Source organism: Poromitra crassiceps (assembly GCF_964638095.1).
Source record: "Poromitra crassiceps genome assembly, chromosome: 4".
NCBI classification, from domain to species: domain Eukaryota; kingdom Metazoa; phylum Chordata; class Actinopteri; order Beryciformes; family Melamphaidae; genus Poromitra; species Poromitra crassiceps.
The window spans coordinates 6,649,701-6,778,311 of NC_139626.1; the positions used below are offsets into that span (position 1 = coordinate 6,649,701).

Consider the following 128,611-nt stretch of genomic DNA (forward strand, 5'->3'; position numbering starts at 1 on the left):
CTGGGGTCAAATCTGGACAGTCACACAATTAAAAAAATAATAATGAAAATGACAATCATTCACGTGAAAATGAGTAATACAAAAATAATCTTACCGTTCACTTCGGAGAGGAATCTGCATTTGGCAGCGCAAAGTATGAGCAGGAATAGTAAAATTCCAATGGCGAATACAGTTCCAATTCCAAATCTCGTAACTAAAGCAAGAGCAAACACACACACAAAAAAGGCTATAGTTAACATCTTGTTTTGCATGAATTAATATTTAAATTATGTTGGGAGTAAAAGTCTTAATTCTACCAAATCTAATAGTAGCCCAGCAGATATGTGCAATCTATAAGGGAATTGTGCCTTTGACGATAAAAACATGAGCTTTTGCACACTGTTAGAGCATGCACTTATGATGATTTTTGGCTATAGGGCCATCGCATAGGTGGCCATTTTCCAAGATGGCTGCCCCTGGTTGTGACTTTACCAGTAGCTCAGGTTCTAGACCACCTAGGACCCTGATCCTGGTGGCTAGTCCTACATTTTCAAGGATGAGGAATGCAGTGGCACTATTTACAACATGCTAGCAACTACATAACTTCATATATCTGGCATTCAGGGAACTAAATGATAGTGAAACCATCAAGATGGAAGTTTTCGAACTGTGACATGATATTACAATGCAGTACATCCCAATGTCTCCTTTATAATACTTAGTTTAGTAGGTGAATATAGGGTAGTTTATTTATATGAGCACATAGTTCACGAGATCTCTGGCATAGCCATGGTTGTGATAGGGTGCTCCTGTGCCACACAAAGAGGCAGCTGGCACACCCCAAAAAAATCAGATGCAGAATTATTTTTTAGTTAGACTACTAAGTTACTTACTACATACTACATTACATACAACATTTTGTTCAAAACCTAGGCTATTATGGTATTACAATAATTGTTAATTTTACATTAAATTCGAAATTATTATTTGTAAAAAACAACAACCGTCATGCACAGCATGCCTACCAATCATGCGCAAACTGTAGCCGTTGACTAGTGACCCAGCAACCGGTGACCCAGCAACCATCACGGGAGCACTTCTAGCAATATCTACTCCTGCAGAAGGCCTACACGGAGTACAGCAATGACCTGGACGAGGGAAACGATCTGATGTCCCTGGAAGACTGGTGTACTGAAAGAGCTGCGTCATGTCCGCAGTTCCACTGTGATGATGGAAATCTAGAGGAGTTCTTTCAGCATGAACACCAGGCATGTCCACCAGCATTGTCGCAAATGGACAAGCTGAGAACTGGTACCAATTAGCCTTGGTGGGCTGTTTGGATGGTTCCATGTCGCTGTTCCGACCTCCCCTCTCCCAGCCCCCATGCCTAAACCTAACCTCCCCCAGACCCTAACCCAAAACCTAACCTCTCCCACCCCCACGCCTAAACCTAACCTCCCCCAGACCCTAACCCAAAACCTAACCTCTCCCACCCCCCACGCCTAAACCTAAGGTCGGCATTGCGAGTGGTCGGCATAGCGGGTGGACACCGTTTGGATAACCTGCTTCCTTCACAAGAGAATCCATCCAACCCCACAGTACAGGTCATCATCCTTGATGGGGCTGCTCTCATGAACATGCTACAACCTGGTGCTGCTAAGACATTTTCCGATTACGCGCAGCAAGTGTTCTCACCATATATTCTCTCTCAGCTCAGCTGGTGCATGTCAGCAGAGTAGATGTCGTGTGCGATGAATATATCCCTGAAATCTGAAGGCTGAAACATGCAGCAAGAGAGGGAAGGGAGTCCGAAGACGCATTGAGCCATTCAGTGCCATTCCCGGAAACTGGCCAGAGTTTCTGCGCATCAACGACAACAAGGCTGAGCTGTTCTCCTTCCTGGCAACTGGTTTGACAGCTCTTGACACTGACAAACAAATAATCAGCACCCATCATGCTGAAGTCCTCTGTACTCAGCCCGAGATATATCGGATCTTGCACCATGCACACATGAGGAGGCTGATACCCACATCCTACTGCACCTAGATGGTGTGAAGGAAGGGTATAGCAAGGTGTCAATATGCACAGTTGACACAGATGTGCTAGTACTGGCAGTGACCGCAGCCCAACGCCTCAACATCCCTGAGCTGTGGGTTGCCTTTGGAGCTGGGAAGTGTTTTCGGCATTTAGCAGCTCATGAAATGGCGAGGGCACTAGGACCAGATCGATGCATAGCCTTACCAATGTTCCATGGCTTTACTGGATGTGACACAGTGTCGTTCTTTGGTGGCAGGGGCAGGAAGATGGCGTGGGATACATGGAGGACCTTTGATGACGTCACTAGAGCCTTCTGTGCCTTGGCTGTCACCCCAGACACCATAGACGACTGGATGGAGCCTCTGGAGCAATTCGTGGTATTACTGTATGACCTCACCAGCAGCCAGGAATCAGTCAATCAGGCACGCAAGCAGCTCTTCACCCAGAAAGGTAGAACAATTGATGGACTCCCCCCAACACAAGATTCAGCACACAAAGAGGGCTGGTCACTGCTGGGGACAGATGATGGTTGCAGGTGACTGGGGGTGGAAGAGGAAGGAAACAGGTGGATGGGAAGTTCACTGGATCACACTTCCAGAAGCAAGCCAGGCCTGTCGCAGACTCCTCCGTTGTGGATGCAAAAAGGGATGCAGTGGACAGTGCACTTCAGTGTACCACACTTTGCCACTGTGGTGGACCGTTTTCACAACTAACATTGCATTTCACCATTCAATGTAACTGAGTGACCTCTTGTTTATTGTTATAAAATAACATAAAAAAACCAATAACATTGCATTTCATTGTAAACATTGGTAAGTACGGCATTGTACATGTTATATTTCAAAAGCATGTAGGCCTATAACTCCACCAATATTACATAATGTTGATGGTTTTACTATTATTTAGTTCCCTGAATGCCAGATGCATGTAGTTAGGTAGGTGCTAGTGTGTTGTAAAGAGGACCACTCCATTCCTCATCCTTGGAAATGTAGGATTAGCCACCGGAATCAAGCTCCTAGGTGGTCTAGAACCTGAGTTACTGTAAAGTAAGGGTACTGCTTATTTTATTTTTATTTTTTGGGGTTATTTTCTTGTTGCTTTTCCGCGTTATATTTAGATAAATATATGAATGTGTGTGTATATTAATATGTATATATTTATACATGTTATTGTATGATGTGTATATATTATATTTATATTTTCATATTATTATAAAATCTGAAACAGAATTACTAGTAAATATTACACAGTAGTGTATAGACAGGGTTGACCAGGAAGCTTGTTATTATTTATTATTTATGGAGAAGGGGTGGGAGTTAATAAGTTTTACTTCTTCTCACTCCTTTTTGAATATGTATATATTCTATTTTTCTCTGTTTCTGAAATGGCTTTTATTTTTATTATTTTGCTTTCATATTCGAAATAAACACTTCAATCAATCAATCAATTAACAACTGCTGGCGGCCATCTTGGAAAATGGCCGCCTATGCAATGGCCCTATAGCCAAAAATCGTCATTAGGGCATGCTCTAACAGTGTGCCAAAGCTCATGCTTTTATCGTCAAAAGCACAATAAAAATTCCCAAAAATTCCCAATCATGGAAGTTGGAAACCCTCATTAGTGTTTTGCTTGCACCTGTGTTTACCCTGCCTTTTCGACACAAAATGGCCCCCGTGAGAAAGGTCTATTCACTCACCTATCTGCTTGACTATAGGGGGAGCTCAAGTCTTTATGAGAAGCTCATTTATCATGATAAATTGAATGTAAAACAAACAAACAAAAACAGTGTGACTATAGCTCAAAGGGGGGCGGGCAGAAAATCGTGATTTATCAAGTCTATTAAGCGTTAATAAGACCTCTGTACCAGGATGGCCTAGAAATGTGTATTGATAAAAAGAAAAATGCTTACTTTGGATCATTTCAGAACATTCAGAATGTAGATTTCTTATGGTAATCATTGTCCAACCTCACCAGTAGCGAGCACACTCAAAGAATCGATAAAAAACTCAGCTGCAAGGCAAAAAACAATGTCTAATTTAAGCGAGACAGGCCTTCCTCAGCGTTGCGTGGGGGAGCTCACCATATCCAGAGTGCCTTGCGCCACCGATGAAAGCCGGGAGGGAGGGGCGGGGGGGTGTTGGGGGGAGCCGAGGCGTTACCAAAACCGCGGTGGGTTCCGTAATGATAATAATGCTGGTCTGAAAAATGTAGGCTATTTGAACAAATACGTATTTTGTATTTTTAAAATCTAATATTAGGCTATATTATTATTATTATTATTATTATCTATAAAATTGAGTAAGGGCTCTATCTGTCTGTCCCACTGATGATGCCATCAGTGATGTCATAAATTGTGACATCATCAGTGATGTTTATTGTTGTTTATTGTTTATTAAGGATCCCCATTAGTCCACACCAAGGTGTAGGACTACTCTTCCTGGGGTCCAACACATAATATAAAAAGACAACATAAAGACATTGGAACCGTTACAATTGATCTATCAAAAAACAGCTTGAATAAACAACTTCAGTTTACAACAAAAATATGCTCCAACTACAAAATACAACACAAACAAAAATAACTAACTAATTAACGAAAAAACTGAAATTAATGTCCTTATTCAAAGTTGCTTTTTTTAACTTCTTCTTGAAATTATATTTGTTACTAATCATAGTAATATTGCCAGGCAAACAATTCCAATATTTAACAGCCCTATACATCACAGTTCTTTTTAGTGCATTGGTTCTAGGTAGAGGTAAAATGAATTTAGTGCTTGAGGCGTGTCTGGTTGAGTAGTTGTGTCTGGTGTCTATGGTTTTTAGCTCTTTCCTTATACAATGTGGTTTACCAGTTTTAACAATGTTGAATAAAAAAATTACAATACTGCATGTCAGCCTCTGTTCTACTCTCAACCAGGACAGTGCAGCATGCATCCACTCCACGCTGCTCCTAACAGAGCAGCGGAGAGCAAGGCGCGCCGCCCTGTTCTGGGTGTACTGAAGTTTCATCAGATCTTGTTTTGATGCACTTGACCAAACTGTTGGGCAATAGTCGAGGCGTGATAGGACTAAAGATTGTAATACTATTTTAACCGTTTTGTTATTCAACAGGTGTACACTCCTTCTAATCATTGAGATACCACTACTCATTTTAGACACAACATTATTAATATGAGTTGACCAACTCAACCGCTCATCAATTACTACACCCAACATGTTGGCCTCTCTGACTTGCTCAATAGCATCTCCATTCAACACAAGACATAATTTATTTTCATTTCTCAAGTTATTCCTAGAGGCTAGCGTGATACTCTTAGTTTTTGAAACATTTAACTTCAATTTGTTTTCACCAACCCATTTGGAAACCAGCATTAACTCATCCTGCAAAGATCTACTAACCGACTCCACACTCTCCGAAGATACATACATTGTCGTGTCGTCAGCATAAATTTCCATGCTTGCCTTGTTTAATACATAAGGTAGATCATTAACAAAAATAGAATAGAGTAAAGGCCCCAAGCAACTCCCTTGTGGTACACCACATTGGAGGGTCTTCATTTCCGAAAGTGTTCCATTGAACAATACACATTGTTTTCTATTATCCAAATAACTATTCATTAACTTACTCGAAAACTCAGTGAAGTTGTAAGCTGATAGCTTCCTGAGGAGTAGCTCATGATCAATTATGTCAAATGCCGCGCTAAAATCCAGAAGCACAGCACCCACGATTGACTTTCTATCTACTTGTTTCAGCCATTCATCTGTAAGTGCTGTGAGTGCTGTACTTGTGGAATAGCCAACCTTGTATGCATGCTGGTGTTCTGAGTCAATGCTGTTTTCTCTGAAATATCTTTGAATCTGGTCATACATAACTTTCTCGAAAAGTTTGCTTACAACAGGCAATATACTTACAGGTCTGCTGTTCGGTCCAGCAAAGGACTCCCTAGTGTTTTTTGGCAGTGGAGTGATCTTTGCTATCTTCCATAAGTTTGGGTAAACACTGTTCTTAAAACACAAATTAAAAATGTGACAGATAGGTACTGCTACAAACTCTGCCACCATCTGTAGCAATCTTCCATCTAGATTATCAAAACCACATGGCTTATCACATTTTATTTCGCATAATAATGTTTCCACCTCCTTTACACACACCATTTTGAACTCAAAACTACAAACCTTGTCCTTCATAATTTTATTCTTTATAATTGATTCTGAAAGTTTTCCATTCACCGGATTCATCTGACCTCTGATTTTATTTACTTTATCAATAAAAAAATTGTTAAAGTAATTTGCAACTTCAACTTTGTAATAAACTCCCCATCCACCTCAATAAATGAAGTTGTTTTGCCCATTTTGTCCCTTCCCATCGCTTCATTTAATGTTCTCCAGAGTTTTTTACTGTCACTTTTACATTCTTCAAATCTTACTTGGTAGTACTGTTTCTTCCTGTTTATTCATCTTAGTTATTTTGTTTCTAAGAGTTCGGTATTCCTTCCAGATTGCAGGACATTTTGATGTCACCGCAGACTCCTTAAGGGCGTCTCTTTCTTTCATATGTTTTTTTAATTCATCATCAAGCCAGGGGGCTTTAGTTTTTCTTACAGTAATTTTTTTAATTGGGGCATGTTTATCACATATTTTGGTAAATATACTCATAAAATTTGCTAATGCCGCCTCTGTGTCTCTATTTTCCAGAACCAACACCCAATTCACCTCTTTCACATCATTAATAAACGTATCACTACAAAAGGTCTTATACATTCTTTTATGAATTATCTTTGGTCCGCTTTTGTGACATGTCACAATGTCAGAGGCATTGTGACATCACACACACACACACACACACACACACACACACACAAAAGAGACAGACACACACAGCGCGCGTACCCCCCTGCCCACACACACACACAAAAGTCCCAGTGATGATGTCATCAGTGATGTCATAAATTGTGACATCATCAGTGATGTCAGAGGCATTGTGAGATCATCAGTGATGTCAGAGGTTGCTAATGAGAGGAGGCAAACAGTTTTTGACTGTGCTCAGTAACACAGGGAATGGCTGTATTTAGTTTTTTTATTTAATTTAAACTTATTGAAAGTGATGGACACTGAGATCATTTGAAACACTATTGGTAAGAAAATAAATTCATCATTATAAACGAATGGAAACGACTGGACATTAATTTTGATTGAGTACATGTCTAAACCATCAGGCCTATTAGCAGCCAGTAGGGCTAAAGTATAGGACATTAGTCTCTACAGGCCAAAAAGCATGTACCGGTAGTTTATATGCTAAGCTGTCAAATGCCACTGACATTTTGCATCTTGATTGATTTGTTGTTGTAATAAATACTTTGAGACCAAATTTAAGTCTTCGTAATAATGTGTCATTTTGAAATGGAAAATGTGTAGCAATGCTGCAGTGCAATAGACCCTTCTCACGGGGGCCATTTTGTGTCGAAAAGGCAGAGTAAACACAGGTGCAAGCAAAACACTAATGAGGGTTTCCAACTTCCATGATTGGAATTTGGAAACCCTTATTAGTGTTTTGCTTGTACCTGTGTTTATTTGACTAAAAGACTAAAATATTTTACTGCATGTACAAAATTTGGGTCCAGTTATCAGGCTAAAAGATCATTTTTATGCATGAAAAAGACACAAATGGCAGTATTTGATATGAGATACATGACAATACTCTTTACATCATATAATCTATATATTTAAAAAAAAAAATGTGACGCACCGCATTACAATCATGTCTAAGAGGAGAAACATTTCCACTTATCTAAAGCAAAGTCAGGTTTTGTAGCGAGGCATTTCTACACTCACCACTTTGTTCTGAGGCATTTCTACACTCACCACTTTGTTCTGAGGCATTTCTACACTCACCACTTTGTTCTGCGATCATACAGGGAGGAATCCATTCTAGAAGTGAGAGCAAATTCTACACGAACAGTAGCCTCGATTGACCATAATGCACTGCTGCGAAAATGTGTTGTGTTAATGTGTTGACACCTACATGTAAACAATGGAATCAAGTTATCTTGATATTGGATGTCTGGTTGATATTCATTTTTCTTGCTTCAATAACTAAAGACATTCTGCAAAATTATTAACTGAAGTAGAAGAGAGGTGGGTTGAGGGAAAGTGAGCACAACAAAATGGCAAATTTCAACACATCACAAAATAACTGAATAGTGTTGCACGTAGATCGAAGTAACCTGACATTGCCAGATGGGGGCGGTATTGTTTGTTTTCATGGTTTTTACAAACCAAACTGCACATTTAGATCTCGCGAGAGAATCCAGCTTGCTTGCAAGGTTAAGATCGATGAGAGTGTGAGTGGAGTTTCTTTTTAAATGTGTTACCATATTCTCATATAAGTGTCTCCACTTAATGTGCTAAAGATCATGTATAAAAATCAAAGCATTTCACCATTGCAAGAAAAACCCTTAGCAAGATGATCTACTGGACACAGTATAATAATCACACATACATGAAGGCAATTAGATAACACGGACACTTTATTTATTAAAAAATTAAAAAGGCAACAGGAAGTAGAAGAGTCTCAGTGTGGCAGGTCTCTACCATGAAGAGCCTTAGTTTTCCTTTTACACGGCCTGACATCCCACAGAAACTGTTTTACATTTTAATCCAATTTCAAATGTTTCAGGTTCTTTCCCAAGTTTCTAGCTAAGTATAATGTATAACGATTCATAGTTACATTTTCACAGTAATAAAACATTTGCTTCCTTTGATTAAATACATTGTGCACAATGAAAATTATTTTCTTAAGTGCTGTGAACTGTGATAAAGTTGGATGGTGCACAGCCATAGAGGAGCGTTGGGGTTAGAACTGTTCTGATGCCTGAGTGAGTTTGCCTCCCATTGAGATTAATTTAAAACCACAAGGCAGCAATAAGGCAAATAATTTATTTTAAGTGAAATTCTACATAAGGTTTTTGTTCAAATATACCATTAAAAGTACCACATAGTACCATAGATTTATGACAATTCTAAATGAACTTTTTCCTAATGTGCCAATAATTCTAGAGGGTATAAGAGCTAAAGCTGCATTTTTCTGGTCCAGTGAGTTCTGGAAAATCAGAGCTTTTAATTCATATATGTTTTGAACATGGCAAGCCAATGCCATCATTACTATATTTACATTTCATAAATATGCTGTTTGAAAACGTGATGCGAAGCCATTCGCACATAACCAGTAAAAATGCATGTACAATCTAGTTTACTTCTTGACTAGACTGGCCTTTCAGCTCTTAAACCTTTACACAATACGATTTGACAAGCATCACCTCGGCTCACCACTAGAGACACGTCAGCTGTGTGGATTCGTCCCTGTGAATCTGAACATGTCTTTTTAGATCCTCTTTCCGCAAGAACCCCTTGCCACAGACGCTGCAGCAATGCGCTCGTTCCCCTTCGTGGACACCCATGTGTTTGGTCAGGGAGCCGCTGGCGGGGAAGCATTTGCCGCAGACGTTGCACAGGTAGGGTTTCTCTCCTGTGTGCGACCTCATGTGGATCTTCAGCGCTCCGCTCTTACAGAACTTTTTGTCGCAGATGCTGCAGCTGTGCGTTGACTCTCCTGTATGGATCATCATGTGGGTTTTCAGAGTTCCCCTCTGCCTGAACCCTTTGCCGCAGACGCTGCAGAGGAACGGCTTCTCCCCGGTATGAATTCTCATATGGGCCATCATGTATTCTTTAAAGCTGAAGGCCTGGCCACAGACACTGCAGACGTAGGGTTTCTCCCCTGTGTGCACTCTCATATGCCCCATTAGATTTCCATTTTGAGCAAACGCTTTGCCACAGACAGTGCAAATGTAAGGTTTCTCGCCCGTGTGTGTTCTCACGTGCATCTCCAGTTGTCTATGGCCGTCAAAGTGTTTGCCGCAAACTTCGCAATCGTTTGTTCTAACGTAAGTTTGCAAGTGAAGCCTCAAGCTCTGTTCAGATTCAAAATGTTTCCCGCACACACCGCAAAGATCTGCGTCCTTCTCGTCTTCTTGTACGTGCTTCAAAAAAGAGGCCCTATAGCAGAAAGACTTGCTGCACACTTTACAGGAATATTTCAAAAGGGATGAATCGCTGCACTCCTTGTTCTGAGGTCTCAGTTTGTTTGACCCTTTCTTTTTCAACTTTCTTAACTGAGGTCCTTCTTTGGTCTCATCTTCATCGCTGTCACCATCGTCACTCTCAGTACCTTCAGTTTCCTTCCAGTCCTCATCACTGTCAGCTTCAGAACAGTCTGCCTCTGATTGTCTCTCGTCCATCGTGTGATCCTTACAGCTGTTTTCCTCATTGTGGGTTTGCAAATGCAACCTTAAGCTCTCATCAGAGTCCAGGTGTTTCCCACAAACACCACAGAGATCTGCATTCTGCTCATGCTTCAGCACGTGTTTCAGAAAAGAGCGTTTATACCGGAAAAACTTTCCGCATACTCGGCAGCGACTGTTTCCTGGTTTTTGGCTTGTGTTTGTTGTGTCAATTTCCCTTTTATGCTTTTGCATATTCTTCACAAAAAGACCTTTGCGGAAAGACCCTCCACACATTTCACAGCACTCTGTACCCTGACTTTGTCCCAGTCTCTGAAATGCCTTTCTTTTCTTTGATTTTACTAACTGACATTTCTCACTCAGCTCTTCATCACTATCCTGCCCTGCACTCCCTGATTCAGAACCTTTTGACGACAGGACCTCCTGCTCACTAAGGGGCTCTGATGCCCCACGGCGCTCTCCTCCAGGCTCTTTTTCCATCTTTTTAGTTGAGGTGGCCTTTTCTGCTCTTTGGGTTTGGTGAAGATTTGACGGTTGAGCTTGGATAAACTCAGATATGTCCGGGGTTTTCTGAGCCTGATTGGGGCTCCTCTTCTCACACTGCTGCTGCTCATGGGGAACCTCCTTTTCACCAGAAGACCCAGAGAGGGGCAGTGTGCCTGAAGGGAACAGCAACGATACAATTCAGCTTAAAAAAGTATGGGGACCGGGGACAGATAACGATAACAGCCAAGTACATGTGAATGTTTTCAAAGAAGGTATGGGCTTGGGGAAGAAAGCCCCACTATGCAATTAGCTCATCAACAAGCAACACTTTTGAAGCATTTTCATGCAAAGGTAGAGAATTCAACTGGTTGACGTAAATAAATACATAAATAAATAAATAAATAAATAAATAAATAAATAAATAAATAAAGTAAAAACAAAATCAAGATTAATCAATAACAGAGAAATTAGTGATATCATATCGCTTTGTATGTAAAATTCCACATGATAATTTAAAAATAGCAAAATAGTTACTGAGAAATGAGATGCCAGCAGGAAACTAACCAAATCAATGCCAACAGAAAGTGATTCATATTTCTTGCAACACAAATCACAAACCGTTATTCAATTGACAGACCTGCTCCGTGTGAATGTGTCTCCGTTGTCAACGTGGCATCCAGCAATTTGCGTTGGTGATCGATCTCCTGGTGGGACTGGGGGACGTTGGCCTCATATTCACCCATCGTCATTTCTAGGATCCTAAATATCTCCTCAGCCACCTCCGTTAGTCGCTTGTCAACAAGTGCCCTCTGCTGTTCAGGTGATATTTCTGGAGAAACACAAGCAATGCTAAATCAGCACAGTGTCTCATACAGTGACTTAAGTATTGGGAGAGTTGGCTGAAGTTTGGTCCTTGATTCCCAGCATTTGTATGATGTACCCTATATTTGGCAAAAGTACAGGCTATCAGTTGTTGATTACTGTCTTTATTTATATGTTAAAAACATTTTCCGCACTCCACTAAAGTGTGGCTAAGGCTAGAAACTCTTAGCCCAACGGCTAGCACGTTATACTCAGTATTAAAGTCGATATCTTTAAATGAATCTGGTAACAAATTGGGGAAAATGGACAAACCTGCCGTGTGCAGCATCTTCTTCTCTGCTAACATGATCATCCTCTGGACAACACTGAAGATCTCCTCCGCAGCTGCTGCCAGTCTCTCGGCGACAAACGCCCGCAGTACTTGTATTTTTGACATCGTTTCTCATTTCCCGATTAACGACTTTCTTTAAGCTCTGTCCATTGTGTACAACAGCATCGGCAAATATGCTTTTTACTGCAGGTACAACAAACATAAACAACATCGCGACACCATTTTGCCAAGGGACAAAGTCTTCTTTTCTTTTCAAATTTCGGCAGACTTTACGCCGTTTAGCACATTACTGCCACCCTCTGGTCTTTCTAGGCAGTACAATTTGTGTTGTCAAATCGTGTGTGTACGTGTGTGTGTGTGTGTGTGTGTGTGTGTGTGTGTGTGTGTGTGTGTGTGTGTGTGTGTGTGTGTGTGTGTGTGTGTGTGTGTGTGTGTGTGTGTGTGTGTGTGTGTGTCTCTGTCTGTCTGTCTGTCTGTCTGTCTGTCTGTCACTGCATGTTGTTACAGTGCCTCCACCTGTCTGCAAGCTCTCACTGCCTCTTTGGAGGACTTTTGAGTATTCTCTCATAACAAGTTTAATACCCTATAAGGCAGTGGTTCTCAACCTGTGGTGCGGGTCCCTCTTATTGATTTCCGAGGTGGTACTATTGTTGTAAAAAGGTTGAGAACCACTGTTATAAGGAACGCATGCATTCATTAACTGCAGAGCACACCATTGCTTGACTGCAGATGTTGATATTGCTTTATACTGTGGAATGAGATGTTGCCCTGCTGGGAGTCAATATAAAGTGAACGTCTGAATGACGGGGGGGCAGTAACACCGAGCATCAAAAAATGTGTCAATTTAACTAAGAACAGCCGCCCCATGGAGGGAGTGAGCAGGGGCTACGGAGAAGGGGCAGGCAAACTTAGGCGGCCAGTCGGGAGCAGGGCCAAACAGGCGCCGCATGTCCAGAGGGCGTCCAGGACTGCCCGGACACCACAGGCAGGACCTTTCAGGAGGCCGGCCTAGACACTGGCACCATAGGCGGGACCGTTCAGGGGGCCTGTCTGGACACTGGCACCGTAGGAGGGACCGTTCAGCGGGAGAATATCTGAACTGTTAATATGCCCCCTGCGAACAACTTGGGATGTGTGCCAAAATCTCTAGCCGGGACGAAAAACCTGAAAATGGCCACGCCCTTTTGACACTACAGGTGAATAGGATTTTTACCCCCTTAAAAGATATCCCCATGAATTTCTACCAGTTTAATCTTCACATTAAAATAAATATCTTGAGCTGCAAAGCAGCATAAAAAAGGGGTTCTAAGAGTGACCAGTTTTGAAACCACCACACCAACTCCAGAGAAGGTTTAACAGTTTATTTTAGAAAATGTGCAAAGTTGGTTGAGTCCAGCTCACGTTCCAAGCCCACAGGATGGCTCTACACACAGAGAGGCAGATTAGTAACAGGGCGTAGGCCAACCATGCAGTTGCATCCAGTCGGTTTGTTCAATTTCCACCCAGCTCAACAGGCCAGCCCTGAGAAAACCTGCATTAAGAGGGCAGGTGGCACAGAGAGTTGGCCTGCTGCCCTGCATCACTGAGGCCTCAGTCACCCTTGAGGTCGTGGGTTCGAGCGTCAGTGATTTTTGAATGGTGACAGCCAGAGGAAAGACAAAAGTGCCCAGAGAAGAGTTGTGAGTATGAACCATGAACATCACACACATGGACTTAGACTCTTAGATCACCTTACTAAGTTAACTAGAAGCTCAATTATGTTACAGCCATTTCTGGTGATTTATTGCTCAAATTGTCCAGCAACAGAGGAGAAACACAGTAGCACTGGCAGTGTCTTGGTGGCACACTGTGTATGTCAGTTGCCTACTGAGGTAAGGCTCGTGGGTTCAAGGCCAGGATGTCCACATATCTTTGGGTAGCAATTTTTTTTGTATTTAAATAAAAGTGGCAATAGGCATACAGTAACAACACATTTTTTGTTTTTATTACACTTCTAATTCATTGAAGATATTAAAGTTTTAAAATAAATGTTCTTCAATAAACTATACTGCAAAGGAGGGTTCCCATAGCAGGTTTTGACCCCTGGTCTACCAGAACACAGACGACTGCACTAACCACACAGACAAACCCACAGACCTGCCTGTCTGTTGTTGGAGGATTGTTTCTGATTGGCTGTTTGCGATTTTGGACATGTTTTTGGTCCCGCATTGTGAGATTTGTGATGATTTTGGTCAGTAATGATGTCACTGATGATGTCATAAGGTCCATGACATCATCAATGATGTCACTCGAGCAATTGTGATGTCATCAGTGATGCAAAGTTGAGCAATTGTGTGCTGCGCATGCCAATAGAGCAGGTGAGGCCACGCAGACGCAGCAGCCGAGCTGCGGGTGAGGCCGCGCTCGGGGCTGGAACCCTAGTCTAAAACAATCTCAATAAGACTGCATGATTCTCAGTTTATAAATTCAAAGCTACTGCAATCATTTCGACCTTGATTTATCTTACATTGTTTCATGCAAGCCACCTAGACCAGTGGTTCTCAAATGAGGGTCCGGGGACCCCCAGGGGTCCTTGGGGGGGTTCCAGGCGGTCCTCAGTCAAAAGGGGGGTAATTTATTTTCGCTATAATCCCATTCATAAGTAACACAATGACTATTTTGGTCATGGGTTTTATACACTTTCTGTAATAAAATATCTGAAAGCATCAATCTTATTATCATATGGGGGACCGTGGGACAAAATCCCATCAAATGGGGGTCCGTGGTCTAATCTTTGTCAGTTTAGGGGTCCTTCATGTGAAAAAATTTGAGAACCACTGACCTAGACTATCAGACGCCTTTGGCAGGTCCCCCCTTACCTGTCCTGACTGTGCTGGGGAATATTTGGTCTATTTCAGACCATTTTTAAATGTATTTGCCCCTTTTCCACTTTGTCCCTTTGGAAGACTTCTCTCGCTCATGAATTCCATTCATGGTGAGATTACCTTATCCAGCGCTGCAGCGCAGCTGTTGTGGATTACCACTTTAAGACACTTAATTAGCACCACCTGGGTGTGATTGTTCAGGTGTGGCTGGTTTGGCTGAGGCTAAGGGCTCTTAGACACTTAACAAAAACCTTTTTCTAGTGGCAAATGAATAAGAAGTTACCCTGGTTCGGGAATCGGTAGTCAAACCACCTGGCCTCTTTCTTTCTCCTTATTCTCTCTTTTACTTCTCTTTCATGCAGGGCATGTTGCACTGTCTCTTTAGCTTTCCCACACCCACAATACTTCTCTTTAGCTTTCCCACACCCACAATACTTCTCTTTAGCTTTCCCACACCCACAATACTTCTCTTTAGCTTTCCCACACCCACAATACTTCTCTTAAGCTTTCCCACACCCACAATACTTCTCTTTAGCTTTCCCACACCCACAATACTTCTCTTTAGCTTTCCCACACCCACAATACTTCTCTTTAGCTTTCCCACACCCACAATACTTCTCTTTAGCTTTCCCACACCCACAATACTTCTCTTTAGCTTTCCCACACCCACAATACTTCTCTTTAGCTTTCCCACACCCACAATACTTCTCTTTAGCTTTCCCACACCCACAATACTTCTCATAAATGGTCAAATTGGCAAGACTGACTGATGTGAAACCCATAGATGGGGAGATCACAGCTGTATTTTGATAGTGATATTGTATCATTCCATAGAATGAAAGGTTAAACACTTACAAAACAGTTGACAGAGGATCATGAAATCTGGGTCATGTCTCGTTTTAGGCAAAAACGTCTGGCCCGATTTGGAAACAAGGCTTTGACATTCAGGGTATTGGTGGTGCTGCCAAACGTCCTGTGGAACCCACTAACCCTAACCCACTTCCATCTGTATGAGGGTTTACTCTGGACTGTACACAAACACCGATGCAGGAATGATGTAACACACTTGCTCAGACACACAACTGGAAAGGTGAATGATGGATGTTAGATATTGGTTAACTTTAAAATGATCCAAAATATTGATTTCAAATTAAATGAGTTCATATAACCTGTAAGCATATATGTCTATATCTGTCACATCATCCTTGGAATACAAACATGAATAACAGTAAAACCAACAGCCTGCATTCATATAGATTTTCTTATTGTCTTTTTGTACAGCATAAGTAAAAATATGTTCCTGTGTGAAGAAAGCAAAAATGATGAGGGAAATCCTTGTGCGTCGTTGGTTGCCCATCAAAGTTGTCTTTAGTGTGCATTGATTTGGGAAGGCCGCATGTTTTCATCAGCAGCTTAGTCTAGAAGGTTTATTCTGAAAGTGGGGTATGTGTACCCCAGGGGTACTGGCACTTACGTTGGGGTATCCAAAAAAAATTAATAGGCCTACCTTCTGAGGGGGTAGAGGCGAGGTTGAATGTGTGAGGGCGTAGTTTGGGAACCACTGGTCTAGACCTGTATTCATCTTCCCACGACATGAATAATTTATATCTAAATCTGTTCATATTTATCTTTATATCCTAATATCTTTGAATCTTAATATTCTTTATACAGTATCTTATTTGTTTATACATCGTATATTTTTTCTAATTTATCGTATGTTACTTGTTGTGCACCAACCACACCAAGTAAATTTCCTTGTAGCGAAATAAAGAATTCTGCTTGACCTTCTGTTGAAATGCACAACAGTGAAACACAAACGTTTTTCCATGACTATAGCCTTTCATCGGGGCTGTTGTGTAGCAAGACACAACCAGACAAATATTGAATGTTCAGCCTGCCCTGGACTGAGTTCTGCGCGCACAAGACACAACACAACCGGACAAATATTGAATGTTCAGCCTGGACTCAGTTGTGCGCGCACAGAGTGACCGGCAGACAGTTGTGTGACGTTCGGATCGATGTCATCAGTAAAGGCCACGAGGGCTTTGCTGCTGTGCTGAGTTAATCATTAGATGACTCTCACTCGGGTTTGCCCAAATGGTGTCTTTATCTCATCAACGTGGGCTTATACAACAGTCACTTATGGCACATATAATGTCTTTTTGGAGGGGTGTGTGTTTGGGTGTGTGTTTGTGTGTGTGTGTGTGTGTGTGTGTGTGTGTGTGTGTGTGTGTGTGTGCGTGTGCGTGTGCGTGTGTGTGCGTGCGTAAATTCAATTTGAAGTGACAATGAAAGTATTGTGATGTATTTCCTGGATATTTGGGTAGGCCACACGCAGAAGGAGAATTCAAAAGTTTTTATTTGTTTTATTTTGTTTTATTTGTTCAAAAATCTGAGATTTTTTTTAAATGAATGCCTCACAATGAAGTCACTATCTAAAGATTTTATATTTTTCAGGAGGTAAAAGTAATGACATTTTAATAGATTTGTGAGTGGCGAGTGCGGGTGTGTGTGTGGGGCCTAAATTGTTCGTTGTGACTGTAAATTCCTTACAAAAGAAATTGTTCATTTTAGTGTGACTTTGTTGATTCCAAAAGCACACGATGACTGAATTAATCTTAATTGTGGGAACGTAATCCATAGGGAATAATGCTGATTGCAGGGCAATGCAGGACATATTCATGCGATTACATGACGCAGTGTTAAACACGAACCAAGTCTTTGAATATGTTTTAAAATAGTTTTATTAAAAAATATTCAACACAATTCCAAAAATATTTTCTAAAGGCACAAATAGCATTTAAAATACACCAATATTACACTTGAAATAACACAAAGTCCTGAGTGAGTTTGTTCTCTTTACAATGAGGTTTGACATATAAACTGCCAGGAAACATTCACTTGCTATAGACCCCTGTGTTGGTCCAGGATTCAAATCTGAACCACTTGTAAATTATCATACTGTAATAAATCCAAAACATGGGGTCTTTATAAGTGCCACTGTATGCTGGATAGTGCTTTCACTTATACCCCTTTCACACCAACGGTCCAACCGGGATTACTCCCAGTGATTTGGGGTATGAAAGGGGGTATGAGAGGGGTAACCTGGGTTACTCCCAGTGATTTGGGGTATGAGAGGGCTAACCTGGGTCCAGGGTTACTCCCAGTGATTTGGGGTATGAGAGGGGTAACCTGGGTTACTCCCAGTGATTTGGGGTATGAGAGGGGTAACCTGGGTCCAGGGTTACTCCCAGTGATTTGGGGTATGAGAGGGGTAACCTGGGTCCAGGGTTACTCCCAGTGATTTGGGGTATGAGAGGGGTAACCTGGGTCCAGGGTTACTCCCAGTGATTTGGGGTATGAGAGGGGTAACCTGGGTCCAGGGTTACTCCCAGTGATTTGGGGTATGAGAGGGCTAACCTGGGTCCAGGGTTACTCCCAGTGATTTGGGGTATGAGAGGGGTAACCTGGGTCCAGGGTTACTCCCAGTGATTTGGGGTATGAGAGGGGTAACCTGGGTCCCTGGGTCCAGGGTTACTCCCAGTGATTTGGGGTATGAGAGGGGTAACCTGGGTTGTCGACACAGCTTGGCGACGCACCTCAAGAGGTGAGTTGGACCAGGGTCGGACAACGGTTAATTTCAGTGTGAATGGCACCACCTGCACCTGGGGTGCTATTTGTTATGCTAATTGTTACGCATCTCTCCTGGGTTGTGACCTTATCTGAATTGTCATGACCAGAGATGAACCCGTGTTCACTGACTTGGTGTGAATTGACAAAAAGACGTGTTGAACATTGGTCAAGTAACTCTGGTCCGACCCAGGTCGTTGGAATCAAAGTGGTAGTGTCACATACATAGTGTTCAGAACTGTCAGAATTCAGTGTCCAAATGGGGCCAATGACCACTTTCCATTGATCTCTTTTAGGCTTTTACTGTCTGTCATTTGGTAAGATGAACGCAATATAAGCACCAGAAGAAGAGTTTTGTAATCTCCCATTGCATTAGTCTCGGTGTTAATCTGTGTGCACCAGCAGCTCACAAGCTCTTCTTGTTCTGTAGGCTCAGAGCGCTGTTGACGCAGTACGGGATGATGCTGACGGTGGCCAGCGGCACGGTGGCGCTCTTGCAGAAGGACAGCAGGTAGAAGAGGGCTGCGGTGTGCGTGGGCGGCTTGAAGGAGTCAAACAGGTGAAGCAGGAGCAGAGAGCTGACCACGCAGCCCACCTTGACCGAGGTGCCGCCGCTCCTCTTGGCCTCGGTGTACAGGGGCGAGTGCAGGCCCAGGCCCAGGCCGAACAGGGTGCCCATGTTACGCAGCAGGCTGGCGAAGGGAGTGGAGTCCAGGTGGACCCACTCGGCCTTCACGCACCACCTCTGGGCCTTCTCCAGGGTCCACAGCAGGTCCACACCCACCGCCTTCAGCAGCAGGTAGAAGCCCACGGCGAAGGAGGTCAGGAAGAGGGTGGTGTAGAAGTACTTCTTCATGCTGGCGCTGTAGATCCACTCGATCTTGTTGAAGGCCTCGGCAACGATCATCCCTAGGAGCGGTCCGATCACACGGGAAAGCTCGGGTCAGCACCATGTAACAACATATCAAATAGTCTAATAGCATAGGCTGGAAAATCAGCCTCACCCTATAGGCACAGACTGAAACATGATGACAGACTGAATTATTATGCAGGCTGTTCCTAATGTTCCTAAATTGCATGATCAGATGTTCCCATGCTGACCTGTGAGAACCCCAGCGATGACCTGGTGGGGGAAGTGAGCAGCGATGAAGACCCTGGAGAGACAAACACACACCTGGACTCCCCAGAACAGTGTCCACAGAATGGCCTTCAGGTACCTGTGAAAATACAAATTCAGAGAACTTCACTTCAAAGCCCGGACAAGAATGTGAACGAGAATACGGGCCCTTCAAGCCCCGTACAAGAACCCAAACTAGAGTCTGGGTCCTTTCATCGCCCGGAACTCTACAATAGTGAGCTACACCAAAGTCTATAAGCTTATTACGACCACAATCCCAGATAATGCCTATGGTGTTTAGCAATTGCGCACAACATTCTTTGATTGAATATGAATGACAAACTCGTGATAAATGGGTTATAACCTCCAGTACCTTTGGCCTTTTGTGTGAAACACTTTTGCACTAATCTGATCTGTGTTAAGAATTCAATTTGGATTGTACCAGTGTCTCATGTTTGCATATTCATCATGATTTAGTGACTGCAGATTGCTTCTGTGTGTGTAGGTGTGTGTGTGTGTGTGTGTGTGTGTGTGTGTGTGTGTGTGTGTGTGTGTGTGTGTGTGTGTGTGTGTGCGTGCGTGCGTGCGTGTGTGCGTGCGTGCGCGCGTGTGCCTTCTTGCTGTCGTTGAAGGCAGGGTGGTGGAGCCACTGGAGACAGTTGATTTGAATGAGTCTGGCTTTTACAAGAAAAAGCAAGCACGCTTTTTACAGCAATATAACAACACGGTTCTTCCTCTCTTATCGATGTCATTCAGGCTGGTTTTACGTCAAAACAGTTCATGTAATCTCTCGCTCTCCCCTCCTCCATGCAGCCATGAGCTGGCTTCTCACAAGTCAATTATCAACCACGTCAGTGAACAGATAGGGTGTCTAAACTAAGCGATAGGCACGGGACAGAGTGGTAAAATGGTAAACAACACAACATCAAGGCAGACAAGAGAAGCAGAATGTGAGTTCTTTCAAACTATACGAACATGGATTCGACCACTCACCAGCTCTTGTTAGTGGATTTCTTGTTCCCGTGCTTCTTCTTGCTGGTGGTGAGAGCCAGGATTGAGGTCACCAGTGTGTAGTAGACCCCAGCGGCTCCCATAGCATGGCCAGAGGGGCTGCCTGCACAGCGCAAACACACATATGTCAGCGTCTGCTTCACTCAGATATTTACCTTCATCACTGTTGTTGTTTCAAAAATGTAAATAGGCAAATACATGAAGAAACAAACAAATAAACAAACAAAGAAATAAATAAATGAGAGGACTCATTTGAGTAGCCTGGTTAAAACCATCCTGATAATGTGATCTCACATTCTGGTTCTGCAGAACGAAACAGGCATCAGGATGGTTTACCAGGCTATATCATTTTTGCTCATTATGCATATTATGTTACTTTATTATATTATATATTATATTATGTTAGTATTTTCAAGGCTGACGTGTTCGCAAATCATTCCAAATCTGCGAGAGTCCAAACTTACCTGGCCCGGTCTCACAGGTCATGGGGTACTGCTCAATGTGAGGAGCCACAGTGTTGGCATAGTAAGCCGCCTCATGGACCCACCAGTAAGGCCTCTCCCCAAACAGAATCCTTAAGAAGAGAACCAGCACTGATTTTTAGTCTCAATTATACTTCATTTCTCTCTTATTGTGTATTTTGTCTGGCTTTCAAGTGTACTTCAAGCTTCCACCGTCTGTCACTCACAATTCTTGAGCGCGAGCAGCATCATCAGCCCAAGTTCGTTGAGATTTGTTTTGGTTTGTTTGTAATCATATTAACGTCTTGAAGACTCGTTAAGGACTTGTTAAGGACTAGATTGTATTTCCACTCACCATTTGAATACCAAGTTCAGCCAGTCTCCGATCACAGCCACCCAGATGAGCTTAATGCCCACCGATGGCCGCAGGTGAAACCAAAGCGGGAAGAAGATGAAGAAGGTGTTCCTGAGGTCTGCCGCCCAGGACACCCAGAGGAACAGGCCTTGGGCGTCCGCATAGTGGGTCTGCAGGTAGTGGGTGGTGCTCACCCCAAAGCCCTGCACGCCATCCATGATGGAGTCAAGCATCGTATAGCACTGCACCCAAAGGCAATTCTCTAATAGTGTCGTGTCAGTGAAGATAGAAAAGCAAGACTGTTGCTATGTGTGAGACTGCTGGTTGTTTTATACCAGAAGGACCCCACCACCCAAACGCATGCTCAAGCTAATCTTTGGACCTTGGTACATGCGTAATAAAACACTGGGACTCAGGGGAGTTTGGGAGGTTGGTGCTCTATAGCTGGCAGAGAGCACACAAACAAGTTACACAGATTGCTAGCTGGAAAGCAAAACGTCAATTGGCGTCTTTCTCACTGAAATAACACGAGAGAGAGGAGGAAGTCAGCTGACCTTTAACTGTGATTGAATCACCACCACTGTGTCTAAAATGAAACCAATCACATGCAAACCTGCAGATTGTCGTATAACAAGATCACTCGCAGGTGCATTCTCTGTGTCTTCACTGCAACTGCAAAGTACAGGAATTAATAGCGGTAATTTCTGTATAGGTCGATTTTTATTTTAGCGGTTTTAATTCAGCTTTGTGCTTTTAACTTTATTTTTTTATTCATATCAAACCCATTATAGCTTTCATAAAATGTTGAGTCATCGGGTAATAAATATGTCACTTATGTAATAACATGTTTGATGATTTGGTCAAAACGTCTCACCTGGAGAATCCTGCAGTAATACATAGGTTACATAAGGGGGTCAATGATTAAATGATTGGTATGGACTGAGTAGGAGCTGGAGAGATAGCTGCTGATAAAAGACAGTGGACTGGAACGTTGTAGTCATGGACGGGTTCGTGATCTGAATGGCAAATCAGTCTGGGAGGGCAATTTACACACACACACAAGCTCATATTTGATCTTGTTTTGAGGGAACTGGCCACTTCTATCATAAAAGTGTTATTTCTTACACCAGGTCACAAGGCCCACTTGGCCTTGTGACCTGGTGTAAGAAATAACACAACAGCTAATATCCACGGGACACAGAGGTTAAATTGTGAACCAAGATGGACTAATGAATTGCAAAAGCCAGCAGTTGAATTACTGAATTTGCATTGATCAAGAAAGAAAGAAAGAAAGAAAGAAAGAAAGAAAGAAAGAAAGAAAGAAAGAAAGAAAGAAAGAAAGAAAGAGATTAATTCATGGAAATCTGAAATCTGTCAGAGGGGTGATTTCTGAAATTACAGATGGCAGAAGGGTCTGCACTGTCCCAAAAGCAAACAAATTCCCCAGCCTTGAATAAAGTCCAGAGTGGGAATCACATACAGAGCAGAGAGAGCCTGGCAGAAAGGTGGTTGACAGCCCGCCCCTGAAAAGGCCAAACCCCCACCACAGTTCATCATCCCCGAGGAGAGGTCTGGATCGTAGCCTACAGCACACTGCTGATAGCATGGACCTTCTCCAGGCGTGACACCGGGCTCAGGCTCATCTGGGTGGCGGTCATCAGAGAGTGGCTCAACTTGGTTCTGAAATTGTAATCTGCGTTATTCTCCTCTACTCTTTCGCCAGATGTACATTTGGGATTGGAGAGTGCCAACTTTTTTTTTAGCCTGATGGTAACTTGAAGCTCATCAATACATCCGTTTTATTGTATTGTTTGAAACACAAATAGTCATGCAAGTCAAAATGAGAGAAAACTATGGTGATTTTGTTTTAGCCGCTCTGTATTTCCATGGCACGGTTCTTTTTGGGGAGAGACCCTATTGGTGGGTTTATGAGACCCGGTTCTACAGAACAGGACCAGTCCCGTCTCTGCATCAGTTCCCCATCACATGTGAGACTGGACCAGGTATTGTTCATGCCAGACCTGTGTTGGTTGGATTATTATTTCAGAAGCGAACATAAGCAAATACTCAATGGAATCAAAAGGGTTTCAAGTGATAATTTGGCAAAATCTGGTACAGTGAGCTACGCCAAAGTCTATAGCTTATTACGACCACAATCCCAGATAATGCCTACGGTGTTTAGCTATTGCGCACAACATTCTTTGATTGAATATGAATGACAAACTCGTGATAAATGGGTTATAACCTCCAGTACCTTTGGCCTTTTGTGTGAAACACTTTTGCAGTAATCTGATCTGTGTTAAGAATTCAATTTGGATTGTACCAGTGTCTCATGTTTGCATATGCATCATGATTTAGTGACTGCATCTGCTCCAGTTTGCTTGTGTGTGTGTGTGTGTGTGTGTGTGTGTGTGTGTGTGTGTGTGTGTGTGTGTGTGTGTGTCAGTGTCAGTGTGTGTGTGTGTGTGTGTGCGTGTGTGTGTGTGTGTGTGTGTGTGTGTGTGTGTGTGTGTGTGTGTGTGTGCACGCTCAGGTTCTTGCAGACAGGTCTGTGGCCGCTGATGGTCTCGGTTGAGCTTTTGGTCTGCATGTCCATGCAGGGTCTAGCCCCCCCCAGGAGGACTAGGCCACTCACTGTGATTGAAGTTATTGCAGCCTGGATTGATCCATTCCTTAAAATACATTATATTGACAATATAATGTCAATAAAAAGACAGTTTTTATTGACATTAAAGTGCTTCTTTTCAACATATCGTTCTGTGCCGTTGGTTTTCTCAGAATGTCTCAGGATGACACTGATTCATTCTCTGTCGGGGACAAGCATTAAATATTAACTCGAGCATGCTCCCTCCACTCTGCAGTCCCGCAGAGTGACGCTGTCTTTCACCACATGCCACTGAGCTTTCAAAAGAGACATGGCAGGTCAAGGGGCAGAACGACACGTGTGTCCTTTAAGGGTTCTTCTGACCAGAGCAGCACATTCTTCACGCAATATTTCTAGTGGACCTCAATCAATTGTACATGATTGTACATTACAGGTATCAGCAGGGTTGGGGGAGGTCACGTTCAAAATGTGATAGACATCACTCTGCTAATTAGATAATTTGTGTATTTTGAAATTTGCAGCAATCTATGGTGAACTGGTGCTCAGTAAGGTATTATTGTTTTCACAATAAAACAATTGTGAAAACTATGACCCCCCAGCTGGTGATCGTCATAAGGCAGACAACCACAGATACAAACAAAAATCAACCAATTTCAGAATGATGTCCCCTCCCTTAAAAACCCCTATTTCCACCAGTGTTATGCGACACACACTATGATGTCTATTCATATTATTTCAGCTAAACAGGTGGGTAAACTTTTTTTTTTATTATTATTATTCCCGATTTTTTATCCCATTTTTTTCCCCCATTAGTGCTAATATATCCTGGTTGCTGCTCCACCCTCTGTCAATCTGGGGAGAGCCGAAACTGGCTCCATGCTTCCTCCGAGACATGGGCCGTAGCCAGCTGCTTCTTTTCACCTGACGGGAAGCTTCACAGGTAGGACATAGCACCTGGAAGGATCACGCTATTCCAACCAGTTCCCCTCCCTCCGAACAGGTGCCCCGAACGACCAGAGGAGGCATCACTTCAGCGACCAGGATATTGCATGTTTTGGTGTAGGGTTCCTATATGAAGGAAACCCCCAGAGGCACGAGGAGAACATGCAATCTCCACACAGAAAGGCCCTTTTGATGACCCCACCCGGGCAGTGGGCACTCGAGGACATGCGGACGGGCACGCACTCCTTCAGCGCTCACAGCGTCCCAGGTGGGAATCGAACCCAGGACCTTCTAGCTGTGAGGCGACCATGCCCCCCAGGTGGGTAAACTCTTTGTTCTACAAATGATATGGTGGCTAAGCTGGGTGAATCTAGCTGGGTTCACCCTCCTCCACTCTAACCCGGCCACAGTGTTGTGCATTGATGACATAATATTTATCACTCTGGGGCCTCATAGCTCTTTTCCGGTGCTTATCTCCTGAGAGCCATATCTATATGCTGCTGCTGGAAGTGAGAGTGGAAAATCAACCTGTAAAAATGTTATACCTATCATCTTGAGCATTTCAATATAGGCTATATATTTTTTTATTAAACAACTATCTCAAAAATAGAATTGAAACATTAATTGCAGAACATGATGAAATAATTATTTCTGTTTGAGGAATAAGTATTTATTTAGTGCGGGCGTAAATTATGTTTCTGGAACAGAATGGCTCAAATAATCAGGAACGTAATAATGCCTCCCACGGCAAAGCAGCCATCTCAGTAGATGCCATTACACATCTCATCTTTCAAGTATTTATTTTTCTCAGCAATGATGTCAGCGCTGTTATGTTATTAGTAGGGCTGACCCAAATGCTTTGAAGCTTCAATCAATGCCATTGGTAATCGATTTCCAAATCAGTATTTGAATGCTTCATTTTTCTTCTGAAATGTATTTTGAAATAGCAATCCAACATTATTCATTATGCATCAACATTAGTTATTATGACTTATTCTCTCAGACAAGGACATTGTGCCTCACAGCTGTCATCTAACATTACTTACCAGCACTGAAACTGTGACAGCTTGACCATGCAGCCACCAGGGCCTACTGTATGTACTGTATATGAGCAAATTCCTTTTTATGGGCTATGGCTGTAATTTATTTGATGTGCTTATTGTACTTTTTTTTAATCCATTTTCATTTAAATAAAAAGGAAAATCCTTTAAGTCTTTTCCCCTCCTCCCCTCTCATTGTTACTACGTGCCCCGCACCTCCGTCGAGGCTTCCAATCTATTCGAATACTTGTCACTGAAGCTTCGAAGACCAGAAATGGTATTCGACCCTTCCGTGGGCAACGTTGCAGACAGAGTAGGAAGGCTGATCCGTAAGCGGCTGCTTCTGGGACGTGGGTCGGGGTATTAATCGGCCTCGGCTGGGTCTACTGGGCGAGGGTGTATGATGTTGACAGACCCGAAACACCTTACGACCCCAGCTAATATCACTGATGACGCGTCCCAGCGCATGCTGTAGTATGTATTTTAAACATATATTTCAATTGGTTGGTCTTATATAGAATGATTTAATGCCTGTCTTTTCCAGGCTAAAGTGAATAATGCCAGCTTGGTAGGAATTGGCTACACCCAGATGTGGCCCGGTAAGAACAATCTCCTTTTTATGATCCATCCAACTCCAGTGATTATGGACTTTGTTTCCAGTAACTTCTTCTCACCCCCCCCCCCCCCCCAAGGTATGAAGCTAGTCCTGTCAGCACTGGTGGATGGGAAGAGCATCAATGCCGGTGGCCACAAACCAGGTCTGGGGCTGGAACTGGAGGCGTGAGGATCACCGGCAGAAAGTGTGTTTGCTCCCCGCTCAGCAGCAAATGATCTTTCAAAGAGATGAATCCAAAGCAAAAGAAACCCACTTCTCAAGTACTGTTAACCTCTTCTTTTTTTTTTTTATAATGTTTTTATTGGAGTAGTCAGATAATATACAGGTAACATCATAACATTTATCTCATTTTCTCCCACCCTTGACCCCCCACCCCCTCCCACTCCCACCCATCATGTTTGATATTGGATATTTTCACAATCTTTGGGTTTCCAAAAATAAACTGACAAACAAAACAACCACAACAAAAACAAACTAATATGAAAGTGTAGTTAGCAGGTTCTCTCAGTCACTCGTCAAATAGTAAAGGTAGGTATACTAGAGAGAGAGATATCGATAACCAACAACAAAAACAACAATAACGACCATTAAAAAAACAAACAAAAAAACAACAACAAAAATTACAGGATTGCAAAAAACATCAAGGTTCTGATTCTCCGCTTCCATCATGAGACCAAGCTCTGTTGCTATATTTATAGAAATCCAAAATATAAGCTATCTACATCCCAACATTATTGGTTAACAGGGGCATCAGTATGGATGTTCGTCTATACAGCCGCAATCTGTGAAAGTATTTAGACAACCTCAGATCATCGTACCACACAAGAGATGGATAGAACAAAAACAAAAAAAGCAACAGAGAGAAAGCAAAAAGGAAGAGAAAAACAACTGTAGTGTTCAATTTAAGGGAAGAGTTTTTAATCTATTGAAGTGGGATATAAGAGGGTCCCAGGTTAAGTGGAATCTCTTGGTTGATCCCTTATTAGAATACTTTATCTTTTCCAGCCTGAGGAAAAGCATCAAGTCACTCAGCCAGACAGAGACTTTGGGTGGTTCAGCAGATTTCCACTCTAACAGAATCCTTCTCCTAGCTATTAGGGAGGCAAAGGCAACTGCATCTTTTTTACAATTTGTCAGAGATGTGTCATTTGATATCCCGAAAATGGCCAATTCAGCTTGAGGTTGAAGATCGATATGAAATGCGTCAGACAGAATTCCAAATACTGCAGCCCAAAATCCTGTTAGTTTAGGGCACTGCCAGAACATGTGTGCTAGATCTGCCTTTGCAATATGACAACGGTCACATTTATCGTTAATATTAACATACATTTTAGAAAGTCTGGCCTTACACAGATGAACACGGTGTAAGACTTTAAACTGTATCAAGCTCAGGCGAGCACATGTGGTTGTGTTGTTTACTCTATATAAAGCCCTATTCCAAGTCTCTTCAGATATCTCTAAACCCAGCTCTTCTGCCCAGCCTGACTGAATTTTCTCCATTGTGGTTTTTCTAAGAGACGAGATGATATGTAATAGTTGAGATATTAGACCTTTTTGGGTGTGAGAGAGTTGCAAGATAGTGTCCAATCCTGTTTTGGGCGGCAGACTTGGAAATGTTGGACTAATTTGCCTGACGCATTGTCGAATCTGGAAATAACGAAATAAATGTGTTGGGGGTAAATTAAAATGAATGGAGAGGGTATTAAAATCTGCAAAGATTGTAGAAGATACAAGAGGGCAGGTTGTATATTGATCAAGGGAGAAAGGTAATTTAGCTGTAACCAAAGCTGGAAGTGATGTTAATGGACAGGAATTTGTTTCTGCCTGACACCAGTCAACATTGGGGGAGTGAAACCAATAAAGTATCTTATGGATATTTGCGGCCCAATAATAGTGCCTGAGATTTGGAAGGCTTAATCCCCCCTCCGCTTTATTTATTATTGTTAACCTCTTCTAAAGCCACCTATTTCTGAAGAAAATGGTGAAAACTACATACCCAAACTAAAATGCTTACTGTGGCTGAACCGCTAGGGTTACAGACAACTGCCTGACCTTTTCTGAAAGGTAAGACTTTGAAGTTTCTCTTCCAAGCATCAGAATGACTCTATGTGTTACTTGATGTCACTGTTGAAGGTTTTAATGATCTCATCATCATTGAAGACAATTATGTCAACAGTGATGATGTCATCATTGATAATGTCATCATTGCTGATGTTACGCCTGACATGCCATTGTTGAAGGTTGGTGATTTCACTTATGATTTCATACGTATGATGGCATCACAATAGGCATCGTAAATGAAGGAGCTACACCAGTGAAGAGGGAACCGATTCGCCTCTGGCGGAGATAACTAGACAAATTACATTAAACAAACAGAACAAAAGTGCAATAAACAGAACAAAAGTGCAATAAACAGAACAAAAGTGCAATGTTGAGGAAGGAAAGAGGCTGGTCTGAAGGTCTTCTTAAGGCCAATGAGTGGGACCCAGATGCACCTCTCTCCTGTGCTGGTGGTACAGTGCGAAAAAAGTGTGGAGATAGATAGTCTGGCAAGTGAGAGACTAATTGCACCCAATCAGCCTAACGAGACCAAAACCAGGCTCATCCTGCAGCACAGGGCTAGGAGAGTGGGAGGGTCGTCAATTTCAAATGTTTTATTATAGAAAGTGTATGAAACCCACAGCCAAAAGTCATACATGCTTGTATTGTGTTACTTGTGGTTGGAATTCTAGTGAAAATAAATGATTATCCTTTTTCCTGCGGGCCCCCTGGAACCACCTCAAGGACCCCTGGGGGGTCCCCAGACCCCACTTTCAGAACCACTGCTTTACACACTGATCTCACCTCATTATGCCCACAGCAGGGATGCAACCATGAGCATACTGAATCGTGAGTGACCATAAAACATTTCACTTGGAGCGAAAACAAAAAGATAAAAACTGGAAAAAAAACTGGAAAAAAAAATTCAATTATTGGGGGAGGGGGGGATTTTTGCTGTTGAGTCTCCTAGTACAAACAGTGAATGAAAACAGTCTGGATTTTGTAATGTGAAAGCTGACCAGGGGGAGGTGAGGGGAGGGGGGCAATCGTACTCGGGAACGGAACGAAAGAAATTGTTGCATGTGTGAAAACGCCCTCAGAACTCTTACCAGGCCTTGTTGTCTAGAATTGTACGACATTATCAGTGACCTGTCTATTTCTTTCTTTTTTTCCCTTTCTTTGTTCCAGAGACCTTCAGGTGATCATAAGTGTTAAAGTAGGGAAACATCCTGTCAGTGAAGGTGTGTGTGAAGGTGTGTATGTGTGTGTTAGTATCAGGATCAGAGAAGGACAGCTTTCCTCTCTTCCAGTCCAGACTCACTCTGACCCTCTGGAGCTTCTTCTTCAGTGGAAGAACAGTGTCTGGATGTGGTGGGGAGAGCGCTGTGTATTCACCATCATAGCACCATATTTCCCATAATCCAGACCATATGAGTCCCTTCCTCTGGATAGACTCTGCTGCCACACCCAGTGACCAGCGTGTACTGTCTCCAACCTCAACATCCCAGCTGTGAGTTCCTGAGTTAAAGCCCTCAGATCCCAGGACAGAGCTGTAGTCAAACCTCTTTGCGTTATCAGGAAGCTGTGTCTCTCGACATCTCACACTGCTCAGATCTTCAGACAAGATGATGTCTGGATTGGCAGTGTTTGTGTCCGGAATCACAGATGTGTCAGAGGCCATGTCCTTCATGTTGTCCCAGAGTGTGAAGCCCAGTTTGCCCAGGTGTTTGACCTTGTCTATCAGAGGTCCTGAGGTCAGCTGTGGATCGTCCAGCAGGGGGCGCTGGACTGTTTCCACTGTAGCCTTGTAGTTCTGCAGGACCAAGACATATTCAGCTCTCAGCTCCTTCTCCATGGCTCTGACTGTGTCAGAAAGATTTGCTATGTCTCTGCTCAGACCATCAGTCTTCTCCTTCATCATCTGTCTCTTCTGCTCCTCTTCCTCCCTCAGTGCACTGATCCTGGCCTCCTCTTCCTCTTGTAGAGACTGGTGACGCTTCTTAAACTCCTCCTTTATCTGCCTCTCTGTGTCTCGGGCCTGGACCTTATTGTGTTCTGCTGTTTGATCACAGTTGTCTTTAACTTTATTGAAGAGCTCCAGTTTCTCCTTTAAGGTCTTCAGTGATTTCCGGAGTTCCCCCTTGTCCTTGTGATCGTCTGAAGCTACATCGATGGGTTTGAATCTGTGGTTGGTCTGTGTTTCTGAATCCAGAAAGAATTGACACACTAGCTGCTGATGGTCCAGACAGAAGAGCTTGAGTCTCTCAGAGTGCAGACTGCAGAGAAGCTCAGATCCTGCTGAAGCATGAGCTTTCTCCACTAAGAAAGCATCACACAACTTCATCAATGCCAAGTTACAAAGTGGTTCACTCTGTGAAGATATTTCCTTGCAAAGTGGACACCCGTGTATTAGTTTACCAATGTCACAGCAGACAGGACAGGAGGGATCCTCCTCCTCTGAGTGCAGACTGCAGAAAAGCTCAAATCCTGCTGAAGCTCTTGGATCTCTCTCGACTAAAAAAAATTCACACAGGTTCCTTAACACCAAGTTAAGAGGTGGTTCACTCTGTGAAGATATTTCCTTACAAAGTGGACACTCTTGTATTAGTTTCTGTGTCCACCAGCTCTGCAGACAGGCCTTACAGAAGCTGTGGTTAGATGACAGGAGGACAGGATCTTTAAAGATGTCAGGGCAGACACGAAAGGAGACGTCCTCCTGTGATCTGGAAGCCATCTGGTTTCTCAGTGAAGCTGGAAACATCTACTGGTCCTATTTATACTAGCAGCAAGGGAGAGTTTATAACATCTCAGTGATGCTGGAAGCATCTACTGGTCCTATATTTATACCACCAGCAGGGGAGGGTTTATGACATCACTGATGATGACATCACTGATGAATCATCAGTGATGTCATACACCCTCCCTGATGTCACAATGGGTAAGTAGAGAAAGAGTTATGACATCACTGATGATGTCACAATGCATGAGGGATTTATGGGGAAAGGATCCAGTGCCCAAAGTGTACAAGAAGCACACAATTGCTCGACTGTGCATGCTCAGCCCGAGTGATATCAGTGAGTGATGTCATCAGTGATGTCACACACAGACACACACACACTGCTCGAGTTTAACATTATGACAGTGAATGAATCACTGATGATGTCACAATGTCAACAGTGAGCAATGTCCAATGAAATAATGAGGTTGCTTCCCTGCTGAGGTTATAAATTGGATGACTCTTGCTCACAGTCCAGCCGATCAAGCTGCCGGCCGCAAACAAAGTTAAAAGTTTATTGAGCGTGACATTTCTAGTTTTCATAAAAAGTCTAATTTCGTATTCTACCATCATCAGTATACAAATGGGAGGTTGGGCTCTGTTTGTTTCTCTGTCCCACTGTGATTATCCCACTGTGATGTTATAAATCCCACTGTGACATCATCAGTGATGTCATAAATCCCAGTGATGTCATAAATCCCAATGACATCATCAGTGACGTCATAAATCCAAGTGATGTGTGACATCATCAGTGATGTCATAAATCCCACTGTGACATCATCAGTGATCAGTGATGTCAGAAAAAAGAAGTGGGAGTCTGCCTTCAGACCCCCATCTTCAGCCATGGACAGCTGAATGTTGCCAGCTCCAGGACATGTGATCCAGCATCCCTGAAGTATGCCATCAAGGAGCAGCCAGGGCGAGGCCGCGCAGCGGCCGAGCTGTGTATGCGAGCTGCAGGGCTAGCTGGGCGAGGCCGCATAGCGGGCGAGCCTAGGAATCGAGCGTGCGTAGATTCCCCCCTCTATGGCTACGGCCTTGGCCTAACCCACACCACCCACCTAAGTCGTTTTACTTGCTTAAACATAACCAAAGGCGAGTTTAACATTGTGTGTCTGTCCCTCCATCTGTTATGGCGCGTTTCGGCCCCAGCACCACAATAGTTGATTGGTGGGGCTGTCCTTCCGTCCTTTCTGGCGTCTGTCTGTCCTGTGGGCCCCTGACTGATGATGTCATACCCCCTGAAGATGTCATGTCCCACAATCATCCAATGGGCCAGTGGTAACCAGTGTTGGGGGTCATTACTCAAAAAAGTAATATATTACACATGACTTGAAAATAAGTAATGCCTTACTTTACTTAATTACTCCGTGGAAAAAGTAATTCATTACACTACTCGTTACAGTACTTTTGCGTTACTCCTCAACATCGCCTGAGATGTGAGGTAATAAGCATATCTCCACCCCTCAAAAGTTGTAGACCAGTTGCAGACCACACTGACATTTCCCCCATCTGTCATCATAAATCAGGCCTGAACATGTAGCCTAACTAGTGTGTGAATGTCTTCAGTGGGCACCAGTATAATAAGACTGTGTGTGGTACTGGGCAGTTCCCAGTGTGGAACTGTATGAGATTGAAGTAGACGCTCTGTCAACTTTCCCTAGGTAAAATACAGGTATGTTTATATAACAGTAAAGGTCAAGCTTTTAATATATCTATACATACATACTATAAGTCCATCTATACTATAATTCCAGTAGTGTCTGTCTGTGTCTGTCTGTCCTTCGCGTATCTCTTGAACCGTTGGTCTGATCGACTTGAAACCCAGGGAGTACGCTTAAGGGACCCGACCGAGTGCAGTGCGAGATAAATAAATAAAAAATATGTGCCCACGGGGGGAGGAGCTACAGCAATATTTTACATTTCCAGGCCTTCACAGGCCACTTTAGGGCATTGTGACATCATCAGTGATGTCAAGGGGGAGAATGGGGGGGAGTGGGCAGTGAAGAGTGGGAGAGAATAATCTTAATGTATGAATGGGGCAAAGGGGAATGGGTGGATGGACCCACGGAGGGAGGTGGGGGTGAATGTGGTCAAGGGGAACAGCCAGGCACTGCATCTGCATAACGGGTACTGCACCAATCGGGGGAGCGGTGAGGAGAGTATGATGTATGAATGGGGGGGGGGGGGGGGAATGGGTAGATGTACCCATTGGGGGGGTGCAGAATCTTCATCTGGGTAGATGTACCCATGGGAGGGGGTGAATTTGGAGAAAGGGAGGGAGGTAACGGGTATTGCACTAGTATGTATTAAAGCTATTTGAAGTTATTGTGTAGATTAGTCTTCATGACTGTATGTCGGTGTATTCTACAGCTGTGATGTACTGAGCACCAAATTTACTTATTTCTATTGTCACAAATTGATCAATTCTGCATTTCTTTTCTTAGTGTACTTTGCACAAATGGCTTTTGCATGATCGCAACCTGATGACCAATGAAGGTAACATGCACATCACCGTTTTAGCAACTCCAAAAAGTGGTGGAAAAAAATGCCTGGCACAGGCATGCACTAATGTGGAGGAGGTTTTGTTTGAGACTATTCACTATGCATAAAAAGAAATGCCAGTGACACCTACAGGCCAAGAGAAGGCATTAGCAATAATTCTGGCAGGTCCAAAAACAGCTATATTTCATGACTTAAAAACCTATGGGCATCATAAACTAGGCATGAAAAACACAACCATAACAATATAACTGATGTTTTGCACAATGAGTAAATAAACAGAAATATCAAGAAAATTCAGTCTCTTATCAAAAGGTGTTTTATTCAGTAGTCCATCCCTTGCAAAATAAAAGATGCTTTGGTGATCTTTGAACTTTCTTTGATAACAATAAAGCTTGTGGACTTCAAACCGGCCTAATTTTCAACACAAAAATGTATTACTCATTTATTATTAATACTACAAAATGTATAAGTGTATAACAGGTTTTCAAAGTGGGAGGCGGGCCTCCGCAGGGAGGCTCAGAAGTGAAAAAATACAACATTAGGAATCAAAATCAGATCACATAGAATTTGGTTAAAGAGATAGTTCAGAGATACAGTAGTTTTGGGGAATTTTGACAGTTTTCTCCACTTTCCCAGTCGGAAACCAATGCCTTCAGACAGACCTTTTCCCTACATTTGGCCTAGTCTGAAGTATGTCAAATGGCAACGTCATCACATCAGGCCATATCGGCATCGAGGAATTGAGCGAGGGGAGCACCTTTTTCCAAGCTGTCTGGGGGAGGCACACAGTCTCAGACTTTGAAAACCCCTGGTGTAGAACATGACTTAAAAAAAAAAAAAACAGCTTTCTTGTTGCTTAGCCTATGAATGACCATACATCTGTAAAATAGACCCAACAAAAAACACATTGACAGAAGCAGTGGGCATAAAAAATTGCCTTGAATTTGACCAAAACAGGGCTATAAATAAATGAAGCCATTTCACAAAAGATCCAAGGACAAAATGTTTTTAATTCAATTTAAAAAATACATAGCACTTTTTTGTCCGGGACTTCTCTCTCTCTCCCTTTACTGAGAGAATAATGACTAGGTCTTCAAAGGGTTTAAAACAAGGACAATATTTTACAATAAAAGAAAAGACAAGACGATGGTGTGCATCGTTTCCATCAACTGAGGCTATGGTTTTGTACTGTGTTGTACTGATTGCATTTGTGTCGATGAAGGTCTAGCACTATTCCTCGGACCAGGGCCAGGCTAGCTCAACAGCATGGCAGGCAGACGGGGGCAGAGGATGGGAGCTTGGAGGTTGTAGTAGCAGGGAGACGGGGGGAAGAGGATGAGAGCTGGAGGTTGTGGTGGTTGGATGAGCATCAGTACAAGGCTTCAGTATTACTGCTTCGAGGCCTCTTGATCTTTTCAATGTTCTTCAGGATCATGTCATGTAATGTTACCTGCATAGAAAACCACAACGTTTGTATTGCACTTGGAAGTGTAACCGTGCAGCAAATGCAATCCTGAAACTATTTGGTAAACTTGACAGCTGTATGTTATACAGTATTAGATTATAAAACGGAAATTAAGACCATGACATACGTATTGATTTCTGAGCTCAGAAACTATGATCTTCAGACTGATGTATTCCTTCTCATCGATCTCAGTTACAGTACGCCGATAGTCCTCCTATTGGGGGGGAAGGGGGACAGTATCAATGTGATAGTCCTATTGAAAAAAGTCAGTATCAATGTCTTGCATTCTATTCTACAGCTCAATTGAAAGACAACAGCCAGCCACTGCTTATCATACAGTAGATATACTATATATATATTTATAAAACGGCTCTCTCAAATCAAGCAATCTGATTGGTTCACAGCCATTGTATAAATCCAATAACCCACTCCAATAACCCATGGCCATGGGTTATTGGTTGCCATGGCAACTCTCTTACTAAAAGCCTTTGGTTACCTCAAAAAAAAAAAATGGCGGAGACAGCTGTCAGATCCTTGTGAATCGATCTTCGCTTATAACTTTACTAATACTTCGCAGAAAATTATGTTTTGTACAAGAATAAATGCGGGCTAATGTCTTCTTTGCAAAAAAAAGGCTGTTAACCCCGCATTTAACCCCGTAACGTTAGTTGGTGTCGGGCTGTGCAGAAAGCACTCAGCTTCTCAGCAAGCGCTGAGAATGCAGCGCTGCGCTCGAGCTGCCTGTCGGCTTTCCAGAAAGCTCTCAGCTTCTCAGCAAGCGCCAGGATTGGCCAATGTCAACTTCAGTCTCCAGAACGATCCAATCAAATCACCCGCACGTTCTTGCGGTCCCGCCTTACAGTAGTGTTTCAACTGACTATCAGAATACCATGCCAGTCGGACTTATAGTATTATTATTATTATATTATTATACTTGGAAACCGTTTTATAAAAGCTGCGTGATAAGCTGTTATCCCACTCGGCCTGCGGCCTCGTGGGATAACAGCTTATCAGCGGGATATATTCGCCACAACACACTTGCTCTCATGCTATATTGCTTAAATATATGGTAGATATCAGAAATAAATCACCCTTTCAAGTTTTCTAGCTTTTGATGTCTAGTTTCACAATTCATTAGATCAGAGTTGACACTTTCCTTTGGATAAAGTAACCGGCGGACAAAAACAACAAAACCAAAACAACTGATGGAAAGACACACCACCACCTCGGCTCTCTAAGTGTCCAAACATCCTTTGTTAGTTGGTAGAGGCACATTTTGCTTTAATAACAGCAGTAACCTTGTTTGGATCAATCGTTCAATCAATTTGATATGTATATAGCGCCAAATCAAGAGGTCAAGTATAAATATATGCGTATAAGGATAACTTCCCATCTAGGCACACATGATGGCTTTGAAATGTCCTCCCATTCCATTTTAGCTCATATCTAGCTAGTAGCTCATATCTAGCAGTTCCCATTGCAAACTCTTGAGGTCAAACCGCAGATGTTTTTGTGTGTGATCTGGGCTCTGTTTTACCAGCCTTTCCTTGGTTGACTTGGCTGTAGGGATGATGGGACAATAATATACAATATTATCATCTATTGCAATAATAAACGCTCAAGATAATTGTATCGTGGTGAATTTCCATTAATCGCTCAGCGCCCAACATGTCTTTTGGAATTAATAAGACCAAAAAATCGGCCCGTATTGGCCGGCCCGAGGGGCCCGCAAGGGTCCCCTTGGGTTTGCAGCGGTCTAATACACACTGAACAGTCTGTTACAGTGATATCATTGCGCCCTCTGGAGGATCATTGAAAAATGATTTGAAAAAACCGTTCTACTGACAGAATGCACGTTGCTTTTTGTTTTGTTTTGATCGAGTACATGTTCACATGCTCGAGTAAATCCTTAACGAGCGAGTAATCGAGCTTCAATTGTGTGCATCCCTAATTTGGAGACTGACTTCTTGCAAAATTAAGACAGGCCTCTGTGCTCTTTTTAGCGAGAAATGTCTCAGCACACTACTCTGCACAGAGCAGAATTGTGGATTGTGGTTGTTGTATGCATTGAGTGACCAGACTAGGAGATACAGTCCTGCACTTGTTTAAAGGTTGCCGGTGGTCTCTTATTAACTTCCCTGGGTTTTTATTTCAGGCATCAAGGTTAATAATAAATACAAGACCATTTTAAATGGTGTGTTCCGTTTTCTCAGCATTCACTTACCACATGAGGGTATTTTGCTATTTTAGACACCAGCTTTGCCCTTGTGATGTAGTATCTAAGAGTAAAAAAAGAATGCAAAAATGTTTTGTCAGTTTCACTCGACATTTGCACATTAGCCAACCTGTGTTACAGCAGTCTGGCATATTATAAAAATGCTTCAGCAGCTAAGAAGTTGATTTGGCTAGGGGATCCACTTGACAACATGGCCAGCCAACATTTTGTTTCCTGCGTTTCTCCCCATTCTGTAGTGTGAAGGCTACTACAGTACAAACCTTGATATCTGGTCGAGGTAAGAAGCCGCCTCCCCCTCAACTGTCCTGAGTTCAGCTACTGTCTCTTCCTGGATTGACACTCCAAAGTTGTTGCCGTCCTCTATCCTGGGGATAAGCAGCTGGACCCACATTTTGACCTGCAGACAAAAACAGACACTGCTCATAAATATAATGCAATACGAGTAGAGAGAGAGAGGACATGCATGCTAGCCTGGGTAAACCCAGCCTCCACGTGACCGCTATGTGCTATCAGTCACGAAGAAACTTACGCTACAGGCATAGCCTGTGACGTCACGTTGAAGGCTGGGTTTACCCCATGGATGTATTAAAAGAACTGGATAGGGGACCTGCCACGCCCACCCATGCATTCGGACGGAGGTAGCTCATTGGCGCATGAAGCCATCATGGGGGCTTTTTCTTCCTGGTTTTACTTCCTGACTATGCAGCCCAAGGCGAAGTGCGCATGTGTGCCATGAGGTGTTCCATGACGTCTCCCACCCCTCCCACCCATGGATTGTATTACAAGAAGAAAATACCCCCGTATACGGCTCTTAGTGCCTTCTGAAGAAAAAAATGCCCCATAAAAAATTAGTTGATAATTAAAAGAGTCGTTTTATACTTTGAGTGACACCCGGAAAAAATTCCCCTGGGTTTAACAGCTGCCGGAGTCCCCATGCAAGTGGATGGGAATTTTCCTTTCTGGGCTGCATGGCGTCACGTGACTTGCAATACAGAGCTTCGCCAGCATGTTCAAATGGCTTCAAAGCCCAGCGCTATTGCTGGGGGCTTGGTTTACCCAGGCTACATGCATGCTGCTTACCAAATAAGAGAAAGGCGTCTATCACGTTGAGCCTTGCATATAACTTTTTACATTGATGCTCACATTTCACAAATGGTAGAAATGCTGCCAAGATTGGTTTAGTTGACTTGGCAGCTATGTTGAGTACAGTCCCTGATGTGAGACCAGTCACCAGACCACTGTCCAGAGAGACATTACTTACGGTGTTACATTTCTCTATGAGCGTCCTGATCTCTGGTTTGACCTTTTCGATGAGATCAACAAGCTTAGCATTGCTCTTCATCATCCCACCAGGCATGACGAAGACCTTGGTGCCAGTCACTGGATGCAACGGGAAAGATAGAAAGAGGCATACAATAATTAAGTTTCAAACACAAGAGAGGAATGATGATTATACAATGGATTGGACAATGTCATTTTTTTTATTTTTACATTTCTCCAGACAGAACGAAGTTAAATATCCTTTGAATTAAACATAGCTGTATGAAGACAAAATCAGTGCTATCCAAATTTGGGCTGGTGGATGCCCATAGCATTAATCAGATCCAAACATATACCAACAGAACTTGAACTGACAGCACAGACTTGCCCATTCAAATGATTGTTTTTAAACTGAACAGTAGATTTCAGATGGTTGCTATGGTATTTGGTGCACAAGACTCACTGAGCTGTGCTATAGGACAAAAGTAATAATTTGGCTCAACTTTCGAATGACAGCCATGCTATCGTTATGACAATTTTGCCTTTCCAAGTCTCCGGCAATGAATCGTTGCTCATTTCCACAACTTTTTCAACATTCTGTGGTAGTCATTTCTGGTACTGAAGTGTGCTATTCCAAAACTGTGTGGTGAGAGTGACACCCATCTCTCTTTTTTTTTCACCTTTAAGAGTCCTATACTCACCCTTGTCATCCCCACCTCCATCCTCAAGCTTTCTCTTTTTGGCATTTTGCTACAAACCAAAGGAAAAGTAATTGGGCTACAATTCACTCCACTGCTCTGCACATGATAGTTATGATCAGGGTTCATACACCTTTTCCAAAGCCGAATTCAAACACTTTTCAAGCATTTTCCAGCACCTTATGGCTGTGGTAAATCACATATCTTTATATATACTAAAAATGATTATTTCACTCCGTCATCACATTCAATCTGACATTGTGCTATAAAAGAACAAAAAACAAACAAAAGAAGTGACCGCCAGGGTTCATAGACAATATTTCAAATTCAAGGACTTTTTCCCAGCACTATTTTTCTGTTCATAACGACCCGGCACAAAAACAAGCTCTTTTAAGCACCTCCTCAGTGCTCACATAACAGAACATTTTCCTGGTATTCCAGCAATTACATTTTGAAAAGTTAAATTCAGGGACTTTAAGGACATTGTACGAACCCTGTATAATGTACTAGCATTAAATGTTCAATTCACTTTGCAATTGGAGCCTCACCGTTTCTAGTCCGTCATGCAGGTTTGAGTTAGAGAGCAGAATTGGATCTGGTACTGTCAGGTTTATCTCAGAGTGTATCTCCTTCAGTTCAACGATGTTTATGATAGGATCCTGAAATACAAGAGGATACTTGTCATGACTTTTTCTACACATTTCCTCCATCCAAAAAAAAAAAGACTGTAGTAGGCTACTGTGAGATGCACAAACACCTACAGCTGCGCCATTTGCAATTAAGAGAGATCGTGTGTGTGTCACATACCTTAAGGAAATGATCTAGTTCCAATAACTTCTTTGGGAAAAAATTTGCAACTAGATCCTCTGCCTGGAAGAGATGTAACGTGAACGTTAAGCCTTTAGTTAAAGTCAAGACTTGCTTTAAAAACCTAACGTCGGCGTTTTGATAGCTTCATGTGTCACTTAAGCTCATAATCATGTAGCGTCAATGTAATTGATACTCACTTCTCCAGTGATCCGTTCCCTGAAAGCATCAACCTGCCAAAAGGAACAACACAAATGTCAACGAATCACCACCAGAACGGCCTGTTAAGGTTGGCTAACCTGACAATGCCGTGTTTTGTGCCAGCGGTCTATCATCAATCCAAGTCAGTGTGTATTTGTACAACTTGATCAAATCTAACTAACTCCTTGGGAATATGAACGGGTCTGTGGCACAGCACCTGTTACGGATTGACAGGTTTTGTAGCAAGCGGGCACAAGCTGGCTAACGTTATCGTTAGCTTGGCCTTATCGGAGCAGTCACAGCATGCTACAAAATGTGGCTAACGTGCTAGCAAGCGAATAGCATCAACATGTCGTATCATCTGACACGAGGAATTTCGACAGTGATGTTTTACCTTGGTTTTGATTTCATTGTCCACCTTGAGAGACATTGTATGTGATCAAATAGGCGAAGAACGATTGTCCCAAAACGTGCGGCTTTTTCACTTCTGCTGCAGCCACACTTGTGAGCTTAAAGATGACGAAATCAATGTGCGACACTGACAGCTGCTAGTGCGCGTGCGCCGATGGAAAAAAAACACACACGCGTCATCGTATTTTTCTAGACGCAGCTGACGATGTAAACAAGAAAAAGCTTTCGAGGGCAAGAGGGATCAAATTGTCCATTGTCACCGCCAATGAAAACCACTACATTGTCCTAAAAGGCTGCCATGGGGCTTCCTGTTACCATTAAAGTCAACTTCCGTGGGAATGTGAAAAGATTCCTGGCTCAAGATTTGGACAAATTGGAATGGGAATCGGTGGAAGCCTGGGTAAGCGGCTAACGTTAACGTTAGCAGAGCTAGTTGGCTAAATGCTGGCGCAGTTTGGTAAAGAAGGCCCAGCCATGGATGGCCTAGCCACATAAACAATGGACCACTTGAAGGACAATCGGCACTGCTGGGACTTAATGTGTGCATAAGTGATCATTTTCAAGCAAACTATAATGCCACGTTTGCACTAAAAACAGAGAAAAACTTAATTGTGCTTGAAATCTTGCATTTGATAGATAACGTTAGCCGCAGAAGTGTTTCTCTCAACGTGCCACCATTGTCAGTTAGGCAACACTTGTAAGTGAAAGTTATGATTTTATAAGATGTTTGGTGTTTTTTTTTTGACCTGTCAATTCTTCCCAATTTAATTCCAGATTAAAGCATCATTCGGGATCAACCACTTTCAAGTTAAATACTTTGATGAGGATAATGAAGAGGTAAGGTTAAACTTTGTGGCCTACATAATGTTGTTGCTCGATTATTGCTTTTCTACTGGCTTACTATTTTAAGAGTTATGTAAAGTTGTCTGTCTCTTTCAGATTTGCATAAACAGTCAAGGTAAGCAAAACCAGTCTCATTCCATTGTTTTTCTGTCTTTAAATGAATTAAATGAAACCCGGCTTGTCAAGCTTTCATTCCATTCATTTCTTTACTGTATCTACATGATGACATATGCATTTGAAATATATAAACAATAGTCAGTCATAGTATTAGTAAATAGAGGCTAACGTGAGACAGAATTGTAAGGTTCCTTCCTTTCATAAAATATGAATGTTATTTTGATTGCCAGTTCATTATTAAACAACTGATTTCTCCCCCCCCCCAGAGGAATATGAAGAAGCCATCAAGGTAATGAGACACCGCTGGATTTCTCACAATCTTATAGAATAGTAAAGAATAACATTTTACTGTCCAGCTTGTTCAGTGTTGTGAGGGATAAGGACACAGACAGTGTAAAATGCAGCTTCCAACTCTGTATTTAGTGAAAATTATAATAGCAGTAGAACTATATGAATGCTCATTCAACCTTCCCTGGATAAATAAAGGTAAAAAAGGAGGAATCTCATATAGGATTGACACTCTAGGTGCATAACAAAATGTAACGGGAATGGAAACATGGTCATGACATTCCTGGAAAAGTTTTTTAAAAATTGTTTTCCAGGCCTGGAAAAGGTTTGGAATTAACAGTCTGTTTTGGAAAAGTTTGGGAATTTACACTCTAAAACAATCTAATTAAGATAGGCTATGTCTTAACGTTGCGTGTAGGGATGGTGAAAATGATTTAAAAAAAAAATCCTGACCGACAACCGTCACTCATTATCCGATCATTAACCGAAATAACCGGCAAGATTAAAATGTACTATTTATAGCCTACTGCATTCCCCTGGCTGGCGAAGTTGGCGCAACACTTATTCACGTTTCCCAGGCTGACATGTCACCAGGCTGCAGGGCACACTGATGGGGTAGGCCGTATCCTCTGTGTCTGCCTGCGCAGCGAGACCCCGCCGGTCCAAGCCCACAAGCAATTAGGCAGGCGAGATGTCTCTCCTCGTCTGTAAAGACAGTCTGAAATAAACGAGTAGCTTATCGTGCCATTGTTTCCCACGGGCACAACATGTCAATAAGCAGTTAATCAAACAAATGGATCTCGCTCTGAATGAGTCTAATGTGCGCATATCATGTCTGTCATTTGGTGATGCAGCTCTGTACCTTACTCACTCTGACAGACAGTCCGTCTCCCGTTGTGAAACAATTTCTCCGAACTCAACGTGGCGTGGTAACGTTAACTTGATACTTTTCATTTGTCAATTAACGCTGCTCAACGCTCAACATGTGGCGTGGTCGGAGAGGATGACAATTAAATGTGAACATAGCCTAAACAAAACACAGCACGTTGTCTGAATGAGTTATTTAAGAAATAGATTGTATAGCTTACCATGCAACAAACGTTTCCTTTTCTTAATTACTTGGGGTAAAGTATATATATTTTTTAACTACCGGTAATCGGTTAAATTTTAAACTTCGGTTATCGATTGACTTCCCTAGTTACGTGAAATAAGTTTTTTTGTATTACTAATTTAAAATGTAGACCTGCGCTGCAAATGTTGACGCTTGTATCACGTGATCATATTCCTATGTTCGAGAGTTCACTGCGTCATCATCATCATCATTAAAATTGTATAAGTGGGTGGGCGGTGTTAGTCACAATCTTCTTCTAATAGCTTTCCAGCAGACTGGATGGATGCCTTGTGGCACATTGCTGCCTCACAGTTGGATGGTCTCACTCTAGACCTGGTTCTTCTTCTTCTTTCAAGTTTCCGGTGTTTCTCACACCACCTCAATCTTGGCTGTAGTGCCTCGTCTCATGTTCCTCCGCTCCTCATCCCTCCTGAGCAACATGCCTTCACCTTCATGAAGGGCTCCTCAGTTAATAGAGATTTCACCCCAGGGGCGGAAGCCATCGTCTGGTTCCAAATCCCTTCCAGAGTCACGATTTGGGGGCGGTGTCTGTTAGTTGCGATTTGTGACATCATCGGTGATGTCATAAATCAGTGAATTGTGATGTCATCAGTGATGTCACTTGAGCAAGTGTGGTATCATCAGTGATGTAATAAATCCTTCCTGGCTGAAGCTATATAAGAGAAGAGGAAGGTGGTGGACAAAACGGCTACAGTAGATGATCAGAAACTGCAGTTATCAATCAAGAAACTGGGAGTCGACAACATCTCTGGCATTGAGGTGAACATGTTCACAAGCCACCTTAACAACCCAAAGGCTCAGGCCTCCTTGCATGCAAGTAGGGAGAAAAGGACAAGGGTGAGTTAAGGGGAAAAGTTTGTTTCTTCAGAGTCTCCACCTTAGAAATTGAGCGCTAGTGTCTGAAAAGGGCTTTGGGGTGAAGGGCATGGTGCTACAATGTACATTTTATGTACCGTACTTAAATGTGGCGAATGGTCATGAAAATTAGATTCTGGGTCCTTGAAAAGTGATGAAAAAGTTTGGAATTGTCGACACATTATGTAGTGCCGACAAGACATGCAGGACAGTAGATTAAACAAACATTATTACAAGTACACTCAGAAGCCCAAATAGCTTCTTTATGCTTCCAGTAGCCCCTCATACACGCCGTCTGTTGGAACACTTCATGTATAGTTTCTATGATTTGAGTTGAGCCTATTTTGATGCTGGTATGTGTCTCATGTTGAACCCCCCACAGAGTGCAGAGAAGCAGGGGAACCAGTTGCACATGAATGTTTACAAGATGAAGGGGCAGGCCTGTGGTGGCCCGCTGAAGACCGAGGTGAAGGAGCTGAAGGGGGACCTGCGACCTGCGCCCCCATACCCCTCCAGGGTCAAGACTGTGGACAAGGGCACACAGGTCACCCCCGAGAGAGAGGCTGTAAGGATCATATGGATCATGTCTGTTTTTTTTTGCCCCATGTGTACTGTGTTTCCTCCACATTCTTTGGTAGCAGTGATGGGCTGCGGTAAATGTCAGCCCTTGAACCAGGTCTCAAACATATTTCCAGGATTAGTTTCAGTAGCAGCCTTAGGTCATATCATACGACTTGATTTCCCCGCGAAATCATTTCTATTTATTTGCCCTTAATTAATTTGTTTTGGGTGAGCAATAAGCCCAGATAACATTTCCTTGTCTATATTTAACAGGCAGTGGGAGAAATTCTCCCATATATATAGATATAGATATCTATCTATATCTATATATATATATAGTTCTGATGTATAGTCAGTAGTTGAGTGCTCCAAGTGTTGCAGTAATAATGCGTTTCTTCAATTCTATACAGGTCATTGTAAAAGACAGCAAGGGGAACAAACCAGAAGATGAACCCCCTCCTGTTTGGTTCAGATCATACATGGAGAAGGTAAAGTTTTCTTGAAAAATATACACTGCAACTTTCAGAAAATTGCATCCCAGATATACAACAACGATAATAGTATGCAATATTATAATCATGATCATATTAATATGACATGATAATAATATGATAATATTGTTGTCATTAGACAAAGGGTTCCTTTAGTCGAAACTGAGTCGGGGTTGTAAATCAAGTTCTTTTCTCCTAGTTCAAGGATGAGGTGGTGAAAGAAGTCGTGGAAAGGATGTGCAATGACTTTTCCGGCCAGTGCTGTACCCATAAATCTACTGACGGGCCCCCCGACGCCGCCGGGGCTAGTGGCGGCGCCGTGGGGCCCAAGCCTGGCCCCTCCACCTCTCACGGGTCCCTTGGCTACACCCCAAACTGCAGCAGCTGCAACAAACTCACCTCTGAAGGGGCATACAAATGCAGGTAGGTCTCAACCCCAAAAGAGAAGGTAAAGGAAGATTTTATAATTTACTAAAATATTTTTGACTAAATGAGGCACTCTTAAAGTCACAAGTGTCTTATGTTGTATTATATATATATTTTAATTAGGTTAACTACATAAAAAAGGAAAGGAGATATTCCTTGCATTTCCAAAAGTCCAAATTTGATGAAGCAAGTGCCCCATAGCCCCAAAGTTCACAAAAGACATCACACAAACAAACAAACAAACGAACCAAAGCAAATATTGCATAAGTTTACCCAAGTCAAAAGTGACAGCGGGATTGTTTTGATGAAGTCACACATTTATTGACCTTTGTGCCTTGATTAATTCTATTTAGGGGAGTGGTACTCAACCTTGCCCTACTCAGGAGCCACATTGACAAAAAAAATACTTTTGTAAGAGGCACAATCCACAAACATCCCTTTCCTCTCTGAAACCAGTTTGGTTCAGTTTGAGTCTTCGCCAGCTCTTCAGCTCTCCACCTTTCAGAAAGTCGGTACTGGACCTGCTTTATTTTGTGATGTTTTTGCAAATTGGACCTTTTGAATATTGTGAAATGACATTATCACAAAGCAGAGAGATGCATTTTCCTGAACCCATGGACACGAAGAAAAACTCAAGTTCTCAGTCTGCTTTAAATGTTCGATATTCCTCTTCAACCATTTTAAGCTTGTGCTAAGCTAGTTTTCCCAATGTGAGGGAGTTTGCACTTGTCTCGCGCACCTGCAAACAGAGCGTGACACCTGAGATTAATTCTTCTGGCAGTTTTGTTGTTTTCATTTATTTATTTACTTATTTATGTATTTATATATTTATTGTTTAACTAGGACTTAAAAGAGCCACAACCACCCATAAAGGAGCCACCTGAGGTTGAGTATCACTGATTTAGGGTGACCAGATTATCAAACCGGGACACTTATGGGGGAGGGGGATGGGACATATCAACTCCAAAAGCTAAAAAAGAAAAAACGATTACCTTTCTTTTTGGTCTGAAATGTGAAATGTTCTATGGTCTCTCCTTATTCTAAATACTGAATTGCTTGGTTTTACCCACTGACCTAAATAATATGGACAAACCCATCCACTATTTTGGGACTCACATTTTGCAGTAAAGTGTTGTCTGTCGCCATCTTGGGGTCCTTGCGCAGCTCACGTCAGATGGGGGTTTCCCAGAGCTGCAGCTCCGCCTGCTATTGGCCCGTGATCAGAAAGCTGTGCAACCACTGGACAGGCGACCTGTCAATCACCCCCTTTTTATAACGCCTATTTTACTCCAAACGGGCGAGTTATATAATAAATGACCCCCCTACAGTTGTTATGAAAAGGTGATCTCCCTCTCTCTCCATCCATAACACACACACACAATGCATCACTCTGCTCACACGTTTCAGGGCCAAAACATCAGTGGAATGATTTGCTGAACAAAACACATACTGGGGAAAAAAAGGATCTTTCTTTTAGGGGCAGAGTGAGACCTCTTGTCAGGATCTATACAGCTTCGATTGTGGCCGCATTTTGTAGCGCTGCAGGTCCTGGCTGCCTTTCTGCTTCTCACAGGCACACTTTATGGAGGTTCATTCAGCTTTGTTCCACATGACAGAACATGATAAACATCAAATGTACGCGCTGAAAAACAATTATAATACTATTATCATTTTTTTTAATGGTGGTGGAAACCGGGACAATTTGGTAGTGAGTGTTGAAAACCGGGACCTTTTAGTGTCCCGAGAGATATCTGTCGGGACTCGGAATGGCCATCCTAAAATCTCTCCCGGACAAATCGGGACGTCTGGTTTATTCTTATTCTTTTTTTTTGATGACCTTTATTCTTTTCACATGTTCTATAAGCAGTATCCAATAGATATGTTTCAACATTATAATCCTCACTCTTGGGCTGCCCATGTTGGTGTTTTCCCCCGCCAGTGTATGTCCATCGTGCATCCTGTGTGAGATGTGCAGACACAGCCACGACCCCAGCCACAACCTCGTGAGAACCAAGACACCTCTCTCCATCCCTGAGCATGGAATGTCTGGAGAATTAAGGTAAATCCAGCAGATGAAGGACACTAGTAGTCATTTGGTCTTTAACGTCACACTTTGAGAGGATCCACCGCACTGTTCTGACTGTTCTGTTTTTTTTTATCTACCCAGTAACAAATTAGTGCTTTTATTTTGAAGGTAAAATCGCATAGCTTCTGGGATTGTGCTGCCCATTTCTAGTGGGATTGATGCAGCTTCATATAGGACTAAACTTGAAATGAATTATCCACATCAGAGTGACAAAGTCAGTAATGGTGACAGACAACGAGATGTCAGTTATTTAAAAATGCCGTGATGCAGATGATTTTCAAATAGCCTGACATTGCAGCAATGCACACCTTGATTTAAATGAAGATTTGTCTGTTCTGATTTTATTCCATAATATTCTGACACTTTATTTCCATTTCCATTGATAACAGTAGATTATTTTGAGAAAGAGGTTGGCAAAACCATTTATTTAAAGTCAATGCAGTGTCTCTCCTGTGACCGTGTGCCGCTGTAAAATAAAATAATTAAATTCTTTAGCACACTTACTAATTTGTTTATATCAGTCAGTATATAAAATGGAGCTAGGGCTCTGTCCCACTGATGACATCAATACTGATGACATCAGTGATGATGTCATCAGTGTGAGGCTCACGAGAGAGACTGAGGAGGCTCAGAAGAGAGAGAGAGAGAGGAGAGGGGGGAGAGACTGAGGGAGAGAGAGAGGGGGACATTGTGCGTGCGCCAATAGGGCAGGCAAGGCCACACAGCAGCTGAGCTGCGGGCAAGGCCGCGCAGCAGCCGAGCTGCCTATTTTCAAATCACCTGTATCAATCAATGAGGGGAAACAAGGTGGGTAAACTACTTACCTATAGTTTACCCACCTCTGTATTTACCACTACACCCCTGCCTAGGATGTAAGGAGCCTAGATTATGTATAAAAAAGAGTTCCCTTTGGCACATAGCCTTTATCATTGTTCCTTAACTTCACAAAAAAATATTTTTAATTTTTAATACATACGTTGCTGAATTAATTTTTTTAATAGTGTAGTCTTTTTGCTGCCTAATTTACATTAATGCAGGAAAACATGAAATAAGGCCGAAGCAAAGCATTGCAAAATGCAGGATTCAAAAAGTCAATATTTAACACGTTGAGTGCCAAGGACGAGATATCTCGGCTTACATAATCCAACCGTTGAGTGCCAAGGACGAGATATCTCGGCTTACATAAACATTTTTTTTTTTTGACGGTGGGACATCGATCAACCCCTTTTACGTCTCCTACACCAGAATTGGAGGTATTGAATGTGTATAATCTATTTTACCGACCCACTGAGTGTCGACATGTCTCTCCACAGTAGAAAGAGGCGACCCAAAACTGGAGGGAAAAGCGCGACGAAGCCGTTCTCATACTGTAAAATTGATGGCGAAAACGCTTTCACTTTCGCGCTGATGCACAGCGGTGGCAACGGTGGGGGGTTCCAAGAATAGATTGGATGCACACTTTGAAACACGCAGCATAAATATGACCAGAATCGCATCAAAGCTCTCAACCAAAACTCCACGAAACGAGCGAGTCCACCCAGACTTCCTCAAACAGCGGCCGCTCAAACAGGCAGCAGCAACTTCGTTGTGACACGCCCGCTGGAGAGCCAGGGAGGCAGGAGGAGAACACACACGGAGGGAGGAGTTGGAAGCAGAGGGGGGTTTCCTGCTGTTATGGAGGAAATTACTGTTCAAAACTATTGTTTAGATGTCTGACTCTTACTGATGCCAAAAATGAATGGTTAAAGTGACTGTTCTATCGAATTTCACAAAAAGCCGTTTATCTCTGAATAATTTTTCTGACGCTGAAACCATGCTGTATTCAACTGCTAATGCTTACATAACTACTAACTCTACAAACTAACTCTTTTAGACAGAGAAAGCACACATTCTATTAGTTCTTTTTAGATGATTGGTGTTCACGAAGTCTTAACAGAAAAGAATCCTCGGCTCTTGTAAAATGAGCCAGAATCCTCAAAAAAAAACCTGGCACAACCTACCTACAGCATTGAAAAAAGGGCTGGCAGTCAATGTGTTAAGCAGTTAGTTTACTGTAATTGATTAATTGTACTTGTTAATGTGTTTTTGGCAAATAAACTTTTCGTCAACAACTGGGTCTTCCAAACCAGGTTCCCGAGGCGAGGAGACAGGACAGTGCGCAAGGCTGAGCGCCAGCGCCTCAAAGCTGAGAGGAGGCAGCTGAGAGCTGAAGTGAAGGAAATCAAGAAAAAACTCCGACTGGAGAAGAGGGGGCCGCAGTGGAGTGGGCCCTCTACCTCAGGCAGGGCCAACCTGACAAACATGGCCTCTGCCTCCACCCAGGTGCCAGCTCTGCCCCCCGCTGCTGCCTCAGAAACAGCCTCAGGTCCAGCCCCAGCCCAAGGTCCCGTCCCTGCCCCGGTCCCTGACCCCCAGGCCTCCAGTCCAGAGTAAGCGCCACCTCGGAAGGGCGTCCGACAGTGCTGGGTGCTTCTAGCCCAGCATGGATGCAAAAAAAAATCTTTTTTTCAAGAAAAAAAAATCAAAATATGCCATCTTTGTTATCTAGTCTGTATGAGTGTATCGCTGGCTGCTCTGGTGGTGGAAAATGCTGGAACTACCTCACAATGTGAAAACTGCTGCTGCTTCATAGATTTTCTAAGAAAAAAAAAACAAATGCTTTTGAGCTGCAAAAAATCTGGGGTCCTGCTTTTTTGATTCGTAGAGAACAAAAGAGATGGGTCTTATAAGAAACCAGGGCTATTTTCAACAATGCTCTGTACACTTGAAACTAGGGGTCCCGGGGTCTCGCACACCTCCTTGGTGCCCACTATGGCTGCCTTGTTTCTGGATGAAAATCTGCCCGACGGCACCCGTCTGGAGCCCGGCACCAAGTTCATCAAATACTGGAAGATGAGGAACTCGGGCACTATCAGCTGGACCTCAGAGACTAAGGTACCCCCTTCCTGCCCCGTCCTGAGAGGACAGACTCCACTCTCTCTGCCCCCTTCGCTTTACTTCCACTTTGAGTCCCTACTCAGCTCATTGCCTACATCCTACCTATCCCCAAACGCATCGACTAACACCAGCTAAGATCTCTTCCCCAACCTAATAACATCTAATGCCTTTTTTTGTCTGAGTTGTTTATTGTTTGCATTCAGTTGAATCTTTATTTTGTTTTCAGTTTTTGCGTCTGTGTCACTGTTTGTACGTCTGTGCGTCAGTCCCCCCCTCCTTGAGCACGTCTATTCTCGGTTGCGTGACTTTGGTTGCATGTGTGTGTCGGGTGTCCCTTTCGCATGTGTATTCCTATTGTGTGTGTGTGTGCGTGTGCCCCCAGCTGAAGTTCATGTGGGGCAACCTGGGCCTGGCATCGGAGGAGAAGCGGGAGGTGCCGGTGCCCCTGCTGCAGCCCGGGCAGGTGGGCGTGGTCAGCGTGGCCTTTGTGGCGCCGGTGATGGAGGGGACGTACACCTCCCACTGGAGGCTGGCGCACTGCGGGGCGCAGTTTGGCCCGCGCGTCTGGTGCAGCATCGTGGTCGACCCCGGCAACAGCCGCAACACATTCGATCATCAGAGCAAAAGACTGGCAAGTCTTAACTATCTAATCACACTCTGTTCAATTACAGTTCATGTAACCATGGATATACTGACTGTTTTGTTATGTTATGATTATGTTTTGACTGTTATGTTTATTCAGCGTAGTTAAGTATTCAATTTAATTGTTGCTAAGTGTTTATGCCATATCCTTTTTTCTTTATTTATTTGACTAAAGCAAGGATATTTGAATTAAATTAAATTAAAACGACTGGGATATAGCAGGGACACACCAATATTAGCTGGTACACTGTGAAGTGTCTTTATGAATGTATACAGAGGTATTTGGGATTTGGATTTGAAGATGCATAAAAACGGAATATCCTGAATAAAACCCTGTTAGGAATAACTGGCCAAACACTTTAAACACCCACAGCGGTGGAAACATTCTTACAATCAAGTACCCCTGTATTTTCAAAAAAATATCTGAAACATTAAAATACTACTTTTGAAGTATTTGTTTATCTCATCAAAAAATATCCTCACCTGGCCATTTCTGAAGACGCCCTGTGATGATAGTAACCATGGCAACCGTGTGTGTGCTTCAGAAGGAGGAGATGAAGCCAGTGGAGGAGGTAGAGGTTGAGGAGGAGATGTGCAGGGAGAGCGGCACTGGCTTGTCTGTAGACCTCGGCCCCAGAGAATACTACTTCCCCTCAGTCGACCTGCTTACTGCACAGGTACACACCCAGGGAGTGCCGCCATTCAAAAATATGTTTGACACTTTGAATTGCCATTACTACAACTACTGTTGCAATTAGTACTTAATTGAATTCAGCAGGTTGAATGAACTTACTAAGTGTGTTTCCACATGACTCGCAAGAGAAGACGAATTGATAACTAATTAAATGTGTGGTGGTATTATATCTGCTGTGTTTTCTAGGATCTGCTGTCATTTGAGCTGCTGGATATAAACATTGTGCAAGAGTTGGAGAAGGTTCCTAACAACACTCCAGTTGGTAAGCAATTCATAGTATTCCCATGATGTCACAAGCATTTTCCTACCAATATGGCGCTATAATACACACAGCTCATTGGCTGTTTGTGTCACTTGATTGTAATCACCTGTTAATTGATTACAATCACCTGTTATTTATGCTGACTATGTCGGTTTTTCATACACATCTTTCTAGTTTTGACATTAACATTGAAGATGGAAACCGTGTTGCATTTGTTCTACCTCATTGCTAGATTTGACCCCCTGCATGTCCCCTCTGCCCCATGATGCACCAGCGGTGGAGACGAAAGAAGACACAGAGGTCAAAGGGATCAGAAATCTTTTTGGTAAGAGGAAGTGAATGTTTATTAAAGTAGAATTAGAGCAAATTATTTGCTGGGAAAGTGAGTGCAACCTACCTGAAAGAAACAAGTTCTGTACTTTTACATTTATTTTATTCATCAGCTGAGGAAAACTTTTTAGAGAAATGGTGAGCCAATCGTTTACACCTCTGCCCTTTAGGTTTAAAGTTTATTATTATTATTATTATTATTATTATTATTATTATTATTATTATTATTATGTTTTCGGTCAGGAGTGAAACTGAGGTGCCAGAGGGAGCTGGTGGAGTCTGTGGCCCACGAGGAGGAGAGGGAAGAGGAGATCAGCGGAGCCCAGTTCCTCTGTGAGACGGTCATCCGCTCCCTCACCCTGGAGGAGGCCCCCGACCACGAGCCCCCACGCAGAGCCCAACACAGCAGCCACCAGGCGCAGGGTGAGGAGGAAGCCAATGTGTCCTCAGTTCATACAGCTTAGGAAGCCAATGTGTCCTCAGTTCATACAGCTTAGGAAGCCAATGTGTCCTCAGTTCATACAGCTTAGGAAGCCAATGTGTCCTCAGTTCATACAGCTTAGGAAGCCAATGTGTCCTCAGTTCATACAGCGGCTCACTGTGAACACTGAAACCTCCCATTTGTTGCAGACCTTCCTCGGAAAATGGCATTATTCTATGATATGCTATTCTTTTCATAATGATCTGTAAATAAGCTCGGTTATATGGTGCGTTTGTTATCAGTTCTTTGGTCAAAGGTTTGCTTTAATGAGACACTAAACACTGTTTTTTTCCCCCCGTCCCTTGAAGCATTTGGCTTCTGCTTTGAGAGAATCGTGGAGGTTGACAAAGCGGAGAGCGTTTCAGCAGAAAACGTGGAGGTCACCGCCATGACAGTGGAGAGTCTTGCCCCACCTGCCTACCCAGGCTTCAACCAGATCACCCAGGAAGAGGAGACAGGCCCAGGTTAGAGAAGAACTTTCAGGATTTCAGCCATTTTGAAAATATGAATCCTATTCATTTCCAACAGAGCTTATTTTTTTTTATCATTCATTTTTTATTTTGTAGGCAAAACATACATATATACATATATACATTACATACATTATCATATGATTAACATACAATTATGAATAATTATAAACCCACTTATCCCTCTACCCACCCAATGCCCTCCCAATCCGGATATTGCAACTGACCATATAAATTAAAACAAAAACAAAAACAGGCAGACATCAAATAAAAATAATCACATAATCAGAAGACCTTTTAACTTCTAAATTAAATCTGTCCATACTAAAATCGTCTTTGGTTTTGCATTGTTAATTCTTGCTGAAGATAGTTCCAGGTATGAAATGTCCAAAAAGCTCCGAAGCCAATGAGTATGTGAGATATCATGCGGAGGATTCCAGCGTTGAGCAACAATCTTCTTGGCGGCCGTTAGACCTGCTAGCCAGATATTACGTGATTTTCCGGTGAAGGAGATATGCGAGTCATCATTCAACAAATGTACTGCCGGGTCCACCAGGAGTTGCACCTCCAGCAGGTCTGACAGTGTATTAATAACCTTCCCCCAAAACTCCAACACCCCTGGACACTCCCATACAACATGCATAAAAGAGCCAATGGTTCCCGGGTGGCAGAACGAACAAAATGGGTCAGTTACCAATCCCATCCTATGCCTAATTCTCGGTGTTAGATACGCTCTATGACAAAATTTCAGATGTATATATTGATGGTTTGGATTCTTCGAAGCACCAGTAACATTATCCCAAATTGCATCCCACTTTAACTCTTGTTCCAACAGAGCTTATCATTTTTTCTTAATTTCTCTTGCACCCAAGATCATACATTCCACTGTACTGAAAATGCCCATAATGGATGCAACAGTCTTTAGCTACCAATTGACACAATCGGGACAACGAAAAGTTGTTGAAGACATTGGCAAATATTTCAAAACACATGTGGTCTGCCTGGTTGAGCTTATCTTTCAAAAACTGTTTCCCCTTATGAGCTTGTGTTATGTGACAAGATTCTTCAATTTTTGTTCTGCTTTTCCCCCATTTTCTCCCCAATTGTACTTGGCCAATTTCCCCCCTGCTGCCCCGGTCGCTGCTGCTCCCACCCTCTGTCGATCTGGGGAGAGCCATAGACTAGCACCATGCTTCCTCCGACACATGCACAGTTGCCAGCCGCTTCTTTTCACCTGACAGCGGGGGACTTCACTGGCAGGACGTAGCACGTGGGAGGATCACGCTATTTCCACCAGTTCCCTTCTGCCCTGAACAGGCGCCCCAACTGACCAGAGGAGGAGCTAGTGCAGCGTCCAGGACACATACCCCTGATAATCCAGCTTCCCACCCGCAGACACAGCCAATCGTGCCTGTACGGACGCCTGACCAAGCCGGAGGTAACACGGGGGCGCGAACCTGCGACCCTCGTTTTGGTAGGCAGGGAATCTACCGCTACACCCGGACGCCCTCTTCTTCTAACGTCACATGTCTATGTCATATCTTTGATCTTTTAGTCATGAATTTATGGAGCCCCATCTGCAGTATATGTCATGATCTGATGCTTATTGTGATGCTAATTTTCCATTTGAAGTTCTTCTGATGGTCCCAGAGAATGAAAACCTGCATATCAACTCACATCATGTAAACGATGAGGGAGAGGCGATGGTCTTGGCTGAGATGGAAGAGATCATTGATACTGAAGAAGAGCAAGAAGAGGGTGGAGCCAAGGATGACGACGAATGGGATGAGGTGAGCACAAAGTTTTTCGCCATTTGTAGAAGGTTGTGAGACATCCATTTATGTTATGACCACAAATTCTTTCATCATAGTTGATCAACATGTGGGTCTAGATTGGTTTAGTAGATCAGTCCAGCCATGGGAACATGTGGATCCAGATTTGTTTAGTAGATCAGTCCAGCCATGGGAACATGTGGATCCAGATTTGTTTAGTAGATCAGTCCAGCCATGGGAACAGATCGTGAAATAAGACTTACAGTACGTTCCTAGAGGGAAGATGCAGGAGAAGACAAAACCATCACAGCCAGTCAGAATTGGGGTATGACTTTACAATGATCGATACCTATTTTAACAAATCCTTATTTTCGATCAATAGTTTTTCTTGCTGTCAGCAAGAATAATCAAACCAGCAATCCTTTGACTTGTAGGTGGCTCATTAAAAAAAATCTACCTGTTAACCTAAAACCAAAAAAAAAGAAAAGTGCATGTGTTATACTCTCAGTTGTCACCGGCCATTATGTTGTCTTCCCCTGTATCTGTGCTCCATTCCAGTAAGGTGCTAAAGCTTCACCAGTCTCCTATGTATCTGTCTTTCTTCCCGATTCATTCAATAAAATCACAAAAACACATCTCAATAAACTGTATTGAAGCATATAATGTTGATTCAGCACATGGTAGATCATGATTTATAAAATGGTCTATTCAGTCCACTCATACACCACCTAAGAAGTCCAGAAAAGTCAGCGACTTTGCCTCCCGTGTCTCAGGTGAGCAGCCAGGCCTCCTCGGTCTCCTCCTGCGACGATTACATCATCGTCCTCCCAGACTGCTTCGACACCAGCCGGCCACTGGGGGAGTCCATGTACAGCTCGGCCATGTCCCAGCCTGGCACCGCCGGCAGCCCAGCCGATCAAGATCAGGACGTCCAGGAGGAGGAGGACGCGCAAGAGTCCGACTCTGAGCTGGCCACGGAAGAGCCGGTGGGGGAGGAGGCGCCGGAGGAGGCGGAGGAGCCAGTCACCGCCGTGGTTTCCTTGGAGACCACTTGGCCACCTGTCCATCCCACCGGCCACAGCAGTGTGAACCAGATGCTGTGCGCCTCCCAAACCCTGGACGCCGTGACCCTCATCCCTGAAGTGGTGCCCCCGCAGCCGCTCCCTGACCCCCTGCTGCCCCCGCCTGCCCTCTACTCGCCCAGGTCAGCCCGGGATCAAATGACCCAATCAAGTGCTCCTCATGTGGTTCAGAAACATGAATATTTATAGATCAGGGATACTCAACTTGCTTTGCCACTTTCGTGAAATGATAGAAGGCCTACAGGGGCCAGTTAATAAACAAACAATATACATTTTTCTGTAGCAGATTGTAGGTTTTTGGGGTGTCAGCTGGAGTTTAGTCTGACAATGTTGTGCACACCGGATAGTTAGTTAGGTTAAGTTAGTTAGGTTAAGTACATACATAAGTGCCTGGGGTAGCGAGCAGATGTCAATATTTGACAATTTAGCAGCTATATCATAGATTATTGAAAGAGATTCCATATTCCAGACTGAAATGCTATAACAGAAGTGGAGTATTGGCCAGAATGACATGGACATTTGGACACTTGTTCAGCGGGTATCTTGCATGTTGTGTTCAGGTGCACTGAAATAATAATAATAATATATATATATTTTTTTGCAATTCCATCGCGGGCCACACACGGGCCACTTGCGGCCGCAAGTTGAGTATCACTGATTTATAGCATTCATAAAACACACTTACTACGGTCTGATTGTCCTTTTCTTTTTGAATCATTTTGATGTATTGATGGTTGCTCATGTTTCAGGTCTGAGGCACTGTACCTTGCTGAGGACCCTAGTCCTCCAGCCTGTGGACCATATGAGCCGTCCCAACCAGGGGTCCACCTCAATAGTGAGTTTCACCCTCACCATCAGAGTGACTGTTTTGTGAAGTAAATTACATGGAGAGGAATCTTGGTGACTTTGTACAAAGTTTCACTGCACATACTGGCATACGTGTTACACAGACTGCACATGCAAGATAAACAATAAGTGAAATATGTCTTAACTACAGTATATACAGTGCGTTCAGAATTCAGTATCAGCAGCATGTCTTTCAGGATTGGGCCTCAGCAGTCAGAAAATGAGGAAGTGGGTATAAAGGAAGTATGCACACTTGAACCGACAACCTCTTTATTTTCCAGTGGTTTGAATGTAGTTGTTGACTCAATGTTGCTAGAGAAAGTGGGAGTATATTATGTGCTGGGTGCTGCTTTTTGTAACATTATGTATCATGACATGACATTACATGCAATTATTTTTTACATGACATTATGATTACATGACATGACATCATGAACATGTCTCTGACTCTAAAACTGTATTGGTAACTCTCTAGGAGTCACTTTGTCGACTGACCCGAGTCAATGTTTTGCACTTGGAGGAACTGATGGCCGTGTTTTGGCCAAAGAGGAAACACATTTCGGCCCCTTGTGGGAAGACAGGAAATAGTCGAGCGCACAGTCTGCACACGCTCAGTTGCTTCAGCAGAAAAGTGATGTTGTTCCTCTAACACTGTATGTGTTGCGTGTGTGCCTCCCCCTCCTCAATCTGTTTTGCAGTATCATCTGGTCTGTCCAGGTCAGCAGGCTCAGCATCCAGTGCCTTTGAGACGTACAACCCCAGACCCAGCAATGCTCTGCTGCCAAGGTGCCATCAAACAAAGAATAGAGCCATATGATATACTGTACATTAAGTCAACATACACTTGACATTCAGTTATTTTGCATATATTAAGACTGCCAAAGAACACAGGGAACCGTAAAAGTGCCTCCTTAGGGGACATTCACACCCAAAGCGCTTTTTTCAGTCAGAACGCTATGAAAATCATGTTGAGATTGTGCACAAAACACAGCGCACGGAGCGTTTTTTTTGCGCTCAGTTTGTTTTCCCCTGTAGTCGCGTGCAGCACAGATCAGAACACAACGACCACACGGACGGTAGCCAGCTGGTTTTGTCTGTTTGATGTCGTTCACTGTCAACACGAAAGCCAGATTATTGCCAATTCTGCAGCAGCGGAGGTCGAGAATCCCTCGGAAGGAGAGAAGGTAGGAGGAGTGGAAAACACGAGCAGCGCGCTTTTCCTCTAATGTTCAACTTTTTTCAGCTTTAAAACGCCCACAGCGCTCCTCCAAAAACAACAGACGCCACCAGCGCTGAAACGCCAGGTGCGTTCATTAAAAGAGGAGCACGTTTAGCGCGTCCTTACATAGAGAATGAATTGCAGAAAGATGCTGGCAGCTCCAAAAACGCTTTTGGTCTGAATGTCCCCATAGGCTCTGTTCACACAGGACGTGTGTATTTGAGAAGCCAGCACCTCTCTGCAATTCATTCTCTATGGTCAGGACGTGCTAGGAGCGCTCCTCTTTCTAGGACAGCACCTGGCATTTAAACGTTCTTGGCGGCTAGTGTTTTTGGGCCGAGCGCTCTGGGCGTCTCAAGCTGAAGAAAGTTGAACATTTGGAGGAAAAGCGCACTGCTCATCAGTCACTCCTCCTACCTCTTCTCCTGTCAGGGGGATCTTCAAACTCCGCTGCTGCCACAATTGCCAATAATCTGGCTTTCATGTTTACATTGCGAACAATCAACAACAACAAACAGGCGAAAGTAGCTGGCTACCGTGCGCGTGATCGTCGCGTCCTGAACTGTACTGCGCGCGACGGCAGGGAAAAACTGGTCTGTGTGCATTGGAAGCGCTCTCGACATGATTTGCGTCCAGTGTGCACAGCCCCTTAGGGTTCTCTCTTTGTATTGATTGAATTTGTAAGAGTCCACCACCTCCTTGTGCAACAACTTGAGCCGGTAACTTTCATCAGTGGAGTGGGCGGGGCTACATATTCCCAGTTACAACACCTAAAGCGGTGCGATGCATATCTTGACATGCATGTGTTTGCATGCGCAGCTTGTGAAAATAAGGCCGACTGGAACACATTGTTCTTTGTAGACGCTGTTCTGTGAACCCACATCCTCACCACATCCCTCTTTTTGCACCAGGGGCCAAGGAGGCATCACAGAGGGACTAGTCAAGGGGGCCCTCTCCGTGGCAGCGTCCGCTTACAAGGCTCTGTTCACTGGGCCAAACTGTTCCATACAGGTACCCCATACTCAAACACCTCCATCTACAATTTAGGCATTTAGCTCACCCTCTTAAAGTCGAGCTGAACCCAAAAATGACTTTTCTTTTTGTTCAAATACCTGGGTATGCAGTGCATCTATTTAATAATGTAGGCAAACAAAATCACAAAAGTCTAATTTCTTTCGTTTTTCACATCAAAAGTTCATTTTTCAACATTTCATTGATAACAGTAATGTACAGTTTGCTGACATCACCTAGTACTATCAAATTTCTACCCCATTTCAACCAATCATATCACCACATGCAGCTGTCAATCAAATCTTCATTTCAGGATAATTTTCTCTTCCAAAAGAAAGAGAAAATGGTGCCTAGTGCCTGTCATCTGGCAGAATTCCTATCCCATAAACTAACTACTAACTTGGCCAATTGTTAGAAACATGAACAAAAAACAAAAACTATAAAATCTAAGAATGCAAAGAAATGTAACTGGCTCGTTAAAACACGCATTCCAGGAATATTATTTACATTTATAACGATAATGGCGCGCGCCTCCGAGCCTGACAGCCTCCCTGGCGGGCGGGCAGCACCCATGCATCGGATTTTCCGCTCGCTCCGCACGAAGCAGCCTGGCTGCCTGGTACTCCGTGGATCCCACTCGCGTAGCACGACAACACGCTGAATCCCACCCGATTTGGGGGTGGAACACACCAGGATTGGCCAATGCCAAAGCCAGTCCTCAGAATTGTCAAATCAAATAATCGACACCGTATATGGTCCGCCTCTCAATTTGTTTTCAGTCTGAAACGGACTCAGACGAACGGGTTCACCTCGACTTTAAGCTGCGTTCACGCCGACCTATTAAAGTTTTTCGCTGGCATCGAGTTTACATACAAAGTCAATGCACACGAGCGATTGAGCGTATATCCGCCCGGGAGAAAAATCGCTGGGCATCCAAGCGACAGAGAGAGAGCGATAAGGAGAAAATTCGCTCGTCGCCCGACATGAAATATCCCAACTCGAGCGAAATTACGCTGGTATCAGTCGCTCGCTGTTCAACGCTGATTGGCTGCTGTGTGAGAGTGAGTCAAGGATCACACTGGCTTGGAACAAACCGCATTGACAGCTGATTGACAGGCTGACAGCTGACATGAAGTGAAGTCTGTACTACCGGTATAGAGCTTGCGTTAGGGAGCACGCTGATAGGCTTAGCTTGTAAACAACTACGGTGGCTCGTAGTGGACAAATATCATGACATTGCGTAACGTTATAGCCCCCAGATGTCCGTCAATTATTGTGCCTGTTGACGAGCGATTTAAACAGAGCGACGGAGCGATTCCAAAGGGTTGAATCGAGCGACGGAGAGAAAAATAGATATCTCGGTGTGAACACAGCTTTAGCCAAAATTCCAAACTGCAACATTGAAGCAAGTCCACATTGGTGATTCTCATAATTGTGCAGAGCCTACTAATAAACATTTGCATGGGGACATTATTACAGTGCTAAGAACTAGAGGAGATATAAACATGTCTTAGCAAAGTTAGAGATCACCGTTCTACGGTCTGAATTTTGATGGACGGACACAGCCCCGATCCATAGTCTCACACTCTCTGCTATACGTTCTCCTCATCTCACCCCCCCCCCCGCCAGCGAGGTGTGGACCCAGCCACCAGACAGGACCCTTCCATGATGGCGGTGCTGCTGGAGATGGGCTTCAGAGACCAGCGGCTCAACCAGCGGCTGCTGAGGAAGCACGGCTACAGCCTGCTGCACACCGTCAACGAGCTGGTGCAGATGGCCGAGGACTGCCAGAACCAGGCTGAGGAACCTCAGCCCTGAGGGAAGCTGGTGCAGATGACCGAGGAGGAGAACCAGGCTGAGGAACCTCAGCCCCGAGGGAAGGAGGGCTGGTAACGGGAAGGCAATGATGTGACTCGTGTAACCCTTCACCTTTGTAAACATAATGTAACAAGAAGGAGAGTACTTAAATTCCCTCATCTCTTTCCCCTTCTAGACAGTGTCCAGAATATTTTATTTTTTAAATAGCTTTTCGTTAATTTAAAGAAGAGAAAAAGAGCACCTATTTATCAATGTAATTGATTGACTCGGGTGCGTTTGGACCAAGTATATTGAAGTTCGTTCGATGTTGGACGATGTCACTTGAAGTCGGAACAAAGATGTAAAGAGGAGCAATATTTTCCCCCTGGACATTGTTGATGAGGAAAGAGTGTTCGTGTACAACTCCCTTTTCCTCTCTTCGCCTTTAACTTAGCTTCAAACAGCATATAAGGGTTTGATAGAATTCACCTTACACACACTTGTAAATGTCAATGAACTTGATTCGTCAGATCAAGTTGGTAGTTTAAAACCTTTGCCATGCCTTCTCTCTACCTGGACCATAGAGCTTTATGCCTTGGTCTAAATGACCAGGGGTCGTGATGTTAACTTTCCCCTCCTCATCTTAGTCTTCGTATGGCTTATATTAGCTTCTCATTCTGGCTCTGACAAATAAAGTCATCGTTGTCTTCTGACGGGGCTTAGCTAGGAATACTGTTGAATGTCATAAAAAAAAAAGGCTTTGAAAAGCCAACTCTATTTTAAGGTGATGCTACTGGGGCTATTGTGATTTCTCTGGGCGTTAAAGAGTCAACGCGTACGGTAGGAGCGACGAAACAGAAGTTTCACACTTCTTTGATTTTTCTTGGTTATTATTGTAGTGAATCTCTGCCTAAACAATGCAATCTTTTCTGTATCAGAGTACTGTTATTTTCGACGTTGACATGTGGAATGTATACGCAACTGTCCAAACGGATCTCTGTTTAGACACCGATGTTTTCTACTGCTTTTTAGAAAGACGCCTGCATGACAGGTAGAGGCTTTAGAGATGAGTAGTGTTTCTTGTGGTCTTAGCAGAGTCACCGTGGAAAGTGACGGCTTTGCATTGTCATTCACCCCTGACCCCCGCCTGCATCGGTCACATGTTCCCCACCCACCAAGCGACACCGAGCAACAGTCATGTTTCGCAGTTTTACAGCACTAACCCAAACCAAGACCTCTCTTCTTAACAACACATTCCTGAATCTCTTAACTGAAATTGTATCGTCTTCTTTTTACGAATGATGATTTGGTGGTTTACTCATTGACATACATTTGGTGATTTTACCTTATTTGTTGTTGTGTGAGCGGCATTGATTTAAGTGAGCAAATTGTGCATCTTTTTAATTTGGGGTTGTTCTGCCTGTGTGTATGTGTGGTTTTGTTTGCTTAAAAAAAAATAGAGTGGTTGAGGTTTTTGGAAGCATTATGTTAATAGTGATCGTTACTTATTCATGTTTTAAAGGCTCATGCTCTAGAGACAAAATGCTGAATATATCTACTGTGCTTGTTAAATCGATCTCCTATCATAAGAGTGTGTACATTCAATACCCTGCTACTGTCAATCCGCCAATAAACTATTTGCACAACAGCTCTCTGTGTATGTTCCTGTCTCTCCACCTGTGTGACTGACATTTTCCAAATGATTTAGCACATTTTATTGAATAGCTTCTACGCTATAGACTGTACCAGCTTAACTAGGCTATATAACATGTCAAATACTGTACTTGAGTCAGTGTAGTGGTTACATTTATGGCAGCAAGTGAACATGGGTTTAGCCTGTTAAAACTGAATTTCAGGTGAAGAGATTAAACAGCCTAGCTTAGGCTACTTCTACATTTGTGTTAATTACAGTTGATTATTTATTTTATTTTATTTATTTATTTTACCTACCATGGCAGTCAATCAAAAGCAGTACATGTGAGTTGCCACTAAACAGGCAGGCAGCGTAAACAAGCTGAAGAAGGAAGTGACACTGTGTTTTAGAAGGAGAGGAGACGCGTCGCGATTAGTAAATGAGTTTGTCGCTGATCTCACGGGAGCTTTTCTCATCTCTATTGTAAAGAAAATACAACTTTGCTCTAACGTTACATTTCATATATCTGGCAATGAACTCGCGGTTGGGATCGTAAGGTAAGTGCGCAGGCGGGGAAGCATCGCATGTAACGTTTTCCCTGCTGTCAGCTAAATGCCTTGCCTTGTCATGCCTTTTGCACAAGTATTGCAAGTAGGCCAGTTTTTACTGTGTTAGACAGACAGACAGACTGACCTTGATCCTATGTTGTAGTAGCCTATATATGTCGGATAAGTTAAACTGTCGTCTTCACACGCTTTTAAATGGCTGGACTGGTCATAGGTCATATTGGCTTCTGATTCCTTTCTTTGGTGATGTAATCTGGGCAGAAAAGGTCTATAGTAGGCCGGCCTATACAGAATAGAAATACATTGAATCAAAGTAACTAGATCCAGAGTCCTAGGCTACCTAGTGATGAAGTTTAACGGTCACTAAATCAACGGTTAGTTAAAGCTTAATAAGCATTACTAAACCCTGTTTATTCTCTAATCCTAACCATTAACTAACCCAAACTATTAAATAATGCATACATTTCCTAGTTAACATGAACACCATTAGTAAATTATTACTAGACACAATTAGTTAACTGTTAATTAAGGGTTAGTTCATGCTTATAAAGTTGCATTGGTGAGGAGAGAGACTGAATGGTCTGAAGGTCCAATGAGTGCACCGGGCCCAGGTGCACCCAATCAGACTAACAACCTCAACACCATGGCTCCTGCAAGACAGGGGGAGGGTCACACTTTAGACGTTTTATTTCAGAAAGTCTATGAAAGACATGACCAAAATAGTCATATTCTGTCATCATGTTATTTATGGTTGGAATTATTGTGAAAATAAATTGCCCTTTTTGCTGGGGACCCTCTGGAACGCCCTAAGGACCCCTGGGGGGCCCGGACCCCACTTTGAGAACCACTGGGCCAGTCGGTGACTAGTCATCAGGGGCTACGCCCAGTCAATGGTGACGAGCCAGTGACTAGTCAGTGGCTATTCAGTGCATAAAGGGTTTTTGCACTTTTGCACAAAGGGTTAGACAATGGTCAACCAGCAGTATATCCCCATAAAACAGTATAACTGGGCAAACTTCTTCTGACACACCCATTGTACACATTGCACTCTGCTCAGCTCATCACATTTGGTGCAGGAATAGGATTTTATAGGACATTTAAATGTTTGTGGGTAGGAAGGCATACACGTCAGTTCTCTTTCAGCTCTCAGGATTCAAAGGATCAGACTACATCAAAAAGATAGTGACTATACCCCGAAGATGTTTCTATAGAAATGCTGCTTTAGGCCAATATTTCAGTTGTTCATCTTTTATACATGAGGTGTTTGGTGATCTTCAAGAATCGCACGGTTTCTTTTCAAAAGGCAAGGTATTTATTCATTTGGAGAAATAATGGTCAATTCTATTCAATGCTTAGTATAAAAACAAACAAAAACACAGGTGACGTCCTCGAAAGTATTACTATTTTGGAAGTAAAGGGGTCAAGCTTAGTAAGAACTAAAGTAATATTCAAGAGTGCAGTTTTACTTTCATTTACTTGCATTTCTTTCATCAAAGTGGACAAATTCTTGAGTGTTCGACGTGCCGTTGAGCTTTAAGATAGACCTTCCACTCTTTTATTTGAGGTCTGGTCAGCTTTTTTTCTTCTTCTTGACTTTAGACTGGACTCGACATGGTAGCATGGTCACAGGTGGACACGGCAACAGCAGCAAACCCACAGAGAGTCCTGACCTGAGAGACGAGATGGAGAAGGCGAGAACGCTGACCCACTCTCCCGCACACTATGGGAACGTGACAGACACCTGTCCCACCTGCCGTGGCACCGGACGCATTCCCAGAGGTCGCTCTCTTCAATGCAGAATTTGTTTTTGTCATCTGGACAATCCTTTTGTGAACTTTCTATGCTTGCTACTCTTTCATTGTTTCGTTTTAAACCATTATATTCAATCAGGCAGGTTGATCAAGAAGGTTACAGACTAAAACTAGAATTGTGTACTATTGGCCATCTCCAAATGACTGTAAAAATGTTTAATTTCGTCTTGTAAGTGTATATATATATATATATATATATATATATATATATATATATATATATATGCTAATTAAACCAAACAAAGATTCAAATATTTATGTAGCCTATGTCTGGCTGTGTTGAAGCCATATTTGGTGCACTTTAACATCTCTGTAGTAAGAACAGACTTGGGACGATTGCTATTTCCTTCTCTTTTTTTGCCTCTGCAGGCCACCAAGACCAGCTGGTTGCTGTAATACCATGTAATGATATAAGGCTGAAACCCAGACGCACGTAAGGGATGTGTGTCACTGTGTGTGTGTGTGTGTGTGTGTGTGTGTGTGTGTGTGTGTGTGTGTGTGTGTGTGTGTGTGGCTGTTCATAGACTCGCCTCTTTGCGCTCTCTGCGTGTGTGTGTGTCACCATATTTGCGTGTGTATTTGTGTGCATGGGAGCGTGCATATGCCTCTCTGCTTGTATGAGTCACCATTACCGTTGCACAATATTGACAAAAACAATAATGTAGTATGTTTTTTTTTATTGCAATACAGTATGGAATGTGATTGGGCTTTTCCAACAATTATTTGTTTTTCAACACTTGAAAGAACATCCACATCAAAAATGCATGCCGATTGTCAGGACTTGCATGGTTTCAATATAGCGGAATATAATAATTATTATTATTATAATAATAATAATAATAATAATAAATACAATAAAATAAATCCAACAAGCGCCTAGATTTATAGGCTGCATAATGCTAAAAATATTGTTTAGGATACCATCTGAATCACCTTTCCAATTCAAAAACTGTTACGATTCTGTAATATAATTGTGTGTGTGTGTGTGTGTGTGTGTGTGTGTGTGTGTGTGTGTGTGTGCATTTGTGTCCGTATGAACATACAGTAGATGTTGATGGCGTCCAATGCTTTCTTCCAGGAAGCTCTACGTGTGTGCCTCCATGGCCGTGTGCCTCTTCCTCTGCTGTCTGATCCTCTTCTTCCTCTTCCCTCGAAGTGTCAGCTTGACGCCTGTGTCTGTGCTGTCAGTCATGGTCTACTTCACCCCCGAAACCGTTGAAATGGAGGTCAGAGTAAGTAAAGGCTAACACTAAAGCGTCTGGCTCTGCACCACCTCTTCAGAATCAGACTTATACAGTTCTTCATCCACCAACCACTCTCATTTGCCCTTGGTGGATGATAGTGGGATTGGTGCAGAGACCAAAGAAATGTCTAATTTGAAGTCACACCCGCACGGGTGCTCTTTACACTTCCTGGAAGTTTCAGCCCGATCGCACGTAAAACGGCATAGCTGTGTCTGGACAAGATTCTGCTCACTCACTCACACACACACACACACACACACACACACACACACACACACACACACACACACACACACACACACACACACACACACACACACACACACACACACACACACACACATGGACACTTCTCATTCTTATTATAAGATGTCAATGGTTTTTTTTCTTGCAATAGAGGGGCGTGGCCAAAGGCTAATGCTATTTGGGGGGCCGCGGCATGGAGACGTTTGGGAACCCCTGGATTCGATAATTCCCCAAATAAGCCCGTGTACATTTTATGTTGAACAAACACATTATGCCATTGAGCTGTATGCTAATTGTCATTTGAGAGTGAATTACATGATTCCATGGCAATGGAACATTCCACCTGAGGGGTGGAAATAGGAGTAATAGACATGTAGCAATTAGGCCAGGGATACTCAACTTGCTTTGCCCGGGGGCCACTTTTGTGAAATGATAGAAGGCCAGGGGCCAGTTAATAAACAAACAATATAGATTTTTCTGTAGCGGATTGTAGGTTTCTGGGGTGTCAGCCAGAGTTTAGTCTGACAATGTTGTGCACACCGGATAGTTGTTTAGGTTAAGTTAGTTAGGTTAAGTACATACATAAGTGCCTGGGTAGCAAGCAGACGGTGGTATTTGACAATTTAGCAGCTAAATCATAGATTATTGAAAGATATTCCATATTCCAGACTGAAATGCTATAACAGAAGTGGAGTATTGGCCAGAATGACAAGAACATTTGCACACTTATTCAGCGGGTATCTTGCATGTTGCGTTCAGGTGCACTGTAAAAAAAAAAAAATGCAATTCCATTGCGGGCCACACAGGGCCGCATGTGGAAAATAGTCTGTGATGGTTTATAATGTGCCTTTTTAATGACGTTACTAACGTATAATCTAAGGGATTCTCCATACTGTCAGCCATGGGTGTCTGGCACCCACAGCACCTTTTAAACTTACGCTAGTGTGTACAGCATCACTATAAACATGCAACGTTAGGCACAATATCTATGTGCCTTCATAAAGCAGCATGGTATGGTTACAGCTGAAATACATAAGAGGGTGCCACAAAGATGGGAGACAGAAAAGGCTGTGACATGTGACATGTGACAGAAATCCACATTTGAACCCAAGATGCTGGAGAGCGTCATCATATTCTAGTGGTGTCGAGCGCAAAGCTGCAAAACAAGCGTCATCTGTTGGTTCCAGCTGACCTGTTGTGTGTTTCCTCCTCTAGAATCTCATCAACATGAGCAACGAGAACTTTGTGCCCGTTCAAATTGTTGGGTTTCATATTCAAGGTGTCGTCGACCAGACGGTCGTGGGTAAGGCCAAGATATCGAATATGACCAGCATCCATTCCCGTTCACAGAAATCGGTGAGTTCCTCATAGAGTCGTCCACAGTGAAATACTACTACTGCTATATTGTGTCATGCAAAGACTTTCTTACTTCTCTTTTTTTCTTTTCTTTTTTTAACCTTTTGCAGTATACCATCGAAATTGACCTGACAGTTAACGACAAGGGGTTAAAGTAAGTTTGAAATACCTGAAATGCACCTTAATTGTATGATAGAATAGTTTCAAGGGAAAGAATTCATACCTGAGCATGTAGGATATGTGGTCCTGGATTTTCCCTATTTCCCTATTTCTAAAAGGCTAATAAAATGAAAAATATACTTTCAAAGCATAAAATAATTTCTACTTCTATGTTGGCACTGTGCTTATGAATCCACTTATCAACTGATTGATTGACTTGCTCTGTTTCAGCACTTACTGCAAGTCGACCAGTATCAGGATTCACACTTTATTTCTGGAGCTACAGTAAGTGTCATTCTCACTCTAAAAATCTGCAGAAGTGCTAAAGCCACATTCACATCTGTCATCCTCACTTTATGCTGAGGGCTTCTCAGTGCCGGCTCGTAGACCAAAAACCACAAGACACACTTGGCATTATGTTCTCTTAAGCCCAGTTCACACCAATGATTCACAACGCAACGGGTTGAAACTTGCAACTGCTTGCGATGCTCTGCAACTGTGGCTACCTTTAAAATGGCTGGAGACTGTTCAGACCACTGCAACTTTGTTTCTAGAACAGTTTTGTTGCGTTGCGAATCATTGACTACGTTTACATGCACACAATATTCCACTATTATTCGGAAAATGACAATATTCTGAATTTGATGAGGGTCATGTAAACAGCATATTCCAGTTGCATTTTCCGAATTTGCCCTTTTTCCGAATTTAGCATTTTCCGATTAAGACATCTGGGTTATTCCAGTATTATTCGGGTTTTCGGAGGATTCTTTGATCATGTATACAGCGCATTCGGAATATGCGTCTCAATCAGGGTTTTTACCGCAGTTTGCGACGCATGTTGCCTGTTTGTGGTCAACTGATGTGATGTGTGCTAGAAAGCGCTAGAACAGACGATATAATCATGTAATCCATCATCTCTGGCATGCAAAAAGAAAAGTTGACATTTCTGATCGGGAGGAGATGAGAAATATTGATTTAAAGAGAGAGAGACAATAGCCTATAGTGCCCAGTACTCACGGAAGTCCACAATGCTTGCGAGCCTGCGAGGTAATAATGTAGGCTACTAGCCTACTTTTTATGAAAGACTTGGATGCGCAACACCAAACTTTTCAGCAGCAAGCTCCTGAAATGGACCAAGTGATGCTCGTAAGAATAGTGCTGCTCTGTTTATTCTCAACAGAAAAACTCTGCGGCTTCGCCTACCTGCATCTCTCTCTCTCTCCCCCCTCCCTCACGTGTCGGGGGGGGTTGCATGTAAACGGGAATATTAGTGGATTATTCATTTAATCGGAATATTGTCATTTTCAGAATATGGGCAAAAAGCGGAATATTGTGTGCATGTAAACGTAGTCACTGAGGTGCACTGGGCTTTAGACAAACAGGCAGGCTGGCTGAGGAACACACACTTCTTCACAGCAATGACCTGGAGGAGTGGATGCAGGGGGAGTGAAGGCTTCACTCACTCATGCCTTCAGCCTCATGGCCTCCAGATGTTGCTTTCATTCATTTTGCATTGACTTGGATCGTCAGTCCAAACTTGACCCGTCCAAAACCTTGGATGAATTCTTGACTACATAGTAACTGTGCAGAAAGAAAAGGTGATTATGATGACTGGTTCTGATAAGATACCCTCCTACTCAGCATATACACAACGGAAAATCAGATGCTCAAAAGTTCAGTTCTGCTATTCGAATCCACTTTGAACACTCAGAAATGGGGAAAATTAGATACAGCATTGCAGCAGCTATTGTTCCTGGGGTCCGCAAGCCTAGATGTTATTAGGAGTATTAACCCTAACCTATGTATATTTGATGGTGGGAGAAAACCCACACCAACATGGGGAGAGCATGCAAACTCCAGACAGAAACGACCTGGGACGGACCGGGGGTTCGAGCCCGGGACCTTCTTGCTGTGAGGTAGCAGCGCTAACCACTGAGCCACCGACAATGCTGTAATATTACAGTGCTATATTAGGTCTGTTTGATTTGCACATCAGTCGAATGCTGCTTCTTCAGGAGCGTGAATGTTATGGGGGTTCCCATTTCTGAGATGGTCGAAGTGGATTTTACCAGCAAAATGGGACTTTTCAGCATGTATTCTCACATCTGTTTTGTATACACTCAAAGAGGAAGTAATTTCCTCAGAATCTATCTTTGACCAGCTGATTCTTGCTTCGATATATGTGATATATGTGGTCAAGACTTTCTTGGAATGGGTGAAGTTCGGATACGCAAGTAAATAAATGAATGATAGTGGTATCTTGAGGCTCTTTGGGAAAAGATAGGAGATGTACATTTGGTCTGCTGAACATAAGCCATTTGACTCAAGAGCACTGTCAGCATTTGCTTAGGCAGGGGAGAGCGCTTGACTTTCACTACCTCTAGCCAGCTTCAGTCAATCTGGTACATTTTCACAAGCTTGCTTCATGACGCGTCAATAAAAAGGTTATTTCAGTTTTGTTATTCATATTTTCCATGTAATTCGTTACAGGTCTCAAACAAAGGATAGATCTTTCTGAAATATTCTTTGTAGGCCATGTTCAATTGTTCCTGCCATTTTGGCCATGTAGTGTTGTGATGTAGGCTACCACCTGTTCATTTTGTAAACTCTTCTTCAATATAATGTAACATAACCTTCCTCGCTTTAAAGTGATCAACCAAACTAGTCACAGTATAACTATGCTTCCGCATTTACAGTTACAGTTCAATTGAGATGTTATTTCTTTTTTCTTACATAAACTGTTGTCAGGGATGAAAGAATAACACACTGTGGAGTTCAAACTGTTGAACTTTGCTCATGTGGTAAAACCTGAAACATTCTGAAAACATGACAGTCACAGTATATTGCCTTTGTCTTCATACTGCCTCACAGTATTGTTGTTTTTTCTTCCTCACAGTATATTGTCTTTGTCTTCATACAGCCTCACAGTATATTGTCTTTGTCTTCAAATTGTCTCAGAGTATATTGTCTTTGTCTTCATACTGTCTCACAGTATATTGTCTTTGTCTTCATACAGCCTCACAGTATATTGTCTTTGTCTTCATACAGCCTCACAGTATATTGTCTTTGTCTTCATACTGTCTCACAGTATATTGTCTTTGTCTTCATACAGCCTCACAGTATATTGTCTTTGTCTTCATACTGTCTCACAGTATATTGTCTTTGTCTTCATACAGCCTCACAGTATATTGTCTTTGTCTTCATACAGCCTCACAGTATATTGTCTTTGTCTTCATACAGCCTCACAGTATATTGTCTTTGTCTTCATACAGCCTCACAGTATTATTGTCTTTGTCTCTTCAAACTGCTTCACAGTAGGCTATATTGTTTTTGTCTTCCTCACAATATATTGTTTTTGTCTTCCCCAGGATGACAATGAATATTTCCTATCTGTCCCACACTGAGCAGCTGTCTCTGAACGCCTTCGAGTATGTTGACTGTGGCACCAATTCAACCATCCCACATCCTGTGAGGTGATGGACTCAAAATGAAAACATGTCTTGCTGGTAGGACAAGAAGATGAATATCCTACTTCTTGAGTCCTTTTTGCGTTGTAACTTTGTTTTCTAACTGTGCAATCTGTAAGCCTTTTTTAATAAAGGCATTTGTAAAGGGAAGGTAATCTATATAAAGAATGATTTTGAAAGCAAAATTATTTATAGGTTATCAGAATAACTACTGTGAAAATGTCTATTGTCTTACTTTGTATGTTGTTTTAGCATACCTTGAGATCAATCACTAAAATGATTATTATATTCAAAAAAAGTATATACCGGTACATAGATTTGTCATCTACATTTATAGCTTACCGTGAAACTTTATTGGAGTGAATGCCTGTATAAATCCCTATTACAGGCAACACATGGTCATCAAATCTTGTGAAATAAACACAAACTGAAAAGAAGATTATGAGTTGTGGACATACATTAAGTGAAGATGTAATCATTCTGTGAAGACCAGCGTGTGGTTGAAAAATATATTCTTCTCGCTTTGTGAACACTGAGCATGTAGGCTATTTGCGTTTTAATTTGCACTCATTTTGCATTTCACTCTCAAACTATTTTGTTGACAGGATGACACCTACTTCCTAAACTGTGTGGATCTTTGACAATGCCTTTTATCATTTGCACTTTATTAAAGAGTGGCCTAAAACCCCCCCCCCCTCCCCTCCCATTGGGTTTTATTGTACAGGCCATTGATTGAAATTTTCTTTCCAGCCTCTACTGTCTTTGTGTGTTTCTCATGAAGGCTTTCTACAAAGGTTAAAGGTTGCTACATTAACATTGTGGTTTCTTTTTATATCAGTGGGTCTCTAACGTTTTTTCTTTTTCTTCTTTTTCTTCTTGCTTCAGTTCAGTACCCCCGGCCCTTTCCCTGATTTCTGAATCCAAGTGCCCCCTTTACCCGACTGCAACTTTTTGCTTAGAAAACTGCAAGAGAAAACTATAGCATAATGATGCAATGAATGAATGATAAACCACCTTTTTGATGAATTTGATGAATATAACATTACAAAATAAGAAATGGAGTGAACCGCGGTTCCAATTAGTGCCTCCAGAGCAGCTGTATTTTAACGTTTCATTTATTTTTCATGATGTATTTGTACATTTTCCCTTTTCTCTCAAGTACCCCCTGTAGTACCTCCATGTACCCCTAGAGGTACACCTACCCCAGTTTGGGAACCACTGTTGATCATCATTGATCAGTCAATACAGCCTAAAGTAATCTAGACATGATACAGATGTTGGATATGACATCACACAAAATTAATTTCTATTTAAAAGTATGAAGTGGACATCTAGCATATCCAAAATTCTAGTGAACAGATTTAGCATAAAATAAAACAATGTTTCCTCAACAAATTGATAATGGTACCATAAAATAACCAGTCAATGACACTGACACGTTTTCCCAAAAGTATTCCTGTGTTGGTACATATAGCCTACAGAGTATGTTCTACTCATTAAATTACAATGTTATAGTTGGAATTGAGAGGTTTTGCTTTTTTATAAACATATGTTTGGAACTTGCTGCTGTACTTAATCTCATTACTTATGTAATTTCAAGTCTCCCTCTTCAAATGTTTATTTGTGTGTCTGTATGGAACCTAAATGTGTTTGTTTTTTATGCTGCCCTCTTGGCCAGGTTCCTCTTGTAAAAGAGATTTGAAATCGCAATGAGTCTTTTACCTGGTTAAATAAAGGTTTAATAAAAAAATAAATGTGAAAAGAGGGCAATATTGCATTTTGCAGTGGGATATAACTTTTCCATATGTGCAGGTAAATGGTTGTTAAGTGTTTTGAGAGTGTGGACCTGTTTGGAAAGGTGACAAATCAATTGAGATATTTTAATTGTAGATATCTATAGAGGCCAATTCATTTTTAGGCTATTTAGATATCCACATGAATGGTGGTGAAAAATTCAGTTCTCACAAGTAGATATTTAGAAATGAATAGAATGTTTTTGTCTGTCCGAAAAAAGTACAAATAATAGGAATTTCGAAGTACCCCCCTCCCCCCAGTTCTTCATGTGAACGGACACAAGGTGGAGCCAATGTATCCCTGTAAACACCATCATGGTAAACACACACACACACACACACACACACACACACACACACACACACACACACACACACACACACACAGCAAAGACAAACTGGTGGAAGACAGAATTGGTGGAAATTGTGGCATAGCATCACATCAATCTCACCATAGAAAGAAATTATATCATTATATCGCCCACCCCAACTGATTGATTGATTTATATGTTTTCCTCAAAGAAAAGTTGTTGCTATGTTTGGACCATTTTGTTTCAAATTAAGACTTGAAATATTATTGCGCTGCGCACACAAAATAAAACTGCGAGCTTAATCAAATACGATACTGTCTGTTTTCTCATTTAGGTTTAGACAGTTTATCTACACTACTGTAGGCTACCGACAGGGGGCGTGGAGCAGAGGGCTAGGTAGCCGTGACGTCACGGGGGCTTCTTAGGTGCTGTGTGTGCTCTATTCCACTCCGTCAGTGCTGATGAACGTGCTGAAGCGAACAGGAGCGCTTGTGAGTGACTAGTGGGATAAACATAATTTGTTGACAAGTAGCCTAACTATGGATGCGTTTATTGCGTTGGGATGATGTTTTCTCCGCTCATCCAGGACAACAATTAGAAGGTATGGACGTTTTGCAGAGAGACGATTTGGCATTTTGGTGTTTTTGTTGTTAATAAATTATTCCAGTAGGCAGCTTGGGTTCTGGTATGTAGGCTATAATTCTCAAATCAGGACAGTGCATAATTGCTTGTAAAGTCATGGTGTCATTTCCATTTCTCCAAACTACACACAATTTCCAGTTTACAGTCTTATAACGTGAATGTTTTCCCCTTGTAGTCCAGTATGCAATCCCTGCATGTATTCTGTCTAAAGGCAGCGGTTTGATCAGGATCTCAATAACAACGGGATTAAGTGCGGCAGCAGCAATCCCCATAGACAGTTGGTTGGTGGAGTGTGTCCGTGAATATATATCCATGCATGGCATTAAACTTGAAATCAATCTGCTCTAAGAAAAGCCTTCTGGGTTTAGCAGTCTTAAGAGGATTAGACTAGGCAAACAGGCAACTAGAGAGTAACCTCCAGCCACCCAATTAAGCTATATAATGTTTCACTGAAAAAAAAACATATATTGTTTTATTCAATCAGATGAGGAATTATGAGTGAGCAAACTAAGTGCGCATTAGTGCCTCTGTGACTTGAATAACAGCCTGCAGGCAGTGTTGGCCTGCTACAGCAAAGTAGTATTATTTCGGTCCGTTATCACTATCAGAGCTCTGCTGTGAACACAATAGAAAATACCACAGGCTCTAGCCGTTGCCAGGCTGCATGGAATGAAAGTTGAGATGAAATTGAATTGCTGAAATTCAGCTGAATAGGTTGAAATGTGCTTGTAATGTTAATCATCAATGTCCCACGGTAGTGTTTACATACAGTATCATAGGCTATTGTCAGTTTCTGTTGTGTATTCCCCCACACAAGTAACACTCCTTGCTTGGTGCTGTGAAATAGCACTTTGATTGCACTGCAGACAGAGATTCTTTAAAGAAGCACTGTTTTCTCATTATGTGAACTGACTGTGTGTTTGTGTTTGGATAAGGTCTCCAGGCCCACTCCAGTCTGAGCCCTTCTGCCACAAACTGCCAAACTGCTGAAAAGGATTTGACCAAGAATCTGCCACCTCACCTAAGTAGGTGAGAATCGCCATGGGGAACCAGCTGACTGATATGAACACGCCATTCCTGGCAAACTTCCAGTCGCTGCACGTGGTGGTCATCGGCCTCGACTCCGCCGGCAAGACCTCCCTGCTCTACAGACTCAAACTGAAGGAGTTTGTCGAGACCATCCCCACGAAGGGCTTCAACACGGAGAAGATCAAGGTGGCCGTGGGGACTTCTCGGGCCATAACCTTCCAGGTGTGGGACGTGGGCGGCCAGGAGAAGCTGCGTCCTCTGTGGAAGTCTTACACCCGGCGGACAGACGGGATGGTGTTTGTGGTGGACTCTACTGAGCTGGAGCGGATGGAGGAGGCCAAGGTGGAGCTCCACAAGATCACCCGCACCTCGGAGAACCAGGGCGTCCCCGTCGTGGTCCTGGCCAACAAGCAGGACCTGGATTCGGCATTGTCTGTGGGCGAGGTGGAGAAGCTGCTGGCCGTTCACGAACTGAGCACTTCCACCCTGCACCACGTCCAGAGCTGCAGTGCTGTGGACGGACAGGGGCTGCAGCCTGGCCTGGAGAAACTCTATGAGATGATCCTGAAGAGGAAGAAGATGGTGAAGCACAGCAAAAACAGAAGAAGATAAATCCTTGACTCGAACTGTGGACATTAACTTAAGACATTCATCGCCCCCCTTTAACGGGATGGCTTTTTGTGCCAACAAAAGACCCAGTTAAACATGGCCTGAGGGCCAGGAGAAATGGATTTCGTCAAAAATAATTGATGCAGTATTGACATATCTTGTTCTGCAACCGTGCAGCTGCCCTTTATGCTCAAAAGACTAAAGTTATAGATTTAAAGGATCCCTTGACAATTTGAATTTCAATTGTTTAGTGATTTCTCTTCACTCGTTTCAAGGAGGACTTTTAACTGTGCCAACAAGACATTTTCCTGCTAAATGTAGGACCAATGTAGGTACACTTTTCCTTCGATTTGGCAAGTGCTTGGTGAAGAAAAAAGAACGACTAAGATTTTAAATGTCTATTCTTTACTAGATTCCACACATTCTGCCCCACTAAATAGTTGTTTTTGCCCCCACAATGTTCTGATGTGAACCCGAAATATTGATTCCACATATTTTTGTGTTGTATTTTTGACTTGCTCTCAGTGGTATGGAGAGAAACGGCATTCAGTGATGATAACGGAGCACAAAGTGATATTTATTTTGATAGCCATGGAACACTAATCCTAAGTGCATTCCCCTCATGCCACAGAGGTTACGTTTTAGTTGGAATAACAATAGTGTTTATACAAATTGTACATTTTTGTAACATCGAAGAATTAATAAATCATAGCACTGTATTGGAATCCATTGCTATCTCTGTAGTTACTGGAATGAAGGGATACTCCTGAAGGTCGAGTGTGCTTGGGTGGGAATATACTGAAGTCACAGGAACAGATCAATCTCATGCTATGCTATCAAGTGTCTCCCTTTCATATCTTCACAGAACGTTGTCATACCAGAGATATACCAGAATTTCAAACCCCAGTTGATAAAATTAACTCAACTAGCTTTCCTTTTACAACTATAAATAGTCACAATAAATCATCCACTGGATTTACGCATCTGCCTCAGCAGATGCCTCACTGGCACACGAGCCAGTGCTGAATAGCTTTACTAGATGTACTGTAGTAAACACAGAGATGTTTTTATACTCAGCAAAAATCATTCACTTAAATTCATTCATCTAATCTAATTTTCAGTTCTCCCACCAACATTTGTGAATGATATTTCACCAGTGGTGGAAAAGCATGACTTGCTGTATGAGTATGCTGTATCAAGTGGGCCAGACAAACAAAATCAATGCATAATAATAACCTATAAATAACAACACCTCCAAATGTTCCTGTTTCTTTCAGTCTAAAGAATTAGGCCTACAGGTACATTTTAAGAACACATTTTCACTATAGCGTTATCTCAGCTACCATAGACCTATCATATCAAGTTTACTGTCTGTAACTGTGTATTACAATTGACAGCAACTGTAATTCTTCTGTATATTCAAAGGTAATGAAAATACTGGTAGATTACCATTTAGAGATGAATACAGAAAACATGAATCCGGTAGGCTACTTAATAGTACTTAATATTGTACCTTGCTCCTTAAACCTGCCACCTCTTAGCTTTCACTTCAAGTGCATTGATATTAGGTGTCAAATCCTGAGGTTGAAAAATTGGATTGAAGGACTTCTAAGTGCATTGAATTTTCACACTTTGCAAATCCATCCCGCGGGCCGGATTGGACCCTACGGCGGGCCGGTTCTGGCCCCCGGGCTGTATGTTTGACACCCCTGATGCAATGCCGTAGAGTTTGACAATAGACCCTTCTCACGGGGGCCATTTTGTGTCGAGAAGCCAGGGTAAACACAGGTGCAAGCAAAACACTAATGAGGGTTTCCAAATTCCAATCATGGAAGTTGGAAACCCTCATTAGTGTTTTGCTTGCACCTGTGTTTACCCTGGCTTCTCGACACAAAATGGCCCCCGTGAGAAGGGTCTATTAGGCCCAGTGGGACCCACCTAGAACAAAATAGGTTTTTGAAAGATTGATCTGAATTTTTTTAGCTACCGTAATTGCTTGAGTTTCGGTCGGGCTGAGCCTTGACCCATAAGGGTCATGCTTAGCCAAATTTAGCCAATTTATTTTATGTTCAAAAATGTGGTTGAAAAATTGTGTTACTAGCAATTAATCAATGGAAACCTATTCACAGTTTGAATATACTGAGATTTTGACTCACGATACTTCTGAAGTATTGTTGAGTTTGGACATTTATTGGGTTTGATGATCCAAATAGAGTTAAATTCGAATGTCCTGACCCTTCCCCTCTACTATTGGCTGAGTCAGCGAATGAGGCGATGGAACCCCCCCCCCCCCTCCTTGCCCCTCCCCCACCCCACACAGGTCACAATCCATTGACTTGATTCCCACCTTCTAGTCTGCCAGCTGCTGACATCGTAATTACATCAATTAGTGGCGAGGTGGTTGTGAGTGGGGGATCACAACACTATTGGGAATGATGGTGATAAATGTGTGTGTGTGTGTGTGTGTGTGTGTGTGTGTGTGTGTGTGTGTGTGTGTGTGTGTGTGTGTGTGTGTGTGTGTGTGTGTGTGTGTGTGTGTGTGTGCATTGCCATGGCACATGTGTGTGAATGCCTTGTGTCAGTGAATGGCATTTATATAGATCTGCCTCAGCAATTTGGAGATCACAGGGTTGAAGCACCTGAGGCTGTGCACATACAGTATCATCACTGTAGATCAGATCACTGTAGATCAGATCACAGGGTTGAAGCACCTGAGGCTGTGCACATACAGTATCATCACTGTAGATCAGGGGGGGTCCACAATTTTTGAATGCGGGCCAGATTAGATCATGTGAATATATTGCTTAATTAACCAATACTGTGTGGAGGGCCACATATAGTAAGTATATTTTGAGAGACAAGCCGAGGGCCGCTTAAAATCCGTCCGCGGGCCACAATTGCCCAATTTTGGGCAGTGGTGGTGGCCCAACGGTTAGAGAAGCGAGCTTGTGACCGGAAGGTTGTCGGTTCAATCCCCGGGACGGGCAGGATAAATCTGGGTGGGGAAAGTGAAAAGGCAGCGCTTGCCCCTCCCTCATTTCCACCACTGAGGTGCCCTTGAGCAAAGCCCTTAACCCCAACTGCTCCAGCTGCTCAGTGGCCAACAGATCAGACTGTGGTTGCACTGGTCAGCTTCCAGGTATGAATGTGTGTGTGAATGTAAACAGGGTGCTCCTGAAAAAGAGAGCATTGCTCTCAGTGAGACTCCCCCTGTATAAATAACGGTGGAAAAAAAAGAAAAAAAAGGCCCCGGGCCCGACTTTGGACACGCCTGCTGAAGATGTTGCACTGTACTGCTTTTTCTAATAGAGTGTCCACGTTTGTATTGTAGTCTCCAATTAAAATATTCTCAGTTTCCATGAAATGATCACAGGATACACACAACATTGTTCTAATAATTCATAGAATTTGTTTTGCCTTGCTGGACGATAACAGGTTTGGACTTGGGAAGGAGAATCTGAACCCAAACTGTTTCAAGCTCCTCCCGTTGCAGGTCTTTCATCAAACTGTGGGCCATATCACTGCGGATGGACATGCAGACTCCGCCCCACCTCTATTCCTATCGTTACGAATACTAACATCACTTATGATTTGAATCTCTCACTCAGTCACGCTATTATCTAGCCATGATTCAGTAACTACAATAAGAGCAGCTTTGCTTTCTCTAGCAATATGTTCATCAGTTTGACTTAAGCTATACGAGCATTTAGATGGAGAATGTGCAACCCTCTCTTTTTAAAGGGAGTGTGTATAATAGCAAGTCCTTGTGTTGAGCAGTGGGTTCATTAACAGTGGGTGGATCCAGCCAGCTCCCTGGAACTATCGCGAATGATGACATCATCACCGATGTCATCACAATGGATAGCGCAAGCAGCGATGAGATCACAATGAGAGTGCAACGTGACGTCTCGCCGAGACCGGTGATGTCATAACGCCGTAATCATCTACGATGTCATAATCAGCAATATATGACATCATCGGTTATGACCACATCTACTTTAGCAGGCGTAGAGGCTTGCCAGTTTAGTACGTGAGTACACTCAGTCTGACAACGTAGACCACATGCCAAGAGCATCACCCAAGAGCAGCTACCGAAGAGGACTTCAACTCCATATCGGATACGATGACCACCATCCTGGAAGTAAGGAGCCGGACGACTTGTGTGCTGCTTACGCATCGCTCTTCTGGGAAACCGCCGAGAAGACATTTACAGGAGGTGCTGGCCAACACAACCATCACAACCATCCAGTTGGCCAGCGGGATATGGGTACGTGGGACCTCCATCGTGTCGTGAAGGGCACGCCTGAGACAACGCATGCTAGAAACGACCAACACTTATCACCCAACGGCCAAGATCACTCTGCTAGTCAACCTGAGGAGGAAGGTCCTCCAGGAAACCCTCCAAGAACTGAGGTACCAGGTTGGAGCGTCAACTAGTAGATGGTCAATCAGGATTCTACGAGGTCAGTGACCTCTTCGCCACACACACAGTGTGTACACACACATGGCAAGACGATACATGTCTACCACATGGAAACAAACACGCACATACGCATGCACGCACACGCACGAGCACACGCGCGTGCACACACACACACACGCGCGCGCACACACACACACACACACACAGACACACACACACACACATTTTCGTACAATCCTGACTCCTTTGGCCTCAGTGTCCACATTATTCACACCGGTGAGCTCATTAAAAACTTTCCACGATGCCTTTTGCAGAGTCATCTCGACACAGCAGCTGTCTCCTGAATAAATTAGCATCACGATGGGAGTTTTGCTACAGCGGAGACACACTGCAGGCCTGTGGAAGTGTCAATCATCCAATAAGCAACAGGCAAACGTTCTAAAACTGGGAAATGAATTAAAAACAGAATCCAGACATGTATTAGAGCTCGGCTTATCTGCACTCAGAAAAGGTGCTATCGTGCCTCTAAAGAAATGTTCATCTAAAGCAGTGATCCTCACTATCTTTCCCCATGAGAGCCACACTAGCCGGTCAAAGTCAAAAGGAGAGCCACTCTTACCGCAAAACACCAAAACCACACAGCGAGGGTTTAGTTTAGCTTTTCGTTTATTAGATGATGAAATCAATTTATAAAAATCATAAAAACATTCAGACCGACTTGATAAAAAAATGATGAAAATGATAAAAACATTCAGATGTTTTCATAGATGTCCAGTCTGTCTCTCTCTCTCTGGGATGCAGCTCCACAGGTCAGTAAACAGTAGGGGTGGGAATCTCTAGACACCTCACGATTCCATCCAATTCTGATTCAGAGGGCTACGATGCAATGATGAAACCATTATCGATGCATCTCAATGCATCTTGAATTGATGCATCACTTCAATACATAGGGCCTGAATAAACATTAATTTAATATATGAATCAATAGTGCACATGAGAAGAAAATAAACAACTCTGTTATATGCTCAACCATCAACCAATCTGGAAAATTGCATTCTTCAATAAACAGAAAAAAGTGTTCAGAGAAAGTAAATAGATTCCAGCCTCTTCAGGGCTTGAACCCCTAATAATAATAATCAGAATAACAATAATAACAACAACAATAACAATAATAATAATAATAATAATCGTCCTCATAAATAAAAGCAAAACAATGATGTGAGACTACATCTTCGCCTAACCCCTGGTGTACGGGCCACAAATCTAACATGCGTCTGAAGACATCCAACTGGGCCCAGAGTAGAAGTGATTTTCTATCACCACGGCAACCTCAAGGCAGCAGCAGCCCCTAAAGGGTGACCTTTAGGGGTCAGATTGCTTTTGTGGTTGGATGTCCGATCCAGCCGAGGTTACCGAGGGGGCAGGCAGATTAGAAAAGCAACTCGGATCAATATACTGGGATCCTGTGACCACCCTCTCTCTCTCTCTCTCTCTCTCTCTCTCCCGCTCTCTCTCTTTCTCTCTCTCCCTCTCTCTCTCTCTCTCTCTCTCCCTCCCTCTCTCTCTCTCTCTCTCCCTCTCTCTCTCTCTCTCTCTCTCTCTCTCTCTCTCTCTCTCTCCATGTCTGTCTCCTTCTCTTTCTTCCCCCACTGTTGCTATTTCCTTCTCGGTCTCACTCTTTCTTCCTGAAACCATGGCTAATAATATTGATGCGAATCGGTGTGAAAACCTCTTAGGTTTCGCACCGATAGAGGATTTCAAGAAAATTGACTTTGCTGTCATTGCTGAGGATATGGGGGGTTGGGGGGGGGGGGTGCAGTGAAGAGTGGGTGTTAGCACCGCAGCATGCAGACAGGCAGCAGCAGAGTCAAGGTCTGAGGGTTGAAAGGGGACGATGTTTGTGGGAGGGGTGGATTACCGTAGTTCGTCTAGCTTTCCTTCCCAAAAGGCCATAAAGCTGCCACTCGGCCGTCACTTAAGAGCCCAGCCTATAGCACTGAATGGATGGGAAAGGATTCACAGGCGAAACTAAAGCTTAATAGGTCAAAAAACTGATGAGCTTATTCACTGAGTCACGCACAGTGCAGTGCTTCACCCTAGAGTCTATAGGTGCAGACAAGAGAAAGAGCCCATGCGTTTACACACACCAAGGCCCTTTTTCTTAGTTGTGACACAGCAGACTCTTTCACACAGGGTGGGGCTCGTGTGGGGTTGCATCACCATCAACCATTGCCTTTAGCTCCAAGGTGACCCTACACGACAACTAAACACATGGATCTAATACTGTAGTCTCTTTTATATGTCCTTGGCCACCGCCTACAGACACTAATCATTTTCGCATGAATAAGGTATATCGCCTCAGGGAGCGTTTATACATATTCATAAATGCACTTGTTTCTCTGCAGACTCTTGGCAAGGGGTGATGGATTGCTCAAGGGAACCTCGAGGAAATTATGGGCTGTGTATTTGTATATTTTAAACATTCAGGCCAAACCTTTTCCAAACAATTCACTTGTTCAGCTGTAGGGGGCTATAAAAATGACTTCATAGGTGATTTCACGCTTTAGGCTTCCAAATGGAGTCTTCAAGGGTCCAATCACGTTTTTCTTCTCTCTCTTCTCGTGTTCTTGCTTTTGAAGTCATGCATAATGTTCTGATATATTTACTCCAAAAGGTTCTGTTGCATTTTTAAATACAATTCAATTGTAAATACAATACAACAGTTACCAAATGCAAGTACAAATGTTTGCAAACTGCTGTTGCTCCTGAAATCCAGCAACCTTGTCCTCCATAGTCTGTATTGTTTATTTATCTGGATATCATCTTTTCATTCCAGTTGTGGCCGACAGATTTATTCCTTAAAATATATCATAGCACCCCTGTTGTTATTATATTTTACCCTAATTTGGCTGCAATTAATTCCTTGTAAAGTCCCTGCTCACGTAGGCACGCACGCACGCACACACAGTTCCTGATCCCCCGTTGGGATTACCCAGAACCCCATCTGGTGTGTGTCAGTGGGGTGTACATGAGCAGCATGTACCCAATGGACACAAACAGCTTTTTAATCCCCATTATTACTGACGTCTAAAGGCAGACATGCCTCAAGAGTCTGAGCTCATGAGGCTCAGAGTCTGAGGCACAGAGCTACACAGCTCTGGACTGGATGTGCAGTTTAGATATGAAGATCAAAGATGTTTATGGGGTGATTCTATATGCTGACTAAAGCTTGCTTGCTCATGAGATGCATTTTCTAATAGTCCCTTTGGACTTTCATCAACAGCCTTTTTGTCTGAAACGGAGGCAGTAGTAGCTACAGAAAACAATACTAAAAAAGCAAACAACCCAAACAGGCTGGCAGGCGAAAGGAACAGAGCATCCAAGATCTGGCAGGTACACGAAAACAACGCAGATGATCTGACAAACACTACAAGGGAGCACAGACACTATACACACGAGACTAATGCGAAACAGTGAACAGCTGGCTGGATGGCATGAGTCTGGGAGCGGATAGGCTTCTGGGAGCGGATAGGCTGATGGCAGGCAGGTGAAGGTGGAACAAAAGTCACAGGACTAACTGGCTGATGGCAAACAGGTGTGGTGCAGGTGGAGAGAAAGCAGAAGGTTGGGGAGGAGCTACAGGGCCTGGGAGAAGACAAGACTAGGGAGAGACGCGGTAGATACACAGGTGACTGCAGGGCACATGAGGAAAGGAGGGGAAGTGTTCGATAACCGAGGAGCAGATCGTGACAATACAATGCATTTAAAGCAGGACTAAACCCCAAAACACTTTTTTTCCAGCTTTTAACCAATGGCTTTTGGGGTGGTGTGTGAAGAATTCTGGTCAAAATTTCCACATTTGAGACCAAATTTATAATATTCTACAATCTTTATCATTTTCAGCTGCATAAGTGCCCTCTATGGGTTCAACCCTGCTTTTTTTTGCCCTCCAAAATGGTACAACCTGACGTCACGGCGTACTCCCCCCTTTCCCACTCATGTGAATATTTTCTTCATGTGATTATTACTGTAGTTCATGCCAGAGGCATAAGAGGGTTGCAACATGGCAGTAAAATGCCACCGAATTACCAAATTTATATCACTTTTAACTGTTTCGAGTAACACTGTTTCCATACGGACCACCAGTGTTAGTTTGTTGTTTATAACGTGGCTATATTTATAACATTATCTATGTATCTATCTATCTATCTATCTATCTATCTATCTATCTATCTCTGATACACAAACAATACTGGGAGGCGGGCCATAGCATCTCTGTCGATGATTTGATTTGACAGTTCTGGGCACTGGCGTTGGCGTGGGCCAATCCTGGCGTGGTTCGCCCCCAAATCGAGTGTGTTCTGGCGCTAAGCGAGGGGATTCTAGGACAACGAGGCTCTCTGAGGCACGAGCCAACTACGTTAACGTGGAGCATTGTGGTAAATACAATATTCCTGGAATGCGAGTTTAACGAACCAGTTACATGTCCTCTGCATTCTACATCAAATGAAGACATTACTGTTTGTTTTATTTTGTACATTACATACTTATTGGCCAAGTTATTAGTTCGTTTATGGGCTAGGAATTCTGCCAGGGTACAAGGGACTATAGGCGGCCATCTTGTCTGCAGAATTTTCAAATCAAGTAGAATACCGTTTTGCCAGAAATCTGGGGAGGACTGGGGAGGACTAAAGCAGGACTAAACAGTCCTGCTTTAAATCAAGTGAAACCCGCATTGAAGCTACTGTGTACCGTCTCTCCGCACGTGGCTTTTGTTGACAATACAGCCTGCTTTAGTGATGAATCATGACTCCATTACATGTGTGAGTGAGTGAGAGAGAGAGGGTGTGAAAAAAATAATATGCGAGTGCTCTCTCTCCTCCCCGGGAGACTTGTCACTTCAATAATGGCTGCAGAGGGACGCTGTGGTGTGGCAGCAGCAGTGCTGTATATTAGCGACCCTGCCTCTCCCCTGGGCGCCCGGTCAGCTGTAAAGAGGGGTGGCGGGGGGTCTGCCAGGTTGCACGTGACAGTGAGAGCGCACGTGATAGCGGGGCTCATGGCGGAACAGATGACTCTGGAGTGGCTGGCTGCCTCTGAGGAAACGCCTTGTCACCCGAGCACCATTACAGCATGCAGTGCTGCCATAGCTTCGCGTCAGCACCAGTGACTCCGGCATTACATTACTGGCTTTCATGCGGGGAAGCTAAGCAGGTCTGGCCTAGGATACTCCTTGGATGGGAGACTGGTGCTGGGAGTGGTGTTGGAGGACCAGTAGGAGGTGCTGTTCCCCTCTTCCCCTCTGGTCTCAGGAATAATCTCCCCCAATGCCCCAGGGCAGAGACAGGGACTCTGCACCGTCCTTCGGATGAGATGTTAAACCGAGGTCCTGACTCTGTGCTCATTAAAGATCCCGTCGGCTCAACTAGTTGATTACAGGTGATTACATTCACCTGTGTCACAGGCTTCATTCAGCTGCCTGCTGCTGCTCAACAATGGGGAGTCAGTCAGTCAGTCAGTCAGTCAGTCAGTAAGCCCCTAAGGCTCTTCTAGGCTGGCCCTCCTGGGTCTGGCATAAATAAACATTTGTGAGCCACTTGAACACAACAGAGAGTAACTAATAGGGGTGGGGGGAAAAATCGATTCACCTAAGTATCGCGATTTTTAATGTCACGATTTTTTGGATCGATCTTTTATTCCAGAATCGATAATCGCAAATTAAAAAAAAAAAAAAAAAAAAAAAAATTTTTTTTTGGGTGCTTGCAGTCAGGCCACTCACTGAACAGCAGGCCAGGCGCCGCCTACTGGTTTACTAGTGGTTTTATTACTTTATTAGTTAGTCTGAAGTAATAATTACACTTCAGGGTTAAAGTGGGTGCATCTCATTGTAAAATTGGACTTCAAACGGCCCAAATCTGGCTTCAAACGGCCCAAATTTCACGCGCGTTGGCCCATATCGGCCTGGCCTGCTTGGTATCTAATGCCCGGCCTGAATTATGATCCCAGTCCGCCCCTGTTTTTAACTATATCGCCCAGCCCTACTCATGATATATAATATACAGTCTCTAGTGTATGATTCAACTTTTACCATGTTCTAATCTAGTGTAAAAAAGCAAACAAACTGAAAAAATAAAAGAAAAAAATAAACAAAAATCGCAATAAATCGTAATATCGAATCGCAATAATCGTAGAATCGCAATACTTAAGAATCGCAATATAAATCGAATCGGCACCCAAGAATCGTGATAGTATCGAATCGGGAGATAAGTGAATCGCCACAGCCCTAGTAACTAATACCTTTATCTGAAGACATACATCATAATGAAAACCCATAATTGTCTTCCAGACAGACTTGGGTCAAGTAATATTTGCAAACAGATAGGTCTATGCCTATATGAGATGGGTGGAGTTTTCGACAGCAAAGTCAGAAGTTTTCAATCTCAAAAATGATACTAAATTGAATTTTAAATGTTGTCATACGCATTGTTAGCCTGGTAAAGCATCCGGACACGTGAACTCACATTTGTTTTGTTCTGTGGGACCGTCTAGCCTCCAGCCTCCAGAAATGACAAAGTGCATGGGCCAAATATCGTAACCGGCCAATCAGGGATGCCGCTGGCAAACCAGTAATGGCTGCTCCCATGGCTCCGCGACTCCCGAAGCAATGAGCAATAACGTTGTCGAGTTGACACACCCGTAAGTGCAGTTATTGCAGAAATAGTCCTACCAACAATTAAACTAGAACAAGAGTATGTACCAGCGGAGTTTCTCTGCAGAAAATATGTTTTTGCGGTTCTTCCAAGTGGATTTGGATTTGACTGGATCCGACGCTGATTGGCTGAAAGACTGGATTCGGCGATGATGATTGGCTGAAGGAGTTATCTGTCAAGGCTAGTACTCCCGCCCACTGATATTACTGTGGACGACTTGGAGTCCAGACTGAAAGGTAGAGCGAAACAGAATGGTTTTAACCAGACTAACTGTAGAAATACTCTTTGACTGAGGTCTTGCCCTAGATGAAATTATATTTGTCAAACTTTACTTTTACATTTTACAAGGGAATTCCTGGACATTGAGTTAAAAAATATCTGAGTTCTGTCATTATGTGTACATGATGGACCAAAAACTGGATTTCACAGAGGAGAACGCAGGAATCCTGGCCAAGGTTGTGAAGAGGAACCCATGCGGATCAGATCTGGTATTCGGGGGCCTGGTCTCCCAAACGAGGCACCCATAGTGCCCTCTTTGTTCATCCCAGCCATGCTCCAGTCTCTCATGGGCCAGCGCAGCGTCTTTTGTTGCTTTCTCAACCATCAAAGATTTCACTGTTTGAGGGTCCAAAGGTGGTCAGACAGTCCAAACCGGGTAGTTCAGAACAGACATCGCGATGGGAAAAGACTGCTATTCAGTTGTTTCCACTCTTCTACTGTCAGTGTGCCATCAGAATCTGGGTTCCCGCAGTGAAATCCCAGCACTATCATTTCACCCTCTCAAACCCCCAACGCTTCAGTGGCCATGAACTACCCAGCAATGCTTCAGTGGCCATGAACTACACGGCACAAGCCGACCATCAATGCTGATAACAAGACAAACATGCTGCAAAGTAATGACTTCATTCCCACAAGGATTCGCTCATTCACTTGCATCTGTATCAAACAGGAAATTAAACACAAATTAATGCACAGAGGACAGCTGGCCACAACGTGATGCTGCAAGCTTTCCATTTGCTCATGTGTTGGCCTGAAGCTGGTGTCGATGTTCATGTGCCCTGTTCTCTCTACACTCCTGCTACTCTTTAGAGGAGATGGTTCAGAAATGACGTCAGACCCTTGCGTTCAAAATCTTGCAATTGTTTATCTTTATTTAACCAGGTAGTTCCATTGACATCCAAACTGATTTTGCTTTGATTTGGCAGATTTTAAAGTAATGATACAATACTATGTGATACCATGTGCTAAAATGAACAAGAAATGAGCTGTACCACTCTGTCTGTCATACAACTATACCCTCATTCCCCAATTTATCCATCCATCCATCCATCCAACCATCCAACCATGTAAGATTGCTGGACATTCCAACCTTGCGAGGCGAGATCATGAGATCATGAGATCACGAGATCACGATCACATGACAGATCCATCTTGCCACGCTCCAATCTCTTGGTTTGAATCCGAACCCCCCATGGTTCACACCAATCAGCATCCAATGAGGCAGCTACGGGTGGGCTTTGGTGTGACGCCAGCGAGAGCGAGCCTGTGATAACAATGACAGACAGATGGTTCATCCAATCACCTGCCAGGTATTTTCTGAAAGTGCCTGCCCTTAAATGGTTTCCCGAGTGACCTCGTTCCCAGATGTGAAAACAAACCTGGCAACATCAGGACAATAGCGACACTCTCCATCGGCTTGTTGTTATCTAGGCTTACCTACTTAAATCGATGTAAGCTCTATCACATATTAATCTCATAATATCAACTCTAAGAGAGATGTACTCTAATGTAGACTCAATAATACTATAGTACAGTGGTTCTCAACTTGTGGTACGGGTGCCACTGGTGGTACTCGGGGCTCCCTCCCTCTCATACTTTCATATGGTGGTCATTTCTGAGGTGGTACTTGGTGTAAAAAAAAAAAAAAGTTGAGAACCTACTGTACATAGTAGAATGTTCCTAGAAGACCCGGCCGATTTATTATGGACCACTTGTAGTGGATCCCATGCACAGTATTTATTTATTTATTTATTTTTGTAAGCACATAAGCATTTTACGTGACTGGTAGCACCACATTGTAATGTTGAAAATGTATGTATGTATATATATATATATATATATATATATATATATATATACCGTATGTATATATATATACTCTCTTCTTCTTTTTTCCTGTTTGTTCTTGTTTTTCATGTTCTGAAAACGTAAAATAAAATATTGAAGAAGAAGAAAAAGTTCCTAGAAGGAAGAATTGAACTTTTGCCTTGTGGTTCACCATGATACTAATGTGAATCAGAGTCAAGCTGACACGATACATTACTGAGACCAATACATTCCATATGGGAATACGAATGAACTCGGATTAAACTATTACTGTCAGACCATTATGTGCTATTATGTCCCCCTAACCCATCCCCTCATCCATCTTGCGTAACAACGGTGTACGTCAAGCATCCAGGGAATTGCAGCTATTTGACTCCCATGTCCATCGGGGACATACACAACGTCCTCCTGCACGGCTTTAATCCTATTAGACTAGCCTAACACCGGGAGTGTGGCCAGGAATAACCATATATTAGTGGAATGGGGCCTAGGTCACAAATAGCCTTAACTCTGGTCTAGACAGTGGCTAACCCCCCTTGGGAACTCTGTGCCAGGCAGAGCCATGCTGGGCCAAATGATTAAGAAATTAAGAACCCCCAGGGTCCACAGAGGTACTGCAGGGGGTCCGCCAATTTTTGTCAAAGTGGTTTGTGAAAATGTTAAAAATGTAATTTAGAGGGGGGAGAACTTAATATTACTTTGGTCAAAAATGATTTAAAAGGCGAATCTGATGAGGTAATATGCGAAACACTTTTGCTCCTTCTTGCCTTTTTAATCTAATCTAATAATAAAAAGAAGTGCCAATCCTGATATGATACCTGATACCAACATTTATAATGCAGCACACACTGCTGGATTATAAATGTTATCATTATAAGCCACGCTTAAAATGCAGCACGCACGCACGCACGCACGCACACACACACACACACACACACACACACACACACACACACACACACACACACACACACACACACACACACACACACACACACAATATTATTCTATTTTAATCGTAGGGGGTCTGTTTGCTCTATCAACCAAGGGGTCCTTGGGCTGACAAAGACCCCTCCCCATGTTAAGGGGAAGGAAATGTGACAGGTTTATAGGGTAGGAGCTTTTTGGTTTGTTCCTATGGCAGTGGTATCAGTTATACACAACTCTTCTATGGGAATATAGGCAGGGTACATTCTATAGTGTATTCATCACCTCTTAGCCTAATTAACATAGAAGTTGTAAATATATGATAGTAGAACCCATCTGCACAGTATACAATCCATCAGTGTGGCCTACTATATCTACATGTACCTTCTTCAGCTATACCACTTGGTTTTTGCATTTCACATTCTGTCTTTTACTTTTACAATGTATGTGAGTCACTTTGGAAAATGCATTGAGCTGTGCCAAATATGCCATTTTTCCCAAGCTATTAGATTGCATTGCATAGAAGAAAGACCAGGAAACTTGATCAGGAGGTGTTCAATTTCCTTCCTTTTTTGTAATTGTATTTTTCTATTGCATATCCTTTTTCCCCCCACATGGTGCAATGTAGTGAAATGCAGGCTACCATGTGTCTCACTAGACTGAGTCCACAGAATGACACCAGGATGTACGTTTCAAACCTTTCATAAGCCATTTCCTCCCATCGTGCCTCCACTCTGAGACATCCCCCTCCATTACTATAATAGGAGAGGAGTAGGAGGAAAGTGAATGGAAAGCCATTGTGCGGATGCTTTTGGAATATGTCCTATGGCACACACATTTAAATGACCTTAAATGGAGCGTCCAATGATTTGTAACTGTAACTCCATTCAGGTTTAATGAGTTCTCATTAGGAACTTGTTAAACCTGAATGGAAGGTCTAAGAGAGACAGTAAAAAAAAAAGCCTAAGACATCACTTGAATGCAACTAAATACCCTGTCATACTGTCACACTGCACTTTTAGAGAAACTAGGCATCTCGCGCGCTCGATGCCTAGGCTTGGCCGCTGCGAGGCCTCGCCCGTAGCTCGGCTGCTGGGTGGCCTCGCCTCCCCTATTTCCGTGCGCGGATGTGTGTGTGTGTGTGTGTGTGTTGCTCACTAAATGTTATTGCATCAGTGATGTCACAATGCCTCCTTGTGTGTGTATGTATGTGTGTGTCTGTGTGTGCCCTATTATGACATCACTTTTGACATCATCACTGATGACATCACATCATTAGCTAATTAGCCTAATTAAAGAATCCGGCTCTGTCAGGTCACCCACACGGGTGCCCTTTACACACACTGAAGGTTTCAGCCCGATCACACGTAAACTGGCATAGCTGTGTCCGAACACAGAATTTGAAACAAACGGAGCCCACAAACTAAATTTTATATATAGATGGAGAGCATTTGAGAATTCAGCGTGACAGCTGCTGTTACTTGCATATAGCTCTGTTCAGGCAGTAGACACCACAATTCACCATTCCATTCATTATTCACTACTTTTGTCTCATCTGTGTTGCACATTCTAAGATGTATGATGTCATAGGAGGAAAATATTTTCCTGCAATATATCAAATATTTCCTGATGCACGATGTGGAAAGAACAAGGTATCGGATTTTCTCTTTCCTGGGCATAAAAAAAACAACAAACAAACAAACAAACAAAACCAGCAGAAAGCAATATTCTCTGTCTCGTGCCAAATGCAGCCTGGATAGCTCACGAATCAGTGTGTGTCACGGGACAGACGCTCAGAAGGTGAAGAGGGTGAAGTGTGTATCATATTACCCACGTGTCGTCCCAGCATTCTGCACACGGGGCAGAGATGACAGGCAGGGGCCGGCACCAGCACATCTACTCTCCTGACAGCTTCAGACACTGCAATGCAGAGAGAGAGAGAGAGAGAGAGAGAGGGAGAGAGAGGCAGAGAGAGGGAGAGAGGCAGAGAGAGGGAGAGAGAGAGAGAGAGAGAGAGAGAGGGAGAGAGAGGGAGAGAGAGAGGGAGAGAGAGAGAGAGAGAGAGGGAGAGAGAGAGAGGGAGGGGGAGAGGGAGAGAGAGAGGGAGAGAGAGAGGGAGAGGGGGAGGGAGAGGCAGAGAGAGAGAGAGGGAGAGAGGGAGAGGGGGAGGGAGAGAGAGAGGGAGAGAGAGGGAGAGGGGGAGGGGGAGGCAGAGAGAGAGAGGGAGAGGGAGAGGGAGAGGGAGAGAGGGAGAGGGAGGGAGAGAGAGGCAGAGAGAGAGAGAGAGGGGAATACAATCACAGGTTCGCCCTGACATCAGTATCACCCATTCCCATGCTGCACAATGACTATTAATAGACAATGGGTCTTGAATAGCTCCCCCGGTGGTTGTCACGTGTTGGCAGGACTGAGACTCTTGTTCAGCTCGGCACGATGACAAGTCATCTCTGATATACAGTAAAAGTGCTGGGAGGTCAAAGTCAGGCTCAGGTGAAAAAGTGAGCTAAACTCACATTACATTTCATGTATTCATTTCATACCCAATGCAAATGCACTTTGCATCATGTCAGAAGTGACATGATCAGGATTCACCCATGAGCATGAATCCCTCACAGCTGGGTGCCAGCCAGTTGCCCTTGGGTGCTGATTGGGAGGTTTTTGGTTTAAAAACTCCCCCGACTAATGATGATTTTTTTTTACCAGTCACAAATCATATAAATAATAATAATAATAATAATAATAATAATAATAATAATAATAATAATAATAATAAAATAAATAGTAGGGCAAGTTTGCATACCACTGGTCTTCATATTTTCTGCCTTTATTTAACCTGGTGGTCCCATCGACATGACACAGTTGTAGAAAGACCTGGCCAAGAAAGCAGCATCACCAGAAACGTGAAAGTCACATCGTTACATAAGTTCAACAATGCAAAGTGAGGGGAAACAAGTTCAAGGTTAGAGCTGATGGGACTGCTGTCGGCAGTCAAGCACAACAATGTCAGAGCCTCTATTTTAACACATCAGCGTGACCCTGACGCGTGATTTCTATTCGCACATAGGATAAGCAATAACCACGCCCTGTGGCGCCGGGATTGGCCAGGAGCATTGAAGCTTGGGACTAAAGCACCTGGGGTTTTTCATCTTTTAAAATAAAGATGTTTAGAAAACTATAAACTACTAATACTAGTACTAATCTTCTAGTCTTAATCACTATGACCCACTAGCTCAGAGAGTTGGATTGCTGTCTAGCAGTTTGGAGCATGTGGGTTTGAGCCTCAGTGACCTTTGTGGGTTCGATCCTCAGTCAGTTTTGAATGTCGACAGCCAGAGGAAAGAGTCATTTAAAGCCCTGAGAAAACTTCATTCAATCAGTCTGACTTGGTGGCACAGAGAGTAGGCTTGCTGCCCGGCAATATTGAGACCTCAGCCACTTTTGCGGTCGTGGGTTCGAGCCTCAGTCAGTTTTGAATGGTGACAGGCAGAGGGAAGAGACAAGAGTGCCCGGAGAAGAGCTGTGAGTGTGAAGGGCAGCTGGTGGTGTGAAGGAATAATACACACAGAGACACCGGGGCCAGAGATTGTGGGTTCGATTCCCACTCCGCTGCCACCACCTGGAGCTAAGGGGGGGGCTGTTCTCCTCCCCTGACCCCTGCAGAGACATGAGCTGAGGGTTATGAGACAGAAAACCACAGAGAGCTGAAATTTTACTGACATCGGAAGTACGTTTTATGTCAACGACTGCCCTACTGGCTGCTGCTAGGCGTAAAAATAACTTTTTGAAAAACTGCTCTAGACTCAGTATATGACATGTCTGGATCTCTTTGCAGTCTGTCCACAGTGTCCATTTCTGTGGATCTGTAGGAGGCGCTGTGTCGCTCTGTGTATCTGCCTGTAGGAGGCGCTACGCTGGTGATGTTAAAGACAGGGCAGTGCTGTAATATGTCTCCTCCATCGGGAATCGAACCAACAGTCTACCTGTCAGACAGAGACAGTGACACATTCGCTCAGCCGTGTTCAAACTACTGGTGATGATAAAGAAGGATCACTGCTGCAGCTTATAATATGATTTCGTCTACGAAATCAACACTGCTATGGATGCATGTCTCCACCTAGTGGTGCACTCCTCTTCCAAACTCACACACACTTTTCCACAATGACACCATGTATCTGAAACAATGTTTACTTACTGTAAATCTCATCAAAGTTTCGGAAGACCATCTCCACGTGATCCCACTCCATAAAGCTGCATTTCCCAAAGAAGGGCTGGGCAAACACCACATAGCCTACTGATAGCCTACATATTTCAATTCAAATACATGTCACTCTTGTGTTAGAATGAGTAGGCTAAATGGGCATTGACCACTGTTTTTATATAACCCTTGATCAATTCTCTTTTCTTTTTTATTTGTCTGTAGGCTACATACGTGGTGCCATGGCACGAGTCCGATACCTCACGAGTCCGACACCTCACGAGTCCGAAAAAAGAGGCTAACCTCCCCCAGACCCTAACCCAAAACCTAACCTCTCCCACCCCCACGCCTAAACCTAACCTCCCCCAGACCCTAACCCAAAACCATGAGGTGTCGGACTCGTGAGGTATCGGACTCGTGAGGTATCGGACTAGGGGGCAGTCCCCACATAGGTGCACTGCCAAGAGTAGCGGCAGCATTAATATAAACCAGAGACCAGACCAGGCCCGGCTCCAGACCCAAGTTACAGAGGGGGCCTGCCACTAGCTTGGGGGGGCCAAGCTACCCAAGGGGGGTCCGGGGGGATTCTCCCCCGGAAGAAGATTTTGTACATTTTAAAGTAAAATTCGTCAACCTGGTGCATTTGAGAGCAAAATGAAGAGGCTAAATCTGTGAAGAACTACACACATCTCTAATGTGTTGTGACTTTACAAATAATTAGGCCTAAACAATTAATATTAAGTGTATTTACACATTGTGCACAAATTGCATTCATTGCGACAAATTTACAATACCGGTAGTTAATATCCAGCCAGAATCATTGCAAATGGATGTTCAAAGTAACAGTTAGCAATAGCATTCAGTTAATCAATGCCTAATGACAGCCATATTCCATGTTAAACTTTAAAACAGAAAAACGGAAAAACGTTTAGCAAAATTTTTTTTTTTTTTTTTTTGGAATGGGGGGGCCAGTTTGTTGAATGGGGGGGCCCGGCCCGGTCAGGCCCGCCCCTAGCGCCGGGCCTGGACCAGACTATATCAAAAACATAAACACACAGGCGTCTTCATGCATGCTAGCAAGCGAAACTGCTGTCTGTCTGACCACAGACTGTAGAAAGAGACGCAGGATAGCCAAGCGAATGTGATTGGATGAACGTTTGACGCTAGGCCAATCACAGGCAGAGAGGGTGCCTCCAGCCTTCGCCATCATGGGAAAAAAATATCGCTGCCCGTAGGCGATTTTTCTTTCCATGATGGCGAAGGCTAGACGAAGGCAAGACCCGCCCCTCTCTGCCTCTGATTGGCTGACTCTCGCCTGCTTCCCAGGCAAGCCCATAGGGCGAGCCAGAAGTAATCTGAATGACGTCATCCCATCACTTCCTGCTTTTCTCCCTGTACCAAGCGTTGGAAAAATTATGAATGGCGGTGAACGGACAATAACGTTACTTTTTTGATCCCGTTTGAATTGTGCCACGTGGGTGCCAATGTTAATTTTGTCAATTTAAAACATAACTTTTCATGTCAACAACGCCAAAGTGAAACGTCATGTCCCAGGAAGTGACGTTTCACTTTGGCTCTGGCACCCACAGAGTCCCATAATCCAATCACAGCCCTAAAAAAAACCCGGGTAATCTGAAACCAACCTCCCGGAAATTACTACAAAGGTGAGCGAGCTCGAGCCGGCTCGAGCTGGCACAGCTGTAGACCATTGAGATATAATTATGATGTCGATGGTGGACTGTGCTGTGGAGAGGAAAGCTCATAATGCAACATGTTGGATGCCAACCCCCGTAAAACCAAACAGAAGAAGAAGAAGAGGAAAACTCATAACGATTGTTACGTTCGTGCGTGTAGTCCGCGTCGTGTAGCCAAATCGTGTGGAGATTGAGCTACGTCTTTGTCGTCTGCTCTGGAGAAGGATTGGAATATCCCTGCAGCCTGCCAGTGGACTATATTTCCCCTCGGAGTTCCAAGAGGCGCCATGGCGGATCAAGACGCAACCCCCTCCTTGACTACTGACTGAGTGAGTAGTTGTCGCTGTGACAATACGTGAGTAGTTGTCACTGTGACAATAAATTAGAGATACTGGCCTATTTGCTGTACTCGTACTTGCCCGATACTGACACGGCCGCGCGCCCGATACCACTTTACACCTAGGGCATGCAACGTGACATTAACCTAGCAAGCCAGCGTCAGGCTCACACAGCTGTTAATGCATGCAGAGAAGCTTCACTATAACAGCCTGTTTGTTTGCATCTCTACCTGGAGCGCTTTGTGAGATATAAAAAGCTATCGGGTCAGTAATCAATGAGTGAGCTACAGCCTGCACCGCTTCGCTTGCTTATTCACTGTGACTGATTAGCTCTGCAGTTAGCCGCGTAGCCTGCAACAAGCTAAAACACTTTCTGTACAGGTTAACATTAGTTGCTCTTCTAGCAGACAACACAGTGCTGTGGAACAAGCAAAGGCTTACCAGATCGTTGTAATACGTGCTACGTGTCCCGTAATCCATACTGCCTTAAAGTTTAACGTTTTAAAAGTGGAACGTAACGTTAATGTCCGTGAATTTAGCATCAATTATCACAATTTCACTTCGGTTTTGCCTTCAAAATAAAAGCACGATAAAGTTTGTTTTTACAATAAACATTAAAGTAGTAATCTAACTACGAGACCCAACATAATGAACATAAGAACACAAGGAACCTCTATTTTAATGTTTGAATGAAAATAGACCAGCATAACAAATACAAAGGAGATACAGCTATGTGGTTTAAAGGTTGATTCATAGCATATGTCTTTATTTAATTGGAAACCTTATTTCCTTATTTAATGGGAAACTTTTGTTTCATAAGGCATCAAGAGAAGAGACTATCAAGTATAGGTGATACCCATTATGCAAATTTTTTGTGGTCTTGCGAAAACTAGGTAGCCTACTTCTGCAGATAATAATACTAAAGAAAATCACTAAAACCCATAATCTTGAAAAGTTATCTTTTAATTAACCATACGGTCTAACAAAAACACGTTGTCGACCACGAATTAAGTACTCTGTATCGGTATTCGGTATCGGCAAGTACCCAGATGTCAGTACTCGTACTTGTACTTGGTCAGCAAAAAAGTGGTATCCTTCTCTTCTCTGTTGTTGAATGTTGAATTGGATACACCCAAGTCCGCCGGACTTGTTTTCTTTGCATTTCACACTGTTTTCACGGGTGGATCCGTGGGATCCGCTGGTGTTCCTTCACCAATATGTTTTAATTTCTGGTGCGAAAATGTATTGCAATTTGCCTGTCAAGGTGCGCCGTCACCGAATGTTAGTTGTCATCTGTTATGGTGCGCCGACACCAGGTTTTGTATGTATGAGCAGGGCCCGGTTTGACCATTTTGCATGGGGCCGGCCGGTTCTGACTCGTTACGCTGTTGTTTGTGGCTATTACTAGCCACCGAAACCGTTTAAACCTGTGAATTGTTCACAGCCTGGGCTGAGCTGGCCAGCCACTGTGAATAAGACTGTAGCTGAGAGAGGGTATGTTGCCCTGGAGAGGTGTGGTTGCAGACCTGAGATTACTCAGCGCTTCCTGTAGGTGATTAGGGGTGGGAATCGTGGAGTAACTCACGATACGATATGGTCACGATACTTGGCCCTCGATAACGATATTATCACGATACAGCGATTCTGCGATAATCGATATATTGGAAGAAATTTAACCTACGATATATCACGATATCTGTGTAACTGAAGAGAAAAAAATACCCATAAAAGGCAAGAATCAGGTATTATGTATTTATTAGCAGAATTGACATGAACTCTCTCAGAGTTCACTCACCCACTCATACCATTTTCGATACCACGGAGGAAAAGTTACACATTAAGTCTTTTTATTATTATTATTAAAACAAGAAAACCTATATTACCTACCTATATAATTTCTAAAAGTAGATATTAATGATCAAACATTTCCATTCATGTAGCCTACAGTATTTATGTTTTTGTTTCAACTACAAACATAAACGTCGACTTGAAACTGTTTCAACTATCGCGATAGCGTGAGTATCGATATTTTGTCCCACCCCTATAGGTGATCCTGAGCAGAATTGCACAACAATTATCCAATGATCAGACCTGAGATTACTCAGCGCTTCCTGTAGGTGATCCTGAGCAGCAGCCTGCATTATGTTAGTCTGTCAGATAAACCATTCAAAACAAGGAGAGCTGCAGCTGTAATCCCCCTCACCTTGTGCACAAAGTATTCCTAAAACTGTATACAAAATCAAACGGATAAAATCCACCTTAAAAACACAAACTTAAGGGTCTGTAGCTGAGAATCCACCTTAAAAACACAAACTTAAGGGTCTGTAGCTGAGAATCCACCTTAAAAACACAAACTTAAGGGTCTGTAGCTGAGAATCCACCTTAAAAACACAAACTTAAGGGTCTGTAGCGGAGAGCTCCTTCAAGTCACATGTTATTGCAAAGAGCCATGCAAAAAGACATATGTTCATCAAGGAACAAACAACAAACCAAGGTACTTATTAGGGGTGTGCCACCTTAGGCACCTCACGATTCGATTCGATTACGATTAAGGGTGCTACGATTCGATTATTAAATGATTATTACGATTATTACGATTAATCATGATTTTCGATAAATCTTTTTCACCAAACAGGATTTTTTTTAAGCAAGGTATATTTGTCAGTATCCATTAATTAAAGTCAAACAAATGTACCTCCATTATCCACGCATCACATGTTACAGCCACCCTGCATGCTTTCTTCAGTGATTCCGGTTTCCATTACTTCGGTTTTGGTCTCGTTTTACAGTTAAGGAACTGCTTTCCGGGCGAAATACCGTATTTTTTGCAAATAAAGCAAAAAAAAAATGTTTTTTTTTTTTTTTTTGCAATTTTTTGCAAATCTATAATCGAACATTGTGAATTGATTTTAATCGTCACGTGACTCATCGCGATGCATCTAAAAAACGATTAATCGGCACACCCCTAGTACTTATATTGCGCAGTGCATTGTGCTGTATATTTCATATTCGCTTCCATGCAGTGCATTGTGTGCTGTATATTTCATTGATGACTTCTACCAGCTAAATCTAACACTGTGCATTGATGACTTCTACCAGCTAAATCTAACACTATGTGCATTGATGACTTCTACCAGCTAAATCTAACACTGCATTGATGACTTCTACCAGCTAAATCTAACACTGTGCATTGATGACTTCTACCAGCTAAATATAACACTGTGCATTGATGACTTCTACCAGCTAAATCTAACACTGTGCATTGATGACTATTTGAGGTGGTGTACTAATGTAACTCCCTCTTATCTCACCTCAGTACAGAGGAAAGAGTGTTTGTATTTGAGGTGGTGTACTAATGTAACTCCCTCTTATCTCACCTCAGTACAGAGGGAAGAGCGTATTTGAGGTGGTGTACTAATGTAACTCCCTCTTATCTCACCTCAGTACAGAGGAAAGAGCGTTTTGTATTTTAGGTGGTGTACTAATGTAACTCCCTCTTATCTCACCTCAGTACAGAGGAAAGAGTGTTTGTATTTGAGGTGGTGTACTAATGTAACTCCCTCTTATCTCACCTCAGTACAGAGGAAAGAGTGTTTGTATTTGAGGTGGTGTACTAATGTAACTCCATCTTATCTCACCTCAGTACAGAGGGAAGAGCGTTTGTATTTGAGGTGGTGTACTAATGTAACTCCCTCTTATCTCACCTCAGTACAGAGGAAAGAGCGTTTGTATTTGAGGTGGTGTCCTAATGTAACTCCCTCTTATCTCACCTCAGTACAGAGGAAAGAGCGTTTTGTATTTTAGGTGGTGTACTAATGTAACTCCCTCTTATCTCACCTCAGTACAGAGGAAAGAGCGTTTGTATTTTAGGTGGTGTACTAATGTAACTCCCTCTTATCTCACCTCAGTACAGAGGAAAGAGCGTTTTGTATTTTAGGTGGTGTACTAATGTAACTCCCTCTTATCTCACCTCAGTACAGAGGGAAGAGCGTTTTGTATTTTAGGTGGTGTACTAATGTAACTCCCTCTTATCTCACCTCAGTACAGAGGGAAGAGCGTTTGTATTTGAGGTGGTGTACTAATGTAACTCCATCTTATCTCACCTCAGTACAGAGGAAAGAGCGTTTGTATTTGAGGTGGTGTCCTAATGTAACTCCCTCTTATCTCACCTCAGTACAGAGGAAAGAGCGTTTTGTATTTTAGGTGGTGTACTAATGTAACTCCCTCTTATCTCACCTCAGTACAGAGGAAAGAGCGTTTTGTATTTTAGGTGGTGTACTAATGTAACTCCCTCTTATCTCACCTCAGTACAGAGGAAAGAGCGTTTTGTATTTTAGGTGGTGTACTAATGTAACTCCCTCTTATCTCACCTCAGTACAGAGGAAAGAGCGTTTTGTATTTTAGGTGGTGTACTAATGTAACTCCCTCTTATCTCACCTCAGTACAGAGGGAAGAGCGTTTGTATTTGAGGTGGTGTACTAATGTAACTCCATCTTATCTCACCTCAGTACAGAGGGAAGAGCGTTTGTATTTGAGGTGGTGTACTAATGTAACTCCATCTTATCTCACCTCAGTACAGAGGAAAGAGCGTTTGTATTTGAGGTGGTGTCCTAATGTAACTCCCTCTTATCTCACCTCAGTACAGAGGAAAGAGCATTTGTATTTGAGGTGGTGTCCTAATGTAACTCCATCTTATCTCACCTCAGTACAGAGGGAAGAGCGTTTGTATTTGAGGTGGTGTACTAATGTAACTCCCTCTTATCTCACCTCAGTACAGAGGAAAGAGCGTTTGTATTTGAGGTGGTGTCCTAATGTAACTCCCTCTTATCTCACCTCAGTACAGAGGAAAGAGCGTTTTGTATTTTAGGTGGTGTACTAATGTAACTCCCTCTTATCTCACCTCAGTACAGAGGAAAGAGCGTTTGTATTTTAGGTGGTGTACTAATGTAACTCCCTCTTATCTCACCTCAGTACAGAGGAAAGAGCGTTTTGTATTTTAGGTGGTGTACTAATGTAACTCCCTCTTATCTCACCTCAGTACAGAGGGAAGAGCGTTTTGTATTTTAGGTGGTGTACTAATGTAACTCCCTCTTATCTCACCTCAGTACAGAGGAAAGAGCGTTTTGTATTTTAGGTGGTGTACTAATGTAACTCCCTCTTATCTCACCTCAGTACAGAGGAAAGAGCATTTTGTATTTTAGGTGGTGTACTAATGTAACTCCCTCTTATCTCACCTCAGTACAGAGGAAAGAGCGTTTTGTATTTTAGGTGGTGTACTAATGTAACTCCCTCTTATCTCACCTCAGTACAGAGGGAAGAGCGTTTGTATTTGAGGTGGTGTACTAATGTAACTCCATCTTATCTCACCTCAGTACAGAGGGAAGAGCGTTTGTATTTGAGGTGGTGTACTAATGTAACTCCATCTTATCTCACCTCAGTACAGAGGAAAGAGCGTTTGTATTTGAGGTGGTGTCCTAATGTAACTCCCTCTTATCTCACCTCAGTACAGAGGAAAGAGCATTTGTATTTGAGGTGGTGTCCTAATGTAACTCCATCTTATCTCACCTCAGTACAGAGGGAAGAGCGTTTGGATTTGAGGTGGTGTACTAATGTAACTCCATCTTATCTCACCTCAGTACAGAGGAAAGAGCGTTTTGTATTTTAGGTGGTGTACTAATGTAACTCCCTCTTATCTCACCTCAGTACAGAGGGAAGAGCGTTTGTATTTGAGGTGGTGTCCTAATGTAACTCCATCTTATCTCACCTCAGTACAGAGGGAAGAGCGTTTGGATTTGAGGTGGTGTACTAATGTAACTCCATCTTATCTCACCTCAGTACAGAGGAAAGAGCGTTTTGTATTTTAGGTGGTGTACTAATGTAACTCCCTCTTATCTCACCTCAGTACAGAGGAAAGAGCGTTTTGTATTTGAGGTGGTGTCCTAATGTAACTCCATCTTATCTCACCTCAGTACAGAGGGAAGAGCGTTTGGATTTGAGGTGGTGTACTAATGTAACACCATCTTATCTCACCTCAGTACAGAGGAAAGAGCGTTTTGTATTTTAGGTGGTGTACTAATGTAACTCCATCTTATCTCACCTCAGTACAGAGGGAAGAGCGTTTGTATTTGAGGTGGTGTACTAATGTAACTCCCTCTTATCTCACCTCAGTACAGAGGGAAGAGCGTTTGTATTTGAGGTGGTGTACTAATGTAACTCCATCTTATCTCACCTCAGTACAGAGGAAAGAGCGTTTGTATTTGAGGTGGTGTCCTAATGTAACTCCCTCTTATCTCACCTCAGTACAGAGGAAAGAGCGTTTTGTTTGCTTTAGCTCAGGAAATAGAGCGGGTCGGCCAATGACGCATGGGTTGGCGGTTCGATCCCCGCTCCCTCCCAGCTGCTGTCGTTGTGTCCTTGGGCAAGACACTTAACTCTCCTTGCTCCCGATGGTGTGTAGGCACCCTGCGTGGTAGCCTGCCGCCATTGGTGTATGAATGGGTGAATGTAGACTACCTACTGATTGTAAAGCGCTTTGGATAAAAGCGCTATATAAATGCAGACCATTTACCATCTTATCTCACCTCAGTACAGAGGGAAGAGCATTTGTATTTGAGGTGGTGTCCTAATGTAACTCCCTCTTATCTCACCTCAGTACAGAGGAAAGAGCGTTTGTATTTGGGGTGGTGTACTGTAACTCCCTCTTATCTCACCTCAGTACAGAGGAAAGAGCGAGAAAGAGAATATCTGAAGCAAGCTGAAAAGAAGCATAAATATGAATAAAGATGTGTTGTTTTTAACCGTGTGTGTCTAAGCAAGCTTTGTGTATTTTATCTTGCAGGTTTACAGGTTGGGACAAACATGCCAAAATATCTGAAGCAAGCTGAAAAGAAGCATAAATATGAATAAAGATGTGTTGTTTTTAACAGTGTGTGTGTGTCTAAGCAAGCTTTGTGTATTTTATCTTGCAGGTTCACAGGTTGGGACAAACATGCCAAAATATCTGAAGCAAGCTGAAAACAAGCATAAATATGAATAAAGATGTGTTGTTTTTAACCGTGTGTGTGTGTCTAAGCAAGCTTTGTGTATTTTATCTTGCAGGTTTACAGGTTGGGACAAACATGCTAAAATATCTGAAGCAAGCCATTTCTTCCAGATTCTCCTCGAACACAGGTGCATTTTCAGGTTCCTTACTCTGTACCTCTGTCCTGGGATGAAATTCCTCTGCTTCGACATTGAGGTGAGGTCCTTCTCTCCTCTCTGTTGTCCAAATGCTGTATTCATCTTCACTGCAGCTGTCTGTATTAGTCAGGTGAGTATCATGTTTTTGTCTCTTGTTTTTTGTGATTTTCTCCGCCTTGTTTTTTCTCTCTTTCTCTTTCAGGTGAGTATTGTTGGTGTTTGGCTTGTCAATCAGATAGGGGCAAGGTAATAGAAGATTTCGATGCAGCACTCGTGTTCTCCCTTTCCCTTCCAGAGGTTCGACCACGTATACTGGACTATCAGGGCCTCTTCTTCCTTTGATGACATGCGTCTGGTTTTCCCAATAGCTACGCAGCTTTCCTGGGCCGCCTCTAGCTGATAGGTTCCTTACCAGAACATGATCTCTGGGTTCAAGGACAGAGCTCCATACACGCTGGTTATAGTTTTTCTGGTTGATTTCTGAGTCTCTTCCAGTGTGCGTAACATACTCAAAATTGTCCTGTTGAAGCGTTCCGCAGGATTTCCCTGAGGGAAGTGCGTGAATGCTTAATTCCACTGTAGCTCTGGAGTTTGTTGCTGCTTGTATGCACAGATATTTCTGTGCTAGTTTGCACAGCCAAGGGAAGTTTATTTTGTGGCACTTCCACCATTTCAGTGGATCTTCTTCCTGGTCGATACAGGGCATGTAGATGTAAGTGTTGAGTTCAGTAGCCACTGCTTCTCTACACTGTACCATGGGATCAAACTGTGTTGACGATACTGGTGCCGCTGATGTTCCTGCTGCTGTGTCTGCAGCTGCACTGCCCTTGAAGAAACTGGCCAATGTTTTCTTCTTGGCTTTAGCTGCAGGTGGACAGTCCACATCCAGGCTAGCCGTCTCCATCGCTGTGCTGCAGGCTGGCGCTGCTGCTGCTGAATTTCCATCAACTCAGAGGTCACTCGTTCCTTTATGGTCTGGGTCTCTTCTGCACTGATGTACTGTGTTCGGAACCTTGGGTCGAGGAAGGTTGTCATGTTTAGCAGGTCCTTCAAGGCTTCATATTTCGTGTTGAGGTAGTCCAGGATTTTTCCTTTCAGTGATTTGGTCAGGTCAGAGTCTCCTTCCTTTTCAGCCAGCGTTGAGGTGTTAAAAAGATGGAGAACAGGTTTCAGGTAAGAGATGCTCACATGCTTTTCACCAGACAGGGCATCTGTGAATTCCTGGAGTGGGCTGAGTGCCTTGTTCACAGCTTCTAGGACCTCCAGGTCCTGCCATGAGGGCAGTAGGTGGCGCATTTTGCGGTCTGAAGAGAGAACCTTGTGCAAAGCAGCTTGTTGTTCCAGGACTCTTCCTACCATTTTCTGTGTGGATCCCCACCGTGTTTGGCAGTCTGTCACCAAGGCATGCTCTGGAAGCTTCTCCTCAATCTGTGCCGACTTCAAGGCTACTCTTTTCTTCCAGCTGTGGGAGAAGTGGCCTACAATCTTCCTGCATATCCCAGTAGCTCTGTGGATGCGTTCGCCCTCATCTTTTACAGCATTTTCTGTGAAAGAGATGAGTGAAGAAAAACAACCATAAAAAGAATGAAAACTTGGTCCATGGTAGGTGTTGTTTCTGAGTGTGAAGTGTGTGTGGGTGTGTGTGTGTAAGCAAGCTTTGTGTATTTTATCTTGCAGGTTTACAGGTTGGGACAAACATGCCAAAATATCTGAAGCAAGCTGAAAAGAAGCATAAATATGAATAAAGATGTGTTGTTTTTAACCGTGTGTGTGTCTAAGCAAGCTTTGTGTATTTTATCTTGCAGGTTTACAGGTTGGGACAAACATGCCAAAATATCTGAAGCAAGCTGAAAAGAAGCATAAATATGAATAAAGATGTTTTAACAGTGTGTGTGTGTCTAAGCAAGCTTTGTGTATTTTATCTTGCAGGTTTACAGGTTGGGACAAACATGCCAAAATATCTGAAGCAAGCTGAAAAGAAGCATAAATATGAATAAAGATGTTTTTAACCGTGTGTGTGTGTCTAAGCAAGCTTTGTGTATTTTATCTTGCAGGTTTACAGGTTGGGACAAACATGCCAAAATATCTGAAGCAAGCTGAAAAGAAGCATAAATATGAATAAAGATGTGTTGTTTTTAACCGTGTGTGTGTGTCTAAGCAAGCTTTGTGTATTTTATCTTGCAGGTTTACAGGTTGGGACAAACATGCCAAAATATCTGAAGCAAGCTGAAAAGAAGCATAAATATGAATAAAGATGTGTTGTTTTTAACTGTGTGTGTGTGTCTAAGCAAGCTTTGTGTATTTTATCTTCCAGGTTTACAGGTTGGGACAAACATGCCAAAATATCTGAAGCAAGCTGAAAAGAAGCATAAATATGAATAAAGATGTGTTGTTTTTAACAGTGTGTGTGTGTCTAAGCAAGCTTTGTGTATTTTATCTTGCAGGTTTACAGGTTGGGACAAACATGCCAAAATATCTGAAGCAAGCTGAAAACAAGCATAAATATGAATAAAGATGTGTTGTTTTTAACCGTGTGTGTGTGTCTAAGCAAGCTTTGTGTATTTTATCTTGCAGGTTTACAGGTTGGGACAAACATGCTAAAATATCTGAAGCAAGCTATTTCTTCCAGATTCTCCTCGAACACAGGTGCATTTTCAGGTTCCTTCCTCTGTACCTCTGTCCTGGGATGAAATTCCTCTGCTTCGACATTGAGGTGAGGTCCTTCTCTCCTCTCTGTTGTCCAAATGCTGTATTCATCTTCACTGCAGCTGTCTGTATTAGTCAGGTGAGTATCATGTTTTTGTCTCTTGTTTTTTGTGATTTTCTCCGCCTTGTTTTTTCTCTCTTTCTCTTTCAGGTGAGTATTGTTGGTGTTTGGCTTGTCAATCAGATAGGGGCAAGGTAATAGAAGATTTCGATGCAGCACTCGTGTTCTCCCTTTCCCTTCCAGAGGTTCGACCACGTATACTGGACTATCAGGGCCTCTTCTTCCTTTGATGACATGCGTCTGGTTTTCCCAATAGCTATGCAGCTTTCCTGGGCCGCCTCTAGCTGATAGGTTCCTTACCAGAACATGATCTCTGGGTTCAAGGACAGAGCTCCATACACGCTGGTTATAGTTTTTCTGGTTGATTTCTGAGTCTCTTCCAGTGTGCGTAACATACTCAAAATTGTCCTGTTGAAGCGTTCCGCAGGATTTCCCTGAGGGAAGTGCGTGAATGCTTAATTCCACTGTAGCTCTGGAGTTTGTTGCTGCTTGTATGCACAGATATTTCTGTGCTAGTTTGGACAGCCAAGGGAAGTTTATTTTGTGGCACTTCCACCATTTCAGTGGATCTTCTTCCTGGTCGATACAGGGCATGTAGATGTAAGTGTTGAGTTCAGTAGCCACTGCTTCTCTACACTGTACCATGGGATCAAACTGTGTTGACGATACTGGTGCCGCTGATGTTCCTGCTGCTGTGTCTGCAGCTGCACTGCCCTTGAAGAAACTGGCCAACGTTTTCTTCTTGGCTTTAGCTGCAGGTGGACAGTCCACATCCAGGCTAGCCGTCTCCATCGCTTTGGTGCTGCAGGCTGGCGCTGCTGCTGCTGAATTTCCATCAACTCAGAGGTCACTCGTTCCTTTATGGTCTGGGTCTCTTCTGCACTGATGTACTGTGTTCGGAACCTTGGGTCGAGGAAGGTTGTCATGTTTAGCAGGTCCTTCAAGGCTTCATATTTCGTGTTGAGGTAGTCCAAGATTTTTCCTTTCAGTGATTTGGTCAGGTCAGAGTCTCCTTCCTTTTCAGCCAGCGTTGAGGTGTTAAAAAGATGGAGAACAGGTTTCAGGTAAGAGATGCTCACATGCTTTTCACCAGACAGGGCATCTGTGAATTCCTGGAGTGGGCTGAGTGCCTTGTTCACAGCTTCTAGGACCTCCAGGTCCTGCCATGAGGGCAGTAGGTGGCGCATTTTGCGGTCTGAAGAGAGAACCTTGTGCAAAGCAGCTTGTTGTTCCAGGACTCTTCCTACCATTTTCTGTGTGGATCCCCACCGTGTTTGGCAGTCTGTCACCAAGGCATGCTCTGGAAGCTTCTCCTCAATCTGTGCCGACTTCAAGGCTACTCTTTTCTTCCAGCTGTGGGAGAAGTGGCCTACAATCTTACTGCATATCCCAGTAGCTCTGTGGATGCGTTCACCCTCATCTTTTACAGCATTTTCTGTGAAAGAGATGAGTGAAGAAAAACAACCATAAAAAGAATGAAAACTTGGTCCATGGTAGGTGTTGTTTCTGAGTGTGAAGTGTGTGTGTGTGTGTGTGTAAGCAAGCTTTGTGTATTTTATCTTGCAGGTTTACAGGTTGGGACAAACATGCCAAAATATCTGAAGCAAGCTGAAAAGAAGCATAAATATGAATAAAGATGTGTTGTTTTTAACCGTGTGTGTGTCTAAGCAAGCTTTGTGTATTTTATCTTGCAGGTTTACAGGTTGGGACAAACATGCCAAAATATCTGAAGCAAGCTGAAAAGAAGCATAAATATGAATAAAGATGTTTTTAACCGTGTGTGTGTGTGTCTAAGCAAGCTTTGTGTATTTTATCTTGCAGGTTTACAGGTTGGGACAAATATGCCAAAATATCTGAAGCAAGCTGAAAAGAAGCATAAATATGAATAAAGATGTTTTTAACCGTGTGTGTGTGTCTAAGCAAGCTTTGTGTATTTTATCTTGCAGGTTTACAGGTTGGGACAAACATGCCAAAATATCTGAAGCAAGCTGAAAAGAAGCATAAATATGAATAAAGATGTGTTGTTTTTAACCGTGTGTGTCTAAGCAAGCTTTGTGTATTTTATCTTGCAGGTTTACAGGTTGGGACAAACATGCCAAAATATCTGAAGCAAGCTGAAAAGAAGCATAAATATGAATAAAGATGTGTTGTTTTTAACCGTGTGTGTGTGTCTAAGCAAGCTTTGTGTATTTTATCTTGCAGGTTTACAGGTTGGGACAAACATGCCAAAATATCTGAAGCAAGCTGAAAACAAGCATAAATATGAATAAAGATGTGTTGTTTTTAACCGTGTGTGTGTGTCTAAGCAAGCTTTGTGTATTTTATCTTGCAGGTTTACAGGTTGGGACAAACATGCTAAAATGTCTGAAGCAAGCTATTTCTTCCAGATTCTCCTCGAACACAGGTGCATTTTCAGGTTCCTTCCTCTGTACCTCTGTCCTGGGATGAAATTCCTCTGCTTCGACATTGTGGTGAGGTCCTTCTCTCCTCTCTGTTGTCCAAATGCTGTATTCATCTAAACTGCAGCTGTCTGTATTAGTCAGGTGAGTATCATGTTTTTGTCTCTTGTTTTTTGTGATTTTCTCTGCCTTGTTTTTTCTCTCTTTCTCTTTCAGGTGAGTATTGTTGGTGTTTGGCTTGTCAATCAGATAGGGGCAAGGTAATAGAAGATTTCGATGCAGCACTCGTGTTCTCCCTTTCCCTTCCAGAGGTTCGACCACGTATACTGGACTATCAGGGCCTCTTCTTCCTTTGATGACATGCGTCTGGTTTTCCCAATAGCTACGCAGCTTTCCTGGGCCGCCTCTAGCTGATAGGTTCCTTACCAGAACATGATCTCTGGGTTCAAGTACAGAGCTCCATACACGCTGGTTATAGTTTTTCTGTCCCCTCACTGCTGCTTTCTTTAGGTTTCTCATTGCTATAGAGTACGCCTCTTGCATGGTTTCTCTCCATGTCTCTGCATATCCAGCATGTGAGCGTTTTCCTCTTGCATCCTTTGATGGGAACATCAGATCAATTGGCAGGGTGGGTTCACGACCAAACAGAAGGAAGAATGGTGAAAATCCTGTCGCCTCGTGCACAGTTGAATTGTAAGCATGTACCACTTTGTTAAGGTGCTCTTTCCAGGTTGATTTCTGAGTCTCTTGTCCTAATGTAACTCCCTCTTATCTCACCTCAGTACAGAGGAAAGTGCGTTTGTATTTGAGGTGGTGTCCTAACTTCTATCTGCTCATCCTCAGATCCTGATCTCTGTCCTTCATCCGAATCCTCTGACTCATGTACATCATCCTCTTGTATTTCTTCCAGATTCTCCTCGAACAGAGGTGCATTTTCAGGTTCCTTCCTCTGTACCTCTGTCCTGGGATGAAATTCCTCTGCTTCGACATTGAGGTGAGGTCCTTCTCTCCTCTCTGTTGTCCAAATGCTGTATTCATCTTCACTGCAGCTGTCTGTATTAGTCAGGTGAGTATCATGTTTCTGTCTCTTGTTTTTTGTGATTTTCTCCGCCTTGTTTTTTCTCTCTTTCTCTTTCAGGTGAGTATTGTTGGTGTTTGGCTTGTCAATCAGATAGGGGCAAGGTAATAGATTTCGATGCAGCACTCGTGTTCTCCCTTTCCCTTCCAGAGGTTCGACCACGTATACTGGACTATCAGGGCCTCTTCTTCCTTTGATGACATGCGTCTGGTTTTCCCAATAGCTACGCAGCTTTCCTGGGCCGCCTCTAGCTGATAGGTATGCTCTTTCCAGGTTGATTTCTGAGTCTCTTCCAGTGTGCGTAACATACTGAAAATTGTCCTGTTGAAGCGTTTCAGCGCTTCTCCCACAGATTCCAACTCATCCGGCTGACACGCTCCTGTGTACTCCTGCATGATCTCTTCAATGGATTTTCGTCTCCTTGATAGGAAGTCTGCATCGCTATTATGCTGAACCAGGTCTGTATTTCAGTGTGAATCGGTAATCTGCGAGCTCAAAACCGCTCCCAGGTCCTCCTCTGAGGCATCAGTGTGTAACACGAACGGCTTTTCTAGGTCAGGATATGCCATGACAGGTGGGCTTGACAGTTGGTCTACTAGATTTCCCACGATCGCTTTGTGAGTTTCAGTCCATTCAACTGGATAAGATGGTGGTACAGTAGTTGAGCTGACTGACGACCACCCTTCTTTTTCTTTACATGCTTTTTTTGTTCAGTCTCTGGTTTTGCTACAAGTGCATATAGCGGTTTTGCTAGTCTGGAGAAGTCAGCAACATAGGGCCGATAATAACTGAGAGAACCCATTAATTTTCTCACCTCACGAACATTGACTGGTGTCTCGTGTTTCAGGGCTTGCACTGCTTCTGCTTCCTTGGGGTTCATTCTGTAGCCTTCTGCTGAGATGACACGGCCAACATAACAGACCTCTCGTTTGAAAAAGTCACACTTTTTTGGTCTTAGTTTGATACCACACTGCTTTTGTCGTATGAGCACTTTTCCGACGTTTAGTACGTGTTGGTCAAAGTTGTGACTAAACACAAGCACATCATCAAGATAGGGAACGCAGATTTGATCCCTCAGGTCTCGCAGTGATCCCTCCATCTATCGTTGAAAAGCCGCCGGCGCATTGGTAAGGCCGAACGGCATCCTGACCCATTCGTATAACCCCCATGGTGTTATAAATGCTGTACATGCTCTGCTTCTCTCGCTCACAAAGCCCTGATGATAAGCCTTGCCCTGGTCAAGGACTGTGAACCAGGAGTTGCGCCCCAAGTTGTCGAGCATCTCCTGTATTCTCGGGATTGGATGTCGATCAGGTATTGTCTTCTCGTTCAGTTTTCTGTAGTCTACACAGAAGAGCAAACTACCATCTTTTTTTCTGACACACACTACGGGTGAAGAGTATGGTGAGTTTGATTCCTGGATCAAGCCTTGGCTTAGGAGGTCATTTATGTGACTTCTTGGTAGAGGTGTCGGGGAATGGCATTGTATGTTCTCTTTTAAATTAATGTCCATTTGTAGGTCAGGTATACATCCTGTGTCCCAATCATTCTTAGCAAACATGTCACACTCCTTTCTAAGCATCTGTTGTACCTGCTGTTGTTGGTCCTCTGACAGATGACTCAGGTCCACTGGAGGGTCCCATGGCTCCTCTCCTGTTGCTTGGCTGGGCTGTTCTGCTTGGATGTCAACACTGCAGTCTGCTGGTTGAGGCTCCTCTTCCTGCAATTCTTTCATTTTTAATGGATAGATTGCATCAACACTATATAACCATCCTAGCACAGTACGACCCCAGAGTGTGATATCATTGTCCGTCATATTTTCTACAGTCACTGTTACTTTCTAATTGTCTTCTTCTGGGAGCTGAATGAGTTGTTCTCTTACCATTAGTCCTGTGGGCCATGGTGCATCTTGATTTGGTTCGAACACTACATGTGATCCACTCAGTACTCTCTTATTCAGTCGTCCACACACTACATTTATTTCTTTGTGTTTAGGAATGACAACAGGTTGTCTGCGGAGTCTGGCTATGTGGGAGTTATTGTCAGGCATTTCTTTTTTTAGGACAGATAACACTGCTCTCGCTTTTTTACGTCCCACCTCCAGTGCTGAGCACAGTCTTTGTACTAAGTAGCCTGAAGGAGCTTTTTCATCAGATGCCTCTCTTTGTGCCAGTTCTTCGATCACATTAAAGCCAATAATTGGGCGTTCGAGTTCACTGCTAGCTACCAGGATCGGTACCAGGAGTGGTTTTTCACTCATTCCAGCCACTGCATTTTTTGACAGGCTGAATTCAACTCCAATCCATCCTTCGTAAGGAATCTCAGTTCCATTGGCTGCTGAAAGATCAAGTCCTCCCTCCTCAAGCAATTCTTCCACTGGCCTCACCTCCACATCACGTAGGTACTGTCTTTTCCAGCTAGAGCTCACAATCGACACTTGTGAGCCTGTGTCCCACAGTACTGTTGTATTCACGCCACCCATGGTGCCTCGAACTAGACATCTCTTTCCCACGAGTCGAGCTGTTTGTCGCTGCTTACCAGAGAGAGGTGGTCTAATGTGGAGCAGATCCATTGAGCCTGTTTGTTCTTTGGTAGGGGAGCGAATTTCAATTTTATTTGTGCTGGCTGTGGTCATTGTTCTCTTACGACAGCCTGCCGCCCAGTGTTCACTGCTGCCACACTTATAACAATGGTTACACCTTCCTTCGGGATTTGACAACTCACATTGCTGACATCGTCTGATGATTGCACCAGGCCTTGGCTGGTATTTTCCGTTAGACTGATGGGGCACTCTCATTGGTGATGGTGCTGGTGGTGTTGAGGTTTGAGTTAGGCTTGCTATTTGGGTGGTAAGGCCCTGGATTGCCTCGCAAAGCACTTTATTGTCCTTATCCATCTTTTCCATCAGTGTGTCACGTTTTGTCGTTTCCTTCTGTTTTGTTCCACTGTGTCTTGTATGGGCGGAGCCGTTTTGCTCTACTTCCCCATGTTGTTCGTCACTTACTGCTGCTACCTTTACCATCCTGGATCATGTAGTTGACAATTTATTTCGCCTTTCCATTTCCAGGCTGTAGACAGCATTCATTTTCTCCAGCAGAATCTCATCCTCGATCAGTGGATCTTGTAAGTATTGTTTTAGGTCTGCGCGGATAGTGTCGTCATGGAGACCAGTCAACACTGTCTGGAGGAACTGATTTTGAATTAGCTCCGGGCTGTATTTCAGTCCTGTCTTTGCCCTTTCCGAGGCGAAAATAACTTGTTGTCTCAGGTCCATCGCTCGCACTAGAAACTGAATGGGCGTTTCTTTTGGTTCCTGAGCAGTGCGTGTAAGTGAGTGGTACAGCTCTGTAGCATCTTTCTCAATATGAGTTCTCAATATCTGTCTCAAAGCAGATAATTTGAGATCAGTGTTGTTTCTTCAACACCCATCCTGCAGGTTCTCACGGACTGGTATGTCTGCTGTCCAAGCTGATCGTACGTATCGTATACATACGTCTGGGCTGTCTGACTCTTACAGGTCTCTCCCGCCGTGCTTCAGCTTCTATCTGCTCATCCTCAGATCCTGATCTCTGTCCTTCATCCGAATCCTCTGACTCATGTACATCATCCTCTTGTATTTCTTCCAGATTCTCCTCGAAGACAGGTGCATTTTCAGGTTCCTTCCTCTGTACCTCTGTCCTGGGATGAAATTCCTCTGCTTCGACATTGAGGTGAGGTCCTTCTCTCCTCTCTGTTGTCCAAATGCTGTATTCATCTTCACTGCAGCTGTCTGTATTAGTCAGGTGAGTATCATGTTTTTGTCTCTTGTTTTTTGTGATTTTCTCCGCCTTGTTTTTTCTCTCTTTCTCTTTCAGGTGAGTATTGTTGGTGTTTGGCTTGTCAATCAGATAGGGGCAAGGTAATAGAAGATTTCGATGCAGCACTCGTGTTCTCCCTTTCCCTTCCAGAGGTTCGACCACGTATACTGGACTATCAGGGCCTCTTCTTCCTTTGATGACATGCGTCTGGTTTTCCCAATAGCTACGCAGCTTTCCTGGGCCGCCTCTAGCTGATAGGTTCCTTACCAGAACATGATATCTGGGTTCAAGAGTTAAGTGCTTGGCCACACTTAAACTCTGTGGAAATTCCAACTATTGATGCTGAGGTGGAACTGCTAATTGGCACGAACCTTTCAAAAGTAATGGAGCCATGGGAAGTGGTACACTGCAAGGGTGAAGGGCCTTATGCTGTCAAGACCCTACTTGGATGGGTTATCTATGGACCACTGAGAGGAGGCATGGAGACTGGGAGCAGCTGTCCTAGCATTACTGCCAACCGAATATCCATTGCTCGGATAGAGGAACTGTTGGTGAAGCAATACAACCACAACTTCAATGAGAGATCAACAGAGGAAAAGCCAGAAATGTCGAGAGAAGATCTCAAGTTTATTGAAATCATGAACACTTCAGCTGAACTAGACAATGGGCATTACCGCTTGAGGTTACCTTTCAGAGAGCATAATGTCACCATGCCCAATAACCGCCATGTTGCTGAGCAAAGGGTCCTCTGCCTGAAAAGGAAAATGGAGAAAAATGCTACATTTAAAGAGGAATACACCCAGTTTCTTGGTGATGTCATAAATAAAGTGTCATGCCCTCAACCTCTGCCTCCTAGTCTCTCTCGCCCCCTCCCTTCTGTTGTGATTACAGCATTGGAGCCAGGTGTGTGGAGCTGGGTTCCAGCTATCACAGCTGCCAATCATCACCAATCAGCAGGCTTCATATACCCAGCCCAGACACAAGACCCAATCAGCAGGCTTTATATACCCAGCCCAGACTCCAAGACACTGTCAGATTATCAAACCAGCTACATGGAGAGGAACGTCTGCTGTCCTGAATCTGACTACTTGCGCCAATCCTCACCTGTCTGCCTGCTCACCACCTGCCTGGACTTCAGCCTGCCTGCTCTCTGCCAGCCTGGACTTCAGCCTGCCTGCTCTCTGCCAGCCTGGACTTCAGCCTGTCTGCCCGTTTACCTACCTGGACTCTAGCCTGCCATCTTTCAACCTGGGTATCTAGTCGAGCCAATTTCTCACACAGTGTCACTTGTCTTTCAACGCTCAGCCCATCCGCTTCTCTACTGAAGCTGCCAAAATTGCCTACCTGGTTAACCTACTGGAGGGACCCCTGCTTAACTTTTTTAATGCTCTCTTTGAACAGGGCTCCCCGCTCACCCAATCCTTTGCGGGATTGGCTGTCGAGCTCAAACGAGTGTACGACCACCCAATACGAGGGCAACAGGCGGGGCAGCGCCTGTTGACGCTTTGACAAGGAAGACTCCCAGTCCGTGAGTTCATAAGCCAGTTCCACAGTTTGGCTGTTGAGTCGGGGTGGGATAATGTGGCCCTCATTGCAGCGTTTCAGAGCGGTCTGAATAGAGAGATTGGACGGGAAATAGCACTACGGGGGGAACTAAATTCCTTAGACGCCGCCATTAGTCTGGCCATTAAGATTGCGGATCAAATCGCCCTGTGGCGTACTGACACCCCCGTCTCTCTGTTCTCGTCACGTCCCGATACTCCAAACTTTCCAGAACCCGAACCCATGCAGCTCGACCGGGTCCGTCTGTCCCCGGAGGAAAGGGCTCGTCGTCGGGCTACAACACAGGCCTGTTTTTACTGTGGAAACCCCAGCCACCGTATTTCAGATTGCCCCGTCCGTCCAGCAAAAGGGCCGGCTCGGCAATAGTTGGAGAGGTATTGTCGAGTCGAGCAGCCACTTCCTCTCTCCCTGTCCGTCCACAGCTCGATGCCGCCATCGTGTGGTGCCAGCAATCCATTACACTCTCTGCGCTCATAGACTCTGGAGCAGATGAGAATTTCATTCATAGTGGTACGTGCCAGCAGTGGGGCATCGAGACTGAGCCCCTCGATGTCCCACTAAATACCACAGCCCTTAACGGGGTACTGCTGGCCCAAGTAGACAGAAAAAACGTTCCCCTGCCCCTTCACATGTTTGGAAATCATCAAGAAAAAATTCAGTTTCACGTCATTCATTCTCCCAATGTTCCTCTGGTGTTGGGCTTCCCCTGGTTGAAACTCCATAACCCCCAGATCAACTGGACCACCGGCACGGTGGGGTCATGGAGCTCATTCTGCCATGCCAACTGCCTCCGTTCCGCCCAGACACCTTCCTCTGAGCCTCCACCAGTACCAGAACCTCCAGATCTGTCGTCCATCCCAAAAGAATATCATGACCTCGCTCCTGCATTCAGTAAGCAACAGGCATTAACACTCCCTCCGCACAGACCGTACGATTGTGAGGTAAAGCTTTTGCCCGGAGCTCCTCTTCCATCTAGCAGGCTCTACAACCTCTCTCTGCCGGAACAGCAAGCCATGGGGAAATACATCCAGGACTCCTTGGCAGCGGGGATCATCCGACCTTCATCCTCTCCGGTGGGTGCAGGTGCCTTCTTCGTGGGCAAGAAGGATGGGTCTTTGAGACCATGTATAGACTATAAGAAACTACGGTAAATGACATCACAGTTAAAAACAAGTACTGCCTGCCTCTGATTGACTCTGCTTTTGTGCCCCTTCATGACGCCACAGTGTTTTCAAAACTGGACCTCCGGAACGCGTACCACCTGGTGCGCATCAAAGATGGAGATGAATGGAAGACTGCTTTCAACACTCACCTGGGCCATTTTGAGTACTTGGTGATGCCTTTCGGCCTCACTAATGCGCCCGCAGTCTTCCAGGCACTCGACAACGATGTACTCAGGGACATGATTGGTCATTTTGCATTTGTTTACCTTGATGACATTCTGATTTACTCCCAGTCTCTCCAGGAACACCAGAAACATGTGCGGGCAGTGCTGCAGCGTCTCCTGGAAAACAGACTGTTTGCTAAGGCAGAGAAGTGTGAATTTCATGCATCCACAGTGCACTTCCTGGGTTTCGTCATCTCCCCGGGGAAAATGGAGATGGAGCCGGCCAAAGTGGCAGCAGTTCTGGACTGGCCTGTGCCTACTAGCCGCAAACAGCTGCAAATGTTTCTAGGATTTGCCAACTTCTATCGAAGGTTTGTCCGTAATTACAGCACCATAGCAGCCCCCCTGACTGCACTCACTTCCACCTCCATCTCGTTTCGATGGACACCTGAGGCTGAGACCGCCTTTGGGGAGCTCAAGCGCAGGTTTGTCTCCACTCCAGTGCTCGTCCAGGCAGACCGGACCCGGCAGTTCATTGTGGAGTTGGACGCTGCTAATGTAGGGGTAGGTGCAATCCTCTCTCAGCGCACACTGGCTGATGACAAACTGCATCCCTGTGCCTTTCTATCCTACAAACTTTCCCCCGCAGAAAGGAACTACGACGTCGGCAACAGAGAGCTCCTGGCTGTGAAGGTGGCGCTGGAGGAGTGGCGACACTGGCTAGAGGGGGCTGAGCATCCCTTCGTCGTGTGGACAGACCACAAAAACCTCACCTACATCAAGGAGGCGAAGCGGCTCAACTCACGCCAAGCAGGGTGGGCTCTGTTTTTTGGCAGATTTAATTTCACACTCACCTACCGCCCCGGTTCGAGGAACGTGAAGCCAGATGCGCTGTCACGCCAGTTTGCGGTGGAGGAGGCAAACACGGACCCAGAGCCCATTCTTCCATCTTCATGTGTCATCGCTGCCGTTACCTGGGAGATCGAATCCAAGGTCTGCCAAGCCCAGAGGGCCCAGCCCGACCCAGGTAATGGTCCTCCTAACCTCCTGTTTGTACCTGATTCTGTCCGCTCCCAGGTTCTGCAATGGGCTCACTCATCCCGCCTTACCTTTCACCCGGGGGTTCGTCGGACAATGGCCTTCCTTCGGCAGAGTTTCTGGTGGCCCACAATGGACCAGGATACACGGTCATTTGTGGCAGCTTGCTCTGTCTGCGCTCGCAGCAAGACCTCCACAAAGCCCAGCTCTGGCCTGCTCCGTCCCCTGCCTGTCCCCAGCCGGCCATGGTCACACATAGCGGTGGACTTCGTCACTGGCCTTCCCCCATCTGGAGGTAACACCACCGTTTCGCCTTTCCATTTCCAGGCTGTAGACAGCATTCATTTTCTCCAGCAGAATCTCATCCTCGATCAGTGGATCTTGTAAGTATTGTTTTAGGTCTGCGCGGATAGTGTCGTCATGGAGACAGGTCAACACTGTCTGGAGGAACTGATTTTGAATTAGCTCCGGGCTGTATTTCAGTCCTGTCTTTGCCCTTTCCGAGGCGAAAAGAACTTGTTGTCTCAGGTCCATCGCTCGCACTAGAAACTGAATGGGCATTTCTTTTGGTTCCTGAGCAGCGCGTGTCAGTGAGTGGTACAGCTCTGTAGCATCTTTCTCAATATGAGTTCTCAATATCTGTCTCAAAGCAGATAATTTGAGATCAGTGTTGTTTCTTCAACACCCATCCTGCAGGTTCTCACGGACTGGTATGTCGGCTGTCCAAGCTGATCGTACGTATACATACGTCTGGGCTGTCTGACTCTTACAGGTCTCTCCCGCCGTGCTTCAGCTTCTATCTGCTCATCCTCAGATCCTGATCTCTGTCCTTCATCCGAATCCTCTGACTCATGTACATCATCCTCTTGTATTTCTTCCAGATTCTCCTCGAACACAGGTGCATTTTCAGGTTCCTTCCTCTGTACCTCTGCCCTGGGATGAAATTCCTCTGCTTCGACATTGAGGTGAGGTCCTTCTCTCCTCTCTGTTGTCCAAATGCTGTATTCATCTTCACTGCAGCTGTCTGTATTAGTCAGGTGAGTATCATGTTTTTGTCTCTTGTTTTTTGTGATTTTCTCCGCCTTGTTTTTTTCTCTCTTTCTCTTTCAGGTGAGTATTGTTGGTGTTTGGCTTGTCAATCAGATAGGGGCAAGGTAATAGAAGATTTCGATGCAGCACTCGTGTTCTCCCTTTCCCTTCCAGAGGTTCGACCACGTATACTGGACTATCAGGGCCTCTTCTTCCTTTGATGACATGCGTCTGGTTTTCCCAATAGCTATGCAGCTTTCCTGGGCCGCCTCTAGCTGATGGGTTCCTTACCAGAACATGATCTCTGGGTTCAAGAGTTAAGTGCTTGGCCACACTTAAACTCTGGAAATTCCAACTATTGATGCTGAGGTGGAACTGCTAATTGGCACCAACCTTTGGCCCTTTTGAGGTGAAGGCAGGCCGCAGCTTCGTCAAACGCTATGGGGTGATCTTCACTTGCATGTCCAGTAGGGCAGTGCATTTGGAAATGGCATACTCATTGGACACCAGTTCTTGCATCCATGCACTGTGCAGGTTTATCTCTAGAAGAGGCCAAGTATCACACATCAGATCGGATAACGGAACCAATTTCGTGGGAGCAGAACGCGAGTTGAGAGAGGCTCTATCTGCTCTGAATCACAAGACAATTCAAAACTCACTACTTCAGTCTGGAGTGAAATGGAGCTTCAACACTCCTGCTGCATCACATCATGGCGGAGCATGGGAGAGAATCATTCGCATGGTCCGAAAAGTGCTGAACTCTGTACTTCATCAGCAAGCTGTGAATGATGAAGGATTGCAAACTCTCCTGTGCGAGGTGGAAGCCATGTTGTGAACTGTCACAACATCTCACTGAATACAGAATGACTGTTCATCTGTTTGGCGCAATATCATCGCCCAGTTGTGCCAGTTTTGGTCTAAAAAAGACTGCTGAAGACAACAGAGCAGAATTCCCAGCACATGTGATCGACACCATCAACCACAATTTTTACGTGGACGATTGCTTAAAGTCCCTGCCCTCAGAGGATGAAGCTATGGCCTTGGTGAGAGACCTGACAGCTCTATGCCAGTTGGGAGGATTTCATCTGGTGAAATGGACTAGCAACAGCAGGTCAGTGTTGGAATCCATTGATGTGGAAAAAAGAGCCAAGGAAGTGAAAGAATTGGATTTCGACAGACAAACCTCCCTGTCGAGAGAACATTGGGACTGCAGTGGTGTGCAGAAACAGACACCTTCAGGTTCAAAATGGCTATCCAGGAAAGACCACTGACAAGACGGGGCATCTTGTCCGTGGTAAGCTCTGTTTATGACCCCATTGGATGTTTGGCACCCTTTACCTTACCTGTCAAGTTGATGCTGCAAAACCTCTGTATGTTGAGCTACAACTTGGGATGATAGGCCTTCGCAGGCCTGGCAGAAATGGGACTTCAACAGGGCATCAGTAGCATGGTTATGCCGGAGGCAAAACACACACTCCCTGTGGCGGTCCTGACTCGCCAATGTAGCCTCACAGCTAACACAGCTCTTGGCTGTCTCCCCCTGTCTCATGGCTGCCGCCCGGTTCATTGTGCGAGTTACGCTAAGCTAACCCGCCAAAAGCCCCGCCGACTGTACAGAATTAGCGGGAGTTAACCGTGTAAGCTGACCAACAGTAGCTTGCAACGGTGAAGATGCTGGAGTGCTACAAGCTAGCTGCTAGCTGCACTGAGTCAACTAGCTAACTATCTATCTATCGTTACTCCAGCCGGAGTAACGCGCGCGCTCGAACACTAGTAGCCGGCGCCTAAGTACCTAGCACACGGAAGCCAACCGCACGGGTGCAAAGCTAGCTATCTGTGACAACTGGGCTAATTAGCCTATTGTTCTAGTGCTAACGGTACAAAGCTATTTTGCACATATGCAACCTAGCCTATAAGTTTTGAGTGCAGACCTGAGTCGGCGCTCAAGCCTAACAAACGCTACCCCAGCCGGGGAAAACGTTTACATGAGCTGCACGGCGGCAGCTAATACAACAGTTAACTGTGAAAAAGACACCCTTAGCTTTGGATGGCTTGATCCGGCGCCGCTGGTGAAGAGTACAGGATCGGGTCCCCGAAGCCTGATTTATCCCGTCCACGCAAACCTCTTGAGGTGGGCAAATCAGCCGGAACGAGCCTAGTATCCAAGCTATGTTAAAGAGCGCTGACTCAGAGCTAACCGCGGAGCTATGTAAACGACGTCCTCACACTGGCTGGAAGAAACGAAGAGTGGCGGACCCTGGGCTGACTGGACGTGACGTAGTCACGTGGGTGAGGTGGGTGGCCCAGTCAGCCCCAGGGGGGCACCACGTCACCTAAGCGGGCGTGGTCGGTTTTAATGTAAAGTAATTTTTGGAGCAAAAATGACAGTCTTCCATAGTGCTGCGTACGCAGCGAACTAGGCACTAGTGAGAGCTTGAGTTCGAAACGAAGTAAAACCTCTGTAGGTTGAGCTACACTTGGGATGATCACATTCCTCAGAACTACCAGCTGCAGTGGGTGGGGTGGCTAGAAGACCTAAAAAGGCTCAGCACATTTAGCGTGCCAAGATGCATCAAGCCCAAAGACTTTGGACCGCTCATAAGTGCCCGACTACATCATTTCTGTGACGCCAGTGAGGATGGTTACGGCACAGTTTCGTACCTCAGGCTGCAGAATGACAAAAAGAAGGTTCACCTAGCCTTCATTCTAGGAAAGGCACGAGTTGCTCCAGTAAAGAAAGTGACAATCCCAAGGATGGAACTAACAGCCGCTGTGCTTGCAGTGCGGGTTGACAGGATGCTAAAATCAGAACTGCAACTAGAGCTGGAAATTTCAACCTTCTGTTGAATTGAATATCCTCAAAAAGCCCAGCTTAGCACAAACACACTGGTGGTTGGCATGCCTGGTTTACCAGGAATGGGGTTCAAATCCCTACAGTGTCCTGCTTATTGTTGTGGCAATTTGAGGAAATCAAATATTGTTTTATCATAATTAACTACCGTATCTAAAAAATCATATATATTACCTATATATTAGGGCTCATAAATGATTAATTTAACACTATAATTATAAACAATTATTCAACAAAAGTTTTTGCCACCAAAAACTGCATAAAAGCAAAGAAATGCAAAGCAAAATAATGCAGACATGAAAAAAAGGGCAATACATAATTGTTTTCTCCTCTTTTCCCCTCCCCTTCTCTTTTTCTTTTCCCCCTCTTCTCCTTTCTCCCCCCTACCCTGGGCAGACTATTGTTCCCCAGCTTTGGCGGAGGAGGTAGAGCGGGTCGTCCACTAATCGCTTTGGATAAAAGAGGTCGGTGGTTTGATTCCCGGCTCCTCCAGTCTGCATGTCGAAGTGTCCTTGGGCAAGATACTGAACCCCAAATTGCTCCCGTTGGTGTGCCAGCACCCTGCATGGTAACCTGCCGCCATCGGTGTGTGAAGGGGTGAATGTACCTACTGATTGTAAAGCGCTTTGGATAAAAGTGCAGGCCATTTCTTCCAGTGGGGGGCGTTAGAATGATTTTGTTGTACAGTAATACAGTACTACACATTTCCCACTGCACCCATACTGTACACTTCCAGACACCACTGATACTGACTACCACCAGTGTTGGGCAAGTTACTTTCAAAATGTAATATACTACATATTACTAGTTACATTCATTTGAAAGTAATAAGTTACTTTATAATATTACTTTGTGTAGAGTAACTCGTTATTACACTACTTTTGCATTACTTTTACCAAAACAGCAGCAGCAGCAGAATGACATCGCTGCCCCAGAACCATCCCGAAAAATAATTTCAACCGCCTTGGAATCGGTGTAAACAATCCAAAATTCTAAATGTTATTCTTTTCCTTTGTTATTGTCATCTATAGTGGTTATTTGCATAAAAACAGTTTGATTAGGAAATTATTGTATCTTTTTTAAATGTGCTTTGATTTAATCAAATGTAACTCAATTTGTAACTTGAGTTACTAGACAAAGTAACTGGTATAATATTACTGAAATCCTATAAGTAATAAGTTATATTACTGAGTTACTGCTAAAAGTAATGTATTACATGTACTATGTTACTTTTGTAATGAGTTACCCCCAACACAGACTACCACACTCCATGTACTTTTTGTAGTCTATTCTTTACTTTTTCTTGGGTTTGGTTAATAAGTTCAGTCAATAATAAGTTCAGTTTATTGTTCAAAAGTGCTCGTGTACATCTCCTTCTTTTGTTGTGGCCTACGAGCCGGTCATAACACTGTGTGCATACTTGAAATGCCAACAAGCCGCAAGTTTGAGGGCTGCAAACTATTGCCTAAGTTGAAGAGGCTCATATGCCTCTGGCTGAAGTTTAACGCTGTATGCATGATTTCTATTCGCACATAGGATAAGCAATAACCACGCCCTGTGGCGCCGGGATTGGCCAGGAGCATTGAAGCTTGGGACTAAAGCACACGCCACAGGCTGTGGTTATTGCTTATCCTATGTGCGAATAGAAATCACGCCACCTTTACCGTCGCGTCGTGCAGAAGCAACACTTGTAATATGGCATAGCATTAGGTTTAATTTCAAACTCAACACCAGTAGTGATCAACACAGACTTATATTATATGAGCAATGAACATGAACACAACACCGTTTATATTATTGCATGTTTTTTTGTAGATTGTGTACATTGTGTAGATTACAATTATTATGCCTATTATTATTATTATTACTATGCTAAGGAAGGTAGGTGACCATAATTAATTTCAATGTCCGCTCTCAATGTCCGCTCTCGAAATCGCTGTCCGTTCTCAAGAGCTATTCAGTTGGTTCATGAATCGCTGGGCTGCGTGCCCTCCAGTGTTTGTGGTGTGGGAGATTCCAGCTGTCAAAAGAAGAAGACAAAAGACTTGCTCCTGGCCAATCCCGGCGCCACAGGGCGTGGTTATTGCTTATCCTATGTGCGAATAGAAATCACGTGACCCTGACCTCTTAACTGGCAGCCATTTTGAAATGCTGTGGAGGTTAGGCAACCTCTGGTTAACTTCTCAAGCTAATTACTTCAATCTTTCTTGACAACCTAGTTCCCATCAGGCTTAAATGACGCTCGAAGAGGAGGTGGTGGCGGCGTGTGTTTACAAATACAACCTCATGGAACTGGTGCTTCAGTATAAACCCCTCTGATTGGTTTAGCTTTGTCATGTACTGTATAGCCTGACGCTGGTGATTGGCTGCTCTCACGTTGCCCTACATTTGGCAACAGTGACCATGATTAACACTGACTTTTTAACTAGCCAAGCTACTTTTGAGTTGTTTGACTGCTAAGGTGAGATTGTATTCATCCACTGCTTTTGCCACATCTTGCATCAGAACTGCTGCAGCTCTTTTGAAAAACAGTCAAATATTGATCAGTGATAATAACGCAATATCAACATGTTTATTATTCTACGCCGAAATAGGCACCGACTTGTAGCAATCATCCAAGCAGGAATGCCTTTCACACCATTCAGTGTGACACAGGACTCCACTGACACATGTGCAGTGTGCACCCAATGCACTGTACATAGCAGAGGCAGTGTCCCATTGCTGCCTGATGAGTAACATACAATTATTATGAATTATTTTGTATGCAGCTTATTTTCCTTTTAATATTATATATTTTATATATATTAATATTAGGGATGTCACAATATATCGCCCCACAATATATCGCGATATCAAAACATGACAATATGTATTAATGAGATGAAATCTCATATCGCGAGAAAAAGAAGCTGAACACGGTGGCACTGATCTGCATCTGATTGCATGCTCGCTCTCCTTTTCATTGCTTTGTTTGAACAGACGAGGGACGTTACAGACACGGAGGATGAAAATGGAGAAATTACTCAAATCAGCGTGGAGGATGCCCCCTCAACTTACAAATCGATCGCAAAAAAATATTGTTAAAATATCATATTGTATCTTTATCGTGACCCCAATATCATGTATCGTATCGTGTGTCATCGAGTGTATCGTGACACCCCTAATTAATATATATTCATATTTTGTATATTTATAATATTAAATCCTTAGGAATGTACCACACTGGATTTGATACACTATTGGCCGACAAGGATACACATGTGAAGCCCATGTGAGGCCAAAGGCCCAGGGCTAACAACTGCCTGAGTCCGGGCCTGAATCAAGGCCATCCAGGGAGCCAGACTTGAGTCTTTCACTGTCCAACATAAAACAACATGTGACACGTGTTTGATCCCAGAAGTAGGTTGCTTCCAGTAATCTGCCCGGTAACAGTTCTGCAGCGTGCGTGTGTATGTTTGAGTGTCCATGTGTGCGTGCAAGCAAGCATAAGTAGGCATGTTTGCATGTGCAGCCAACAGTGAGTAAGTGGGCTGAGAGGAGCGGAGGAGGAGAGAGTAGTAGGAGGAGGCCAGTAGTAAATGCATGCTAAAGATAGCGTTGTGCTTGCAGGCACTCAGCGAAGCCATAGCTTTTCCTCTCAAGGTTACACACATGCACGCACTCATGCACACACCCACACACTCAGCAAACACCTGGGCAAATAGTTTTTAATGCAAATGCTTTCTGAATGACCAAAGTAAAAATCACTGCAGAATAAATGGAGCATTTATGGAAAAATGGGATGTATGCAATATCTGAATGTCCATAATGGTAATTTGCGAAGAGAGGACTATTTAGAAGATTCTATATTATTCACGATGCCAAATCTGTGGTGTTATTCACTGTTGGCGTTACTGCTAGCTCACTCTAAGAACACACCATGGGAATAACACAATCCATGTTTAAAAAAGGAACACAGTCAGCCATTGACCTGCCAATGAAACAATGGTTAAACTAGACTAGAGTCTGTGGTCATCCTCAAACACCCCCAAAATATGTACAACATGTATTTTCAGAATAGTATGTTCAATTAACACACCAGTTCGTACTACAATATATTTTTGATGCTGTATCATAAAAACACATAGGCCTATCAGTATATAAAGGTGGGTATTTCCCATATAAAAAGGTGCCTTAAGTATGTTTAGGTAGGTTTTATCCTTGCTGAATACTTGAGGCTACCTCTAATTTATGGAGAATGGCAGAGGCAACCGAGATTCCTATCAGCCTGGTAATAATGCCAATGTTTAAGCACGAGACAACTTCACACTAATCTTGACATAAGATCCTCAGTCAACTATGTTAGTAGCGTGAGATTTCTCAGGATTATAGAACTCCATATTGAATGAACGTCTGTTGCAGTGGCCCAGCTCCCTGAGAACTTTTGATCTTTTTCCTTTATGAGGAAGATGTTCCTGGAGTTGTGGAGATACTTGGCTTCCTGCATGGCAGGCTTCTCAGCCTCAGTTTCTGGCACCATGAGGAGACGTTTCTTTTCCGATGCCAATTGATCACATTTGACACATCAACCCAATTAGGTGGTAAATTAAACAGAAAGCACATTATCGACAGCGACGCACTGATCCATTTCCCTCTGGCTATGCGTCAATACGTCTCGCCAGCTTCATCCAGCTCACGCTTAGCTTGGGTCTAAAGATAGAAGATAGAACTGAACTGATGCGGCCCTGCAGTCGCCTGGTGGTGAATTCATTACAACCAGGTAAGCTTTCTTTACAAACATGATCAACTTTTTTACCTTCCTTGGACAGGCTCATCAACCCCATCTGACCTCTGACACACTCTTTTCTCAAGGTCGCTGATGTTGTGTGATGCCCTACATTCACAATCGTTTAACCCTTATTAACCACGAGTAAGTAGGTATACTGTTATATATATATATATATATATATATATATATGGCTTTTAATTAAGTCACCCCATGCAGTGAAATGAGAGTGCTGAGGAAAAAAGTGGAAATGTGTCATTTTTGTCTGTTGACACAAAATACACAATATCATGATGAAATCATAGACATCCCTCTGGCAGTCAGAAGAAAAAAACGAGACAACAAACAATTTGCATCCATTATAATTACCCAGATGGACATATCAAATAGGAACAGAGGTGATGTATATCCTGGGCGGTTTTTAAAAGCAGGTCATGATGAATAGTTGTGGGTATTACATGTCGCTGCATAAACGGATTATATCAAATGGCTGTTGGTCAGTGTGAAAACAATTGATACATTGTGATATAACGTGTCCTGGAAACACCAGCTTACATAACTTAGATTAACGCTATTGACCTCTCTTACAGCAGAAATAATTGATTTATGCCTGCATTATTCAATGACATACAGGCATGAATGATTTAGATGCTGTATCAACATGAAGAGCTGGATCGTGATGACCTCCACACCTGGGTAGTGAGTGAGGGACTCGGCCTCTTGGTTGGTGGCAGGGTTAGGGTTTACAGAATGCCTGCTCTTTATTAGGGCTGTGAATCTAATTTTCACTGGCCTCACGATTCGATTCGATTACGATTATCGATGCATCTCAATGCACCTTAACTGGGCACGGTGGCTCAGTGGTAGAGCTGTCGCCTCACAGTCAGAAGGTCCTGAGTTCGATTCTCGCCTGGGACACTGTGGGCGCTGTGGTTGTGTTCCCCCCCATATCTTCAGTGCCTACTGCCCAGGTGGGGTATCTCGTCGTAAGGGCCTTTCTGTCTGTGTGGAGTTTGCATGTTCTCCCCGTGCTCCCCCAGGGGGGTTCCTCCGTATATAACCCCCCCCCCCCCCCCCCATTAAAAACATGCAGAAGATCAGATCGTCATCGTCATCCGACCAGTGACGACAACATCCGAAGTCGGTCCCCGGGCGCTGTACGAGAAAGCGACCACTGCTCCTGGCCTGCCCCCCGGAGGAAAGGACAAAGCCAGGATGGGTTAAATGCAGAGGACAAATTTCACCGGCCACCGTCAGCATGTGTGTGTTGTGGCCCTCCGTGCATGTGTTGATTGTAATCGTGTGACAATAAAGACGGGCTTGTCCGTCTGAAATCGTGTTTTTAAATCGATGCATAACTTTTTTTCCCCAATACATGATTTATTTTTTACTTTTTTCTCACTGTGTGGCTACTTTTAAAATAAAAGTGCATTTGGAATTGCATTGTATTATGATCCAAATAAACAACTGCATGTACTTCCATTATATTTTATTCGATTATAATTTTTTTTTTTTTTTTTTTTATAATCGATTTTTGACATTTGTGAATCGATGCAGAATCGTGCACGTCTGCATCGCGATGCATCTTATAATCGATTATTTTTGACACCCCTAGTCTTTATACCCTCACACACTTTTCCTCGGGTCAATATTTGATTCCATCCACACAGAGAGGGCTTAAGAGTTAACACTGTGGTTATCACATCGTCGCTCCACTGTTGAAATCACATTAAGCCTGATCAGGGCTTGACAAGGAGGCCACACACAAACACACATAGCTGTAAATCGCATTTCAGATAATGGGAGAAATCCTTTCCGCTAACATGCTACTCTCCTAATAACGTTTAGGTGTAGGCTATTTGTGGTCCAAAGAGAGCTAGGACAAGTATCTGTTATCTAAAGAGAATGTTATCCGTTTTCCCAGATGTCAATGGGTTAAAGCACAAAGCAGAGCCTACTAATTATTGTAAGCTCCAGTGTTGGGCAGTAGCTAGCTACAACTAGTAGTGAAGCTACTAGCTTAACTACATTTCTCAGTAGTGTGATGGTAACTTAACTGCATTTCTCTGTGGATAGCTTCAATGTAGTGGAGCTATATTTTAACATAGAGTAGGTAGCTTAGCTCACTACATTTCCCAAGTAGCTTGCCCAACATTGGAAAATGTAGTAGGCTAAGCTAAGCTAAGCTACCAGCTACTCTACATATAGCGGCACTACTTTGA

The 128,611-nt window shown here is 43.5% G+C and overlaps 6 protein-coding genes across 7 annotated transcripts; 3 read left to right on the forward strand and 3 right to left on the reverse strand.

Annotated features, from left to right (window-relative positions):
- Positions 1–10,363: 10,363 nt before the first annotated feature.
- LOC310775016 (uncharacterized protein) lies at positions 10,364–12,060 on the reverse strand (the record flags this gene model as incomplete). The annotated part of the gene is made up of 4 exons (XM_083635092.1): positions 10,364–10,427; positions 10,663–10,975; positions 11,440–11,631; positions 11,937–12,060. The coding sequence occupies 4 exons, from the start codon at positions 12,058–12,060 to the stop codon at positions 10,364–10,366; spliced, it is 693 nt and encodes a 230-aa protein (XP_083491218.1).
- Positions 12,061–18,855: 6,795 nt separating this feature from the next.
- g6pc1a.2 (glucose-6-phosphatase catalytic subunit 1a, tandem duplicate 2) lies at positions 18,856–21,626 on the reverse strand (the record flags this gene model as incomplete). Its single annotated transcript, XM_083634890.1, has 5 exons — positions 18,856–19,358; positions 19,551–19,666; positions 20,560–20,680; positions 21,042–21,151; positions 21,394–21,626. The coding sequence occupies 5 exons, from the start codon at positions 21,624–21,626 to the stop codon at positions 18,856–18,858; spliced, it is 1,083 nt and encodes a 360-aa protein (XP_083491016.1).
- A 13,281-nt stretch (positions 21,627–34,907) lies between these two features.
- Positions 34,908–41,091, reverse strand: psme3 (proteasome activator subunit 3). Its single transcript, XM_083636186.1, has 10 exons — positions 40,979–41,091; positions 40,584–40,616; positions 40,384–40,446; positions 40,125–40,235; positions 39,580–39,628; positions 38,880–38,998; positions 37,879–38,015; positions 37,607–37,661; positions 35,510–35,596; positions 34,908–35,367 (listed from the first exon to the last, which is right to left on the reverse strand). Exons 1-10 carry the CDS (start codon positions 41,012–41,014, stop codon positions 35,287–35,289), a joined length of 771 nt encoding a protein of 256 aa, XP_083492312.1. The 5' UTR covers positions 41,015–41,091; the 3' UTR covers positions 34,908–35,286.
- Positions 41,092–41,195: 104 nt separating this feature from the next.
- nbr1a (NBR1 autophagy cargo receptor a) lies at positions 41,196–62,985 on the forward strand. 2 transcript variants are annotated; one of them, XM_083635343.1, is made up of 22 exons: positions 41,196–41,395; positions 41,770–41,832; positions 41,935–41,953; positions 42,222–42,244; positions 44,613–44,795; positions 45,202–45,279; positions 45,482–45,705; positions 47,648–47,767; positions 49,924–50,223; positions 50,569–50,728; positions 51,114–51,362; positions 51,919–52,050; positions 52,254–52,329; positions 52,562–52,654; positions 52,903–53,082; positions 53,449–53,604; positions 55,243–55,400; positions 56,156–56,586; positions 57,214–57,299; positions 58,009–58,096; positions 59,441–59,540; positions 61,170–62,985. In XM_083635343.1, the coding sequence occupies exons 1-22, from the start codon at positions 41,294–41,296 to the stop codon at positions 61,356–61,358; spliced, it is 3,210 nt and encodes a 1,069-aa protein (XP_083491469.1). In that variant the 5' UTR covers positions 41,196–41,293; the 3' UTR covers positions 61,359–62,985. The 2 variants fall into 2 exon arrangements, with proteins under 2 accessions (XP_083491469.1, XP_083491470.1); XM_083635344.1 differs by having other exon boundaries at positions 52,604–52,654.
- Positions 62,986–63,370: 385 nt separating this feature from the next.
- On the forward strand, positions 63,371–73,492 carry tmem106a (transmembrane protein 106A). The gene is made up of 8 exons (XM_083635456.1): positions 63,371–63,527; positions 65,136–65,315; positions 65,717–65,780; positions 66,426–66,579; positions 68,053–68,193; positions 68,304–68,347; positions 68,584–68,637; positions 71,721–73,492. The coding sequence occupies exons 2-8, from the start codon at positions 65,156–65,158 to the stop codon at positions 71,827–71,829; spliced, it is 726 nt and encodes a 241-aa protein (XP_083491582.1). The 5' UTR covers positions 63,371–63,527; positions 65,136–65,155; the 3' UTR covers positions 71,830–73,492.
- A 2,114-nt stretch (positions 73,493–75,606) lies between these two features.
- Positions 75,607–76,206, forward strand: arl4d (ADP-ribosylation factor-like 4D; the record flags this gene model as incomplete). Its single annotated transcript, XM_083636221.1, has 1 exon — positions 75,607–76,206. The coding sequence occupies one exon, from the start codon at positions 75,607–75,609 to the stop codon at positions 76,204–76,206; it is 600 nt and encodes a 199-aa protein (XP_083492347.1).
- Between the last annotated feature and the right edge of the window lie 52,405 nt (positions 76,207–128,611).

Excerpts from the sequence above, each read along its gene's own strand:
- nbr1a (XM_083635343.1), top strand. The coding sequence starts at position 41,294 with ATGGGGCTTCCTGTTACCATTAAAGTCAACTTCCGTGGGAATGTGAAA. Across the intron at positions 42,245-44,612 it reads AATATGAAGAAGCCATCAAG|AGTGCAGAGAAGCAGGGGAA; the intron begins GTAATGAGACAC and ends AACCCCCCACAG. Across the intron at positions 52,655-52,902 it reads AGGGATCAGAAATCTTTTTG|GAGTGAAACTGAGGTGCCAG; the intron begins GTAAGAGGAAGT and ends GTTTTCGGTCAG.
- tmem106a (XM_083635456.1), top strand. The coding sequence starts at position 65,156 with ATGGTCACAGGTGGACACGGCAACAGCAGCAAACCCACAGAGAGTCCT. Across the intron at positions 65,781-66,425 it reads AGGCTGAAACCCAGACGCAC|GAAGCTCTACGTGTGTGCCT; the intron begins GTAAGGGATGTG and ends GCTTTCTTCCAG. Across the intron at positions 68,194-68,303 it reads ATTCCCGTTCACAGAAATCG|TATACCATCGAAATTGACCT; the intron begins GTGAGTTCCTCA and ends AACCTTTTGCAG.
- psme3 (XM_083636186.1), bottom strand. The coding sequence starts at position 41,014 with ATGTCTCTCAAGGTGGACAATGAAATCAAAACCAAG. Across the intron at positions 39,629-40,124 it reads TGCATGACGGACTAGAAACG|CAAAATGCCAAAAAGAGAAA; the intron begins GTGAGGCTCCAA and ends TTTGGTTTGTAG. Across the intron at positions 35,597-37,606 it reads TAGCAAAATACCCTCATGTG|GAGGACTATCGGCGTACTGT; the intron begins GTAAGTGAATGC and ends CCCCCCCAATAG.